General features: G+C 39.0%; 1 protein-coding gene, 1 long non-coding RNA gene and 1 pseudogene across 3 annotated transcripts; 1 reads left to right on the forward strand and 2 right to left on the reverse strand.

Annotated features, from left to right (window-relative positions):
- Positions 1–72,485: 72,485 nt before the first annotated feature.
- On the reverse strand, positions 72,486–74,063 carry LOC149255605 (uncharacterized). Of its 2 annotated transcripts, none has more exons than XR_016266392.1 (4): positions 73,694–74,063; positions 73,225–73,390; positions 72,940–73,093; positions 72,486–72,722 (listed from the first exon to the last, which is right to left on the reverse strand). It is a non-coding gene; the product is annotated as an uncharacterized LOC149255605 (long non-coding RNA). The 2 variants fall into 2 exon arrangements; XR_016266391.1 differs by having other exon boundaries at positions 73,225–73,505.
- A 1,466-nt stretch (positions 74,064–75,529) lies between these two features.
- On the forward strand, positions 75,530–77,871 carry LOC149255606 (patatin-like protein 2; annotated as a pseudogene).
- Positions 77,872–86,076: 8,205 nt separating this feature from the next.
- LOC149255607 (proteasome subunit alpha type-1-B-like) lies at positions 86,077–111,547 on the reverse strand. Its single transcript, XM_089460532.1, has 2 exons — positions 111,082–111,547; positions 86,077–87,019 (listed from the first exon to the last, which is right to left on the reverse strand). The coding sequence occupies exons 1-2, from the start codon at positions 111,430–111,432 to the stop codon at positions 86,561–86,563; spliced, it is 810 nt and encodes a 269-aa protein (XP_089316658.1). The 5' UTR covers positions 111,433–111,547; the 3' UTR covers positions 86,077–86,560.
- Between the last annotated feature and the right edge of the window lie 32,632 nt (positions 111,548–144,179).

The raw sequence follows: 144,179 nt of genomic DNA on the forward strand, positions 1-144,179 counted from the left end.
TGGATCGATGCATGGTACAAAGTAGAGCTCAAGCTATGGCCAATGAGAAGATCGACAGCCTTGAAACAAGGTTGGACTCAGTACTGTCGTCGCTCAAGACCTTAGTGGACACACTCGCAAAGGGCAAGTCGGAGGAACGCACAGAGGCATATGTTTTCAATGAAAACATTGAGGGCGAGTCTAGCCATTCTCTTCACCTCTTTGGCAACCACCAACAATCCCAGACGCGACCACCCAAGCTGGACATGTATAAATTTGATGGCTCTCATCCGGCCACATGGCTAGCACAAATGGAGCAATATTTCACACTGAATCACATCAGAGATGATGTGACTCAGCTTAGTGTGGGTAGCATGTACTTGGACAATGAAAGATGGCAATGGTGGCAATGGCATCAATGTTGCTATGGAAGGCCCGTGACTTGGCAAACATTCGCAAAAGCTCTTACAGATCGCTTTGACCATGAATCTAACTTTTTGGGTCGTCTCACTAAGCTCCAACAGACAGGAACAGTGAACGAATATATTACAGCCTTTGAAGCCTTAGCTTTCCGCACAGGAGGTCTACATGATCAGTTCTACTTGGAATGTTTTGTCAATGATCTCAAAGAAGCCATACAAGCCCACGTCCGACTGCAACACCCTACCCCATGGCTGGATGCTTGCAGGATAGCTCGTGAAGTAGAATGTGCGTTAGCAGCTTAGTCCAATCGCCCAAACTTCATAGCTAAGGGTCGCCCTACCCCAGGCTCAAAGCACTACCCAAACACTCAAGGTTCAAAAGGTGTCACTAGTGGAAATGGCGGAAAGAAGAAAGCAAGGATTGTGTTACTACTGTGATGAGAAATACTCCCCCGGGCATAAATGCAAGGAGCCCAAATTCTTTTAAATTGATGCCACTGATCACAGTTCATCGGAGGAAGCCCCACCACTTGAGGAACCAGAGGAGGAAGATGAGGACAACCAGCCGAACAATGTACCAGAAGAACCAATTATCTCGCTACATGCTTTGGCAGGGATTTCTTCTCCCCAAACTCTCAAAATAAGAGGTTTTATTAAGCATCGCCCGGTAATAGTCTTGATTGATAGTGGCCGTACGCATAACTTTATCCATCAAAGAGTCGCGAAAGCAGTGCATTGTTTTGTCAGAGCAATCTCTAACTTCCGGGTCCAAATTGCTAATGGGGGGACAATGAAATGTGAAGGCCACTGTGAAAATGTCAAACTTCAAATGGGGGATTATCAGTTAAAGACCCACATGTTTGCCATACACATGGGAGGGTGTGACATTGTCCTGGGTGCTGAATGGCTCCGCACACTTGACCCAATCACAATGGATTTCCAGGAGTTATATATGAGCTTTAAGCGAAACAACCACACACATACCCTCCGCGGACTCCAAGGGGGTGATCCCTCTATCATCAGCTCACATAGGATGGAAAAATTGTTAAAAAAGGGCCACCATGGAGTTATCGCCCAATTTAATGCCATCCAAGCCTTCGAACCCACTTCTCTTCATATTCATCCAGAGATGCAACAGATCTTAAACAACCATCTACCAGTCTTTGACAAGCCTCGTGAGCTTCCACCCTCGAGAGGGGAACATGATCATAGCATTACTTTGGTCCCAGGGGCCCAACCACCAAATGTGCGCCCATATAGATATCCGTTCACCCAAAAGAATGAAATTAAAAAAATCATCAAGGAACTCTTGGAAGCAGGCGTCATTCGTCCTAGCATTAGTCCTTATTCATCGCCTGTGGTCATGGTGCTCAAAAAAGATGGGGAATGGCGTATGTGTCCAGAATTCAGGGCCCTCAACAAGTTGACGGTCAAAGATAAATTTCCCATCCCGGTTGTCGATGATTTGTTGGATGAACTAAATGGGGCTCAATTATTTAATAAGCTCGACCTTCGCTCAGGCTATCACCAAATTCGCATGAAAGAAGTAGACATTCCAAAGACTGCTTTCCGAACTCATGAAGGCCATTATGAGTTCCTGGTCATGCCATTTGGTCTTTGTAATGCCCCATCCACTTTTCAGAGCCTTATGAACCACCTGCTCAAACCATATCTCAAAAAATTTGTCCTTGTTTTCTTTGATGACATCCTCATCTACAGTCGCACCTGGGCCACACATCTTCAGCATGTAGATCTGCTCTTGCAACTGCTCCGGAAGCATAAATTATTTGTCAAGATGTCCAAGTGCTCTTTTGGCATGGAAGAAATTGAGTATTTGGGCCACATTGTGGGGCGTGAACGTGTCAGGGTGGACACCAAAAAGATCCAAGCAATGCAGGATTGGCCTCAACCAAAGACTTTGAAGAGCTTGAGAGGATTTTTGGGTCTCACGAGCTACTATCGCAAATTTGTCCGCAATTATGGTTGCATTGCTAGACCCCCCATTCACCTCCTCAAGAAAAATTCATTTCTCTGGAATGATGAAGTACAACAGGCATTTATAGCTCTCAAACATGCCATGTGTTCCACTCCCGTATTAGCACTACCCAACTTCACCAAATCTTTTGTGATTGAATGTGATGCTTCAGGTACGGGTATTGGGGCGGTCTTAATGCAGGAAGGTTGACCCTTGGCCTTCACTAGCCAACAACTAAGTGGGACAAATCTGGGACAATCTACCTATGAGAAGGAGATGATGGCCATCTTACATGCAGTAGATACCTGGCGACCATACTTATTGGGGCGGCGTTTCCAAATCCGCACAGACCATCAAAGCCTTAAATATTTTTTGGAGCAACGCCTATCCTCGCCACAACAAAATAAATGGCTCGCCAAAATGTTGGGATATGATTATGAGATAATTTACAAGAAAGGGCATGAAAATATCGTAGCAGATGCGTTATCACGCCAATTTGAGGAGGAAAGCACCCTGCTCGCAATCTCCCTTCCCATTCCAGAATGGATTGAAGAGGCTCGCAAGGAATGGTTTTCACATCCCTGGCTCTCCCAACTCATTAATCAACTGCAGGCGGATCCAAATTCCACAGCAGGCTACTCTTGGCAAGATGAGATTCTTCACTACAAGGACAGAGTCATGATATCACCAACATCCACCCTCAAAAGCCGCATTTTGGCAGAGTTGCACTCATCTCCCACTGTAGACCATTCAGGGTTTCAGAAGACTTATGCTCGCACTCAACGTTCATTCTTTTGGACAGGTATGAAAGAGGACATTCTTAATTTTGTAGCTGAGTGCGACGTATGTCAGCGCCACAAAGGAGAAACAGTGAAATCCCCAGGCACATTACAGCCATTGCCCATCCCGGCCTCAATCTAGACAGAGGTTTCTATGGATTTCATTACGGGTCTTCTGAAGTCAGGAAACAAGTCAGTCATCATGGTGGTTGTGGACAGACTTTCTAAGTATGCTCATTTTTGTGCCCTACCCCACCCTTTTACACCGACTTTGGTCGCTCAATCTTTCATGGACCAGATCTTCAAATTGTATGGCATGCCCACTTCCATTGTGTCTGATCGTGACCCGATCTTCACCAGTAACATTTGGAAGGAACTCTTCAGGCTACAAGGTACCCAACTACAACTCAGTACTTCCTATCATCCACAAATTGATGGTCAAACTGAAGCAATCAACAAATGTCTGGAGACCTACCTTAGGTGTTTCACTTCAAAAAAGCAACATCTATGGGTACAGTGGTTACCTCTAGCCGAATGGTGGTATAACACCAACTATCACGCCACCACCAAAATGACTCCATATGAAGCAGTTTATGGTCAACTCCCTTCTTCACCTACTTCTTATATCAAGGGATGCTCGAAGGTACAAGCAGTGGATCAACTCCTACAAAACCGCACAACCATGCTGGCCCACCTCAAAGAGAATCTCCATCAAGCTCAAAACCGCATGAAGCAACAGGCAAATCAACATCGTTCAGAACGCCAATTTCAAGAAGGGGATCAGTGTTGTGGGGAAAAATGCCTATGCAGGACGATCCTATCCACCTAAGGTGTGACAGTGCCTTAACAACAAACAGACACAGCTATTCTAGTATTCTTCCTTTATGAATTAAGAATGAAGAGAGATGGATGGACTAACCGGTGTCTTCCGTTTGTCCCTCGATCCGATTCCTCTTCTCTTTGAGAGTTCCCAGCTACTTGCCTTCTCGCTCGCCCAGCTTCAACAGGTCTCTGCAAGATCACAAGAAGAGAACACTACACAAAGACATAGATTCATATTCATAACTAGTTCAGGATTAGAAATAAACTAAACATACTAATGCAATCATACATCAAAGATACATCAGTATATAGGAGAAACCAAGATAGCTTTATTGATGAATAACAAGGTTCAGGAAGAGATACAACCAAGAAGGCTCCAATCCAGCATCTCCTTCCCAGCAAATGGAATTCCTATCTTCACCTCCCTTCAAAGCATTAAGCACCCAATGATTCCAATCTCAAACCAACAGCAATTCTTTGCAATAACAAAATTCCAGCCTCCTGGATCTCATGGAGGAGAGATCCATATATAGATGTTTGGAGAGAGGATGAGTCAGCTTGAGATCTGACTAGTGTCCTCTCCCTCTGTCAGTTCTTGTTTCCACTTGGAGGTTCTTGCTTCCACTTGGAGGTTGAGAACCTCTTACTCATCATTAGTCGAATTCACTGAGGCAAGTGTCATTGAGGAAGATTCTGGAAGCTTCCAGGGTCTTGACACCTCGTTGAATGAACTTGCCATTTGTCAATTCCCGCTCAGCGCACCCTGGTAGTGCTTCTACCTGCGTTGCAATGCAGGTAGCCAGTTCAGACTTTGCATTTCAGCACAGACAGCTAGTGGAGCCTCTGAATTGATCCTGAATTGACTTGTTTTTGAGCAGTTTATGGTGGAGAACTTCTGTGAATTGCTGTGGTTTGTTAGCCTTGTTCCTCTAGGGGTAGGAACAACATGTTTAGGGGCTTTGGATCCCTTAGATTATGGACATTTCATGCTTATAGCTGTAAGGCACAAAAATGTCTATAACAGTTGCCCCCTAAAGTATGAGGCCGTTTATCGGGTGAAATGCTTTATTAGGAGGATCCGAAGTTCATCCAATGCTGGGAGGAGACCTGTAATAAGATACAATACAATACATTATTTTTCATACTGCTTTCATGATCTAGCTGAGGCGGGCATTCCCATGCTCAGCTTTATAAATTCATTTTTCTGTACATAGAACAGACAATCGTCTTATGGTAGACTGATAATTTTGATGAAATTATCATCCTTTGGGTAGGATGATTATCTGCTGCAATGATGTACATGTCAATGTCTTTATCTTTCCTGAATATATATCGCAGCCCGGATGGATGAAACTAGATCCGGGGTCTTCAAACTCGTTCGATCTTCACTCTAAGTACAAGTCGATCCATGTGAGAAATGTTCTGAAGTCGAACATGGAAAGACATCGCTTGATTACCGGTCAATGAGGTAAACCGTTAACAAGCGCGAGAGGAATCACCGATAATGATAATGACCCTCAAGGTACTGCAGTACAATTCACGTGGTGTGAATAAAGGACTTGGCGTCGAACACCACGCAAAATCTTTCGGTCGAAGGTCATTGATGTATACCTGTCGCCGGAAGTGAGAAACTTGCCATTGAGGCATGCAAGCTTCAAAGTACTAAAGGGGGTGTTCCTAGATCAACTTCTTGGATAATGAGCTGATGTCGACAAGAAGCGATCCATCAAAGGAGGGCCTTAATGAATCCCACATCAATGACACGGAACAGAGCTAATGATTTTGATGGAGGTGAAAACGATCTGACGACATATGATTCAGGGTGGCGGTCATGAAAGGATGAAGGATAATGTACGGCAGTGGATGGGACACGGTTGACTTCTCTGAACGACTTCTCTTGAACATATGGCGACACTTATGCGATGGATCGGTAGCATTACCCCAAATATGGATGGTATGGCGAGACCATGGTGATGTGACTGGTGAATGAAACAACCCAACCCGATTGTGGTACGGAGGAAAAGTGTCATGTTCAAGAGCGACTTGCTACCATCAAAGTTTTCTTGAGTTTCTCCCAATTTTCCCCAGTCATTGCTGACCAGTACCTCTTTATTTTTGTCAAGCTTGAGGAGGATAACATATGCTTGTTCTATAACTTGCCCTTCGGGCAAGCCCATCGCTATGTTTTAACGAGCCTAGCGATAGTGAAACTCGTTCTCGTCTAAAGACAAGTTTGTCGCTATTTAATGATTTTAACGAGTCTAACGACAAAGATAACTCGGTCCTTTTCATTTTTAGAGAGTCTAAAAAGGTACGTAAAGTCAACTCCGAAAGTCCTTTTTCGTAATCTAATCCCTTAAGTCTGAAAAAGTATAAAACAATACAGAAGGGATGAGTTTTCGATAGTTTTAACGAGCCGAACAAAACAAGCGCTCAATCTTTTTGTGCAATAATCCCTCAGGTCCAAAAAGATTAAAATCTAGAGGGATAGCACTTCCGGTCACTTTAACGAGCTGGAAGGCCAAAACTCGGCAATCTTTTCATATTTTACGAGTCAGATGAAAAGAGCTTAAAGAAGACTCGTCTTTTGAGGAACGAGTGATAAAACGGGTCAGCAGCTGATTCCAGGTACGGGTTGGAATTTTCCAAGCACGGCAGTGTCACAAGGATGGCTAGTGAAATCACTCTTCGCAGCTGTTCCTCAAAATGGGTAAACAATCATATGGAGGTGAATGATCGGCCAAATGAAAAGTGGAGGTGATGGTGCAAACACGACCAAGGCTTTAATGGCTGATAATGTTACATTCACAGTGGTTATTTACCGAGTAGTTCATTTTTTAACGAGCTTAAACGCGAATTGAAACACTTGCTCGATCTTATGTTTATTTTTTAACGAGCATGAACTATGCGCTAAAACTGCTCGGATCTTGCGTTTATTTTTTAACGAGCATGAACTGTGTGCTAAAACTGCTCGAATAATCCAGTCATATGATAAGAATGTCTCATTGAAGATGCTATTTTTTATGGAGCTTAGATCTTACAAAGCTTTGCTCCGGATCCTTTCGTTATGCAAGTTCGGAAATGACTAATCCTACGAGTTTAAAGGGTTAGACCTACAGGTTTAAAGGGAGGACCTAAAAATTTAAAAAAATAAATAGCCGCCCCTTGCTTGCACTCCAAAAGGTTTGCATGCCCCCAGGTATAAAGTACGATTTCAAGGTTACCCCTACTTCCTTTCCGCCAAAACATTTGTTTTACCGAGAGAGGCCTACCTCTTTCAGGTTACCCAAAGATTGTTCCATTAATCTTTCAAACAAAACACTTCTTCGGCGATGTCTACCGAGATAAACAAAGGTGAGCGACGATGCCCGCCAACTCACATAACTTTGACAAAAGAATCTTGTTCTAGAACAACCCCTCTTCCATGTCGGACGGGGTACGGACTAGTCATATTCTCCCGCGGAAACCTACCCTATACCCAAAGTTTTCCTGCCGAAGCAGACCAGGACGCATGCCCCCTGGGTTCCAGTCATATCCTTCCGAATCGCTCGCGCTCATCGGGAGGACGGACCGTGGGTTGAGACATTTCTTGCGTGAAGAGACCATTTAGGGATGGGGTATGACTATTTGCGATGCGTGATCCGGGAAATGAAAGTTGGTCCACGAGCTTGACCACTCTTCCTTCGTGCGGAAAACACATTACTCTAAAGAATGAGGAGACGATGGCTCCCATGAAATATATATAGTCTCATCCAAGGAGTAGGTTATAATCCAAGGGTCCTTGAACGACCATCACGTTCATTTGAACGGTCTTCCCTTTCAATGTGATAGGCACATTGGGGAGGATCCCTAAAGGTCGACTGGTTCCTTTATCAAACCCTGATAGATTTCTCATTTCAGGCAAAAGCGTTGGCGAACCAAGCGCTTTCCAAGCAATAGAGGAAAGGATACTCACAGATGCCCCCTCATCAATGATGGTGCCAGCCATTACCATTCTGTATATTTGAACGATAATTCTGAATGGTATGCTTGCTGGCAACCGGGGTCTGCCTAGTTGGTTCCAGTCGAAGGATACAACTAGGTTGCTTGGTGGTGGGACCGAATAGACGGCCGGGTATGACTCTGACGAAGTTCCTTCCTGCGATAAAGGAATGGGCAAATTGCCCCCTTGTTCGTCGGAGTCTGTGTTGATGAAGAGAATTTGGACGGTGTCGTCTTTATTCTCCTCTGTGATGGTATCATTCGAAGATAGAGCCTCTGAAGGAAAAACCGGGTCAACTGCCACCTCGACCTTTTGACTTTCGTCAGGTATGGATTCAGACGGTTCATCTTCAATGATGGGTGCTTCGGCTGACCACCTGAGCGGGCCAGCTGGGTTCTCAACTAGTGAAGGACTTGGTAGGAGTTTTTGATATCTAGGAGGAAGTTGCGCTCGTAAAACCGGGCGATCTTCCAAAACTCTTTTAGCCTCGTCTAAGAAGGGACAACGGTGGATGGCATGGTCGCCTTCACACAGTTTGCAGGGAAATCTAGCTTTCCCTCTCTGTCCTGTGGCTTCACTTTCACTAGTTGACGGTGTGCTGTCAACATGGCTATCAGAGGTTGACGCCACCGAATTGTGCAAACGGGGAGACCAGTCCCTTAGTATCCGAGGGATACAGGGACAATCTCTGTGGAAGTGGTCTCCCTTGCATATGACACATGGCGATTTAGGCCTAGTCAGTGCTGTGTGTGGATTTTTGTCAGACGACACTTGTTTGCCCCCAGTCGCTTTTGGCTCCTTCTTCTTCTTCTCTTTCTTCTTCTTTTCCTTCTTCTCCTTAGGAGCTTGGTTTTTTGTTTTACCAGTTCCGTCAAGCGAAGAGGAAGGAGGGGAGGAAGAATTAGATGAAGTAGAAGGCTGGTGGGTAACTCTGGTGGTCTGGTCTAACTATTGATTCGACTGTTCAGGAATAGTGGTGTTCTGAACGACATTGGTTGAAAAGAGCCAGACCGGCAAGCCAATTGTCAGTCCTGGAAGCGACAATGTGGCCATATGGGGTGCACCAACATCTCCCCAAGAGGAGAAGGGACTAGGATTTCCACCAAGGGGAATTCCTTGGTTGGTGGGCTCCATTTTCTCAACCTAAAGATCAACGCAGGAATAAAGGGTGATTGTTCCGTTTAAAATAAATTTTTAACGACTCTTAGACACAACTTGCTTTTTCAATTTTAAAGAGTCGAGAAAAAGCTAAAGATGACTCTAGTCTCCTTCGATGTTTTAACGAGCCCAAAGTGACAAATGCTCGGATGGACTTTTTCCGTTATAGAGTCTGAAAAAGGCCAAAAGGAACTGCTCTGGAGTTCTAGGCAGAGGGTGTGCCAAACTTTTCGCAAAACCGCAGAATACTTTTTAGGGTACGGGCGGTCGATCTTCCTGAATGCTGTGTTCAGTGCATTGCGATCAGTAGGGCGGCCGACACGGCTTCCTATGGATAAAGGTTATATTCCTATAGGGGTCTCCCAATATATACGCGACGGTACGTGGGAGCACAATCCGTACTGGTACTAATCGTCCCTCAGGAGGAATCACCCAACCATCAGTGAGGCGACCAGTGACCAGGTTTTACGACGCCGGAACACGTCTCTAGCCTAGACCTCTATGTTGTGCATTATGTTGCAAAGCGTTGTTAAGTTCATTCAATTTATTTTAGGTTGATCTTTTTAGAAGTTTGCCTTTCTGGATCACCACGAGATGTATGATACAATTCCTAAATGCAGTCTAAAGATGATAAGCAAGCTTTATATCTTTTCGACAATGAAAATCCTAGCTACAAAGGGAAAAGAAAGACACCATCTTTTCTCAAAGAGCAATCAGCACACTCTAATGCACTTTTCCTAAATCAAGCATGCAAACTATCAAGATGCAAATGCACAATGCAGGTGTTTGTTTTCCGCTTTCTTAATATTGATGCCTAAAAAGAAAGCTCTTTGTACAACTTTGAATTTGCTTTTAAATGACAAATACAAACAAGTTTACTTTTTCAAAATCAGAAAGGGTAGAAGAGAATACAACACTTTACGACTCTCGAAATGAACACTTGTTTCGACACTTAAAAGAGACAAACTCAAACCAAAAGCAAAAGTAAATGTATAATCAACTGTAAACAGCCAATGAACTCTCTCCTAAGATCACAATCAACAGATCTGAATCAAGGGCTACAGGATGATTATTTCACTCTTGCAAAGGAAAACTGTAAATGACGCCACAAACACATAAAAACACTCACAGTCTTTTTGTACAAAAGGAGGCGGAATTTAAGCAGAGAAAAGGAGTTATCAGACAGGTACCTATGCTGGTTACAGGCTGCAAAAATCAGAGATCAAAACAAGGCAAAACAGAGCAGAGAACCCCAGCTGCACAAGGCCTAACTGGATCAACGCACCCTCAACACAGAGGTTTTGACATTCAGCGCAGGTAGCCTTCACGGGACCTGCGTTGAAATGCAGAACCTCTTCACAAGGTCTGCGCTGAAGGAGAAACGAGAGTTTCTCACTGGGTTCTGGGTCACAGTTTGCTAATTAATCTACGGTTTCAGGCCAAATAAAAGCAACAAGCAAGGTACAATCAAAGGGATGCTTTGAGGGAGGACTAAGATCTATCACAAAGGATCATCAAATCATTTGTGAGTCCATTGTTCAGATCATAGACAAATCCAGTGATTGGATCAAAGCAGCAGCTGTCTACTTTGCATCTGAGAATAGAAGATGCAGTTCGATTGTTGCTGTCGAGTCTATGAAACAAACAATGATAGAGACACAAATAAAATGACTAAACAGATCTCCCCAGCGGAGTTGCCAATTTGTTGTGGGGAAAAATGCCTATGCAGGACGATCCTATCCACCTAAGGTGTGACAGTGCCTTAGCAACAAACAGACACAGCTATTCTAGTATTCTTCCTTTATGAATTAAGAATGAAGAGAGATGGATGGACTAACCAGTGTCTTCCGTTTGTCCCTCGATCCGATTCCTCTTCTCTTTGAGAGTTCCCAGCTACTTGCCTTCTCGCTCGCCCAGCTTCAACAGGTCTCTGCAAGATCACAAGAAGAGAACACTACACAAAGACATAGATTCATATTCATAACTAGTTCAGGATTAGAAATAAACTAAACATACTAATGCAATCATACATCAAAGATACATCAGTATATAGGAGAAACCAAGATAGCTTTATTGATGAATAACAAGGTTCAGGAAGAGATACAACCAAGAAGGCTCCAATCCAGCATCTCCTTCCCAGCAAATGGAATTCCTATCTTCACCTCCCTTCAAAGCATTAAGCACCCAATGATTCCAATCTCAAACCAACAGCAATTCTTTGCAATAACAAAATTCCAGCCTCCTGGATCTCATGGAGGAGAGATCCATATATAAATGTTTGGAGAGAGGATGAGTCAGCTTGAGATCTGACTAGTGTCCTCTCCCTCTGTCAGTTCTTGTTTCCACTTGGAGGTTCTTGCTTCCACTTGGAGGTTGAGAACCTGTTACTCATCATTAGTCGAATTCACTGAGGCAAGTGTCATTGAGGAAGATTCTGGAAGCTTCCAGGGTCTTGACACCTCGTTGAATGAACTTGCCATTTGTCAATTCCCGCTCAGCGCACCCTGGTAGTGCTTCTACCTACGTTGCAGTGCAGGTAGCCAGTTCAGACTTTGCATTTCAGCACAGACAGCTAGTGGAGCCTCTAAATTGATCCTGAATTCACTTGTTTTTTAGCAGTTTCTGGTGGAGAACTTCTGTGAATTGCTGTGGTTTGTTAGCCTTGTTCCTCTAGGGGTAGGAACAACATGTTTAGGGGCTTTGGATCCCTTAGATTATGGACATTTCATGCTTATAGCTGTAAGGCACAAAAATGTCTATAACAATCAGGTATTTTTGATGTTGCAACCACATAAGCAAACATCACTCGAAGACAAGGGTTGTCATAGATTATCTCCAAAATTCTACGGATCGTATCAACTACTTCAGCGCATTGGAGAAGTCGCCTACAAGCTAGCTTTGCCACCCACTGCAAAAATCCATCCAGTCTTCCATGTCTCATGCCTCAAGAAAGTGATTGGGAACCATTGCCGAATTCAAACCAGTCTACCTGAATTGGATGAAGAAGGGTCAATTTGGCTCCAACCTGAACAGGTTCTTGACACACGAGAACGGCACCTGCGCGGCTGCACGATCAAGGAAGTCCTCGTCAAGTGGAAAGACACCTCTCCGGAAGATGCGACCTGGGAACCAGCCACTATCCTTCAGCAGTTTCCGCAGCTTCAGCCTTGAGGACAAGGCTATTCTTATGGGGGAGGGCATGTTAGGGTCCAACCCTAACCCCCTTATTTATGTAATAGGATCGAGTCATAGTTATAGTTAAGTAAAGAGTCAATAAAGCCCATATTAATAATTGTAAGTGGTTGACCCGCATTTAAAGAAGGGACCACAGTTAGTTGCAAATGGGCCATGGTATTAGATAGATGGTATTAATAAGAACCATGGTATTGCATGTATGAATCCTATATAAAGGATAGAGACTCCCCTCGAGGAGCACCGTGTCTTATTTTGTAATCGAGCCCAGCTCTATTGGAGGTTACCCCCTCGAAGAGGCAAGTGAACATTGCTTTCTGAATAATAAAATACTTGTTGTTATTTCTTATTGTTCTATGTTCTGGGTATATTTCTTCGCATATTTGGTATTCTGGTATCTCCTTGCAGGTCAAGAGCATAACATAGTCCATGGCCATTATAAAAGCATTTCATATGATGTTAGAAAATGTCAGACATAGAATACCATTATCTAGCAATGGCATCCTTGTTGTGCCAAAATGTACTTACTACTCTTACAGCCTCGTATGGGGGAGATATTGTAACGTGGTAATGTTGATGTCACCATATGTAGGCTTTCAAAAAATGTAATAACAAATAGTAGTAATAATACTATATGTTGGCCAAACATAGATACAAGGAGAAATAAAAAAATTTCCATATATATATGAAACATAGGTGTACGAGATTTATGCAAAACATAAAAACTACTATAAGAGACAATATAAAGAGATAAAAGAGAGTAATCAATTATATATATATATATATATGATATTTACATAGAAATAGTGTCACAATGCAAATATAAATATCTTAACAATAATCAATTTTTTTCCTACATATTCATATTTTCATAAGTTCTGAGTTCTACAGAGTTGGGAGCCACTGCAACCAGCCTAGATTCATCTTAATGATCGAAAAAATTACACTTCAAATGATTTGATCCCTTTCAGAGCTTAATAGATCTGGGATTAAGATGGATCTAAAATGGTGTATAAATACAGGAAACCCAATACCCAAACATTTCCTATACTCTAGAAGAAGAGTCCAAACATGTACATCTAAAAGCAGAGTAGCATTACAACCAAGGGCTACTCTATGTCCATGTGAGGCAAAAAGAATCAAGGCATGAGTCTATGACAGTCTAGCCCAACCAAAATGCTATCCAAAGACAGTATTAGGACTAAATATGATCAGGAATCAGAAGGGCAAGGTGTGCAATGACTTCTTCCATAATCAATTTGGCAGTGATGAATGATAAGCCCTGTTAACCTATGTAATCGGCAGTTTTGGTGCTCAGTGTTGGTGTTGCCTGCTCTCTTTTTGCAAATGAGTAAGATAATAGACAACCAATCATACACATTATAAGATAGACATGAAGACGATGTAGAAAAGTATATAAATATATTAAAAGTGGAAGTGCATAGAAGGATTAGGTCTCCACAGACATGTTCATTTAACATATCTAAACTAGTGTTCCATGGGGACACGTCCCCCAGGGTGGGGGGTGCACCCCCTTGCTCCCCCATGCTCCCAGGACGGGGAAACCCTTGGGGAAATGTTTCCCCACTCAAGGTGGGGGGTGCACCCCCTGGCTCCACCATGCTCCCAGGACGGAGAAACTCCTGGTGAAATGTTTCCCCACGTCCCCCTTTTGGGGAAAGGCGGGGAAACTCCAAGGGAAATGTTTTTCCAATGATGGAACGTGTTTCTCCATTAAAAAATAAAAAGTTTGCATTTCTGTGCTATTATTTTTTTATTTTAGTTTTAAATTTGTGGTATTTATTATTTTTTTTAAATCTCATGCTACTGTTAAACAATGGCACTTAGATTCAGTCACTAATAGTCTTTAGATTGCCATTTTGTTATTATAATAAAAAAGCCCTTCTGCAGACTACCAAAGGTCCAAAACTTAAGAAATCAACACAAAACATCAAAAACAACAGTGTGAGTCAGAATAACTCTAGTGACAGCAGCAGTTCTGATTCAAATTATGAGGGTAATATTAATACAAGGGAAAACATTGCAATTGCAAGTGTGTTTGGAACCTCAGAAACCTCCACAGTGGAAAGCCAAAACAATGCCAATCTTCCCCCAAAGAGATTGGCTCACCATGCAAGGGGAACATTTAATCACAGAAGACCTTTGTATATATATGTAACTAAAGTACCTGCTCCACCAACCAAGAAAAAAACAAGGGGCAGATCAAGTAACTGGAAATGCAATATTTTTGGCGATACTTGGGTGGGGAGTTACAGTTGGATTAAACAACACATCTTGGGCATTGGTGGGAAAGGAGTTAATGCATGTGATAAATTAAAAATGTTTGAGAGATCTGCGCTTTTGAGGCTAGAATTGGGAGTAGATGCAAAGGGCACCTTATTTCGCAAAATGTCAGTTCAGTTGAAGGTCAAAATGTGAAAAGGAGTTTGAAAAGGAAGGCTAACACAACCGCCAATATTGGCGATATGCCTCCACCACGTTTTGCTACAACATCTTCATCAAAAACCAAAAGGAAGTGTTACACGTCATTTTGTCACCATTAGGCAAATGAACGCCAATCCGGATCTCTTGCTATCTGATGAAGTGTTCCAAAGCAATCCCCTACAATGTTGGAAGCAAAACAATCCCAAAGACAACAAGAATCCTGGATTACATTGCTTAAAAACCTATTTTCAAGCACTTGCACACTTTTCCTAGTCACTACCTACGCAAACGCAGTTATGATTATTATGGCCTACGCAATCTTGCACTCTATTTTCCACTAAAAAGTGCACAAGCCTCTTGACGTAGGTAAAATATAAAAAACAATTTCTAGAAGCTTTGTTGGAGGAATATTTCCCAACTGAAGGCCTCGAGCCCCTGCTTACTTGGGCCTCATCCCTTGGTTCATGGATCAAACTCCCTCTCTTTGTGGAACCCTAATCCCTCTCTTTATGGATCTCATCCCTTGAGAAGAGGATCTCAAACCTCCTCCTCTTGGCCTATAAATTCAGCACAGACCAGAGGGGAAGGGAGGACTTTTTGAATGTAAACTTATGTTGTCAAATTGAGGTTGGAAGCTTGTCACTTAAGGGAGGATTGGAGACTATTGGAAGGAGGTTTGCAACATCAAGGCTAAGGTTGTATTGCTCCTTTTCATTCATTTATAATACAAAAGAGTGTTTCTTTCCCATTATATTGTTCAATGGAGCTGATGTATTGTGTGTTTACTTCTATTTTTCCATTGATAATGATATTAGGTACTAATTTCCTTGATCACTAGTATGGGTTTTATTGAGTCATTTATCTATCATATGCCTTTGATCCTTTGTTGTTGTTGAGTTTGACGTCTAAATTCTAAGCATTGGAAAGCTACATCAAACTATAGCAAGGATCTTCATCAGGCATTTCGTTTCAAAGGTATGGATTTCATATTCCAACACCCTTGCTTATGATTCAATAGGAATGAACTCAGGGAAAGACTTACTAGTTTGTTTGTTTGTTACTAAATTCAGCGATGGAATCTAGGGAGATATTGTCTTGTCCGCAAGACGAGATTTTGTCCGCCTAACAAGAAGGATGTTTGTTCTGACGCAATGGGACCAACTATTGCAGGGATGTATGGTAAATCAAACCGTGATGATACAGATGATGCGATTGGAAATCTTTTCTTTCCAATGGCATTCCTTTCCATGTTACTCGCTCTCCTAATTACATGGAGATGGACCTCATATGCGCCTCCAGGTGAAACCAAGTTGAGGACAACGATCTTAGAAAGAGGAGTGTCCAAAATTACTAAGTAAAAAGAAATTATGAGACAGACATGGGCGAGGGTAGGGTGCTCTATTGTTATGGATGGGTGGACAGACATTGCAAAAAGTCCACTCATCAACATCATAGTTACATGTGTAGATGGGCCTTTCTTTCTAAGAGCTATTGATTTCTCTAGAAAGCGCAATGATGCAACATTCCAATATGAAATTTTTTGAGATGTTATGGAGGAGGTTGGACCTGTCAATGTTGTGCAGGTTGTGACAAATTCAGCAACAGTGTGCAAATCAATTGGATTATTGATTCAGGGTAGAACCAGGCATATTTTTTGGACCCCTTGTTGTGTGCATGTGCTCAACGATGCATTCAAAGACATTGGCAACATTCATTGGGTATCCACTTTGGTATTAGCTACGACGGATGTGCAGATGTTTATCTACAACCATCACACCTCCTTAGCCATGTACAGAGCTCACTTGAGGAAAGAATTCCTCAAGCCCACACAAGACTACATATGCCAACTATTTTCTTTTATTGGAGAGGATGTTGCAGGTGCAACCAGCATTGCAAGCCATGGTTGTGACCCCAGAGTGGAACAGGTGGACAGAGTCCAAGAGAGAAGAAAGGAAGAAGATCGAGACTCAGAAATTGGATAAGATAATGATTAGTGGGTAGATTACAGTTATTTGGTCTCTATCTTACGCCCTATAGTTGAGGTCATTTGCTACACTGACACAGACTCTCCTAATCTTGGAGAAATATATGGAACTTTTGATAGCATGTTGGGTTTGGTAAAGGTAGCCATTCGTGAGAAAGAGCCCTCCTTAGAGTTCTATATGAACCATATTCGACCCATTATTCGGCATAGATGGGATCGAATGAACACACCTTTGCATATGGTGGCATATGCATTGAACCCAAAATGGCATATATCACTGCTCAGTGAATCAAGGATGGTAAAGGAGTCATGGAGATGGAGGGCAAGGAGCCCATCGAGGAAGGCAAGCCTGCAACTCCACCGCAAACAGTGAATCAATCTATTTTTGCCTTCATTGTCGACCTTGACATACAGGTCAAGTAGAGAGTAACAGGATATGCCCACAATCTCATGAAAGACAATTTGGAAATCTAGAATGTTGTCCTAAACTTCCTCAAAAGATCTTTGATTTCATGAATGCACACCAACACACTACAGTTATTTCAGAATTGGCCCACTTATGGAAGTCTGCCATCTGCATTAACACATCAAATTCATGGAAATCTACAGCAACAGGTTAATGTACAAACTTAGAGACCAGCGTGGCCCCTCATATGCACCAATCAGACACAGAGCACAAGGGGGCACTGTGCACGAGGACATAGGTTTTTGTAACAATCAACCCCACCAGGTAACCCAAGCGAACGAATCTCGTTTCAGTTTTGTTAAATAGTTACATCTTATTTCAGTTTTTGTATATAGTCTTCATTGTGTCGTCTAGGCATCAAGTTGGGTATCGGTCTTGAGGCCTGGGCTTTTTACTCTTCTGGTTCATTTTAAAAACTCGTATATTCTATAAGGTTCAGTCCTGCCAAATTCACCAGATTGTAAATCAAGTAGATAGCAATAGAGGAGAGCTCCACGCTCCCAAGATTTTGGAGTGTAGAATCATGAACCGGAATTTGATGCTCCAGGTTCCCACTGAGGATCATTTTGGAGGGGAAATTTTGTACAATCATTGTACTTTCCTTGTAAATATAAAATTTAAGCAAAACAAAAAGCTTTGTCTTACCATCAAAAAAAATATTTAAGATCTGCTCATCTTGTTTCTCTCTACCATATCTCTGTAAAAAGGGACATATTGCCAACGTACCTGTTTTTAGTAATGTTTTTGGTTTGTATGATCCCAATCATATGTATGAATCTAGAATCTAGTTCCTCAAATCCTCGGTTTGCTTTCAATTAAACACAAAACTTTCACTTATCATCTCATTTAGTTCCATCTCCCTTTCTACATTTGGAAACATTGAATCCTTATTAATTTTAGTTAACAATGGTATGTTCTATGCTTAGCACAATTACTTCAATGTTCCTTTAGCAACCCAATGACAATTTCAATTTAGTTTTCCAATAGCAATCACATTAACCATAAATCACATTGACAGTAATTGTAGATAGAACATAAAATAAAATGCAGAAGACAAGCCAAGACAAGAGGACACCAGATTTGGCGGATGCCAGGGAAAAACCCCAATGTGGGGAAAACCCTTTGATCAATTCTTCTTATTATTATATCAAAATGTTCAGCAGAGAGAGAGTACAAAAGGTCAAAGTTGACTTGCCAAATCCAAGTCAAAACAGCCTTGTCAAATCTGTAGTCAAATTTAGCCCTAACCAGAAAGTCAAAGATGGTCAACGCAACAGCAAATCTTCCTCTTTGGAGCTCGGTCATACCCAATCAAACTCGACCTGATAAGGTGGTCAAAGTCAGGCCAAAACAATCCTAAAAACTACTGTCAACTCTGCGGTTAACCCTGCAATCAGCCCTGCGGTCAAAGTGCCCGTAAATTCCCGGTTCGTGTGCCAAATTGTATGACCTGCAAATAAAACAAAATTTTCCCACAAAAATTGCAATCAAAGGATGAGTCAAAGTGCTCAGTCAACGTTGGTCAAACTCTTGCAACAACCCTGAAATTCAGCCCTGCAAATTGCCTAGAAAATTTGTCCTTTTGCCACACGTGTGAGAGAGAAGATTTGCCCAATAACTGTACAAACCAGTGAGAGAAGGAGAGAGAAGAAATGTGTGTGATAATGATGCCAAATGAGGTGAGAGGGCACTTGTATTTATACAAGTTGTTGAGGGTAAAGAGCCACATCCATTGGGCTTCATGAACCTACATGATGATGTGGCCAACCTGAACAATTTGCACGTGTGGGCATAAATTCAAAAACACACTTCTGCTTGTCTAAATTGGATGATCTTTATATCAATTTTGGTCCTCTCGAAAAGAGGAATTTAATGCAATCATCATCTCCATCAAATGAGTTGTCCTGAGGTGGAATTTGGCCCTAGTTGCCAATTTTAACACTTCCTCTCAACTAGGGAGAATTCCATCTGCCAATCCATCCATCATCATGCCACCCTGTCGTCATGTACCATCTCTGAATCTTATCTCATCTCTACTCTGCTGAACACTGATATGAATAATGAAGAAGAATCAATCGAGAGTGAGTCACAAGACCTTACCACCCCCCACTGACAAAAGTCAATCCAGAGGTAGAACCTCAATCAGACTTGATCCCAGATCAAGTTGTTGAACACCATGCATCCTAGACATAGGGAGTACGACAGTACATGATGCGTCCATCGGTAGTGCTATGGTCCCTATCCACTTTTCCCAACTCATTGGCCAAATGAGAGGTAGTTCCCATGAGTCCCAGACTACATGGGTAGGATGTATGATGGGCATTAGCAAGAGAAGGTGAACCACTCATCCTACTCATATGCCATAGGATAAGGTGAACCACTCATCCTATGCATATGTCAATCGTAGGGGAAAGTGAACCACTCACCCTACACACATGCGTCATCAATCATAGGGGAAGGTGAACCACTCACCCTACACACATGTCAACCATCATGGGTACACAGGAGAAGGTGAACCACTCACCCTATGGTCGCTCATAGCTCCAAGAAGTACCCCAAGCCCCCAGGAGCTCCTGGAACCAAGGTGATGCTATGATCATGTTCCCCTCGCGAGGGTGGAAGCTCATGAGGCTTGTCAAAGACCGTCTGATGGTTATTTAAAATCTGCTGCATCTCAGGATGAATTGGCAGAGACCTGGTTTCGACTACCTGGATGGAATTAAATTGAGCTACCACTCCATGATGGCCCTTTTTTAACAATTTTTCCATCCGATGCGAGCTGATGACAGAGGGGGCTCCCGCCTGGAGGCCACGGAGGGTATGTGTGGAGTTGTTCTGCTTAAAACTCATATATAACTCCTGGAAATCCATTGTGATTGGCCCAAGAGTGCGGAGCCATTCAGCGCCTAGGACAATGTCGCATCCCCCCATGTGTATGGCAAACATGTGGGTTTTCAACTGATAATCCCCCATTTGAAGTTTGACATTTTCACAGCGGCCTTCACATTTCATTGTGCCCCCATCTGCAATTTGGACTTGGAAGTTAGAAACTGCCCGTACAAAACAATGCGCTGCTTCGGCGATTTTTTGATGGATGAAATTATGGGTACTTCCACTATCAATCAAGACTACTACTGGGGGATGTTTAAGAAAACCCCTGATTTTGAGAGTTTGAGGGGAAGAAATTCCTACCAACGCATTTAGCGAAATAACTGGTTCGTTAGATACAATCTCCTTTTGGTTGTCTTCTTCGATCGCCTCCGGTTCCTCAAGTGGTGGATCTTCCTCGGTGGAGCTGTATTCAGTGGCATCTATTTGAAAAAACTTGGGCTCCTTGCATTTATGACTCGGGGAATATTTTTCATCACAGTAGTAACATAGTCCTTGCTTCCTTCTTTCGGCCATTTCCGCAGGTGACACCTTTTGAACCTTAAGTGTCTGAGTCGTGTTGGGAGCCTGTGGGGGACGACCTTTAGCGGGGAAGTTGGGGCGGCTGGATTGGGCTGTTAATGCACGTTCCACCTTACGAGCTACCTGGCAAGCCTCTGTCCACGTGGGAGGGTGGTGGAGTAGAACTTGAGCTTTGATGGCTTCTTTAAGACCGCTGATAAAACATTCCATGTAGAACTCATCTGTGAGACCCTTAGTGCAGAAGGCTAAGGCTTCAAAAGAGGTAATATATTCATCCACTGTACCTGTCTGTCGGAGCTTAGTGAGACGCCCCAAACAAGAGTCTTCTTGTTCAAAGCGATTTCGAAGAGCTTTGGTAAATTGGGCCCAATTCTGAAAAGTTCCATTGCAACGCTGATGCCATTCCCCCCATTGCCATCGTTCATTGTCCAAGTACATGGTCCCCACCATAAGCTTAGTCCCCTCATCTAGGATATGATTCAATTGGAAATACTGCTCCATTTGTGCTAGCCATGCGAGCGTGTGAGAACCGTCAAATTTATGCATATCCAACTTGGGAGGTCGCTCACTGGGTGGTGGATGGGTGTGCCAGACGTGAGGAGAGTGGCTAGATTCACCCTCATGGTATTCATGGCCCTTATACGCCTCCTCGTGGGCTGGCTCCTTGCCCTTCGAGAGTGCTAGCTGTACCTGGAGACTTATTCCGCGAATCTCAGTTTGGATGTTGTCCATCACAGTTTGGATGGAGGTCACCTTGTCTTCAATTTTGTCCATCCTTTCATTGGCCATCGCTTGAGCGCGAGTTTCTACCATACACCAACCTGATGAAAAATTGGGACCGCCTAAAAATTTTTACTAATAAATTGAATGGTACCACCTTGCTCAGCTCGTCGTCCTGATTCTGATGGGCTAGATCACCAATAAGCGCCCCGGAAGATCTCAGACTCTTTATTTTTATTTATTTTTATTTTTTTTTGGAAAACTCCTAACGGAGTTTTACTCCTTCTGGATCAATACTGCAGTCGCCAAATCCTCAAAATGTCAATGTTGCCAAAAGTCCTGCGAAAAGTATTCCCCTGTATAGGAACCCTGCACAACGACTCTGATCTGGTGGATCTGAGAGATCTGAATGGTGGAACAACTGCTGCTGCGGATCTGATGGAGCTGTGGGACTGATGTCTGCTGCTGCAGCACGTCTTTGCACACACGGATCTGATGTGTGATCCCTGATAGAAAAAGGAACTATGGTCGAGAGGAGTGTCAGGTGCTACAGATCGCAATATACATAAGGGTCTGACAGTAGTACTCGGCCCAATGTTTCAGGGCTCTAACTAAGGAGGATCGACCGTACCCTTAACCGTACAACCCGACTACCCTATCGTACAGGCGAGTAATCTCTCCGAGTGCTGTTCTCGGTGTACTGTAGCCACAAGACGGCCGAAGGTTTATCTAGGGCGAGGTTTCAAGGGAGCCTAGGGGGCTTTCTATATACCCAAAGGGTACGTGGAAGACAGTCCGTGCGCGGTTCTGTCTAATGCGCTACTACTCGAAGGGGTACCCACAGGGGTTACAAGGGAGTCCAACAGACGTGACCACCTCTTGTATTTCCTGCGTGCATGCCTCCCCAAATCCGTAGGTTTATGCACTCAACGACAGATCCCGTGGTTTAAAGACGCCGGAACACGTCTCTAGCCAAAAAAAAATTTGCTAAAAATTGGAGATCCCACCAAGCCCTGGAAAGTGCTCTGATACCACTTGTTATGCTCTTAACCTGCAAAATAATACCCAGATACAGAATATGTGAAGAAAAGATACCCAGAACACAGAATATGCGAAGAAAAGATACCCAGAACACAAAATAGCAATGATTTTATTATTCAAAGAGCAATGTTCACATGCCTCTTCGAGGGGGCAACCTCCAATAGAGCAGAGCTCGATTACAAAATAAGACACGATGCTCCTCGCAGGGAGTCTCTATCCTTTATATATGACTCATACATGCAATACCACAGGCCAATACCGTGGGTTTTATTAATACCATCTATCTAATACTACCGCCCATTTGCAACTAACTGTGGTCCCGTCATTAATTGCGGGTTAACCACTTACAAATATTAATATGGGCTTTATTGACTCTTGACTATGACGTGATCCCATGACATAAATAAGGGGGTTAGGGTGGGACCCTAACACATTAGATCTTAGGGTAACCCAAAAGGTCATTTAGAGAATAAAAGGAGAAGAGAAGAGGAAAAGGTCAATTCATTCTTTCATGAGCATTTGAGAAAAAGAGGAGAGAGCAAGGAGAAAATTTCTCAGCAGTGAGGAAGTGAAGGAGAGCAGCAAAAAGACATTTTAGAAAATCTGGGCAGCAGCGTTTATTGGCACGCATCCCAAGGCAAAATCGTACAGCAGGAGAAAGGCACAGATATCGAGGAAGAGGGACAACACAGAAATCAAGAAAGAGGGACAGCAGTAAGGGCACAAATTTTGAGGCAGTCGTATTGTTGAAATCCATACGGTCCGTACAATCCGTACAACAAGATCTGGGCACGTTTTTCGAGACTAGCCGTACATCATTTAATGTTGTTTTATCATTGGAAAATTTATGTTTTGGTTGTTTGTTGATTGGCACAATTTTCGAGGCAGAGTGCAAGCACGAAAATCAAGATAAGTTGTAATTTGTGGTTGCTGGAATTTTTACTGTGTATTTCAGTTTCTCTGTAAAAGAATTTTCAGAAATAAAGAAGAGCTCTCAAACTGGTTTTCCCCAAGAGTTGTAGGGGGTTTTTCCAAGGTCACATTGACCAAAAATCACTATATTATTTTCTGTGTGTGGCTGTCATAATTTTGTTGTGTTTTATTTCTGCAATTCAGCAGTTGTGAAATCTCTAAATTTGTGTTTCTAGAAAATTTTGTCATTTCCAGATTTTAGAATTATCATGCTTGGATTTAAAACTAAATGCATGGAGTGATAAGGAAAACTGATAACCAAAGTGGGGGTTGAAATTTCTTCAAATTTCTTGATCTTTGTGCCGATAAATGTGGCCTTCAAAACAGGTCAGAAAACAAGTCAAACAAATATTTTCCAAGCCGATCAACGTAGGTAAATGCTGATCAAAGTAAGGCTAAACAAAAAAAGTCAATGCAGAAAATAAAGACCTCCTTTGCTCCTTCGCACGTGTGACATATCTGCCCTGCAATTTCAGATGTACGAACCAATAGAGAGAAGAGAGAGATGCTTGATGTGATGTCTCCAAATGAGGTGCCTTGACTTGTATTTATAGGCGTTGGAGGAGGGCTAATTAGCCTCTTAGGTTGACCTTGACTTTTGTGTCATTGTGGGTTTTCTCTTTAAAAATTATTTTTTCCTTAACCAAATTAAATTCTTCCAAGGGAAATTTGAGGCTTCTCTGGATGAGGAAGATTGTCCAATGGAGGGAATTTGTCCTTGAGTTGCCAAATTAACATATCTTAAATGTTGAGTGTGTATTAGTGGTAGTCCAAGTCTTGTGATGACCTTCCTTTGATATATATATATATATATATAATTTGGAGGAGCTATGGTCAAAATAGGAGTAGCACTTTCTCTTTTGTTTCTTTGAGGACACATTCTTATCTTGACAGCAAAGCAAATTGTTGACATATAGATTGTTTGAATATATATATGGCTAACACTCCTTTTAGATACTTGATGGGCCGACCTATGGATTTAAATCTACACAACTTGGAACACCGAAAAAGGCCTATGGCCAACCCTTATAGGCTAAAATCAATGTTGCACGAAGCGGGGACGAAACGGGGACGTTTTTTGGAAGCGGGGACACGGAAGCGTCATTTTCCAAAAATCTAGGAAGCAAAGCGTCTACGGAAGCGTCTGCTATATATATATTTTATATTTTTTTGCATTTATACTCAAAACAAACATCCCAAATACCAAATTAGTTGTAGAAGACATGAAAACATGCATATTTTTGCATAAATCAAGATAGATATAGCATACATTGTACACTAATGATTAATTATTCAATCATCAACCATTTAGATGTATCAACCATCTAGAATCTAGATTCTTTTCCTCTTGTCTAGCCTTTGCCTCCACCTCGATTGTCTAAGGATATTAGTCAACATTGCCCAATTTTGATCAAACTACCTAATCCAAGACTTAAATATGGTAGAAAAAGCTTAACATGCTTGATCAATGATTTTGACTTGATTGAAAGATAATTTTTTGGCTAAGGGCATGACAAAGGAGTTCAACAAATAACACCACCAACACTAAGGTACATATAGGCCTTGGTGCTCTTGATTAAATGCTAATTGCATACCTTCATACTTGATATAATCTAATGAAATGCCACAATCCCATTGATCCTGAATTCCTGAAAACTGTTAATTCTGGTGAATTTTGAATAGGATATGAAATTCTATTTTCTCCATATGAAGTCCAATGAGCTTGGAACCACTCTCAAACATCCTAAGTCATTTCATGGTAATGTTAAAAATTTAAGTAAAAGGATGAAAATTTACTTTAAGAATTTAACATTACCATGAGGGAGCATCTGCTATATCTATATTTATTTGTTATTTTTTTTGCTATAGATATATACATACATATATATATATATATATATATATATAATTTTTTGCATTATTTTATAATTCTTTTCGGAAGCTTGACGCTTCGTACGGCCGAAGCGTCGTCCAAAACGCGTTTCGGAAAAACTGAAACACGGTCCGGAAAAAACCGAAATGCGGTTCGGAAAAACAGAAACGCATTTCGGGCAGACGCTTCCTGAAATTTCCAAGAAGCGCCGAAATGCATTTCGGTTTTTTCGAAGCGCGTTTCGGGAGGCGCTTCCCCAGGCATCTGTACGGATCACGTTTCAGGGGTTAGATCCGAGGGGGGCATTTCCTGCAACACTAGCTAAAATATTGAAGTGGATTTGAGGGGTTGTGCCCCCGTTTGGAGGTTTTCCACTCATCTTTGTGGGGACAGCTTGCTTTGGATGGCTAGAGAATTCACCATGTAAGATGGTGGAGACACCCTTCTTTGGGTTGATTTCATTATACATGTGACATGGACATCCCATTTTTTTGTGTATTTTATATTTAATTAATTAGAAAAGAGGGTTTTTACCCCCTCCGTAGGTTAGAATCTAGATTAATCGCTTTCACTTAAGAAATTAATATTTTAATATAAAGGAAGTTAAGCATATTTTTATAAATAAAGATATTTCCCCATTTGCAAATCATGGTTGGATTGGGGGTGAAATTCCTTAGCAAGTTCAAATTTCTGAAATTTTGTTGAAGTTTTTTTGTCTGAAATTTGGCACTATTAATGGAAATTGATGGAAGACCAATACACCTCATTGAGGGGATAATTTGCAAATGAATTTTGCACCTTCATGATGTTCATGGCTAGGGTTTAGGGATGCTACAAGATTTCTTCAGTAAGTGTTCTCTCTAAGTCTTGTTGAATTTATTCCTTAAATGAGTATCAATGAAAATGTGCTTCTATAGAGAAGAGGGTACATTCTCTAATTCTTGTTCTTTGATATATCCTCTCTTTTAAACCTCTTGTAGAATTCTAGTAAAGAAATATTCACTTGAGTTTAGCTTGAAGCTTGTAAACTCTACTAGGATTAGTAGTCGAACAACCCTAGTCATCACCTTGGATCCATTCACACATTCCCAAGGGACACCTAGTTGACCCCATATGTTCAATTAAAAGACACTAGTCTTTGATCCTCCCATCTACTTTCATACCCTAAAGTTTTTTCAAAACCATTTTGCTAGATTTACTCTTCATCTCTCTTTGAAACTCATTGCCTTAAATCCCATCAATAGTAACTTAGGTAAGCCCCCCTTAACCTAGAGGAGAGAAGGACAGAAGTAAAGAAGAGGTTGGTGAGGTCACAGTGGCCCCCCTCCTAGTTTCACTCAATAGGCACTTGAGCTTTTGGACTTTATCTCAAGAAGTGTGAATTCATGTGATAACATTTTAGCATTATTGATGGGATAAAGTCCATTTCCTAGAAGACATTTGTAGAAGCAACTACAATATTGGATGAAGGTTCACTCTTGAATATATTTGCTCATATTGGTGACTCCATTAAAAGAATGATGCCCTTTTCCTTTACAAATTTTGAAGACTTTGTGCTTTTAAAGTGAGAAAAGCATCATTGTGAAGGCATTGATGACTCACCTTGACAACTCCATTGTAATAAGGCAAAAAATTGCATTTATCATCAAATTTGAAGTTTCATTTTGGGGAATTGGATGTGATAAAGGATGGCCCTATTAAAATTACCCTAATCAGTGTCCACTAGAGTGATTAGAAGGGAAGATTGTGTGAAATTTGATGGCAACCAATCATTGCCCATCTCTCACGTGCTAAACATTTTGAAGTATGTTTTAGAACTCTGTGGTACGTGAAGATGTGATGATAAGGCTTTTTGTTTACTCTCTAAAGGCACAAAGGAATTGGCTTGTATATTCTTGCAAACCAAAAAATTATACCTTCTATTGCAGTTTTCATCGAAGAATTTCTCAAGTGTTGGTGTCCTAGATTTCAAAGGTATGAAGATACCTATCAGGACTTGACAACTTTACGACAAGAAGCCCTTCTCTATCCTCCTCACATTGATCAAGATGACATTGAAGATCATGAGCTTCTTGATGAAGAGTTCTCCCATGTTCCCATGCTAGAGCAAGAACCACCTCAAGATTCCTTGGAGGAACAAGCACTTGAAGAGAACTTTGATGAAGAAGCAATATACCAACACTTTTGATGGGAAATTTATTTTCATGCTGAGAGATAAGTTTCTAGGTACATTGGAGGAAGCTCAAGAGAAGGCTAGTAAAATCGAAGAGAACATGTTAGCCTCCAAAGTAGACCCTCTTAATGTGCTGCATTGTGCAAGCTAAGACTGAGCCTAGGGCTATGAACAATGTTGATCCAACCCAAGATCCTAGATTCACTCTAGCTCAAATGTTTGACCAAGTGACAACCAATATTATGTAAACTTAAGCCAGTCCCTTCTTTATGCCTTGTCATTGTTGTGCATTTTAGCTTTATTTATGCATGTCGATCAGCCTTGCTTTTGTTTCACCACTGCTACCATATCTTGCTTAGTCTATTGCTTTCTTCTGCTTGACCAAGTTTGACCGCAAGTTTTGATCGCGACCGTAGAGTTGACCGCAGTCCGCATGTGCAAATCTGAACTCAACCCTGCAAAATAAGGTAATTATCGTGGCAAGGGAAAGGGGACAACAACAAAATTTCCCTACTAGACCTCAATACACTGAGGATCATCAATGTAGGGGAAATCAAGGATAGAAAAGAAATAGACATCCTAATAAGTAAGAGTGCCTAATCCCTTTGCCCCTTTTGGTATGATTAACCAAGAACGAATCCCTTGGTATTTGCCTTTAATGAGTCATAATGGGAATGGTGTTGATGTTTGTAGTGTCGGAAGGTCTTCTGCACAAGTTGTGTCTAGCAAGCATGAGAGAGTCCTCTTTAGGTTTCGAGAGGATCAAGTATTATGATTTTTTCCTAAGTTTTATCTTAGGAAAAGCACATTAATTAATTTAATGATCAATGTTGCTATTGGGCTAAAATTTCCAAGGATAAATAATTTAATTATTTAAGTGAATTTGATCTAGACTCCACTGTTGATTTAAATGGATTAGGATTTAACCCTAGCCCTCTATCACTTTGGAGACTAGGGATTTGGCTCAATAAGAAATCATAAAGCGAACCTAAGGGAGAGGCTGAAGACAAACATTGCAATTGAGAAAGCAATTTTCTCAAGAAGTGAGAAGAAGAAAGTGTGCAACAAGGGTTTTCCATAAGGAAAATTTGTAGAGGTCAAGATTGAAGAAAGACAAAGCTCAAGATTTGGATGAGAGAGTCTAAGATTCTTATTCAAGCATGAGACTATAGGTAGAGGCCAAGTTTTTTCCAAATGGTTCACGTGGAGGCCGAATTTGCTATGTTGAAGAAAGTGTAACTAGGTTCAGTCTTCATAAATGTAATTTTGATCTTAGTATTTATAAAAGAAAAGAAATATTTTTTTTGTTATATTTATCAATGAGTTTCTTGCTCATTGAAATAGGTCTAGCACATGTCGAAGTGCTATAGGAAAGTCAAAGAGTCAAAATAAATGTTGAAGACCCTTAAGGGCATGTTACACCATGTATATTTATGTATTAGAGTCAAAGATATCCCTCCAAGCAAAGTCACAAGTCCTCTCCATGCAACGACATCACCAAAGAAGCTAATCCAAAGAAAAAAAGACAAGTCGACCTAAAGGAGGGACTAACCTCTATATATAGAGGTTGTCCACTCCTCTAACGACGAGATATAGTCACCTCTGAAATCAGAGGGAAGGAAGATGAGTTAAGGGTGAAGGGAAAGCGAAGAAAAGAAGCCTCTAGTGCAACGAAGAAAGAGGAAGAAATATCGAGCCTTGGAAGTTTGTTCTAAGGATGAACCATAGTCACACGTGCGAGAAAAGGAGGGCTATCTACGGTCATTACAGTAGCACCATCACAGTCACATATCTCCCATTGTTTAGGCTATCAAAGTAGGGCTATAAGACCCCTCTCTCAAGCGAAGAAGAAAGGAAGACTCTAGCATAAGGATCTTGAAGGAATCCTACCACATGTGCGAGAAACTAGGGCTGCACTACAGTCATAACAAGTCTACAAATACACATCAAGAAGGAGCTTGGTTGGACAAGAGAAGGAAGGTATCCTTATAGGTGAAAGACTTCACTAAGGATCAAAGATAAGTATCTCTTCTAGAGCTAGCATAACAAGGACTATCACCAGTTGCCGGAAGAACAAAGTGACGAAAGGAGGAGGACGAACTGCCGGGAAACGAAGCGCCGGAAGAAGGAAGGACTTGACTTGTGCTTGGAGGATATTCTTGTTAAGGGTCTACAGTTTGGCATTGATCAATAGAAGCTTCAATAAGAGAAATTTATGAACGGGTTTTCCTCTCTACGAGAGAGGTTTTGCCCTGGCAGACAGCCAATATCTTGTGTTCTTGTTTCTTGTGTTTTGGTAGTAGTTTGAAGAAGTAAACACACATACAATAATAATAAGAGAAGAAGATCAAGCTAACAGATTAAATTGAAAAAGTGCTTCACAAATTGTTATCAAGTATAGAAGAATCCTACTATATCTAATTGCCCTAGATTCTTCAACATGCTAGAGGGTCGAGACTTGGAGGTTGAGTTTCAGCTAGTCAGCCAAGACTTCCAAGGTGGAGGGTTGAAATTTGCAAAGGGAGGTCAAGACTTTGTCAGGGCTATGATATTCTCCAAAGCAACCGATTTCCTAAGGCTAGATTTTCCTTGGACCAAAAACCAAAGAGCCATTCCAAGTTTAATTATTTATGTAATTTCTATGTATTTCTTTGTGGGTCAAGGTCCTAAATTTTCTAGAAAATTAATGTGAACGAAGATTTGATTGGGGCATATTTATGTGTTGTTTGTGATTGATTTTTTTAAGTATTTTCCCCCACAAATTTATTGTGAAAAGTTAAAAATACCAGTTTATTTATTTTGAACTATTCAAAAAAATAATTTCCTTGTTAAAAATTTATGGGTATAAAAGAATTGTTGTGTGAAATAGATCACATCCGGTATTTAAAAGTTGAGATGGTATCACAGCTACCTTAAGCTCTATGAAGAGGGAAATTAGTAGCAAACGATTTACAACAACAAACTTTTATTTTTCAACTGAGGGGCTTTGTGGTTGAGGGTTTGATATAAAAGAATGACTTCTAGCGAGTTGAGGTATGAAGATCAGCTAGAAGGGGAATCCAATTTTACTCCATGGACGGAGAGAATAACACTTATTCCAATGGATAATAGTCTATGGGAGTTTGCAAAAACTCAAGTTACACCTCCTACAAATGCTACAGCATTGGTTGCCCATAATTTGAAGGATGTGAAATCCATACATATTATCATAAATCTAGTGAAGAATCATGTGATCCCTCACATATTAGGAAAGAAAAGTGCCAATGAGATGTGGACAACTCTAATCAGTTTATACCAGAATGATAACCAAAACTGAAAAATGGTGTTAAGGGAAAAGTCAAGAAACACCAAGATGACTAGATCAGACATAATGGCATCATATCTTATTAGGATTCAACAAGTTTAAGATGAGCTTGCATCTATTGGGTAAGTCGTGTCAAATGAGGAACTTGTAAGGATAGCCTTGAGCAAGTTCACAAAATAGTGGACTACCTTTGTAACAAGTGTTCTAGCAAGAGAAAAACTTCTTGATTGGAGGACTATGGAATTACTTCAAATAAAAGGAAATCTAGGTGGAGTCATTGTCTAAAGGACAGCATAAGAGTGGGGATGAGTAAAACCTTACACTTGCTAGTTAGGCAAGGAAGCGTAAGGCAAAAGGCCAAACAAAACCCAAGTGGAGGAGCTACTTCACAAGATGATAAGGAGGAAATGAAAAAAGTGAATTATTTGCATGTCACAAGTTTGGCCAGTTTGCAGATCAATGTTCAACAAGAAGAAGGACAAGGGAAAGGAACCTATGGCCGCAGCTTGCATAGATGAATGAGTTGGCCACCAAGTTTGAGAAAGATTTCTCATTGGTGTCTTGCTTTTCTGGCACCATTACGCAGGGGGCCTTGTTCGTGGATAGTAGAGCATCTCATCACATGACAGGATCTCAAGATCTCTTCACCAGTATGGCAAAGTAGCATAGAAACCTACACATGGAGCTTAATGACAACAACAAGTATGTAGTAGAGGGAGTAGGGACCATACCGTTTCAGTTGGATTCCAATAGTCCAATGTAGATGAATGAGGTCATGTATGTAGTAAGACTTGAGAAGAATTTACTCTCAATATCAGCTATGGAGGATAGGGGTTTTGAGGTTAACTTTACAAGTGAAAAGGTACTTGTCAAGCAGAGGGGATCTAACCTTAGGTCGAAGAGAGTGATTGGAGGCAAAGAGGGTAACTTGAGCTTCTTTAGAGGGCAACCAGTACAAGCCCTAGTGCATGACAGTGACAACACGTGCGAGCTAGTTGTGGTAGCGGAGGATCAGTCACTTGCACTAGAGATTTACCATTGTTACGAGAGATGGTCACTGGCCTTCTGGAGTTCAATGTAGAGTAGGATGGAGTGTGCAAGGGATGTGCACTTGGCAAGTATGCCAAGGCTACTTTTCCAAGCAACAAGATAAGGCCCAAGGGTGTGTTGGATATGATACATTCAGATGTGAGTGGTCCTATGTCAGTGGATTTTGTGATCGGCTATTACTATTATGTGATATTCATAGACAATTTCTCCAAGAGGACTTGGGTATACTTTCTGATGACCAAGGATGAGGTCTTCAATGGATTTCAGGAATTTAAGGCTCTTGTGGCAAACTAGACAAGGAGGAAGATCAAAGATCCTAAGGTCAAATAATGGGGCCAAGTATACCTCCAACAATTTCAAGAATTTTTGCAAGGAGATAGGGTTTGAGAAGGAGTTGACGGTGCCATATAATCCATAGCAGAATGGACTGGCAGAGAGGAAAAATAAGGTCATCATTAGGGCAGCAACAGTTTTGATCCATGATTAAGATATGCCAATGTTTTGGTGGGCAAAGGCATGCAACATGAATGTCTATTTGCAAAACAGGTGTCCTCACAAGATTTTGGAAGACAAGACTCCTAAGTAGGCTTCATAGGAGTGAAATTGGAAATGAGCCACTTATGCATCTTCGGTAGTCCAGTTTATGTCCACATACCTTTAGAGAAGAGGACTAAGTTGGAGCCCTCAGTAGAGGTGAGCATATTTGTTGGATACAACAAGACTTCAAAGGCCTACAAGGTCTACATTCCAACACAGAGGAAGACTATTGTAAGCAGGGATGTCAAATTCGAGGAGGGTAGGACCTTTAGAAGGTCACATGGTATAAATCTAGCAATGGCAGAGGATCAGGAGCAATAGGCTCCTAAGGTTGAGGAAGGGCCGACAACACCAACAACAAGGACTTAGTCTTCTAACCAATAGGAGGAGCAAGAGGTTCCTTCAAGCTATGTCAAGCTCTGTCAAGAGGATGCTGAGATGAGTCGAGTAGGCCTTCAGAGATGATCATAAGGAGCATGTGGAGGCTCCTAGCAGCACCTTCAAGGAGAGTAGACAACCGAGGAGATTTTCTAGCTACATGGCCTTGATGACAAGCATTAATGAGTCAGAGAATTTAATTTTTGAGAAGGCAACAGACTAGCAAATCTGGAGGAATGCCATGGTCGAGGAATATAACTCCATCACGAAAAACAATGTTTGGAAGATTGTGTGAAGGCCTAAGGGGAATCAATGGTCACTTCTCGATGGATACATAAGATCAAACATGTTGTTGATGGCAATGTCGAGAAGTAGAAGGAAAGGATTGTGGTGAGAGGGTTCTCAAAGGAGGGAGTAGACTATGAGTAGACATTTTGTTCTCATTGCCAGATATGCATCTACCAGTGTTGTTATTTCCATTGCTTCAATGATGGAGTGGAGGATACATCAGATTGATGTGAGAGCAACCTTTCTCAATGGGATCATTGAGGTGGAGGTGTATACTAAGCCTACCTCATGGATTTGAGGTGCATGGGAGAGAGTTCCACGTATGCAGGTTGATGAAGGCATTGTACATACGTAAGCAAGCACTTATAGCATGGCACTCGAGGAGTGATGGGTATCTGCTAGGCTTGGGATTCACCAAAAGTTAGGATTCCAACTTCTACTATGTACTTGTCGATGATGATTCACTTATCTTGGTGCTTTATGTGGATGATATCCTTTTGACGGAATCTAAGAGGCTCATAGAGATGTGGAAGGAGGCCCTTGCTTCGAAATTTGAGATGAAGAACATTGAGATGGTGCACTACCTTTTGGGATTAGATGTGTGACAACAATGAAGAGAGATATTCCTTGAGCATGGCAAGAATGCAATTGATATCTTAAAGATATACAAGATGGAGGATTACGTCTCGATGTCGATGCCCATCATTACCAACTTGAGAAAGCCTAATGCTTCTGAGTATGAGTTGGTGGATCATGTTACCCACCACTAGTGGGTGACCCCATAGCAGAAAATTTTCTCCTAGATTTGTCTTCAATCGACAGCTAGCAGCCCTTGATAGTTGCCAGTGTAGCCGATATTATGCCAGATGTCTCTCCTCCATGAGCCAGTCATATGTCTCGTCGCCCATCTTTCAAGACCTTATGTTTAAAGGTGGGTCATCCAATCCTAAAGGTATGTCTTTCATTGTGCAATCGGGTGTTTATGCTCATTTTTCTTGGGAACACTTTGGTTGGATTATTAGGTAAATTGGAAGAAGGAAGGATTTCGACTGCAGTCTTGTTCCCTCACCTTAAATGAGGGGGTTAATCCTCAACACTAGTCCCATGGGATCTCACCTACTAGCTCATCACTTTAGGATGGGCACTACTTGGGAAACCCTAATTTTGGTAGCGTGGTCCCATTTTCCCATTCCACATTCTTCACTCCCCTCCACACATTACATGCTCTTCATCATCTTCCCTCTCTAGGTCCACATGACCATTGGGTCCACGAGGTTCTAGTACTCCCCCTCTATTAATTTAGGTATGTTCTATGCTAGAGCAATTTATTTCAATTTTCCAATATCTTTTCCAAATTAGCAATCACATCAGCATTAACGTAAACTACAGATAGAACATAAATATAAATCGCAGAAGACAAGCCAAGACAAGAGGACACAAGATGTGGCGCGCTAGCCAAGGACAAACCCCAATGTGGGGAAACCCTTGATAAATTCTTCTTCTATGTTCTTCAATAGTTCAGCAAAGAAAGAGAGAGAGATAGTACATTTATAACAGAAGTCAACATTTTGACTTTCTATATCTACATGAGATCAGTTGAAGACATGCTACTTCAACTGATTCTCCAAGGTGACTGCTTCACCTATCATAGTGTTGTATTTCGTCATGGTGCTGCACCTAGTCACTGAGCTGCTCCCATCACTGAGTTGCTCCCATCACCATGCTGCAACTCATCATCATGTGCAGGACCCTCATAAGATGCACTATTGCTACACTTTTAACTGATATCACCTTTGTTGCTTTCTTCAACATGACCATGGTTGCTATGTCTTCATTGAGTCACCATTGTTGCAACATGGAGGCCTTCACAACAGTATTACTGAGATCAATTGATAATGAATCTTTTGCTGCACTGAGATCATTGAGACAATGATATCAGGATCAAGATTGTGATCCTTGTCCCTGTCCCTTGTAGCACGTCAAGTTTGCATCATAATTACATCCGAGAGCTACTATATGCTGAGGATCTCTGTTATTATGGAAACTTCTTCCATGGTTCTGTGATACATCACGTTGAGGTTGCTACAGGTATGTCATAGTGAAGACAATCACACGCTGACTTATCTACTTTATCCATCCAAGGGCATCATCTTTATCACAGGTATGTCGAGAGGAGGCTGATCTAGGTTCTGCTGCTCCTTATACCCATCCGAGGACGCAGCCAAACCCTAGATCTATCCCACATAAAAATGCGGATTCATTTTCTTTATGACTGCGGCTCCATGCCTGGACTACGTCTCCAACAACCTTGACTACAGCTCCATTACCTTGACTGCAACTTCATTCCCTTGATCGTGGCTCCATTACCATGATTGCGGTCTTTGTTACCCTTACTGTGGCTCCATTACCATGACTGCGGCTTCGTTGCCCTTACTGTGGCTCCATTACCATGACTGTGGCTTCGTTACCCTTACTGCGGCTCCATTACCATGACTACAGCTTCGTTATCCTTACTACGGCTCCATTACCATGACTGTGGTCTTCATGAACTGTGTATAAGAAGTCTCCATAACTTGCGTATATGAGTCTTCATAACTGCGTATAGAGTCTTCATTGACTGCGTGTAAATAAGTCTTCATGACTGCATTGAATCAACTAGGACATCATCTGCAGCTAGGGCATCATACTAGGCTAGCGTATACTCTTTAGTGTCTCTCCTTCACCAAAAACCCAAAGACGTGGAGAGGAGTAGATCACATCAAGAGTGTGTAAATGACTTCAAGTACTCTTCTATTTATATTAAAACATAGATGATGAATAGACATGAATATTGGGCATAAGTTGCTGGCCGACTTGACAATTTGTCTTATAACATAAATAAATTCATAACTTCATAAATACTTACCGGAATCGGATGATCTTCAGATCAATCCTACACCTCTCGATGAGAGGGATCCAATAAAAATATCAGATGCCATAAATAAGATGACCCACATGGAGTTTGGCCCTAGTTTCCAATTTTAACACTCCCTCTCAACTAGGGAGAATTCCATCCGCTGATCCATATGTTTGACTGTACTATCTCTGCCATCAGTGCCCTGCACTGCTCTGCTCAGCTCAGCTCTGCTAGCTTTGCTCTGCTCTGCTCAACTCTGTTAGCTCTCAACTATGAAGAAGAAGAATTGATCGAGAATGTCTCATACCATTCTCCACCGACCCGAAGTCAGTCTCGAAGTGGGTACCACTAGTCCCAGACCAGTCCTCTACTGACCCGAAGTCAATTTCAGAGTGTGTACCACTCTCACTGGTCCCAGACCAGTATCACTGATCCTGGATCAATGAAGGTCATCCTAGCATAGGGAGTACGGTAGATACAACGATGCGTCCATCGGTACTACTATGGTCCCTATCCTCATTTCCCTTTTCATTGATCAGATGAGAGGTACTTCCCATGAGTCCCGGACTGCATGGGTAGGATGCCTCGACAGGAGAACTAATCATCCTGTCCACAGGAGAGCGAATCATCCTATCCCACAAGAGAGCGAATCATCCTGTCCACATGAGAGTGAATCATCCTGTCCCACAAGAGAGCAAATCATCCTGTCCACAGGAGAGCGAATCATCCTGTCCACAAGAGAGCGAATCATCTTGTCCACAAGAGAGTGAATCATCCTATCCACAGGAGAGCGAATCATCCTGTCCCACAAGAGAGCGAATCATCCTGTCCACAGGAGAGCGAATCATCCTGTACCACAAGAGAGCGAATCATCTTGTCCACAGCAGAGTGAATCATCCTGTCCACAGTTGCCACGGAGAACGAATCATCCTGGCCCACAAGAGAACTAATCATCCTGTTCATAGCGCACCAGCAGGGGAGGGTGAATCACCCTGTGGTCGTATGTTGCTCCAGTAAGTACTCCAAGCCCCCCAGAGCTCAATGCATGCAACATCCAAGACCCTTATAATAAGGTCTCTCAACGACTCCAAGTCGTTCGGGAAAAGCATAGATTTGATCTTTCCCCGAGGCTTTGACAAAATTTATGCGATCTGTACATCAGTCTCAATGCGATGGAGCCTCCTTGCTCATCGACTTACCATATCCTAGATAAGGCAGTATCTAATGTCTATCTGCTGGAGCAATCATCGAATACAGGATTCCTCAATAATCGAATCCCACCTCTGGTTGTCACAGAGAATCATAGTGGTGTGTACAATCAGCTCACTTAAGAGCTTCTACAACCATGCAGCTTCACATGAGATCACACTTGTAGCTATGTATTCGATCTCGGCGGTGCTTATAGCAACCGACTTCTACTTCCTGCTTATCCATGATATCGAAGTAGAATCCAAAGAGAACCAGCACTGAGAAGTGCTCTAATGATCCTCCACACTGCCTGCCCACTCAGCGTTCGAATAATCATGTAGTTTCATATTTCCGACAATGTATCTCAATTCATGAGAGATTGTGCCCTGAAGATATCTCAGAAGATTCTTGGCACCAATCCAGTGAGGCTCAACCAGATATGAGCTCACCATGCTAACTGCAAAACATATGTCCGGACGGAAGTTCACCAAGAACATCAACGCGAATGAGTTTATGAAACTCAGAGGCATTTCCCAAATCTGGTCCGACATATAACTTCTGAAAGTTAAGATCCTCAAGGTAGTCACAGGCTTGTAGTTTATCATTCCACATCCAGAATCCAACTCCCTCTTACTTCTGCAAATGAGAGGGTCTGCACCTGTCAGAAATAGGTCGTCCTCATAAGGTGCCGGTATGAGAGGTCTATCATCCACAACCTTCAAACAATGGTTTGGATCGGCTTCACTGTTAGTGAATCTCAGCTTCATCAGACAGCTATCAATCCTCTCATATTAGGTCCGAGGTGTTTTACTTCAAGCCATAGTGGGCTTTCTTCCACATGCATATATGAGATTCCCGATCATGAATCTCAAACTCCTTGAGTTGTTCCAAACCTGTGAAGGGGAATGGTCCCCTTGTAGGATTTTCCTTCGGTACATCTCAGACATGTACCTTCACACTCTTCTTGAGTTCAGGCATCCCTGTCACCATCTGACTTACAGACCTTCGGTGCTATGTGTCAATGGACATGGTCCCCAGTGGACTTCCTGCAACTTGATACAACCCTGAACTCAAGAACATCTTGAAAATTCTATTTTCAAACACGTACCTTTTCATTGATGAGTGCCACCCTGAAACCTTTGACTTCCATTGTTGAAATGAACACAAGGTTCTTCTTGCGATCAGGTGTACATAAAAGAGATTCTGTAAATGAATCAAGTTAGCCTCATTCAATTGAGGGGTAACATTCCCTACACCCTTTTCGGGATAGGTGGCATCAGTTCTAAGTATAGTCCCATGATTGTTTCCATCTCTACCAAATTAGAGAGTGCACCCATCTATCCGATGAAGTGCCTTGAAGCTCTACAATCTATAAGCCAGATTCCCAAAGAATCTGAAGGAGAGGGCCAATACAAGATAATGCTTCTTTATCTTATCAAAAACAACATTTGATTCTTCATCCCTGGGGTTCCTTGCTTTCTATGAAGAGTCGGCCATTTCCTTGATGACCTGCATTACCTGTTCATTCCTTTGATCACTGAAGATGTCCCTGGAATGATTGTTATCATCATCAAGTGATGTGTCCCTGCCATTTGGACACTCCTTCGCATAATGGTTGAACTAGTTATCTGCCTTTCCATCCACCCTAAGATCCAATCTTCCAATGATGTGTTCTTAAGGTAGGCCATATTTCGCTGTGCCATTCTGATAATATTCTCTGCTTCGACTTCACCCTTGGTGAATTTGAAGAGGGATGAGGAATCCACTAATGACTGATCCTTTTGTCCTTTCCCAACTGTCTTCAGTGATTGCTCTTTCACTCTTGCATGGGCATTGTCTTCACCTCTGCTCTGATACCATGTTAATTTAGGTATGTTCTATGCTAGAGCAATTTATTTCAATTTTCCAATATCTTTTCCAAATTAGCAATCACGTCAACATTAAAGTAAACTGCAGATAAAACATAGATATAAATCGTAGAAGACAAGCCAAGACAACAGGACACAAGATGTGGTGCTAGCCAGGGACACCCCAATGTGGGAAAACCCTTGATAAATTCTTCTTCTATGTTCTTCAATAGTTCAGCAAAGAAAGAGAGAGATAGTACATTTATAACAGAAGTCAACATTTTGACTTTCTATATCTACATGAGATCAGTTGAAGACATGTTGCTTCAACTGATTCTCCAAGGTGACTGCTTCACCTGTCATAGTGTTGTATTTCGTCATGGTGCTACACCTAGTGACTAAGTTGCTCCCATCACCATGCTGTAACTCATCATCATGTGCAGGACCCTCATAAGATGCACTATTGCTGCACTTTTAACTGATATCATCTTTGTTGCTTTCTTCACCATGACCACAGTTGCTATGTCTTCATTGAGTCACCATTGTTGCAACATTGGGGCCTTCACAATAGTATTACTGAGATTAATTGATAATGAATCTTTTGCTGCACTGAGATCATTGAGACAATGATATCAGGATCAACACTGTGATCCTTGTCCATGTCCCTTGTAGCACGTCAAGTTTGCATCATAATTACATCCGAGAGCTACTATATGCTGAGGATCTCTGTTATATGGAAACTTCTTCCATGGTTCTGTGATACATCACGTTGAGGTTGCTACAGGTATGTCATAGTGAGGACAATCACACGCTGACTTATCTACTTTATCCATCCGAGGGCATCATCTTTATCACAGGTATGTCGAGAGGAGGCTGATCTAGGTTCTGCTGCTCCTTATACCCATCCGAGGATGCAGTCGAACCCTAGATCTATCCCACATAAAAATGCAGATTCATTTTCTTTATGACTGCAGCTCCATGCCTGGACTGCGGCTCCAACAACCTTGACTGCGGCTCCATTACCTTGACTGCAACTTCATTCCCTTGACCATGGCTCCATTACCATGATTGCGGTCTTTGTTACCCTTACTGCGGCTTCATTACCATGATTGCAGCTTCATTGCCCTTACTGCGGCTCCATTACCATGACTGGCTTCGTTACCCTTATTGCGGTTCCATTACCATGACTGCGACTTCATTATCCTTACTGCGGCTCCATTACCATGACTGTGGTCTTCATGAACTGCGTATAAGGAGTCTCCATAACCTGCGTATATGAGTCTTCATAACTGTGTATAGAGTCTTCATTGACTGCATGTAAATAAGTCTTCATGACTGCGTTGAATCAGCTAGGGCATCATCTGCAGCTAGGGCATCATACTAGACTAGCGTATACTCTTTAGTGTCTCTCCTTCAACAAAAACCCAAAGACATGGAGAGGAGGAGATCACATCAAGAGTGTGTAAATGACTTCAAGTCCTCTTCTATTTATATTAAAACGTAGATGATGAATAGACATGACACATGGAGAGGAGGAGATCACATCAAGAGTGTGTAAATGACTTCAAGTCCTCTTCTATTTATATTAAAACGTAGATGATGAATAGACATGACTATTGGGCATAAGTTGCTGGCCGGCTTGACAATTTGTCTTATTACATAAATAAATTCATAATTTCATAAATATTTATCGGAATCGGATGATCTTTAGATCAATCCTACACCTCTTGATGAGAGGAATCCAATAAAAATATCAGCTGCCATAAATAACATGACCCACATGGAGTTTGGCCCTAGTTGCCAATTTTAACACCCTCCCCTTGTTCTCATAATCTAGATCAGGCCTGGAATGTTACCTCGAAGGTTGAGGCAGCTTAAAAAAAGAGATAAAAGCATATCATGGCCACATACAAAAGGAAATATACCAAAAAATGCAAAAGATGGTCGGGATAATAATTTTTAAAACGTGGGCAAAAGCCAAACATGAGCTCTACCCCTTATCATTATGGCAATCACCCTAGTTCCTAGGGCCCCTATGAGTGCCCCCTGCATCATTAAGGAACCAATGCATGTCCCAACCCCTAGTGGGCGATGAACTATCCCACCTTAAGGGGGTAATCATTGTTATATCATATACAACATGCACTCATCCCTTGGAACCCCGAGCAGTAAAATAAAAGAAAAATCAATAAAAGGCAAAATGCAAGGAAGAAGGGTGGAAAAACAAAGGTTGGGGTAACTCATGTACCACGATTCCTCCCTCTTACATTCATACACCCAAATATGTGGACATCCCTCACCATCACCACCCTTGAGCCCATGAAATTTGGCCTTGAGACCCCTGTGTCCCCATCCACCTACCTCATCATTATCCACATAATACCTACCACTTAAAGGATGTACTTTGGACATGTCCTTCCCTTCAAGGTTTGGGAACACCTAATAGGGTTGTTTATTAGCCACTCCTACCTATGGAGGTAACACCATTACATGCTCAAAACCCCAAATTTGGAAGGGAAACACACTATGAAGTCTCATTTATGCCCTTGATTAACAAGCTTATTCACTCAATTTCACTAATGAATTATCATGTCTAAAGGTGAGGAGACGTATTGGATCTTATATAGGATTGGCAGGTGGTTTCATCATGGGTTAGGCAACTTAACTAGGGTCCAAGCCCACCAGAGGATCATATTGACACTTATAGGGGAAGCATTGAGAGCCATGGGTTTCCACCGTGTGACAGAGCATTATCTCATGCCATGCACAACCTTGGCACCTTTAGCAGCTTGTTCATTGCCCTACATTATGTGCGAGATGATGCACTTGGACCAGCAGTGCCCCCAGCTAACTTAGCATTGTATACAGGGTTGATCTGAGGCCCAAAGGAGGTTTGTCTCATCCCTGACACATGGGAAGGGAACCACCATCTTCTGTGCCCTCATTTGGAGTCGTCTACAGGGTTATTTTACACCAGGAGACCATGAGACCACTACTTGTGCCCCAAAGCCACTTTGGAGCACTGCATAATGTTTTACTTGGAGATCAAGGGGCCACCCCCTTACCATCATTCATGGAGCCCTCTTCTTCATCTTGGCACCTTGAGGACTCGATTACGCTTTCCAACGTCCTCCTCCGCCATTGTTTCATCATTTTGGCTTCATTTTGGATGGATTATTCTACACTTTGAGTTATTTGGTGGGCTTGGCACCAAAGTTATGTTATTTTGCATATTAAAATAATTATAGGGGTATCTTAGGAAAAATTGAATTAGAAGAGGCTCATATAAATAAAGCTAAGCCTCATTTGTATCAAACATCATCATCACACTTGGATCTATCTCTCTCTTGAGAATTTCGCACTTTTTCTTTGGATGTTTATTGGAGCTCTTTTGATGCATTTCAATATTTTTGGGAGCTAAACTCGTTTTCTCTTGGAGCTACTTTCTTGATCTTGGATTGGATATACCTCTTGTTATCTTGTAAGTAAATTTTGTTGAAAATTTTTCATGAATAATGTCTAATGTGTGGAATTATTACATCTAGCTAGTTCTTTTGTGCCCTAATTTATTGAAAATCATTGCAAAGATTGCTAGAATTGTTTAATTGCACATGTTACTCATTGATAACAAGTAGATGAATGTTCCTAGTGGATTGAAATTTGTTTTTCTTCCATAAAAGTCAATAGATCTTGGGTGGGTAATTGTCGAAAGGTAGGATGATAACAAGTAGATGAATGTTCCTAGTGGATTGAAATTTGTTTTTCTTCCATAAAAGTCAAAAGATCTTGGGTGGGTAATTGTCGAAAGGTAGGATGATAACAAGTAGATGAATGTTCCTAGTGGATTGAAATTTGTTTTTCTTCCATAAAAGTCCATAGATCTTGGGTGGGTAATTGTTGAAAGGTAGGTGCTAGGGCATCACCTTTTAACCTCCTTGAGAGATGATTTAGCCGAATTTTGAATCACATAGACTCCATAGCCCAAGGGTAAGGCACTAGTCCAAGAAAAATTTGTGATCACCCTCCTCCTCCTCTTTTTCTCCTTTTTCAAAATTTCAACCCCTACCCTAGACGGCTAGCATTAGAGGGGAAATTTTGCAAATCTGTTTGAATAGGCTTCTGCGTTGGTGTCTCCTCTAGTGATACTCCAAATTTGTAGCAATTCCTACGGTCGGTTTGCAAGAAAACTGGGGCCCTAGCTACATCTTTAGAAGCCATCTTGAACGTCTTGGTTGGAGATCTTCTAAAGGGTCACTTGCACTTAAAACTTTGAGAAATCAATCATTCTTGACCCTTTCCTATCCTAAGCTTGACCTAGTGATCACATTGGGGGGATTCCTCCCATGATTACTCAAAAACCCTAGGTCTTGCTTGGATTTCTTTCTAGGTCTCTCTAGTGGAGCGAAAACCCTATTTTGAAAAAAGAGTCATCTTGCAAAGCCCCTAGAGAGGTCCTCCCTCACCTTGGAAGCCTTGACCCTAGGCATACTCTTTATTATTGAATATCCCTAACCCTAGGTATGGGCCTTCCTCATAGGTCTTTCTTGGAGAGCTTTTCCCTTTGTCAAGCCATAATTGAGCCTCTCCTTTGAATCGGCCTTGGGAATTACTTTCTATCTTATCATTGATCCTATCTTTACAAGTGATCTCCTTCATATCGAGACTCCTCCCATCGTTGAAAGTCCATAAAGAGCAGGGGACACTGACTGAGGTGACAGTGGGTCTTTGTCCCATTATTGTCATTTGGTCTTGTGTGGGTAATTGTCGAAAGGTAGGTGCTAGGGCATCACCTTTTAATCTCCTTGAGAGATGATTTAGCCGACATTTGAATCACATAGACTCCATTGCCCAAGGGTAAGGCACTAGTCCAAGAAAATTTTGTGATCACCCTCCTCCTCTTTTTCTCCTTTTTCAAAATTTCAACCCCTACCCTAGACGGCTAGCTAGGGTTGCCTGCGAATTGCATTAGAGGGGAAATTTTGAAAATCTGTTTGAATAGGCTTCTGCGTTGGTGTCTCCTCTAGTGATACTCCAAGTTTGGAGCAATTCCTACGGTCGATTTGCAAGAAAACTCGAGCCCTAGCTACATATTTAGAAGCCATCTTGAACGTCTTGGTTGGAGATCTTCTAAAGGGTCACTTGCACTTAAAACTTTGAGAAATCAATCATTCTTGACCCTTTCCTATCCTAAGCTTGACCTAGTGATCACATTGGGGGGCTTCCTCCCATGATTACTCAAAAACCATAGGTCTCACTTCGATTTCTTTCTAGGTCTCTCTAGTGGAGCGAAACCCCTATTTTGAAAAAAGAGTAATCTTGCAAATCCCCTAGAGAAGTCCTCCCTCACCTTGGAAGCATTGACCCTAGGTATACTCTTTATTATTGAATATCCATAACCCTAGGTATGGGCCTTCCTCATAGGTCTTTCTTGGAGAGCTTTTCCCTTTGTCAAGCCATAATTGAGCCTCTCCTTTGAATCGGCCTTGGGAATCACTTTCTATCTTATCATTGATCCTATCTTTACAAGTGATCTCCTTCATATCGGGACTCCTCCCATTGTTGAATGTCCATAAAGAGCAGGGGACACTGACTAAGGTGACAATGGGTCTTTGTCCCATTGTTGTCATTTGGTCTAGTAGTTGTCCCTTAGGTACCCCTCCTAGGACCCTTGCTAGATTGTGTGGCAACAGATTCCACATTGTAAAGGCAGTTGATAGGGACCTTGATGCATCTACTTAAAACCAAGATGGATATTTGTTTTGATATGAACACCCTGAGCCAATTTATGGTGGAGCCTAGGAGGATACACTGGGTGGCAATGAAACTCAAGTATATCAGGAGTGATGGAGTGTAGTTAGTGGGCTACATAAATTTAGACTAGGTTGGTAGTACAACAAACAGGAAGAGTACTTCGGGTTGTTGTTTCAGTTTGCGGTCAGCTATGATCTCATGGTTTAGTAGGAAGCAAAATTCTATAGCACTTAGCTCAGCAAAGTACAAGTACATGGTTGCGAGTCAAGTGAGTTGTCAGGCCATATGGTTTCGCAAAATGCTCACAAGTTTATTTAGCCTTGAGATGGGGTGCACCATCATTCATTTTTGGAAAAGTAACTAGTTTCAGTCTTCATAATTGTTCTTGTACCCATTTCAATATGTATCATATGTAACAAACAAAAGAAGAAAAGAAAAAGTTATTATTTTAAAAGCATGGGTTTCATGCTTCTTATTGATGGTCTTCTAGGTAAAAGCATGCTCTTCATGCTTCTAGGGTTCGTTAGGTCATAGGATTTATTGTCTTGAGTCAAGATTATCAACATCAAGTTTATAATACCCTTCCGGTCAAAATGTATCTTGAAAAAGAATTTATTTTGAGTCTAGAAGGTCCTGGAAACCTCCAAAGTACAAGGCGGCCCCTGCAGCTTCAAGTTAGCCTAAAGGAGGGAATTTGACCCCCTTGGAAAGGCTATATATAGAGCATATTCAACGTCATTTGACACGCACTCACCCACAAGTTCGATCTCTCAAGAAAAGGTCCAATCTAAGGCTAGAAGAAGCAAGGAAGGAGTGAAGTCCTAACAGGCAAGAGGAATCCAAGAAGTCAAGGAAAAATTTAAATTTTTGGGCTTTATCTCTCTCACACGTGCGAAATCTAGGGTTTTTGCAATGATAAGGAAGGTCGAAACTGCAGGTCTGAATTACAAGAAGATCAAGTTACAGTAGCAAGTTGCTGGAAGGAAGAATACTTTGTCTTGACTCCGTTGGCCTTGCGAAGGTTTGTCTTGCTCAAAGGAGGATCCCTTGAAGAATTATCTTGTGCTAGAGTGTGGGTTTCTGCAGCAGCTACAGGGTCAAAGCTGTGGTCGAAGTTGCAACAAGAAGCTGGTTGATGTTGGATTGAGCCTTTTTGATCTGATCCTCTTAGAAGGTTTTTTTGAAGGGTTGACTTGGTACTTGGAGGAGGACTTGATTTAGCATTTGGGTCTTGATTGTCTCATTTGAAGAGAAGAGTTTTTTGGATTTTCCACTTGGAGGGGTTTTGCCCTGGCTTTGAGCCTAATTTTTGTGTCCTTTGTCTTTATTGTTTTGCTATTGATAATTGTTTGATGAAGAAGAACTAATAAAAAAAGCACAAGAAAATCAATAAAGATCACAAGCAATTATTAAGGTTAAAGAAAATTGAAATTAATAGCTGCCATATTGCATTTTTCCAAAATTCACTACCATAGTCAGAGTTGTATTAAACTCTTGGAGAATCCAATGTTTCACAACAAGTCCAAACTCATAGAGATCAGGTACCACTTCATCATGGATAGGGGCCAAAGGGGTGCTATGAGGTTGCAATACATATCCACAAACGAGCAAGTGGCAGAAATTCTCACCGAGCCCCTAGTGAAGGGGAAGTTTGTGTTCTACAAGGATAAGTTAAGGGTGGTGGAGAATCCCTTCCTTGCTAGGAGGGAGTGTTGATGTTTGTAGCATTAGAACATCTTTTGCATAGGCTAAGTGTTTAACATGCAAGAGAAAGTCATCTTTAGGTGTTTGTTTGAGAGGAGCAAGTATTATGATTTCTTTCCTAAGTTTTACCTTAGAAAAAGCACATTAATTAATTTATTGATTAATGTTGGCTATTGGGCTAAAGTTTCTAAGGATAAATAATTTAATTATTTAAGTCACTTAGATTAGATCTAATATCCGCCATTGATCTAAGTGGATTAGGATTTTATGCTAGCCTTCTATCACTTTGGAGATTAGGGATTTAGCTCAATAAGAAATTATAAAGGGAACCTAAGGGAGAGGATGAAAACACAAATTGTAATTGAGGCAGTGATTTTCCCAAGGACTAAGAAGCTTGGTTGGCTAAACAGAAAAAAGTGTGCAACAAGGGTTTTCCGAAAAGAAAATTTGTAAAAGTCAAGATTGAGGAAATAGAGGCCAAGATTTAGAGAGTCTGAAATTCCCTTCCAGGGCACTTCCATAAGGCTAGGATGGCCTAAATTTGCAAGGGGAGGCCGAGGCTTTACCAAGGCTGAGATATTCTCCAAAGTAGTCGATTTCTTGAGATTAAATTTTCCTTGGAACGAAAATCTAGAGAGTCATTTCCAAGTTTAACTATTGCAGTAATTTCTGTGTACTTCTCTATGGGTCAAGGCTCTAAATTTTCCAAAACAATAATGTGAAGCAAGTTTTGATTGGGGCAGATTTATGTGTTGTTTGCTAAGTTACCGGATCCGGCACAGGCAGGTGGAGTATTGCCGGATCCGGATACGGATACTCCAAAATACGGTGAAAATACGTATTTTTTAAATACACGGATTTTGGAAACGGCTAGCCTTTACAGGATACGGATCCCGCCGGTGGCTGCCGGAAGCGGTGATAGGTGGCCGAAAAAGTTAAAAAGGCAGATATTTTTTAGGTTTTAGGTTTAGATATTTTGTGGTCCCGGATATATTATAGCATTTCTTTTGTCAGACTCTGCTGTGCTTTGTCTGCTTTGACCCTTTTCTTTTGTCGCCATTCCAACCGCCGGCCCCTCCTGCACAGGATTTTTTCGTTGCGGGCTTACCGCCGGCCCCACTGCACGCAGCACCATTCACTCTGGTCAGGCCGCCGGCTCCCCTGCACGCAGCACGCAGTGTTAACACAGTCGGGCAGCACTATTCACGCCCGCAAAAACTTTAAAAGCGCCGAGGGTTTAAGCGTTAACCAGGTAATTAAATTTTTAATACATTATTGTTATCAGTTATATAGCGTAGCGTAGTGCACGGTTAATATATGCACGGTTATATTAATATATTCATATATTCATATTGTAATATTAACATATTCATATATTAATGTTTAAAACAGTTATATTAATATAACAGTTATATAATATATTCGTATATTTATTATTTAATATTTATATATATATGTTATATAACACTATAATAGCAGTTATATTAATATTTAATATATGTTATTTACTGTTTAATGTTTAATGTTTAATATATTAATGTTTAATAACAGTTATATTAATATAACAGTTATATATATTATATTCGTATATTTATTATTTAATATTTATATATATATGTTATATAATATATGTTATATAACATAATAGTAATTGTTATATTAATATTTAATATATGTTATTTAAAATTTTAAGCCATCATGTTATTTAAATTTTTAAAATGTATTTAAAATTTAAATTTAATTTTTTTTAATGTATTTACAATTTAATTTTTAATTGTTTATGGATAATATTAATATATTATAATTTGACTTTTAAATGCAGTTGCAAGTATACCATTATCATAATGGAACCATCACAAGATTCACAACATGAGCATAGTGAAGGGGAAATCATCAAAACAGACCCAAAATCTCCTCTATGGCAGTATGTGGAGATTATTGGAAAAAATCCCAGAGGTGGTTCATTTAAATGGAAGTGCAATGAATGCCAAGATATAAAAAATGGTTCATATACTAGAGTGAAGGCCCATCTCACCGGTCAAACTAACACAGGGGTGCAAGTATGCACCAGGCCAAAAGATGCAAATGGCAAACCTGGCCAAGGTTTGAGTCCTGGAAAAATGAAATTCTATGCATCTTTGCAAGAAGCTGCTGATAGGAAACTTGCTAAAGGAAAACACCATGTTCAATGTTCTACAACTAGGCCTCCATTGCCATCTAGGCCTGCTGCTACATCTAATAAAAGGGCCACTCTAGGCCCTCTTGAAGTGTGTTTCAATAATCAAGGTAGAGACATCGTTGATGAACATGTAGCTCGTTGCATCTATGCAAATGGGCTAGCAATCAATTTGGTGCATTCCCCTTACTGGCAACAAATGATTAAGGCAGTTAATGAAGCGCCAAAAGGGTACAAAAGCCCTGGATATGAAAAGGTCCGCACTACCTTGTTGGCATCAGAAAGGCAATCCGTGGATAGACAGCTACAGACAATCCGGGATACATGGGCAGAAACAGGGGTGTCCATCATTTCTGATGGATGGAGAGACCAAAGAAACCGCCCATTAATTAATGTTGTTGCAATATGCCCCCAAGGGGCAATGTTTTTGAAGACTGTTGATTGCAGTGGAATAGAGAAAGATGCATCTTTCATATCCACAATTCTTATTGATGCAATAGAAAGTGTGGGGCCACGTAATGTTGTCCAAGTCATTACGGACAACGCACAGGTTTGTAAAGCTGCAGGTTTGATTGTGGAGGTCGATATGATAACATCTTTTGGACTCCATGTGCAGTCCATTCATTGAACCTTATGCTTGCCAAGATTGGTGAGATTGAATGGATTAATGAAATATATGTAGCATCAAAAGAAATCCAAATGTTCATAACAAATCATTCAATGTCCCAAGCCATTTATCGGAGTTTTGCAAAGTTGGAGCTACTGAAGGTAATTTTTTTAATCAATACTATTTGTATTAGAAATAATGAAATTCTTATTTTTAATTACAAATTTATATATGGTTTCTCATTTGAGATTTGGCCTTTTGAAACTTATAGGTTGCTGAAACTCGTTTTGCCTCCCACACTCTTGTCATAAAGAGACTTGTGGAGGTGAGACAAGCACTATAAGCAACGGTCATTGACCCTCTTTGGGAATCATGGAGGACTTCCACTTCTGATAGAGGGCAAAAAATCAAGTCCATCATTCTTGATGATGCATGGTGGGACAAGGTTCAATATCTTCTACGGTTCACTGAACCAATCTTGACCTTGATCAGGGCATTTGATACAGATACACCTTGCTTGGGGGAAGTTTATGAAAACATTGATAGTATGTTGGAGAGGATAAGGGAAATTATCAGAGCAAGTGAAAATGACCCTCATGAAACATTCTATTATTTAGTGAAGGACATAGTTACAGAAAGGTAGAACAAAATGACCACGCCATTACACCTTCTGGCATATGCATTGCACCCTAAATACTATCATTCTAAAATTTTGTCTTTACCTGGTAGAGCAGCACCAAACAAAGACTTTGAAGTGGTACAAGGATACAAGACAGCCTTGAAGAAAATTTATAGAGATATGGGAGTTGCAATGGAAGTCCGCCAAGAATTTGGAGGGTTTGTACAGTCTACTGGTAGCTTTTCAGGTCCAGTAGCTATGGATGATCGAGGACATCTTGATCCTATTACTTGGTGGGGCTTCCATGGTGGGGATAGCATTCATCTGTCTACTCTAGCCACTAGGTTGTTATCACAGGTTGCTAGTTCCTCATCAGCTGAGAGGAATTGGAGTACATATGGCTTCATCCATTCAGTGAAGCGAAACAGGTTGGGAGCGGCAAAGGCTGAGGACCTTGTTTATGTTCATTCCAACCTCCGTCTTCTATCACATGTTGAACCAGAGTATAAAAAAGGTCTGAGCAGGATGTGGGATGTGGAGCCTGAGATCTCTGACTTGAACCTGACACTGAATGCCATGACTCATCTCAACCTACTTGAGGATATTGTTCCACCACCAGTCCAACCTACTGATGCAACTTCCTACATTCCAGGACCCCCATCATCTATTCATGATGTAGAGTTGCAATATGCAGAAGATATAGATCCATTTGAGGATATGTAAATGTATTTACTATTATCATTCATGATATTATGAATCATGATCCTTGGACCTTTTTGTTACTTTGTATGAGGGACGATGCACCATTTCAATGTTTTAATCTTCATATTTATGATTTTATCATTCAATGTTCTAAAAATGTTTGATGGTTTCATGGAGTATTTGATTTTTTAGCTTTAAGGTGTTTTTTAAAAGTTTATCTATATATATATATATATATATATATATTGTACGTGACGTATCCTTGCCGTATCCAGATCTTAGATTTTCAAAAAACTAGCGGATCCGTATCCGTATCCGAATCCTGGTAACATAGGTTGTTTGTGACTGATTTTTCTGAGTATTTTTTGCTGAAAATTTATTGTTAAAAGTTAAAAATACTCGTGTGTTTATTTTCAACAGTTCAGAAAATTAATTTACTAGTGAAATAATTCTAGGTATAAAATAATTGCTATGTAAAATAGATGGACCTTTTCCATCAAGCATTCGACAAAAGATGGGCCATGGTCAAAGAGGGCATACAACTCTTAGATAAGTTCTAGGGGGCAAGAAAACTGAGAATGAGACTGTTAAAGAATTCACACAAAGGTTTCATGGAACAATGTGTTGCATCCTAATTATTCATTATTCATGCTGATAGATTAGATTGCATTTAGCTAACCTTTTCTTTTCAGTATGATTTTATATATCATATAAAGCAAGGGTGATGATCAGCACCCCGTAATCATGCTAGCAATCAAGTTGATTTGAGTGTGCAAGTAACAGGTCTGCAAATATGTAAAAAATTGAGTGTATGAGTATGTAAAAAATTGAGAATAACCCATATATTTAACCATACTTTGACTATGTTTTGACAGGAAAACAAAATAATTTAAAGTCAAAACTTATTGACTTTTGTTGTAAACAAAACTATAATCTCTGTGGGATAGGGATTAATAATAGAGAATATTTAAACCAGCCTAAATCATTCTTAATTCTAGATCTATCACGAGCTGAGAGAGATCAAATCTCTCAAGGTGTAAACTTTCTTTTTTGAGTGGAAAGCTTAAGGAAAGGTTTGCAACTTGAGAAATTTGTTCCCTCTCGGTGCTCAATATATTCAAATTTAAGATGGAACTAGCCTAGCGATATGCCACTTTCCTCCACCATTTGCACCAGTTAGACACCTCTCACTATCCGACATTCCTCTTCAAGGAGAGTGGGTCACAACTTGGTGGGTTCTTTAACCATTTTGCAATCATGTGCTTTTACTTAATGTTTTGAGCATTCTATCATGGATAAAGGGGTGATCTGGATGATGGACCGATCTGGACAATAAACTTGTTCTCTCACCTTACCATGGGGGTTATTTTTTTACCCTAGTCTAGTGGGACCTCCTCTAAGGCCTTAGGTTTATAGGAGGGGCACTACTTGGAAATTTGGATTGAAGTAGCATGTCCATAACCACTACATACTTACCACTCTTCACCATTCCCCTGAATTCACATCCATCCTTCAAGTTTGTTATCATTCGTTCATTGGGATTGGTACCCTCATATCCTCATCTAAGCCTTTGTTGAATTTTGACCCTCGAGAACCTATGCATTGGGATCCGCAAACTACCTTGGGAAACACAAGCTATTGGAAAATGTGAGACTGCCATGTTGAAGAACTATGACATGATGAATACACCATGGCCAAAAAATGCATATAGACTCCATAAGACAACCATGTGGGGAACAAATAGGTTCAACGAGATTAAGGGGAAATGAGGGGAAAAGTGCAATAAGTAAACACCTTTACAGTGCCATACATTGAGTGTTCCCATAAATCATGAGTCCTAATGGGTCCACCTCTATAATGATGGCATAGCACCACTAAACATAAGAATGGCCATCAAGGCAAGGAGTTACCACCCACCAAGGGGATGTCAGCAATGCCATAAAACCAAGTATCATGAAGATGAGGTTAAGAGGACCAACAATGACCATCAACCATCAGGGATATCAGACACACTTTCACATAGCCATCATCTCATAGGACTTTACATGGTTTTAGACTTGCATACCTTGGGCTTAAAATGTTTCTGCCAAAAAATCAAAAAACTGTGCATATGTACCCCTGCTAAAATGAGGGGCAATAGTTCTAATAGTGATCACTCATCATCAGCTCTCCTTTATCACTTTCCCAAATAATGGCCTTGGTTAAAACATCTTGCAGAACTATGGCTCTATGGATACCTCGTGTGACTATGCCACCATCACCCCTCTCCTTGTCTCATGGCTCTTTCTCATATTTTGTCTTTTCTCCCTTTCACCTTATCTACCCTCTCCTACTTAAGAAGTGGGTATCAAAGCCTCCTATATTTTATGTTCCAGGGATTTGCACATTTTCTATGCATCATCATTGGAATGCATAGTTGCAAGTTCACCTTGATGTGGCTAAGACATGGCCAATGTGAAGGCAGCATATTTTTCACTCCTAATATTTATAATTAAATGTAGGTATCACACCCTTCACCTCTTGCTACTAGTTCATAGTTTTGTCACTTTGTTTTTGCGGTTAAACACTAACTTTGTTAGTTTTTCTACCAATGATATTTAGTAGTTAGATTTGTTTTTTGCTTTCATATGCTAGTTATATTTACCATTGACGTCTAGTGGTCATCTCATAGTTGAGGGCCAACTTTTAGATATCTCTTGGTAATGTTGTTTTGTTAATTGTTTAATAGATTTAATTTGTTATTGTTCATATTGGAATTGAATTGGAATCACTTTGCAAGTAATCTACCAAAACAACCTTGCTTTGGAGCATGGTGGGAGGCTCAATGATTGCGAGTCTTCAATAGGTGTTACCAGTCCTACCTTTCTCAAGTAGCTTCTCAACCATGCCCTTTCCTTCCTTTTGTTTTGATTCGCTGAGTTTTTATCTACATCACATAGTATAATTGGGTGGAAAAAAATTTGACTTATCTAATTGTTATTTCATTTACCTAAATGTATTAGGCTTAAATTTATTTCCTAGATAATATTGAACTCATATTTTGACAAGTACCCTAGTGTCTTGCTTCCTTTTGTTCACTTGGCTCTTGCTTGCTTGAATAACCAAACGAAAGTTTACTACCTTCCTCCTCTATTTTGGTAGTTAGGCCACTTATGCTTTCCCTTCCTTAATCAATCAAGGGCTTCTAAGCTTTTATTCTAAAGGTTGCAAGGTTTGGATTTTAAACACATTCCACCCCCAACCCCAACCCCGCTCCCCACCAAATACTATGTAAATATGGTTTGCAGTTTCTTTTGCATTATTATATGGATAGTGTGCCTTTCAGCAATGCATCAAAGTTGTGATTTTGAATTAAGAGCAAGGAGATTTGAAAAAAAAAAGATATGGCTCTAATTAAGTGACATACCATGGAGTAATATTTTTAGATGTCCTATACTCCTCCTTTAGAGACCTATCCTTTATTGTACCCATTTGATCTTCCTAGCCTTGCTTTGCAAGGTGGTAATCACTCCTTCAATATATAGGTCATGTGGTAATGTTAAGCTTAAATGGGCAATTGAGCAATTATCTACCCTTAACATTATGCTTATTTGAGTTTGGTTGAAATGGGCATGACTAATGTCTATCCTATTGACATTACTTGTCAAAGTTTTAATGAATAAGAAGGGAACTTGATCAACATGTTAACTCTTGATATCTCTTTGAAGCTTAATGCTATATCCTCTTATTTTCTATCTGTAGACCAAGAACTTGATAATAATCAAATTCATTTCATGACCCTTTTTGTAAGTTCTTTCTTTCTTATCCCAAGGATCCCCATAACAAATTTGGGGTACCTTTCTAATCTCCATCTAGCGCACCACATTTTTTTCGTCATGATGAGTAATTGTTATTAGGTTATTCTTCAACTGAGGGCCCAACTTGAGGTGTTATGGTTCTAATGGTGATCAATCATCACCAACTCTCTTACATTGCCTTCCCAAATAAAGGTCTTGGTCAGTACAGCCTACAGAACCTCTCGAATCTGCACTTTGAATGATAATGGCATACATTACAAGTGCAACCCCGAGGGAACTTAGAAGGGCTACCAACTTCACCACATTAGCTTGCTCTCTCTCATTAGGCCAACTCTCCTCCAACACAATGTAGATAATGCTAGAATATAAATGATAAACTTTAGATTTTAAGTGGATGGTGGGTTGCTAAGACCAATGCCAATCCAAGAGTTATGGAGTCAAAAAATACAAACAAAGTGTTAGTTTATGTAGCTCAGACAAGTGTTCTGGTCTCAAGCCGTACTAATAAGGCTAGGAACACAATTGGATTAATTATCTACAAGCCCAATTTATTTTATAAAGGGAAAATGCCTTAATTAGATTTATTAACCAGTTTTAATTATTTTCCTAAGTCTAACTTAGGGAAATGGGTTAATTAATCAGTATTAATTGAGACAAGTCGATTTCTCTCTAGTGACTTCTAGAAAAGTGACTTGATGGGGTCAAGATGATCTTAGCCATCGATTGTGATTAGATCATGGTCGTTGATTTGTCAACGAGAGATTATAAGAAGAAATCAATGGGACTCTTGAAGACACAATTCAAGTGATCAAGGAGGGCGCAGTAATAATGTGGGAGGCACTAGCAGCAAGGTTTCAACAGGAGAAATCGAGGAGAGATTTTCCGGAGAAAATTCTTCACAGTGATTCCAGTTTTTTGAGATACAGAAGGAGGCTGAATTATTTTGCAAAGGAAGGGCAAATTTACCAGTGCAAGTTACCATTTTACTAGTACAATTTGTCAAAGCATCAATTTGTGTTGCCAATTACCAAAGTGATTTACTGGAGGCAGTGCGAATAGGATGAGTGAATTGTTGGATGCAGATAAACTTGTAGGATCAATTTTTAGAGGTAGAGCGAGTTGCCAAAAAGGCAAGTGCGCATTTCTAGTGAGCAGTGTGAGTTCACAGAGGCAGAGCGAATTGCTTAGGAGAAGTCAAATTGATTTGCAGAGGTTCGATTTGATCAGCGATAGTGAAGGGAAAATTTGTTAAAGCTTTGCTAGTGGAAGGCAAGCAGTTTATAACTTTATGTACATTCTCAATTTGCTGAAGAATTTATAAAATAAACCCTTCTGCAAAACTTGTTTTCCCCATCTTGGGGTTTTTCTAGGAACAATTTGTACAAAATATTGGAGTCCATTTTATGTGTGTTATGTTTTCTCAGTTCCTGTGGTTTAATATTTGGTGAAATTTGCAATTGTGTTTTATTCAATATTTGCAGTAAATAATTTACTTGGACAAATAATCTGTAAAAGATAGGAGAATAATAACCCGCTTAACTGCAATAGAATTTTCACATGGTATCAAAGAAGATCTGAGGGCAAAAGAAGCTCAATGCAGAGTACAGGAAGAGAAGACCGAGGGTTTATTAAACCCAATTCGATTTCTTCATATTTATTTGGGGTTTATTTATTTTTCGAGGGTTACAAAAATTGGCTTCAGCTAGATTGAGAGATTAGGATAGATTGGATGGTGCATCTAACTTTGGTGTCTAGAAAGCCAAGATTTTATTGTTGCTAGAAAAGAATGGTCTCAAGGAATATGTGACCAGTGTTGTTGTTGTGTCAGCAAATGCAGCACAACTTCTTGCATACAAGAAGGAAGATCCCAAGGCGAGGCAGATAATCCTAGATGGGGTTAAGGATCATATTGTTCCACATATCACAGAGTTGGATACAACCAAGAAGATGTGGGATGCCATCCTAAATTTGTTCCAAAATGCTACTATGAACAAGAAGTTGATTCTCAGAGATAAGTTGAGAAATACCCGGATGAGCAAAGGAGAAAACGTTGTTAGCTACCTCACCAAGCTCAGACTTGTCAAGGACAAGTTAGCAGTTGTCAAAGAGAAACTAGAATATGACGAGCTCATGAGAACAACCTTGAATGGGTTCTCAAAGCAGTGGGATGCATTCATTCAAGTGATTAATGGACGAGATACTCTATCGAGTTGGGATCATTTGTGGAGCGATTTCACTCAGGAGGAGCTTAGGCTTAGTCTTGTCAGTGGCAGCAGCAATAAGACCCACAAAGGTGAAGGATAACAGGAAAGCATGGCTCTAGTGGGAAAGGGTAAAGCAAAGAAGGGTTCTAGCAAAGGACCTAACCCCAAAGCAGAAAAGAAAAAGGACCTTTCAAAGGTCAAATGCTATGGTTGTCATGAGTTTGGCCATTATGTCTACAATTGCCCGCAGAGGAAGAAAGGAGATAAGAAGGGCAAGAAGTAGACGGCAGCTTCAGTAAGTGCATATGAGTTTTTTAACAGGATGGAACAAGAGTTTGCACTCATAGCTTGCCTGACTAGCTCAACCTCACAAGGCATTTGGTACATAGACAGTGGGGCATCATTTCATATGACAGGAGTTAGGGAGTACTTCTCTAGCTATAAGGAGGAGGACATTAGATTCTAGTGCAACCTAGTTGGGAGGGGGACTATTCTATTTTAGAGGGAGTCGGGCAAGTCGATTCCAATCCACAATGTGTTGCATGTGCCAAGAATGGGGATGAATTTGATTTCCGTTTCTATTCTTCAGGATAAGGGGTACAATGTACTCTTTAGAGGTGTGCAAGTGTTGATAAGGCACCAGGAGTGGAAGTCACCCATAGTTATTGGAGTCAGGAGTGGCAAACTTTACAGGTTGCAGTTAGATACTCCAAAGGCACTCGTGAGCAACAATGATCCGAGAGATCAGGGAGAGCTATGGCATAGGAGGATGGGCCATATCCATCATGGGGAGCTTAAATTGCTTCGAGAGATAGTGACATGTGTTCCAAAGGTAAGCATGGAGCACGATGATGTGTGTTGGGGAAGTTTGCTAAGGCATCTTTTCCAAGGGATGACACCAAATCCAAAGGTGTTCTTAACTAAGTTCATTCTAATATATGTGGTTCGATGTCTACGCAGTATCTCAGAGGGTATGAATACTTTGTTACCTTTATTGATGATTTCTCCAAGAAGACCTAGATATACTTCTTGAAGACCAAGGATGAGGTCTTCAATCACTTCCAAGAGTTCAAAGCTCTTATGGAGAATTCAATATCCAGGAAAGTGAAGATTCTTCAGTCAAATAATGGAGGCAAGTACACAGGGAAGGAATTCTAAGAGTTCTATACTATGGAGGGCATCAAGAGGGAGTGGACAGTTCCTTACAACTCGTAGTAGAATGGGGTTGCTGAGAGAAAGAATTGTTCAATATCAGAGGCAGTTAGGGCCATGCTGCATGATAGGAATATGCCACAATACTTATGGGCAGAGGTATGCAATACAGCTATATATATTCAGAATAGGGTCCCACACAAGGCTTAACATTGAGAAAGATGACACCAGAGGAAGCATTCACTAGGAAGAAGCCAGATGTCAACCACTTCAGGAAATTTAGTAGCTTAGCATATTGTCACATTCCAGGAGAAACACGTTCGAAGTTGGATCAGACTGCAGAGAAGGGGTACTTTGTTGGGTACAATGAGACTTCTAAGGCATATTAGATATTCATACCAAGGGCCAGGAGGATTATTGTCAGGAGAGATGTCAAATTTATGGAGGAAAAGGCATATAGGAGGTCCAGAGATTTGTCAGTAGCAGTTGATCAGAGTGAGAAGCCAACAAAATCTCCAAGGACAGAGTAGCAGGCTCAAGGACATGACAGTACGATTATAGTTACCAGTGTGAGCACAGGCTCAGGTATAGGTGTTCCTGAGAGCTTGCAAAGCATGCAGCAACAGGGGCAGCAGATTCGAGAGATGCATCGGGAGGATGTGGAAATCTAGATTCCACATTCCACAGTTGGTAGGAGGAACCGAGAGGTTCAGCAGACACTCAGGGATGCTCAAGAGTTTGTGGGGACTCCTAGGACGGGCAAGAGAGAGCAGAGACAACCAGACAGGTACACTGGCTACATAGCATTAGTGAGTCAGTTCGTGGATATCGGGCCTACTAGCTATCAGGAGGCTACACAACAACAAGTGTGGCATGATGCAATGGTTGAGTATACCTCGATCATGCATAACGATGTTTGGGAGGTGGTGCCTAGACTGACAGACAAGGCAATGGTTGGATCACGTTGGATCTACAAGATCAAGCATAATGTAGATGGCAACATCAAGAAATACAAGACGAAGTTTGTGGCCAAGGGGTTCTCTCAAAATGAGGGAATAGACTATGAGGAGATATTCGCTCTTGTGGCCAGGTCTACTTCTATTGGGGCAATGATCTCACTAACAGCATAGATGGGACAACAAATCCATCAGATGGATGTCAAGACGACATTCCTCAATGGCGAGTTGGAGGAGGAACTGTACATTGAACAACTGGAGGGCTCTATAGCACACAGCAGCGAGACCCATGTGTGCAGACTGAAGAGAGCTTTATACAGGCTCAAGTAGGCTCCCAAGGTGTGGTATGAGGGCATAGAAAGTTACTTGCAAGGGATGGGCTTTGTGAAGAGTGAGGCGGATGTAAACCTCTACTACTTGATGGTTGGGGGTGAGGTACTCATTCTTGTCCTATATGTGGATGACTTGTTCTTGACAGGTTCATTGGGACTCAGAGGAATGCAAGAGGGACCTTGCAACAGAGTTCAAGATGAAAGACTTGGGGCTTATGCACTACTTTCTAGGCATGGAGGTGTGGTAGATAGATGGGGAGATTTTCCCTGGGCAAAGGAAATACTACATCAACATCTTGAGGAGATTTGAGATGGAAGATTGCAAAGCCATGTCTACGCCCATGATAACCAATTGGAAGAAGGTAGGTATATCCAAGGAGAAGGATGTCAACCCCATGCTCTACAGACAAATGATCGACTCTCTTATGTATTTGGTCAACACCAAGCCAAATATATCCTTTGCGGTAAACTCTCTTAGTTAATTCATGGTTGAACTGAAGAAGGTTCTCTAGACAACAATGAAGCATGTGTTGCGTTATTTATGAGCTACAATCGAGTATGGCATCAGATATACTCGAGGTGATGGTATTAGGTTGATGGGTTGTACTGATGCAGACTGGGCAAGAAGTACAATGGACGAGAAAAGCACTTTAGGGTGTTGCTTTAGCACGGGATTGGGAGTTGTCTCTTGGTACAATAGGAAGCAGAAGTTCGTCGCATTGAGCTCTATAGAAGCGGAGTACATAGCAGCTAGCATGGCGACATGCCAGGCCATTTGTCTTCGGGAGTTGTTAGTAGCCTTGTTTGGTCAAAGGGTGAAGACGACAGTGATACACTGCAACAATCGGAGTTGCATCAGGCTATCTAAGAAGTTGGTGTTTCATGGCAAGTCAAAGCATATAGACATTAGATATCATTTCATCAAGGATGTTGCATCAGGCTATCTGAGAATTTGGTGTTTCATGACAGGTCAAAGCATATAGACATTAGATATCATTTCATCAAGGATTGTGTACAGCATGAGACAATTCAGCTACAATATATACCTATAGATCAGCAGGTAGCAAATATCTTGACGAAGGCCTTGGGAAAGGCAAGATTCATCTTCTTCAAAGATAAGATGGGTGTTGTGCAGAACACCTTCCTCGCTAAGAGGGAGTGTTAGTTTATGTAGCTCGGACAAGTGTTCTAGTCTCAAGTGGTATCAATGAGGCTAGGAACACAATTGGATTAATTATCTCCAAGCCCAATTTATTTTATAAAGGTAAAATGTCTTAATTAGATTTATTAACCAGTTTCAATTATTTTCCTAAGTCTAACTTAGGAAAATAGGTTAATTAATCAGTATTAATTGAGACAAGTTGATTTCTCTATAGTGACTTCTAGAAAAGTGACTTGATGGGGTCAAGATGATCTTAGCGATCGATTGTCATTAGATTGTGGTCGTTGATTTGTCAACAAGATATTATAAGAATAAATCGATGGGGCTCTTAGAGACACAATTTGAGTGAGCAAAGAAGGCGCAACGATAGTGTGCGAGACACCAGCTACGAGGTTTCAACAGAGAAATTGGGGAGAGATTTGTCAGAGGAAATTCTTCATAGTCATTCTAGTTTTCTGAGAGACCGAAGGAGGCCAAATTATTTTGCAAAAGGCCAGCCAAATTTACCAATGTGAGTTGCCAGTTGCCAGAGCAATTCACTGGAGGCAATGCGAATAGGCTGAGTGAATTGTTGGAGGCAGATAAACTTGCAGGATCAATTTTCGGAGGCAGAGCGAGTTGCCAAAAAGGCCAATGCACATTTCTAATGGGCAGTGCGAGTTCACAAAGGCAAAGCGAATTGCTCAGGAGAGGTTGAATTGATTTGCAGAGGTTTGATTTGGTCAGCTATAGTGAAGAGAAAAATTGTCGGAGCTTTGCCAGTGGAAGGCAAGTAGTTTATGTACATTCTCAATTTGCTGAAGAATTAATAAAATAAACCCTCATCTACAAAACTATTTTTCCCCATCTTGGGGTTTTTCCAAGGACAATTTGTCCAAAATATTGGTGTCGATTTTATGTGTGTGATGTTTTCTCAGTTCATGTGGCTTATTGTTTGGTGAAATTTGCAGTTGTGTTTTATTTAGTATTTGCAGTAAATAATATTTTGGGACAAATAACCTATAAAAGATAGGAGAATAATAACCTGATTAACTGCAATAGAATTTTCACACAAAGAGGGCTTGAAGATATGTGAAGAAGTTGTATTCAAGCCATACACTGAAGTGCCATGACTAGTCCAAATGAATTTAAAACTATATGAGAGTAAGTGCCCTAGCTAGCAATAGATGCACCATTGCAATGAATATGTTAAAGTCAAAATAACATGCAACCCAAATAGTAAAGGAAGAACCATGAGATGACAAAGGAAAGGAACAAGAAAGGCAACCTTCAAATGACAACCCAAGAAACTGTTCAAATATGTAACTAAGTTCAGTCTTCATAATGTCTTATGTATTTTGGATTTTATGTATTTGATGTAAAAGAGAAAAGAAAAATTATTAATGTTATTTTATAGCATGAGTTTCATGCTCAAGGTCAATTTACTTTTATGTCAAAGCACCCATTGTGTGCTTGTAGCATTTGTCATAGAGTCAAGAAGTCAAAAAAGTCATTGTCATATGTAATAGACCCTATTGGGCATTTAGTATCAAGTCAAAAGAGTTTATTTGAGTCAAAATTGTGTCAAAATACACTCCAAGATCAAGTCGGCCTCATGAAGTCAATTCATACCCTTTGGAAGCCTATATATAAGTGCATTCGACCTCATTTGAGAAGACATCCAAGACATTCGTTCAAGCAAAAAAAGAAGTTCGACCATAAGGAGAAGAAGTCTAAAAGGGCAAGCGAAGTTGACGAAAGAAGTTGGAATTAAGTTTCTATCTCTCTCTCTCTCTCTCTCTCTCTCTCTTGGAAGTAAAGTTGATAGGTTGAAGTTGCAGGAAGCGTTGTTATATCGAAGTTGTAGAAGTAGCTAAGGGTCGAAGTTGCAGTAGTAGCTGGATGACCGAAAACTTGTTGTTGGAAGTTGTGTAAGGAAAACTCATCAAGAAGAAAGGTTGACTTGGTCTTGGAGGGGTCTCTATCTTGGGTCTAAGGTCTTGGAATTCATCACTTGAAGATCCTATAAGAAGAGAAGAACTACTTGTGTGTTTTCCTCTCTAGGAGAGGTTTTGGCCCTGGCTAGCAACCTACATCTTGTGTCCTCGTGTACTATTGATCTTCCTAGTTTGGTAGTTGTTTGATGATAAGAACACTATAATAATCAAGTAAAGAAGAAGTTAATTACAAGTAAATCAAGTTAAAGTAAGAGAACATTAGAAGTCATTATCAAAGTAAAGAGAAATCACCCTAATGTAGCTGCCCTTGATTTCTCAACATGGTATTAGAGATAAGGTGACAAGAAGAGGCAATTTGAAGATCACTCAATTGAAGAAGGATACATAAGGGCCAAATACAATAAGAAGAACATCAAGGAGACCTAGTCATCACATCACAAAAATCCTATCATCTTGAAGGACGAATTTTTGAAGAAGAAAGGAAGACCTCAAAGACCCTCCCTCCAAGCATCTTGGGAAGTCTCTCACATTCTACATCCAAAGGAAGCAAGAAGAGCACTCCATCATCAAAGGAATCATAGATATCTCCCTCACTTGGAAGCAGGGATCACATCTCAAATGTTTTTAAAAAAGAACATCTCTCCTTATCTTGAAGAAGGAGCATTGTCTTTTTGAAGTAGGAAAACCATCAAGGAAGCATCTAGTGGAAGACATCATCATCAAGGAGGCATCTTCATTTGACAAGTAAGTACTTTATATTTCATGTCTCAATCTACAAACCAAATGACTATTTTCTGCAAGGAGAACAACAAACTTGTTGGGACATCGAACTACCTTGCATGGAAGAAGAGAATGGATTTGATCCTCATAGAAAATGAAGTTATTAAATATGTCATGGGCTCAATCTCCAAAACTTCACAAGAACAATCTCAAGCATTATCAAAGCATATGAAAGGAGAAGTAAGGGCTCAAAGAATCCTCATTGAGTCGATCAAAGATTCTCTCATTCCCTATGTAGCAAAGTTGAAGTCATCAGAAGAAATCTATGACAAGTTGGTGGAATTTGTTCTTTGTAAGTATTGCAGGAGAAATAATATCTTTAAGAACCGAATTACACAAGATGAAAGTATCAAAGGAAGAAGGGATAGCCTCATATCTCATGAAAGTATCTCAAATAAGAGATCAACTACAAGAGCTAGGAGAAACTATGTCAGATCCATAAATGACCACTCTTGTACTCAATGCATTACTAGATGAATGGGGCAACACCATTCAATGATATATGGTCATTATGTAAGATTGAAGAAACCAGATTAAAGGCAAAGAATGATGTTGGATCAAATGAGCAAACACAAGCATATGCAGTTATGACAAGGAGGAAAGGGAAGTTTGGAAAGTTTGAGCCTCGAAAAAGTTTTCAAAAGAAAATCTTCATGTCTAAAATTCAGTGCTATGAATGTAATGAATATGGGCACTTCAAAAGGAATTGTCCTAAACTCAAGAAGGGCAACAAGAAAAGAAAAGAAAGAAGTGAAGCCCATGTGACCGAAGAAGTAGATGAACCAGAAGAGAAGAAGTCAAAGAAAGAAGAAGTAAAAGAACTCTATTATTAAAAGGTATCTCACACATTTAGTATATAAGTTAGCAAGTCATGGTACGAAGCATTACAGTCATGATAAGATGCATCATAGTAAAAATTGAAATGGCATCATTTTAGAAGCATGAAAGGATAATCGAAGTAGCAGTTTATAATATATATGGTTGAAGCAAGTCATCTAGCAAGATAGAAAGAAGACCATAACACCTAATCATCATTAGAAAGAAGCATTCACAAAATGAGGATCAATTAGATCATCCATTGGAATATTTGTTAAAAGGTTCACCTCTACTTAGAAGAAGCAAGTTTCACATAGATATTCTACATTCCACCTAGTGTGGGATCCACAGTTTAGAAGGATGAAGGTATGGTGACAGAGAAGTGCGGCATGACAATTTATTTGAAGCATTTTCATTTTCAAGCAAAAGATATTCTACATTCCACCTAGTGTGGGATCCACAGTTTAGAAGGATGAAGGTATGGTGACAGAGAAGTGCGGCATGACAATTTATTTGAAGCATTTTCATTTTCAAGCAAAGAAAATGAAACTATTGAAGGAAGCCTAGATGATAACATGCTGGAAGAATGCATATATTTGTTAACTTTGATAGACTGATAAAGATAGAGTGGTCAGAATGCTTTATCTCATGAGCATGATTGAAGAAGAAGGGACTCTTCCTTATGAATGATACATGAAGGCATAAATACAACATGCCTTGAACTCTTCTACATGATGACATGATAGAATCAACATTATGTGACCTCATGGAGAATATGAGGTGGTTGGAAACAATTGTTCCTATATAAAAAGGGAGCTATATATAAAAATTCCGAAGAAGCATTATATGAAGAAGATAGGAGGAGAGTTCATAAAGATGTATCTATAGCTACTTAGATAAAAATATTAATCAACATCTAGAAGAATTAATCTATGACATCTCCATGAAAAAAGATAAAAAAAACCCTAATAAGTATGAAGGAGAAAAAAGAACCTTGGTAATGAATGTCTTGGAGATGGATTCATACAATGTGCAAGATGTTGATGTTGCAAAAACAAATGACATGACAAAGGGCCATCATAAAGAGGTAATTTTGATTTAATGATTCACTTTTGATTTTTGAAAGCAAGCATCTAGTTGGGTTGGAACAAGGCTACCGGAAGAAGGTTGTAGAAATTCACTTACAAAAATTGGATGGATGATTTTGAAAGGAACATGACTTGGAAGAGGTAGCAGTATGAAGCATAGCCAAGATGATGACAAAGAAGGTCACTTTCCAATGAAGAGAAGGATGACATGACTATTGGTTCAACACTATGTTTCGTTAAAGGGAAGTGATGTAGAAGATGGTTGAAACCCTACAAAGAAGTTATAAAGAAGATGGCTCCATGATGAAGAAGTTGAAGTTCATCCATGACATGATAATGCAGAAAGGAGGAGCCCTACAAGTAGTTGATAGTACCATGATCTCCACCGAAGAGCAAATAGTTGTTGTTGGAAACAAGTCCCTAGTTAAGAGGGAGCTTGAGTATATTCCTTTCATAGGAATGAGTAGATCCTCCCTAGTTAAGAGGGAGAGATAGACACATCATTTTTGTCTTCACATTATGAAGAAAGAATGGAGGATTGGGTAAGCATCTGAGACTGATACCAATACTCTTTGAGGATGAGGTAGGGCATCCAATAGGCAAGAGTAGTCGAAGAGGAGATTCCATGAGGATGTGTAAATCCAAGATGGGAATGGCACTAAAAGAACATAACTTGTGAACATCCAGATGGTGTATGTGCCTTGAGATACAATGATGTCTATAAATCATTGTCTCCCTAGCATTGTGATCTAATCTAGTGGAGAGATAGAGTTGTTAGTCAAGGCCTTGCTATATGACAATGTTGGTTGATGTGATAAGATGCACTAATATAAGCTAAAAAGATAGCTTATGAGATGGCTTACCAATCCGACTCCTCTTACAAGAATTCTTCAGTATGAGAATGTCCATGTACCATTTATGAATACCTCCTTAGTTAAGAGGGAGTGTTGAAATATATAACTACGTTTGATCTTCATAATGCCTTATATATTCTTGATTTTATGTATTTGATGTAAAAGAGAAGAAAAATTATTATTGTTATTTTATAGCATGGGTTTCATGCTCAAGGTCAACTTAATTTTAGGTCAAAGCACCCATTGTGTGCTTATAAGGTTTGTCATAGAGTCAAGAAGTCAAAAGAGTCATTTTCATATGTAATAGACCCTATTGGGCATTTTGTATCAAGTCAAAAGAATTTATTTGAGTCAAAATTGTGTCAAAAGACCCTCCAAGATCAAGTCGGTCTACAAGAGAACAAGTTGGCCTCATGAAGGCAATTCGTATCCCTTGGAAGCCTATATATAAGTGCATTCGACATCACTTGAAGAAGCCATCCAAGACATCCGTTCAAGCAAAAAAAGAAGTTTGATCATAAGGAGAAGAAGTCTAAAAAGGCAAGCGAAGTTCAAGAAAGAAGTTGGAATTAAAGTTTTTGGGTCTCACTCTCTCTCACGTTCAAAGAAGATCTAGGTCAAAGCGAAGCGACAAGTGAAGTTGCTAGGTCGAAGTGAAGTTGTTGTAAAAATTCCTAAACCGGAATCCCTCCTGCAGCAACTGATGATATTTCTCCTACTTGTTAGATTTACATGAACAAGTTATTTGCACTTTCCTATGGCAAATATTGAAATACATACACTGCAGCCTTCACTTAATTAATTTATATGCGGAAACAAGAGACTGAGCAAGAAAGAAAATACAACACAATAACACCATTATTTTTGGACAAATGTCCCTGGAAAAACCCAATGTGGGAAAACCGGTGCAGCAGATCTGAGGGTTTTATTATTATGCAGTAGTAAATCTAAGTACAATTCTTGGATGCTCAACTAGCAATCTGATACAGAGAGAAATTGGACAAAACAAATGGTGAAGTGCTCTCACCCTGTCACTGGGAGAATCTAAGTATGATCACACTGAACTGGAGCCTTTGCGCAGAACTACGTCACTCCCACGCAGTTCCTGCGTCACCCCTGTTGGGTATCACGTTGCTCCTTCTTTGGACCCTCTGCTAGCTAGAAAATCCAAATCTCTGCCTCCTAGTCTCACACCCCGGCTCCCGACTACAAAAACTTGATTTCCTCAACAAGAATTTGATTTCCCTCTAAGCCCTGCATTGCCGCTACGTCAAATCTGCGTGGGCCAGCGTCTGCCTCTCTCTGGACGTCGTTTTGCCCTCTCTCTGCCTCGTACTCTTCGGCCCAGGAAAACTTCCTTCTTCCGGATACTCACTGCCCCTCACTGTATGAAATCTACTTGATCAGAATTTCCTCCTGAGAACATCTCACTTCAAAAATTCGATCTCTTGATCTCTCAGTGTGTCTTCCAAATGACCCTCAAGCTCCCTTAAATAATCTTCTCATTGACATTCAATGGCCCAAATTAAAAACTAATAAATGGCTAAGATCATTTTAGCTTGATCCTCGTCTTCTTCTAGAAGTTACACCCACAATTAGATTAATACCCATTAATATTTTTAATTTCCTAAGTTTAGACTTAGGGTCCCATTAAAAAATATTAATTATTTTAATAAAATTGTTTCTGGGTGGAATTTCCCAAAACGCTTTCTGGGGTCTTTGGAATACATGTGCCCAAGCCTCCCTGTAAAATTTGATGCCTAGAGCACATCTGATGCTACCCCAAATCAACAGTTGTTAGGTCGAAGTGAAGCTACTAGGTCAAAGTGAAGTTGCTATGTCGAAGTGAAGATGCTAGGTCGAAGATACAAGTAAAGCTAATAGGTCGAAGTTGTTGGAGACGCTGCTAGATCGAAGTTGTAGAAGTAGTTGGGGGTCAAAGTTGCAATAATAGCTGAAGGACCAAAAATTTGTTGTTGGATGATGTGTAAGGAAGGCTCATCAAGAAGGAAGGTTGACTTGGTCTTGGAGGGGTCTCTATCTTGGGTATAAGGTCTTGGAATTCATCATATGAAGATTCCATAAGAAGAGAAGAATTACTTGTGGGTTTTCCTCTTTAGGAGAGGTTTTGGCCCTGGATAGCAGCCTACATATTATGTCCTCGTGTACTATTGATCTTCATAGTTTGCTAGTTGTTTGATGATAAGAACACTATAATAATCAAGTAAAGAATAAGTTAATTACAAGTACATCAAGTTAAAGTACGAGAACATCACAAGCAATTATCAAAGTAAAGAGAAATCACCCTAATCTAGCTGCCCTTGATTGCTCAACAACAAGAAGTCACATTTCAATAATTGTCTCATAGGATTAAAAGTGCCATTAATATGTGCCCTTTTTTATTAAAACATAAATCTTTCCCAATATCAACATTATGACAAGGGTTAAGGAGGGACAAAATCATCACACTTAGTCTCTTTTCATTGGAAAAGACTTGTCTTCAAAGAGATCATTTCCAGCAATAACAACACTAGCTACTCAACATAAAACCCAAAATATCCAAGAGAAAAGATCAAGCAACAAGTCACATTTTCAATAACCATCTCATAGGATTAAAAGAGACATTAACATGCACCCTCTTTTATCCTTTATCCCCATACTTATTTCTACTATTTTCCGAGGGGTTGAGCAGATGATTAAGTAAATGCAAAGGCTATAAGGATGGTGAGTGGTGTACCGGTTGGCAGACATGTTTTAATAACACATCTTGTCAACGATATACTACATTTTTTTTCTAGAAATCCTTGGGAAATTCGCAAAGTGATGGATATTTTAAACCTATATTGTTTGGGACTGGGATGAAGGTGAACGGACATAAGTCAATCGCTTATGTTTTTTCTCTGGATGACAATCTTTTGGCTCAGTTGGAGGTTGTACTACCCTATGCTCGAGGAAATCCAGAATAAGGGATAAGATACCTTGGGTTTAATATCCAACCAAATAACTATAAGAAAGCTAATTAGCACTGGTTGGTTGGTTGAGTTGGAAAAAGGATTCATTTTTGGTGCAATAGGTGGTTGTCCAGAGTAGGTAGGTTGGTATTGGTCAAATCAGTTCTAGAAGCTCTACCAATTTATTGGCACCTCCTAGTGTACATACCAAAAGGTATCTTAGAAAAGATAAGGAAGTTATATATTATTATATTTAGAGAGGTAGTGGGAAGTATAGAGGGTTGCATTTGGTCAACTGAAAAAGGATTAGCATTCCAAAAGAATGGGCATGATGGGGCCTAAAGAATGCCCATCTTTTTGGATAGCCGTTTGTAGCTTGATCTCTTTGGAATTTCATTTTCAAGTAAGAGGGAGAACCTCCTTAACCAATATATTGCCCCTGACTCCATGATTGATGAGGTAAGAGGTTTTACCCACCAAACTGGGTAAACCCTATATGAGAAAACGTTTTCTCCTATCTTGGACATCCACCCAACCAGCGGCCCTACACATTGTTCATTGATATGATATGCCAGTTTTTCTCCACCATCTGCACCGGTCATCCATCATTCCTCTTGAATGAAGGTGGGCTACCACTCAACAGATACTTTGACCATTTTGCAATCGAGTGCTTTTACTTAATGTTTTGGGCATTTTTACACGGATAAAGGGGTGATATGGATAATTGACCGATCTTGACTATAAACTTGTCCTCTCACCTTACCAAGGGGGTTAATCTTTAGCCCTAGTCCGATGAGACCTCCTCTAAGGCCTTAGAATAATAGGAGGGGCACTACTTGAGAAAATTGGATTGAAGTAGTGTGTCCATTACCCTTTCCCCCTTACTCCATGCAAAAATTTGATATCTCTATATTTAAAATTCCTAAGACTCCATTACCCAAGTAGGGAAAAGGCACTAAGATCCCTTTTGATAATCAAAATCTTAAAAACTTTACTCTTTTCCTCTCTCTTATCCTTATCCTAAGGCAATGTTAGAGTCGATTTGGCATTATTTCACCTTGTTTGACCTCATCACCTCAAAATCTAGTTTTTTCCTTTGGTGAAAATTGGCTTATTAGGGCTGATGTCATCAACCTTAAGCGATTTAGGGCCTCTTGAAAACCCTAGTTCAGCAAAAAGGCTTCAACTTAGGGCTTGTTGAAGGTTTTCCATTCCATATTGTTGATCATACCCTTAAAGCAAACTTTTTCCTTGTGCTTGTATGTCTAGATGCATTGGTTTTTTAATCCTATCTTGAAACCCTAGGGTTCAAGTGCCCCTCTCTATTCTTCTTGAATGGTCGATTGTTCCTTTACATAAAGAATTGTGCCCTAATCCAAGTAAGAAATACCTTGATCAAGTCTATCTTACATCACCTTGATCCCATTGACGTAGAATACCTTTAGGTGATATATACTAGGAAGCCTCCCGTGTGGTGAAATTCCACTAAAGAGCAAGTTGGAGTGCTAAGGTGACAATGGCAACCACCTCATTGTTGCATCTTAGTCTAGTTCTCACCTTGTGAGGCATCTCACAAGGCCTCTTAGATTTTGAGGCAACACAGTAAATCAAGGGGATTTGAACCTCAAACCTCATACTTTCCATAAGACTTCATATCATTCCCATCACCAATCAAGTTGCCCCTTGGGGGCAAGTAAATATTGATATTAATTGCCTACCAAGAGCATAATTTGAGAATGCAAGGACCTGGGGTCACACATAATTGCCTAATGTGATAATCGAGCAAGAGATAGGGGAACAAAACACCAAAGAGAGCAACAATACAATTTAACTAAAAGAAGTGGCAACAACTATACAATTTAATAGATTGAAAAAGAAAGTGAATACACTTATCAAGTTAGGTTCAGTTAGTTTGCAAGTTGGGATAGTTGTGACATAGCATCCACAACTATGTTTCAAGCACTAAAATAGAGGTTAGACCTCTTTCATAGGATACACATGTAAGAAACACATTTTAAACTTTTATAATGACTTATTACTGTAATCAAACCTCTATTTTAGGCACTAAAAGAGACCTCTCTCATAGCATGGGCATTTAGGCATCACATTTTAATGACTTAGTAGCATAGATTAAACCATGGACGAAATCAAATTTTGATCATAATTGTTGGGCATAATCATGGTGTATTTAATTAGTGTTATATGTGAAGGTTATTGGCATGTGATAATCCACAAGGCACTTCCCCTTATTCCAAGGATGGTACTCAAGGTAAATTGGATTCTATACAAGCTCAAAGTTTTGACATGTCACTTATGGGAATAAAACCTAAGTGGAGAGAACAACACTCAATCACATAATCACTCAAGCTAAACCCAATTGAATCACAGAATCACTCAGGCTAAACCCAATTGATTAGTACAAGTTGCTAAAGCAACTAGTTAGACCTTTAAAATGCTCTTTTAAAATCTTCAAAAGTATTAAGAAAAAAACATTGGACATTAATGTAAGTGACATCACATAGTATAAAAACAAAATCCAATAATGAAATCTTTACAAGAATTTATAGGGAATGAAGAATGCAAAAGAAATATGTAAATAAAATATTTTTTCAAATTAATTTTCTATATAAAAACCAACCAATAATTTAACTTTTTAGTGTAACTTTTTATTCATTATTTATAATTTGAGACAAACTATTAAATGTTTAAACTTTTAAAATAATTAAATATAACTTTTAATCAAAAAAAAAAAACTAAATTGAACATGTCTCTTAAATATACACTAAAGTTTCATATTATATGTAAATTTCTTATGTATAAACAAAAGTTTCACACTATATCTAAATTTGTGAGTGGTCTAAAGGATTAATCATTATATTACTCATTTACATTAATAATTAAGTATGCACATGATAATATCCCACCTTAATCATTTAACCACATCCCATTAATACTAATAAATAATTAGAGTAGAAAAATAAAATAATAATAACAAAATGATCAATCAAATTTACTCTTATGTAAAATAAAATTAAAAATAAAAATCTCTGGTTATATGTGGGTGGAGCTAGGGTAATGTGTGTACCTACCATGAGATGCCTCGAAGGGGTAGAAAAACCACGATGAGAGGAGTTCCAGACTTGGGGTTGCCTTCCTAATTGCATGATTTGTCCTACTGCCATGCACAAAGATGGTTGAATCGCACAGTGAGAAAATAAAATTAGATTATATTAATTTAATCTTAAATATTGAATTTGCAATAGAAAATGCTAAAGTCACACTTAATTCAATTATTAACAGAGTCGGCATTTGCAGGGGCTACTTTTAAATTTTTAATACACCAAACTAAATTAGGGGAAGAAACCATACAAGACTCTGAAATGATGTTCAAAATAACAATTCCATCAACATTCAAGAAAGCCATTAAGGAACCCATCACACAATAACAACCCAATCATGCAAGACTCTGAAATGATGTTCAGAATAACAATTCAATCAACATCCAAAGAAGCCATTAAGGAACCCATTACACAATAACAATTCAATCAATATCTAAAGAAACCATTAATTAGAAAGGCATTAAAAAGGCTATTCCGCCCTAGCCTATAAAAGAATGAGTCAAGTCACACGACTTCATTTATACATCAAACAATTGAAAAAGAGTAATTATAAAACAAATCAATATCTTAGTATTAGAGCTATAAATTACAGTTAATAGTACAAGTATATTAATTTGAAAAGCATTCAAAATAATAGTTACTGGAAAATGCAATAGATAATTAATAAACATACCACTTGCTTTTCATTGCTTATAAAATGATATTTAATATGCAAATACAATAAATCATTTTAAAACAAAAACACAACAAAACCACCCAGCACTCAGCCTTCGTTTTTAAACTTTTCTTTCCGAGTCAAAACAAATCCATAAAAATAAAAAGATTATTGGAAAACAAATCTATAATTTAAAATTAGTCATAGAGTAGAAAAAATTGATCTAAGTACTCACCATTATAAGAAGTGGCAGGATGGAAAAGCACAGGTGAACTTCACTGGTTGGCTGGTTAAGGAAGAGGATTCGCATCACCTTGAAAGGTAGAAAAAAAGAGCAAAAAAAAGAAATAGCAGTGCTCTATACAAAACTCCTTAAAACTGGGCAGTTTTCTAGTTTTGGGTGCAATTAAGCGGCTATTCCAACGAACTCCAAAAAGTGCTTGCATCCTAGACAAATTTGTGATCCGACAGCAAGCTCCTGCTCAAGCATAAGTTGGAAGTCAAAGAAAAATAAATGTCATCTCCAACAACATAAGCTAATGTAAGCTTCGGTTCTATTTATGAAAAATTGAAATTCGAAATCGAACTCAAGTACAGAACTCTAAAAGAAATTTTAGATCCTGCAACACTAGCACTGCTATATACAAAATAACAAAACAATGGCACTGCACTCCAGAAAGGAAAACAGAGCATACATTTTGGTTTTTGCAATTTGCAGAGCAAAACTGGGCAGTTTTCTAGTGTTGGGTGCAATTAAGCGGCTCTTCCAACCAACTCCACCAACTCCAAAAAGTGCTTGCATCCTGTACAAACTCGTGCTCCGACATGAAGTTCATGTACAAACTGGTGCTGCACATGCATAAATTGGAAGCCACAGAAAAACAAATGTCATATCCAACAAATCGCAATCTCTCCCATAAATGTAATCTTCGGTTCTATTTCTGAAAAATAGAAATTCTAAATCGTATTCAAAAACAGACCTATAGAAGCAAATTTAAATACCACAACACTAGCATAATTTGTTCCTCTGTTTGTTCTACAAATTTGAGTGCACCAGTCATGCTGTAAAACTTCGGTGACCTCCCCTGGTGGCGACGCTATGTATTTATTTGGTATGACGTTATTTCACTGATTTATTGAAGAGGGCTGCAAGAGAATGGAATGGCTTCATTTTAATGGATCTTTAAAAGAAAAATAGTCACTAAGCAGTATGATTATCTTTGTGACTTCCTTTGTATTAGTGAGTTCATTTCCATGGAATCTGTTACACGGACACACATACAGGAGAAAATCAACATGACATTTAGAAAACTACTATGTGCAAAATAAAAAGAAAATATCAGCGTTACATTTACTGATAAGCTGTATAAGTGTTGTAGACAAGAGGACAAAACCAGAGCCTACACTTTGTGTATTAAATGCAGTTGCAGACAGAAAAGCAGAGCATACCTCAAAGATTTGGGGTTTGGCAATTTGCAGGGAAAAACTGGACGGTTTTCTGGCTTCGGTGATTAGGAGACGCTTCCAACCAACTCGAAAGCAGGCACTGCATCCCGTACAAATTCGTGCATCCCGACAGCAAGTTAAAACTGGACGGTTTTGTGGCTTCGGTGATTAGGAGACTCTTCCAACCAACTCGAAAGCAGCCACTGCATCCTGTAACAAATTTGTGCATCCCAACCGCAAGTTCCTGTACCAAGTCGTCATTCGAGCCTCGGACAGCAAGCTCTGTACATGCATAAGTCGGAAACCCAGAAATACAGATGTCATCTCTTCATCTTCGGTTCTTGAAACCCGCGACACCCGCCGCGCGCCCGATCGACCCTCATGGACCACATTATAGTATATTTAGATTACAACTTTTATTCAGCAGTTGTTATTACCACTGAATAAAAACGATCTTCTTAAAAGATTTTATTAATCCGCTTTTTCGAAGTTACTAAAATGATTTTGTTAAAAAGTTCTTGATATTTTAAAGGTATGAAAGCGACTGGTAACCAACGTACATATCAGCTCATTAAAATTTGTGCCCAAACGTTTAAAGTCTGTGTGAGGATATTCTCCATACATTCTCAGTGAGTTTGGTAAAGAGAGTGGTCGGGAAAGACGAAACAAAACAAAATAAGTGATGGAGAATCTTTTAAAAAATAATTTTATTACTATTTATATAATTTATTACAGCTTGTTAATGTTTTTTAGATAATTTTAAAAAATGTCAAGAATTTTAACGTATTATAAAATTTTACAAAATAAAAATGATTTTACTACGAAGTTCTTAGTATTTTTGAATTAAATAAAAACCATGGGTAACGAATGTATATGTGAGATCATCGAGATATGTGCTTAATGTCTTTGTCAAGGATATTCGCAACACAATTTCCATGATTAGGAATGTTCTCAATACCCTTTCCATAATTAGAAATTTGTGTGCCAACTAACTAAAGTGGTAAGTCATAAGCGTTGCCAACCAAAATGGATGATGGAGGATCTTTTTAAAAGAACTTAATTAATAATTGATTAAGAATTGTGTTCAATAACATAGTTTTCTTCATTGGTGAAACATTTTTAATTACTTTCTATCCATTCAAAATATTTTGTCAAATTTGAAATTTGCTGAATGATATAAATTTTCAGATTATTTATAAAATATTATATAAAAATTAAATTGGCTAAATGATATAAATTTTCAGGTTATTTATAAAATATTAAATTTAAAAATTTATATAAAAATTAAATTTGCTAAATAATATTAATTTTCACACTATTAAATGATTTAAATTTTTAGGTTATTTATAAAATATTACATTTAATAATTTATATAAAAAATAAATTTTGAAATATTAAAATTTGAAATTAAATTATTAAAAAATTTGTTTTAGAAAATCAATTCAAAATATTCTGTCAAATTTGAGATTTGTTAAATGATATAAATTTTTAGATTTTTATACTAAATTTAAAAATTTATATAAAAATTAAATTTGCTAAATAATATTAATTTTCATACATGGTTAAATGTCGTACATGAGCCATTCAAAACGCCACATTGTAGTTGTTCTAATCCAGTTACCCTCGCTCTACTGCAGTAAAATCCAACGGAATCGCCTTCCTGCATTTACCTCTTAGACGTGTTTTATATCTAATTTGTTCCTGCTAGCCTGGTGCTAGAGCTCTGCAATCTCATTTATGTTTCCATCTGCCTCGTAGGTTGCATGTTTAAGTTATTCTGAGGAGAATAATACTCAGTTAACTTTGGTTTTCTTATTGCCACTGTGTGTATCTACAGCCATGGCGTCAATCTATGACATTCATTGCTGGGGAAAACGCAATGTGTATCTCTCCTTAATTTTTGTATGTTCTTCCATTGCGTTCTTGTCATTCTTTCTTCGTTGAGTGTTTGCAGTTAATTGAAATAATAAAAGCGCTTTTAAGCATTGACGAAGTAGTTTGTGGGACCATCCCAGCGACTATCATTCAGTCCCTGGAGAGAGAGAACTTCAGGTAATACTATACTCAAGTTGAATCTCAACAATTCCAGTTCTAAAAGTATGTGTTTTAAGTAATACTATTTTTTCCCAGGACAGAAAAAGCGTAATATTATTTATATAAGAGATATAGAAGAGTCTGTATGGTACAAAATAGACAGGATATACATATGTTTCAGAAAAAACAACAGTTCGATAAAAACTAGAAAGACATAGACTCCGATATATAAAAAGCGTAATATTATTTATATAAGAGATATAAACAGGATATACAAATGTTGCTTCAGAAAAAGCAACAGTTAGACAAAAACTAGAAAGACATAAACTCCGATATATCAATAAATCATAGATCAACATATATCGGATATGTTCAAGAACATATCTACTTCTGTTAATACTATACTCAAGTTAAATCTCAACAATTCCAGTTCCAAAAGTATGTGCTCGAGCTTTTATTTTCAAGATATTTATCAACTATGCTAACTATAATTTTCCGGTGATTTTCATGACAAGAAATTATTGATACAAACATTAGAATAGTTGATTATTTCAACGTCATCGCGGGGACGAGCATGGGAGAATTAATCGTTGCTATGTTGACGCTTCCAAATAAAAACAAACGCCCAATGTTTACTACAAAAGATATCAATAGATTTTATATGGACAACTGTTCTTCCATTTTTCCACCGCCGAAGAAGTTAGTATTTACAATATTGTTAGGGTTTTAATGTTACAACCTCTATGTTTAATATGCCAGCAGAAAGCTGAATCAATTTAAATGAATTATTGATAGTTGCTTTTTTGGATGGTTATGGGAACAAGACAGGGCTTTAGCAGGTCCCAAATATTCTGGGGATTTCCTCCGCAACACCATAAAAAGAGTATGTGGGGGATAGAAGGTTAAGTGAGACTCTAACAGACATTGTAATTCCTACATATTATATAGATTTACAGCAACAAATAATCTTCTCATTTTCTGAGGTAATTTTTGTATGATCTGAGCACTCTAATCTTGACATCAAATCCAATTCCAGTCTAACAAGTATAATATACCAAATCTCTGTACAGTCTAGGAGAAATGAGTTGAAAGATGCATTTTTATCCGATATCTATATTGGGACCTCAGTAGCTCCAACATATCTTCCTGTTCATTCCTTCAAAACTCAAGGCTCCCAGGGAAATCCTATAAACTTCAATGTAATAGACGACGGAGTTGCAGCGAATGATCTAGTAAGTCGTGCGGTTATATTTTCCATCGCCATATCAAAATTGGTAAGTATTCTTTAAATTTCAATTTTGAAAGCCATCGTGTAACAGTTTTGATTGAGACATTATGCAATTAATTTATTGTCGTCTAGAATAATCTTGCAGACATTACTTGCAGTAAACCATGTGTTGAAAGAAGTTATCCCTTGCAATTCGAATCCACCATTGTGGAAACCAAGTATTGATTTAAATTTGATCGAGAACGAGTCTAGCAAGCTTCTGGTTCTTTCTCTTGGAACAGGACAAAAAGTAGCTCGTTACAAGGCCACAGACACTGCAAAATGGGGCTTATTTGGATGGTTAACTAAGGACGATAAAGCACCTTTAATTGATATTTTAATGCAATCAAGTGTAGATATGGTGGACATTCAAGAATTCTTCTTGTTCAGAGCCATTAACATGCATATGTATCTAAGAATCCAGGTCCTTTTCTTGCACCTTCCATATATAATTCACCCATGGATTTTGTTAGAACAAATCTATATTCGAGATATCTAACACAATGTGTCATTGTGATCAGGAACCCCAGTTAAGAGATGATATAATTTCATTAGACTTATTCTAAGAGGAGAATTTAAATGGCTTGAAAGCAATAGGGAGCAATCTTTGCAACAAGTTTGTTGCAAGTGTAAATATCAAGACGGGCTACCATGAGAAAATGCCAAGACAAAACTCGAAGACCAACCGGGATGCATTGACTAGGACATTGTAATTATTATTAAAAATATATGTCAATTTGAATAAATCACTAAATAAAGCGTTATCAGAGCAATGAGTCATGTGAATTGGTTTGACATATTGTATTGATTGGGCAGGTTTGTGAAAATACTTTCACATGAAAGAAAGTCACAAGGTAATGGCGCCCACTTGAATTCTTAAAATTTATAGAAGTTTCATTTTTCCTCACGGTTAAGCTTAAGTTGTAATTCATTTTGAGATGATATTGATATATCCTTTACTTTGATACCTAAGTTATCTTGGACATGTAATTTGGAAATTGAAGCTTTGTGCATATTTCATTAATTACATTTTTATTGATTTGGAAAAATTTAACACTTATGTTAAGCATGTTTTAATATTCATGGACCAATTTTCTTGTGTATATAATTATTCACTACTATAAAATTATTTATATATATAGATTATTAAAATTTAGAATAATACTTAGTTTTCGTAAAAACCACTTATTAAATTTTATATATATATATATATATATATATATATATATATATATATATATATATATTCTTATCTTTTTACCATCCTTTACTAAAATTTAAAATAAAAGTTACAAATGAATTAACATAACATCATATAAATTTTGGATCATTAATTAAAAATTCAAATTCATACTTTCAAGGTATATATGTAATTGCATTTCCATCTTATTCATTAATATTACTAAACTTTATTATTATTAATGTTTTCATCTAAAACATTTAGACAATGTGTTGACATAGCCACATCTTCAACATCCTTTAAATATGGAAGAACCTTGATTTGCTTGAGAGTCTTTGCATTTTATCTAGCCTAAGTTTTGAATCTTAGTTCTTATTTGTTTTAGTGAAGTATTGAATGCATAAATAAAATCAATGTTTTGAAAAATTTTAGGCACTCTGATCTTAAAAATCCTCCACCATATTTGGAACAAAATTAGTAGAAAATAAACTAAATCATGTATTAATTAGACTAAGCTTTTATGATAAAACTATTTATTATGTCGTGAATCTTTGGTATTCCAATAGCCTAAAAATTGACATAGGAATCTACATGCACATAATTCATATATGCAAAAAATGGCTCTTGTATATAAATGTTTTGAATGTACAAAAGTGATATAATACGTGATTACAAATGAGAGCCCTACTTATATACTTGGCAACATGTACCTTCACGAATAGTCATGTCCTTTAGGACATGTCTCTTTAATATTGCTAACTATTTATTAATTATTACTTATATATTATGTTCCTAACATACATTGAGTTGTTTTCCTTCTCCAAATGAACAAAATCAATTGTTCATTGCAACAACTACAACTAAGAACCCAAGTTATGCTTGGTGTAGATTTGCCCCCATTCATCTTAAAACTGAAAAACAATATATATCGAATATTTTAAAAAAAGAAATGTGTTCATAGTAATTAAAACAAAAAATTACTTCCATAAAATTGCTTCCATATTATAACTTACAACGCATCGTACAAAAGAAAGAGGTTATCATTATTATCACAAAAACCAAAAAACAAAAACAAATTTATAAAGTTAACAAAACTGTCCACCAAAATTTTAGATTTTAATTTTCAAAAGTTGATTGTTCAATAAACAAATATATAAATATGGTGAAATTATATATTAGCCTTAATTAATTATAATTTAGTTAATTTTAAAAATAAACTTGCTTCCATATTATAACTTACAACACATCATGCAAAAGAAAGAGGTTACCATTATCATCCCAAAAAACAAAAACAAATTTAAAAAGTTAACAAAACTGTACACCTAAATTTTAATTTTCAAAAGTTGAGAAACAATTGTTCAATAAACAAATATTAAATTTGGTGAAATTATATATTAGCCTTAATTATTTATAATTTAGTTAATTTTAAAAATAAACTTGGCTAAAATAAAAATTGAATTATCTAAATAATGAAGATACAAATATATAACTAAAATTAATCCCATAAAAAATATATTTTAATGAAAATCAATAAAAATCATACAAAGTCAATCAACTAAAAACATGTTTTAAAATGGATATCATTATCCTAAAAATCAACTCATCCCAATTGCTTTAAACCAAAAAAACGCACTTTTTTATATGCGAGTAATAAAGAAGCCGAATTTGCAGTTGTTCATCAAGGCCTACTCAAGGCTATCAAATTGGGTACAGGAACATTGTGGTGGAAGGAGATTCCAGGTTTATAATCAACACGGTCAAAAAACTGAGCCAGGGGGCTAAATGGGACAAGCTCAGTCATAGATGGAGAACAACAAGATTAGTGCAAGAGATAGGCGAACTTCTTCAAAATTATGGTTATATAATCACTAACCATGTCAGACGAGATGGAAATAAAGCTGCAGATTTCCTTGCAAACCGGGGTTGTGCTAATTGAAATGACCCTCTCGAGTTAACTTGGGCGCCTCAATCTACGATTGGTCGGTTCAACTCCCTAGAAGCGATCCTGGAACAAGATAGGGGACACAGCTCTCAAAGTCTCCAAACATCTGACCAAACCCCCGATCGAGGTGCGAGCTAGATGGCACTCCCATCAATATAGTTTAAATGTGAAGGACATTGGGGTACAAACCGACCACCCTCCACACACTCAAAGCGATAGGTGCAGTGGCATCTGCATGCAAGAGGTTAATACTCCCGCAGGAGGTGGTAGCGGCATTGTGTCTTTGGTCTGGCTTGGTGTCAAGCGCTCTTTGAGGGTTGTTAATAGGTGTTTACAAGAGAAAGCAGTGTGGAAGGGTGATGCCGAGTGTAGAGGAACGTCACGACTCCAGGAAAGGTGGTGGACTATTCTTCTCCGAGTGAGGGTAATCTGGAAGGAGAATTGCTTTTTCTCTCCCTCCATGCATCAGCTTGTTTGGTTATGGGATTTGGGTCTGCATGGGGTTGAATTGCCTGCGGGTGGGAGCAAATGGGGTTTCTGGAAGCCGTCGGTGCCTGTATCCTTGAAGTAGTATGTCATGTTAACTGGTATGGTCTTTGTGTCAGTTCATTTTGAAATTCTTCTTTCTCGGATGGGGTTATATGGGATGTGGGTCTCTGTTGTCAGCCCTTGGGACCGTCTTTGTCTGGTTTGGTTTGATAATCCTGGGGTTTGGAGTTGGGTCGTCTTCATCTCTGTCTCTAGGCTTAGTTGTATTGTAATCCCTAGGGCTGGGTGGAAGCTTTTCTCCCTGCACGTCTATTGGTCCCAGAACCATAATGTTTTTGTTGTTTGTCTTGTTAAGTCTCATACCCCTAGCCTTTGTGGAAGTCTCTACGGGGTCACAGTCAAAGGTCTACAATGGTTTGGGTTCGGGGACTACACTTATGTTGTTAGTCTTGTTGGTCTTTTAAATTCTTCTTCTGGTTACTATGAAAATTGGTTATGGTGTGTGGAAGTTGAGTTCTTGTGTGGGTTGGACGGCAAGGATGGGGTGCATGAGATAAGACTAGCGGAGGTTCATCGAATTTTATCATGGCAATTATTGTTTCGTTCTCCCATGGCAGGTGTGTGGGGCGGTAGGGTCACCTAGAAGCGAAAGGCTTTTGGGCTCGGGCCACCACCTGTACAGGCAATTCGCCATACCCACCTTTTCACTAGGCACTGTGAGCTTGTAGCAATGGCACGGGCTGCAAAGTTTAGAGGTCGTGGCAGGAGAACTCGAGAGGAGCAGCCCAACTCCTCTGGCAACGAAACAAGGGGCCGCAAACTGGTAGCCAGCATCATAAACGATGTGTCCACTGCTTATCGTGAAGGGACCAGCAAGGAAATTAGGCGGTTAATTGAGGAGTGGGAAGCTGATCTGAACCACCAAGCGAGCTCAATGGATACTGATATGGAGGATTGGCAGGCGATGGTGTCAGATCTCGGGCATAGCCGAAGGCGAGTTACCCAGTTCAAACATACTTTATACCTGTACTGGACCATGAAAAGTATTATGGGCAAGGCCTCGGAGCAAATCTCAGTGAGTATGGAAACAGCGGTACAAAATTTCCCCAATTATAAGTAGGACTTCCAGAAACTTCAGTTCCAGCTGCAAAAACAAGATGGACGCCTACACCGAATTGAGGATCACCTTCCCTGCCTTCTTTCGCAGACAGTACTGTCGGGTTCCAATGTTAAGGACCCAACCCCAGTAGAGTTTGCTTCTGTTGAGGGAGAAGAGTAGGTTGCTAGATGGTTTCAATTTTGATTAGTATATATGTGGTTAGCTTTTAATTTTCATAATGATGTTCTGTATGCTCATAGGCAAATAGTATTTGGACAAGGTAAAGAAATACAGACCTATATAGCTTTGGTAGAAAGACTTATTATTTTGTGCTACTAGATGGCTTATCATGTTGTTAGGTGGCCAATAGACTTGGTTTCCCTTTGAGCAAGTTGAGACCACCTAACTATTCATATGTGGATGTAACTTGCTTATATTTTAATGAAAATGGAAGGATCTACCAAACTTACAAAAAAAAAAAAAAAATCCAATATATTTTTTTTCAATACATACTTGAAACCATAATATTGTATTTGGAAAAGTGTTATAATGTATTTATGATGAAAACTATATCTCGATGGAATTAACCCTTCCACAATGCATCAATACTTTTTCAGAAAATTGAAGATAGATTATTGATTCATGTTGTGCTTCGAGGAAGAGACTTTCATAAACAATAAGACATGTAATATACCTAATTTATATTATTATTAATAATTATTATCTAGGATTTTGTCTTTCAAATTAATCAGGTGTTTTTTTGCCTTATAAATGGGTTAATGATTTTTACTACATATCATTATATGTTATATCTTTTACATTTATTATATATTTATTTCTTTGGTAAGTACATGGCCTCATGCTCTATCGTATTTGTGACCACAACAAGATACACCACATATCCACTCTGGTTGTTGAAGAGAAAATAGTCTCCATCTTTTTCACCATTTTTCAAGACATTTTCTATAAGATGAACACTAGTCAATATCAACTCTTCTTGTTTAAAGATAAATGACCTCATCTTTTTCAAAAGAGAGTTTGTAAAATGATCACTGCACAATATCAACAGCGTCATCATTTAAAGTAGTAATCTTTACCATTTCATCAATCAACATTGTTCTTGTGATCATATTTTGGGTCCTCCCCTTTTCAGTGCAGGGTTAGTAGTTGTACTAAGTAGAATTAGAATTTGTAGGGTTTGTTTTCGAGGGCTTCCAAGTAGCATTGGCATGCACACAAGCCAAGTTTATCATGGACAATGTTGTGCATATCAAATGGCATTACTGCATCTTCTAATCCATAGTACTTTGCAACCATTTGCAATTTTCAAAGCTACCCGAAGCTGCCCAAGAGGTACATTTTGCACACTGGATATCACACCCCAAGGATATTTAGCTGGAAGCTGGTATAAGAATGCCAAGGGGGTGGGGTGGCAAGAGGGGGAGGGATTCTCATTAATCCTGAAGGAATCATAGAAGATAGATATGCTTGGGGCCTGGGAATGAAGACAAATAATCAAGTTGAGGCTTATGAGTTGTTCCTTGGGTTTTCTCTGGCTCAAAAAAAGGGCATAAAGCACATGCATATTCTAGGTGACTCCATGCTGATAATAAAGCATATGAAATACAACTCATCGTCACAAAACATGATACTAAACCAGATCATTAAGCGCTCCCAAGGCATGATCCCTCTCTTTGATCGAGTTACATTTTTCCATATCCTAAGAGTTAATAATAAGGAAGCGGACAGGCAAGCCAATTTGGCCTGCCGAATGGATGAGGAAAGCAGTAATGTGAATGGCATAGAGGAAATGGTATTCATTCCCTAATCGTTGTCGTGAATCTCAATATATTGATTGTGGAGTGTGCTCTTGGTAGGATCAAGAAATTTGGAAAAAGAGACATTTTGGTTTTATTTTGCTTGCATTTTTATCCCCCCTCATTCCGTTCCGAAATTCCGCTCATCCCCTCCCCCTCATCCTCTCCCTTACCCTCTCTCCCCTGTCCCTCCCCTTCCTTTCCCCCATCACCCCTCTCCCCAGCCACCTTAGACGCCACCTTGCTGCCCTCCCTATCCCTTATCCCCCTGCCCCTGTCCCATCGCCCTTCAATTCTCTTGGCCCGTCCTCTCGCCTCGTGGCATCTTTAAGATTGGGATTCTGTTGCAACGTGGCTTCTTTCATCATGCTCGTCCTACACTTGGATTCGGGAGGTTTCTCAGCGTGAGAACTCAAACATCATCTCCTCATACCAGTTGCAGCAATTGGCGAAACAACGAAGGAACCATGTGAAATTTTGGAGAGAGTGAGGAGCATTTAATCCCTCTGGTCCGGGATGGTCAGTTCGTGCAGGGGAAGAAAGTGTGGGACAAGTTGATAGACGCATCGAAGAGGAGAAATTATGGTGGAGCATTAGGATTTCAGCATCATGAGTACCCCTCATCACTTCTGCATCAGAGTTCGGACCAACATCTCCTTTAAATTGAGTAACAGAATGATCATTTGTTTCAAGATTTGGTCTGTGTCTGCTCTAGGGTATTTCGCTAATGCCCAGTGGTCGTGGCAGGAGATCTTGGGAAGTCAATGCAGTGTCATTATAGGCACGATGGAGTTAAATTGTAATTAGGGAAGTCAAGGGAAGGTGTTGGGCGTTGGAAAGGGTGGCAACACAGTTGCTAAGCTTGGTGGCGACTCGACGTTAGATATTCTTTTCAATAAGAGCATAATTAAAGCATTTTCGGGTCGAGGGTTCACAGCGTCTCTGTGGTTAGTTGTTTTGGTCGCTCCCCTGCTATCAAAATGAATGTGGTGAGCATCTCTGATGAACACCGCTCGGTGTCTGGTTCATGGGGTCGTCGTCAGCCTTGGTCAGGCAGGTCGCTTGGGCAAATGGCGCAGGAGGGTGGCAGGCATAAGCATGATTGTGATAGCTGCGAGAAGGAGCATCTAGAAATGAAGGAAGGTCTGGCAATTGTTCAGAGGTGCATCCACCAGCAACAGAAGGAGACGTTGGATACCCAAGAGCTGCAGATAGAGAAGAATGAGAGCATTAGCCAATTGGAATATGAAGTGGATACTCTAAGACAACAAATTGAGCACCTGAAGCACAAAATGTTCGAGAACAGCCCGAGGTTAGACGAAGAAGCCACTGGAATAGATCTCAATAGCTCAGCACCGATGGAGGAATAACATGTCCTTTCTGTCTTTCTCATGCATGTTTTTTGATGTCAAACTTTACCTGTAAATATTTGCTAAACCAATATTGCAGAATGTATATCCATAGGCTAATAGCAAGGGAAAAAATTTTGTTTTTTGGGAAAAAATACTTTGGGATGGGATGAAAAGCATGTAATTTCAGAGGCCCTTAGCAGGCTCTGCACTTTGATGTAAATTTCCCGGTTTTTGGCCGTGTACGGGCACGGATTAATATTATCTACTACTCTTTATGGTAAAAAAAAATGCCGAGGGATGCATTTTGCTTGCATGATAGTCACTTCTTCACTGAACCTACCTCCCTTTATGGTATAGTAATCTTGATAGATATCTTCCAAATCTAAATGTATTTTGAAACAGCTAAATGGAACATTCATTTGAGCAATAAAGGTATTCTTAAGGTAAAAATATATATGCAAGAACATTCTAAAAACAACTTGGCCAATTTATTCACATTCGACAAAAAAGTACATTGAAGACATAAAGCAAATACAGGTCTTAACAAATTTCAATTGCAGTAAAAACAAAAGTTAACAGACACCAATAATAAGCCAACTAGCAAACTCACTTTTTAGCCCAGCTCAATTGTTATATTTTTTCTAAAGAGTATTGCTGTCTAGAGATTGGAATTCCCTTCTAGCCATCAGATAAAAGAGTTCCAGCATGCTTTCCTATGGGGACTTTTACAAGACTTACAGAACTAAAATTTGCATGTTGTATTAAGATGTATATGTTCTAAATCATGAGATTCAATGTTATGAAGTATTATGTAAACCATGAGATTCAATGTTCAAATCCCCTGTGAGTCAAGGCAATTTAAAATATATATATGTGTGTGTGTGTGTGTTCTAAACCATATCACATATTTCTACGCATTGATACCTAAATGACCTCTAAGACATAAATTGATGTATAAGGCACCAATTTTTATCATTCCATTGAGACTAATCATTAAATATTTAACCATGGATGGCCAATTCACAAGAATTTGTTGCTCTGCAGCTAATGCCGACATAAAGTGGAGAGGCAACAGATTTAACCCCAATGCATCAAGTGCTTATATACTAAGAGTGGCATTTACAAAACTGCACTAACCCAGTTTATGGATTTACTTGGCGCTCTTCTGCTATGAGTTCACGTCAATAAAGCACACCAGCACAATGGTAAAGCGGAAAGCATGAAATCTATGCATGATACCATCATAAATTTCAGGTTAAATTTAAAATGGTTTCTTCATCTTGAACAATTCTTACACTGTTGATACCAACAGTGGACAATTATACTAAAAGTGAGTTTATCCTCCAATAACGAAGATAAACAGAAGGATCTCATATTTGTGTAAGTTTGTGATCCAGAAAAAAAAAACTCTGACCACTTTAAAGTTTAAACTCAATCTCAGCAACACACCTAAGTGGGATTGGTAAGATAAGAAAATGAGAACCAACCAGACACTTCATGATAATATGTATCAGTGTACTTGTAGAGACTGGAGTTTACCAACAGGACAAAATAATGACAAAAACTTGTCAAATATTACTTCATCCATAAACCTGATCCTTCAAAAACTTTCTTGACTTTTATTGGCAGCGCTTGCTTCATCTTTTCAAATGGGATAGGTCATATAATCTAAACAAACAACTTCGCAAAATTAGGTCTCCATGGGAGCTACACCTTGATCTGTATCATCTTGCACAGCACCTTGTTCACCTTCAACTGGAGCCACATCTGCTGGAGGTTCATCTTTATTATCATCTAGTGAATCAATAATCTGCTGTACCATTTTTGGGTCAAGAATGTTGAATGCCTCGCCAATTCCAACAACAGAAACACCGCAATTAGAACCATTCAGTTTTCCCTCTGCCAATGCCTCCCTAACCGAAATAATACCATGACGAATAAGTTCATCACGCGAGCACTCTGGGAATGTCTCAAACTTCCTTTCCAAGTAAGTTTTGGCTGCTTGGGAGCGAGCACCAATGGCATATGCTTGATACTCAAAATAATTTCCAGAAGGGCAATTCAGATAAAGATGGGGTCCTGCTTCATCTAATCCAGCAACAAGTAGACCTACACCGTATGGTCGCGTCCAAGACCTTTGTGTGCAGACCTGTCAACATATGTAAAGTGATCACATCTCAATCCCTGTAAAAAGTTAAGAAATTTTAGTAGTTTTTTTTTTAGTTTTCTGAAAACTCAAAAGTAAACTGTCTCTGGGATTACTTTACATATATGGCCTTTTTTTATTCACTTTGATTTGACCGCCTGCATGCAGTTGAGTATTTTTACTTCCTACTTTGTTGCTGCCACGGTGAAGATATTTCTTTGATACAGTTTTTACTTATATATAGATATGGCAGGCTCCTATAGAACCCCCAAATTGGGATGGTTTTGTAGACACCAATCCTACCATCATGGTGGATAGTGGCAGTGGCATGACTTCACAAAACTATGAAATTCAAAGGCAACAGTGGCTTTTCTTAGTCTGCCTTGTACATGTTAAAACTGTCTCATGCATTTGTTTTCCTTAAGTGAACAGAATGAAGGCTGTTTAATAAGCAGAAACCTCCCGTATTTTGTGTTGTTTAAATTTCACTGGTCGCACTTGTATACAAACTTTCCAATAGAGAATAATCCATCAGTTTCACTTAAAATACAATGTTCAACATAGAAAGATCTAAATTCCTTTCCTTCTAATTGCAGTGCTTCGGTTAACGTGTCTGAAATATATGTTAGCCCATGGTCATTATAATAGCATTTCACATAATGTCAGAAAACGTCAGACATAGAATAACGCTAGCTAGCCATGCCATCCTTTGTGCATAATAATAGGAAACCCAAGGTCCACATATTGGCTATATCCTAGAAGAAGAGTCAAAACATATAAATCTGAAAGCAGAGTACCATTGCAACTGAGAGCTACTCTATGTCCATATGAGGTAGAAATATTCAAGACACGAGTGACTATAACAATATAGTTGCAGTGCTTCTGTTCAGTGAAACATGAATCTCCAATCACTCGCAATTAATCACGAGTCAAACTCTGCTCTTCCCTCAAACGATCTGATTCAACTCTGGGCGAGTCAAACTCGCGTTGACCGAGTTTGACTCTTGGTCAACATGAGTTTGACTTGCGACTCACCGATTAATTGTGATTTAGGCGACTGAGGTGAATTTCAGCCCTCAACTCAGCAAGCACGGGTTTTAAATTTTAGGGTTCCCGCATTTTTCGTTGTGTGGTTTAGTTAGGTTACGTTGGTCTGTAACTGACTTCTCACTGCTTAGGCCTGCAACTCATACGCCGAGAGGTAATAGAGGCATGGTTTCAGTTTCAGTTTACTCCGCGTAATAGAGTCGTAGTGTAATAGAGGCGTAGTGTGCAATGTGCTCCAGTGTAGCTTCAGTGTGTGCTCTGTCAAAGATTTCAGTAGCAAACCATTATCGTATCATTTCAATAGCAATCAAGAGATTGCAATTACTGCTTTTTTATTGATTAGTATGCATTGTTTTATAAACTTTTAAAAGTAGATGCTTCTAGTTCTATGTAGTCACTGGTTAGGAGTTAGGACTTAGTACTTATGTTAGGACTCATAACATATATCAGATACTTATTCATTCATGATATTTTGGACATCTATTGATATTATGCATTGTTTGGACATGGCTTTATTGAATATCAATGAAAAATGTTTTTTAATTCAATATGTGTATGCTTTATTTATTGAATTCACCGATTTTTTCCCGATTTTTCCCCGATCCGATTAAAACTCTTCAATCTTTTGCCTCGTCGATTTATTGTCGATTCCGAGTCTGGTAACATTGCTTTTGTTAACGTGTTTGAAATATATGTTAGTCTGTTAGGGTAACCGCCTTATTTATGTAATAGAATCGAGTCATAGTTATAGTTAAGTAAAGAGTCAATAAAGCCCATATTAATAATTGTAAGTGGTTGACCCACATTTAAAGAAGGGACCACAATTAGTTGCAAATGGGCCATGGTATTAGATAGATGGTAATAGGTATTAATAAGAACCATGGTATTGACCCATGGTATTGCATGTATGAATCTTATATAAAGGATAGAGACTCCCTTCGAGGAGCATCGTGTCTTATTTTGTAATCGAGCCCAGCTCTATTGGAGGTTGCCCCCTCGAAGAAGCAAGTGAACATTGCTTTCTGAATAATAAAATACTTGTTGTTATTTCTTATTGTTCTGCGTTTTGGGTATATTTCTTCGCATATTTGGTATTTTGGTATTTCCTTGCAGGTCAAGAGCATAACAAGTGGTATCAGAGCACTTTTCAGGGTCGATGGGATCTCCATTTTTTTAGAAAAAAAAAATTGGCTAGAGACGTGTTCTGGCATCTTTAAACCATGGGATCTGTCGTTGAGCGCATAAACCTGCGGATTTGGAGAGGCATGCACGCAAGAAATACAAGAGGTGGTCACGCTTGTTAGACTCCCTTGTAACCCTTGTGGGTACCCCTTCGAGTAGTAGCGCATTAGACAGAACCATCCACGGACTGTCTTCCAAGTACCCTTTGGGTATATTGGAAGCCCACTAGGCTCTCTTGAAACCTCGCCATAGATAAATAGTCGGCCGTCTTGCTGCCACAATACACTGAGAACAGCTCTCGGGGAGATTACTTGCGCGTACGATAGGGTAGTCGGGTTGTACTGCTAAGGGTATGGTTGATCCTCCTTGGTTAGTGCCCTAAAAGATTGGGCCGAGTACTACTGTCAGACCCTTATGTATATTGCGATCTGTAGCACCTGACACTCCTTGAGACCATAGTCCCCTTGTCTCTCTCTGGATCGCGCATCATCTTTGCCATATCAGATCTAGCAGGTGGGGTTCTGTCGCAGCAGCAACAATCAATTCCGCCATTCAGATCTAGCAGCAAGGGTTCGATCACTGGCGCATTCTTACTCATACTCTGCAATTGAGGGTTCGCCAACAGATCTGACTATTTGTGTGGGCTCCTACACCTAGGCGTGATTTTCGCAAGACAGTTGGCAGAATTGACTTTTCTGGGATTCAGCGATTGCAATATTCCTAAGCGAGGAGTAAAAACTCCTTTCAGAGTAGAAAAAAAAATTCTAAGACCCTCCCGGGATGCTTATAGGAGACTTAGCCCATAAGAATCAAGTCGACTAGCTGAGCAAGGTGGTACCATTCAATTGTTTGCGTCAAAAAATTTTGGGCAGTCCCAAACTTGAAGTGCACCGGATCGGTGCATGGTACAAAGTAGAGCTCAAGCTATGGCCAATGAGAAGATCGACAGCCTTGAAACAAAGTTGGACTCAGTATTGTCGTCGCTCAAGACCTTAGTGGACACACTCGCAAAGGACAAGTCGGAGGAACGCACAGAGGCATATGTTTTCAATGAAAACATTGAGGGCGAGTCTAGCCATTCTCTTCACCTCTTTGGCAACCACCAACAATCCCAGACGCGACCACCCAAGCTGGACATGTATAAATTTGATGGCTCTCATCCGGCCACATGGCTAGCACAAATGGAGCAATATTTCACACTAAATCACATCAGAGATGATGCGACTCAGCTTAGTGTGGGTAGCATGTACTTGGACAATGAAAGATGGCAATGGTGGCAGTGGCATCAATGTTGCTATGGAAGGCCCGTGACTTGGCAGACATTCGCAAAAGCTCTTACAGATCGCTTTGACCATGAATCTAACTTTTTGGGTCGTCTCACTAAGCTCCGACAGACAAGAACAGTGAACGAATATATTACAGCCTTTGAAGCCTTAGCTTTCCGCACAAGAGGTCTACATGATCAGTTCTACTTGGAATGTTTTGTCAGTGATCTCAAAGAAGCCATACAAGCCCACGTCTGACTGCAACACGCTACCCCCATGGCTGGATGCTTGCAGGATAGCTTGTGAAGTAGAATGTGCGTTAGCGGCTTAGTCCAATCGCCCAAACTTCATAGCCAAGGGTCGCCCTACCCCAGGCTCAAAGCACTACCCAAACACTCAAGGTTCAAAAGGTGTCACTAGCGGAAATGGCGGAAAGAAGAAAGCAAGGATTGTGTTACTACTGTGATGAGAAATACTCCCTCGGGCATAATTGCAAGCAGCCCAAATTCTTTTAAATTGATGCTACTAATCACACTTCATCGGAGGAAGCCCCACCACTTGAGGAACCTGAGGAGGAAGATGAGGACAACCAGCCAAACAATGTACCAGAAGAACCAGTTATCTCGCTACATGCTTTGTCAGGGATTTCTTCTCCCCAAACTCTCAAAATAAGAGGTTTTATTAAGCATTGCCCGATAGTAGTCTTGATTGATAGTGGCAGTACGCATAACTTTATCCATCAAAGAGTTGCGAAAGCAGTGCATTGTTTTGTCAGAGCAATCTCTAACTTCCGGGTCCAAATTGCTAATGGGGGGACAATGAAATGTGAAGGCCACTGTGAAAATGTCAAACTTCAAATGGGGGATTATCAGTTAAAGACCCACATGTTTGCCATACACATGGGAGGGTGTGACATTGTCCTGGGTGCTGAATGGCTCCGCACACTTGACCCAATCACAATGGATTTCCAAGAGTTATATATGAGCTTTAAGCAAAACAACCACACACATACCCTCCGCGGACTCCAGGGGGGTGATCCTTCTATCATCAGCGCACATAGGATAGAAAAATTGTTAAAAAAGGGCCACCATGGAGTTATCGCCCAATTTAATGCCATCCAGGCCTTCGAACCCACTTCTCTTCATATTCATCCGGAGATGCAACAAATCTTAAACAACCATCTACCAGTCTTTGACAAGCCTCATGAGCTTCCACCCTCGAGAGGGGAACATGATCATAGCATTACTTTGGTCCCAGGGGTCCAACCACCAAATGTGCGCCCATATAGATATCTATTCGCCCAAAAGAATGAAATTGAAAAAATCATCAAGGAACTCTTGGAAGCAAGTGTCATTCGTCCTAGCATTAGTCCTTATTCATCGCCTGTGGTCATGGTGCTCAAGAAAGATGGGGAATGGCGTATGTGTCCAGACTTTAGGGCCCTCAACAAGTTGACGGTCAAAGATAAATTTCCCATCCCGGTTGTCGATGATTTGTTGGACGAACTAAATGGGGCTCAATTATTTACTAAGCTCGACCTTCGCTCGGGCTATCACCAAATTCGCATGAAAGAAGTAGACATTCCAAAGACTGCTTTTCGAACTCATAAAGGCCATTATGAGTTCCTGGCTAAGTCACCGGATTTGTCCTAAACCCCCTGCGAATCCCGAATCCGGCGAATCCGACACGATTCGGTCTGGATTCGTGTCCAAATCACAGGACACGTCGTGTTCGAGGGCGTGTCGCAATTTTCAAAAGCGTGTCGCGATTTTAGGACACGTGTCCGGTTTCCAGGACTCGCTAAGCTCAACGCGGGAATGAAAAGGGCGTGTTTGCTCATTAAAATTGTCATTTGGCAAGTGATTTGTGCTGTTGGAGCAAGGAGTAAAGCATTTTGGCAGCTTCATGATCAAGTCTAGGCCCTAGTATTGATATGCTATTCATGGTAATGTTAAATTCTTAAAGTAAAAGTGACATTCTCCTTAATCTTCATTTTCATCCTTTTACTTAAATTTTTAACATTACCATGAAATGACTCAGGATGTTTGAGAGTGGTTCCGGCCTCATTGGATTTCATATGGAGAAAGTAGAATTTTAGATTTCATTCAAAATCCAGCAGACTTATCAATTTTTCAGGTTTTTAGGATTGGGGGATTGCAATGTTTCCATTGAATTTTGTCATGTATTAGGGTATGGAACTCGTATTTAATCAAGAGCACCAAACCAAGAGCTTCTGAATATGTCGCTCCCGGTCCCGTTTTCGCTCCAGCTCCCCGCTTTCGCCCCCGCTCCCAAGTAACACTATTCCTGATGATATGGGTCTGGACACCACTGTTGAGTTGGCATTGGCCAACATGGATCTCAATGATCCAGTGCTAGAGCCTGTTAGATTTGATGACTTAGAGGGGTCAACCTCCATACCAGCAGATGCAGAGGCGACTATGGATACAGCGGAGTAGGAGGATGTAGAGGAGAGTAGTGGAGACCATGATGATGGGGACAGTGATGCTGATTCTGATGCTAATTGATGCCTTGAGGCTTGTATACCTGTAGTTGTTTGATCTTTTCTATTTCTATTTTCCATTGGCATTGCACCAACACTACCTATGTAACACATTTTGATTTGATGGCTTAATGAGAAAACTACAGTTGTCAGTGTGTTTATCTTACTATCTTGTAGTTGTAAGTTGTCTTTCAGTTATGAATTATGAATCATGATTTAAATTTTTAATAGATTTATCATTTATGTGACCAGTACCACTGACATTTATTTGAATTTTGTATGTACTATGCATGCTAATAACTATAGATGAAGATCTATGTTTGAAATCAATAAATTTGTATCATTAATTAAAATTTGTGTAAGAAATATGATAATATCTAATTTTTAATATATATATATATATATAATATATAACGTGTCCTGTTCCGGGGGGTTAACGTGTCCGAATCCGACACCACGAATCTCAAATCCTACGTGTCCCGAATCCCTGTGTCAGGTGACTTAGGTTCCTGGTCATGCCATTTGGTCTTTGTAATGCCCCATCCACTTTTCAGAGCCTTATGAACCACCTGCTCAAACCATATCTCAAAAAATTTGTCATTGTTTTCTTTGATGACATCCTCATCTACAGCCGCACCTGGGCCACATATCTTCAGCATGTAGATCTGCTCTTGCAACTACTCCGGAAGCATAAATTATTTGTCAAGATGTCCAAGTGCTCTTTTGGCATGGAAGAAATTGAGTATTTGGGCCACATTGTGGGGCGTGAACGTGTCAGGGTGGACCCCAAAAAGATCCAAGCAATGCAGGATTGGCCTCAACCAAAGACCTTGAAGAGCTTGAGAGGATTTTTGGGTCTCACGGGCTACTATCGCAAATTTGTCCGCAATTATGGTTGCATTACTAGACCCCTCATTCACCTCCTCAAGAAAAATTCATTTCTCTGGAATGATGAAGTACAACAGGCATTTATAGCTCTCAAACATGCCATGTGTTCCACTCCCGTATTAGCACTACCCGACTTCACCAAATCTTTTGTGATTGAATGTGATGCTTCAGGTACAAGTATTAGGGCGGTCTTAATGCAGGAAGGTCGACCCTTGGCCTTCACTAGCCAACAACTAAGTGGGACAAATCTGGGACAATCTACCTATGAGAAGGAGATGATGGCCATCTTACATGCAGTAGATACCTGGCGACCATACTTATTGGGGCGGCGTTTCCAAATCCGCACAGAGCATCAAAGCCTTATATATTTTCTGGAGCAACTCCTATCCTCGCCACAATAAAATAAATGGCTCGCCAAAATGTTGGGATATGATTATGAGATAATTTACAAGAAAGGGCATGAAAATATCGTAGCAAATGCGTTATCACGCCAGTTTGAGGAGGAAAGCACCCTGCTCGCAATCTCCCTTCCCATTCCAGAATGGATTGAAGAGGCTCGCAAGGAATGGTTTTCACATCCCTGGCTCTCCCAACTCATTAATCAATTGCAGGCAGATCCAAATTCCACAGCAGGCTACTCTTGGTAGGATGAGATTCTTCGCTACAAGGACAGAGTCGTGATATCACCAACATCCACCCTCAAAAGCCGCATTTTGGCAGAGTTGCACTCATCTCCCACTGTAGACCATTCAGGTTTTCAGAAGACTTATGCTCACACTCGACGTTCATTCTTTTGGACAGGCATGAAAAAGGACATTCTTAATTTTGTAGCTGAGTGTGACGTATGTCAGCGCCACAAAGGAGAAACAGTGAAATCCCCAGGCACATTACAGCCATTGCCCATCCCGGCCTCAATCTGGACAGAGGTTTCTATGGATTTCATTACGGGTCTTCTGAAGTCAGGAAACAAGTCAGTCATCATGGTGGTTGTGGACAGACTTTCTAAGTATGCTCATTTTTGCGCCCTACCCCACCCTTTTACACCGACTTTGGTCGCTCAATCTTTCATGGACCAGATCTTCAAATTGCATGGCATGCCCACTTCCATTGTGTTTGATCGTGACCCGATCTTCACCAGTAACTTTTGGCAGGAACTCTTCAGGCTACAAGGTACCCAACTACAACTCAGTACTTCCTATCATCCACAAACTGATGGTCAAACTGAAGCAATCAACAAATGTCTGGAGACCTACCTTAGGTGTTTCACTTCAGAAAAGCAACATCTATGGGTACAGTGGTTACCTCTAGCCGAATGGTGGTATAACACTAACTATCATGCCACCACCAAAATGACTCCATATGAAGTAGTTTATGGTCAACTCCCTCCTTCACCTACTTCTTATATCAAGGGATGCTCGAAGGTACAAGCAGTGGATCAACTCCTACAAAACCGCACAACCATGCTGGCCCACCTCAGAGAGAATCTCCATCAAGCTCAAAACCGCATGAAGCAACAGGCAGATCAACATTGTTCAGAACACCAATTTCAAGAAGGGGATCAGGTATTTTTGAGGCTGCAACCATATAAGCAAACATCACTCAAAGACAAGGGTTGTCATAAATTATCTCCAAAATTCTACAGATCGTATCAAGTACTTCAGCGCATTGGAGAAGTCGCCTACAAGCTAGCTTTGCCACCCACTGCAAAAATCCATCCAGTCTTCCATGTCTCATGCCTCAAGAAAGTGATTGGGAACCATTGCCGAATTCAAACCAGTCTACCTGAATTGGATGAAGAAGGGTCAATCTGGCTCCAACCTGAACAGGTTCTTGACACACAAGAACGGCACCTGCGCGGCTGCACGATCAAGGAAGTCCTCGTCAAGTGGAAAGACACCTCTCCAGAAGATGCGACCTGAGAACCAGCCACTATCCTTCAGCAATTTCCGCAGCTTCAGCCTTGAGGACAAGGCTATTCTTATGGGGGAGGGCATGTTAGGGTCCAACCCTAACCCCCTTATTTATGTAATAGGATCGAGTAATAGTCATAGTTAAGTAAAGAGTCAATAAAGCCCATATTAATAATTGTAAGTGGTTGACCCGCATTTAAAGAAGGGACCACAGTTAGTTGCAAACGGGCCATGGTATTAGATAGATGGTATTAATAAGAACCATGGTATTGACCCATGGTATTGCATGTATGAATCCTGTATAAAGGATAGAGACTCCCCTCGAGGAGCACCGTGTCTTATTTTGTAATCGAGCCCAGCTCTATTGGAGGTTGCCCCCTCGAAGAGGCAAGTGAACATTGCTTTCTGAATAATAAAATACTTGCTGTTATTTCTTATTGTTCTATGTTCTGGGTATATTTCTTCGCATATTTGGTATTCTGGTATCTCCTTATAGGTCAAGAGCATAACATAGTCCATGGCCATTATAAAAGCATTTCACATGATGTTAGAAAATGTTAGACATAGAATACCATTATCTAGCAATGGCATCCTTGTTGTGCCAAAATGTACTTACTACCTACTCTTACAGCCTCGTATGGGGGAGATATTGTAACGTGGGTAATGTTGATGTCACCATATGTAGGCTTTCAAAAATTGTAATAACAAATAGTAGTAATAATACTATATGTTGGCCAAACATAGATACAAAAACATAAAAACTACTATAAGAGACAATATAAAGAGATAAAAGAGAGTAATCAATTATATATATATATATATATATATGCTATTTACATAGAAATAGTGTCACAATGCAAATATAAATATCTTAACAATAATCAATTTTTTTCCTACATATTCATATTTTCATAAGTTCTGAGTTCTACAGAGTTGGGAGTCACTGCAACCAGCCTAGATTCATCTTAATGATCGAAAAAATTACACTTCAAATGATTTGATCCCTTCCAGAGCTTAATAGATCTAGGATTAATATGGATCTAAAATGGTGTATAAATACAGGAAACCCAATACCCAAACATTTCCTATACTCTAGAAGAAGAGTCCAAACATGTAAATCTAAAAGCAGAGTAGCTTTACAACCAAGGGCTACTCTATGTCCATGTGAGGCAAAAAGAATCAAGGCATGAGTCTATGACAGTCTAGCCCAACCAGAACGCTATCCAAAGACAGTATTAGGACTAAATATGATCATCAATCAAAAGGGCAATGTGTGCAATGACTTCTTCCATAATCAATTTGGCAGTGATGAATGATAAGCCGTGTTGAACTATGTAATCGGCGGTTTTGGTGCTCAGTGTTGGTGTTGCCTGCTCTCTTTTTGCAAATGAGTAAGATAATAGACAACCAATCATACACATTATAAGATAGACATGAAGACGATGTAGAAAAGTATATAAATATATTAAAAGTGGAAGTGCATAGAAGGATTAGGTCTTGACAGACATGTTCATTTAACATATCTAAACCAGTGTTCCATGGGGACACGTCCCCCAGGGTGGGGGGTGCACCCCCTTGCTCCCCCATGCTCCCAGGATGGGGAAACCCCTGGGGAAATGTTTCCCCACGTCCCTCAAGGTGGGGGGTGCACCCCCTGGCTCCACCATGCTCCCAGGACGGGGAAACTCCTGGTGAAATGTTTCCTCGCGTCCCCCTTTTGGGGAAACGCGGGGAAACTCCAAGGGAAATGTTTTTCCAATGATGGAACGTGTTTCTCTTGTAGCAGGGTGGGGGGACACAAAGGGAACGCAAGGGACGCCCAAGCGTCCCCCCAAATTTTCTCTAATAACAATTAAAAACATTAAAAAATAAAAAATTTGCATTTCTGTGCTATTATTTTTTTATTTTAGTTTTAAATTTGTGGTATTATAATTTCTGTGTTATTATTTTTTTTAAATCTCATGCTACTGTTAAACAATGGCACTTAGATTCAGTCACTAATAGTCTTTAGATTGCCATTTTGTTATTATAATAAAAAAGCCCTTCTGCAGGCTACCAAAGGTCCAAAACTTAAGAAATCAACACAAAACATCAAAAACAACAGTGTGAGTCAGAGTAACTCTAGTGACAGCAACGGTTCTGATTCAAATTATGAGGGTAATACTGATACAGGGGAAAACATTGCAATTGCAAGTGGGTTTGGAACTTCAGAAACCCCCACAGTGGAAAGCCAAAACAATGCCAATCTCCCCCCAAAGGGATTGGCTCACCATGCAAGGGGAACATTTAATCCCAGAAGACCTTTGTATATATATGTAACTAAAGTACCTGCTCCACCAACCAAGAAAAAAACAAGGGGCGGATCACGTGACTGGAAATGCAATATTTTTGGCCATACTTGGGTGGGGAGTTACAGTTGGATTAAACAACACATCTTGGACATTGGTGGGAAAGGAGTTAGTGCATGTGATAAATTAAAAATGTTTGAGAAATCTGCAAATTTGAGGCTAGAATTGGGAGTAGATGCAAAGGGCACCTTATTTCGCAAAATGTCAGTTCAGTTGAAGGTCAAAATGTGAAAAGGAGTTTGAAAAGGAAGGCTAACACAACCGCCAATATTGGCAATATGCCTCCACCACGTTTTGCTACAACATCTTCATCAAAAACCAAAAGGAAGTGTTACACGTCATTTTGTCACCATTAGGCAAATGACCGCCAATCCGAATCTCTTGCTATCTGATGAAGTGTTCCAAAGCAATCCCCCATAATGTTGGAAGCAAAACAATCCCAAAGACAACAAGAATCCTGGATTACATTGCTTAAAAACCTATTTTCAAGCACTTGCGCACTTTTCCTAGTCACTATCTACGCAAACGCAGTTATGATTATTATGGCCTATGCAATCTTGCACTCTATTTTCCACTAAAAAGTGCACAAGCCTCTTGACGCAGGTAAAATATAAAAAACAATTTCTAGAAACTTTGCTGGAGGAATAATTTCCCAACTGAAGGCCTCGAGCCCCTGCTTACCTGAGCCTCATCCCTTGGTTCATGGACCAAACTCCCTCTCTTTGTGGAACCCTAATCCCTCTCTTTATGGATCTCATCCCTTCAGAAGAGGATCTCAAACCTCCTCCTCTTGGCCTATAAATTCAGCACAGACCAGAGGGGAAGGGAGGACTTTTTGATGTAAACTTATGTTGTCAAATTGAGGCTGGAATCTTGTCACTTAAGGGAGGATTGGAGACTATTGGAAGGAGGTTTGCAACATCAAGGCTAAGGTTGTATTGCTCCTTTTCATTCATTTATAATACAAAAGAGTGTTTCTTTCCCATTGTATTGTTCAATGGAGCTGATGTATTGTGTGTTTACTTCTATTTTTCCATTGATAATGATATTAGGTACTAATTTCTTTGATCACTAGCATGGGTTTTATTAAGTCATTTATCTATCATATGCCTTTGATCCTTTGTTGTTGTTGAGTTTGATGTCTAAATTCTAAGCATTGGAAAGCTACATCAAACTATAGCAAGGATCTTCATCAAGCATTTCGTTTCAAAGGTATGGATTTCATATTCCAACACTCTTGCTTATGATTCAATAGGAATGAACTCAGGGAAAGACTTACTAGTTTGTTTGTTTGTTACTAAATTCAGCCATGGAATCTAGGGACATATTGTCTTGTCCGCAAGACAAGATTTTGTCCGCCTAACAAGAAGGATGTTTGTTCTGACGCAATGGGGCCAACTATTGCAGGGATGTATGGTAAATCAAACCGTGATGATACAGATGATGCGATTGGAAATCTTTTCTTTCCAATGGCATTACTTTCCATGTTACTCGCTCTCCTAATTACATGGAGATGGACCTCATATGCGCCTCCAGGTGAAACCAAGTTGAGGACAACGATCTTAGAAAGAGAAGTGTCCAAAATTACTAAGGAAAAAGAAATTATGAGACATACATGGGCGAGGGTAGGGTGCTCTATTGTTATGGATGGGTGGACAGACATTGCAAAAAGTCCACTCATCAACATCATAGTTACATGTGTAGACGGGCATTTCTTTCTAAGAGCTATTGATTTCTCTAGAAAGCGCAATGATGCAACATTCCAATATGAAATTTTTTGAGATGTTATGGAGGAGGTTGGACCTGTCAATGTTGTGCAGGTTGTGACAAATTCAGCAGCAGTGTGCAGATCAATTGGATTATTGATTCAGGGTAGAACCAGGAATATTTTTTGGACCCCTTGTTGTGTGCATGAGCTCAACAATGCATTGAAAGACATTGGCAAAATTCATTGGGTATCCACTTTGGTATTAGCTGCGAGGGATGTGCAGATGTTTATCTGCAACCATCACACCTCCTTAGCCATGTACAAGGCTCACTCGAGGAAAGAATTCCTCAAGCCCACAGAAGACTAGATATGCCAGCTATTTTCTTTTATTGGAGAGGATGTTGCAGGTGCAACCAGCATTGCAAGCCATGGTTGTGACCCCAAAGTGGAACAGGGGGATAGAGTCCAAGAGAGAAGAAGGGAAGAAGATCGAGACTCAGAAATTGGATAAGATAATGATTAGTGGGTAGATTACAATTATTTGGTCTCTATCTTACGCCCTATAGTTGAGGTCATTTGCTACACTGACATGACTCTCCTAATCTTGGAGAGATATATGAAACTTTTGATAACATGTTGGGTTAGGTAAAGGTAGCCATTCGTGAGAAAGGGCCCTCCTTAGAGTTCTATATGAACCATATTCGACCCATTATTCAGCATAGATGGGATTGAATGAACACACCTTTGCATATGGTGGCATATGCATTGAACCCAAAATGGCATATATCACTGCTCAGTGAATCAAGGATGGTAAAGGAGTCATGGAGATGGAGGGCAAGGAGCCCATCGAGGAAGGCAAGCCTGCAACTCCACCGCAAACAGTGAATCAATCTATTTTTGCCTTCATTGTCGACCTTGACATACAGGTCAAGTAGAGAGTAACAGGATATGCCCACAATCTCATGAAAGACAATTTGGAAATCTAGAATGTTGTCTTAAACTTCCTCAAAAGATCTTTGATTTCATGAATGCACACCAACACACTACAGTTATTTCAGAATTGGCCCACTTATGGAAGTCTGCCATCTGCATTAACACATCAAATTCATGGAAATCTGCAGCAACAGGTTAATGTACAAACTTAGAGACCAGCATGGCCCCTCATATGCACCAATCAGACACAGAGCACAAGGGGGCACTGTGCACGAGGACATAGGTTTTTGTAACAATCAACCCCCCCAGGTAACCCAAGCGAACGAATCTCGTTTCAGTTTTGTTAAATAGTTACATCCTATTTTAGTTTTTGTATATAGTCTTCATTGTGTCATCTAGGCATCAAGTTGGGTATCAGTCTTGAGGCCTGGGCTTTTTACTCTTCTGGTTCATTTTAAAAACTCGTATATTCTATAAGGTTCAGTCCTGCCAAATTCACCAGATTGTAAATCAAGTAGATAGCAATAGAGGAGAGCTCCACGCTCCCAAGATTTTGGAGTGTAGAATCATGAACCGGAATTTGATGCTCCATGTTCCCGCTAAGGATCATTCTGGAGGGGAAATTTTGTACAATCATTGTAATTTCCTTGTAAATATAAAATTTAAACAAAACAAAAAGCTTTGTCTTACCATCAAAAACAATCTTCAAGATCTACTCATCTTGTTTCTCTCTACCGTATCTCTGTAAAAAGGGACATACTGCCAATGTACCTATTTTTGGTAATGTTTTTGGTTTGTATGATTGCAATCATATGTATGAATCTAGAATCTAGTTCCTCAAATCTTCGGTTTGCTTTCAATTAAACACAAAACTTTCACTTATCATCTCATTTAGTTCCATCTCCCTTTCTACATTTGGAAACATTGAATCCTTATTAATTTTAGTTATCAATTATATATTCTATGCTTAGCACAATTACTTCAATGTTCCTTTAGCAACCCAATGACAATTTCAATTTAGTTTTCCAATAGCAATCACATTAACCATAAATCATATTGACAGTAACTGTAGATAGAACATAAAATAAAATACAGAAGACAAGCCAAGACAAGACGAATGTTCCTGTGGAAAAAGCTACATTGGTGAAACAGGTCGCTCCCTCCAGACTAGACTTAAGGAACATGGCGCAGATATTAAGAACGGAAGATCTCGAACTTCAGCCCTGGCAGAGCACTCCTTAAAAACTAAACACCACATCTGTCTGGAAAGCGCATCAATTATCGCCAGAGAAGAGCAGCATCAGAGACGAAAGATCAGAGAAGCGCTTGAAATTATCAAACATCCTCATAATCTGAACAGAGATAATGGCGTGGAGATTAGCGGGAGCTGGCTTCCCTTGATCAAGGAAATAAAAAACACAAGTGCATCCCCTGGTTAAGGCCTCAGCAGGTAAGTTATCCCTCTCCCTCTCCTTTCTGGTGTCTTCAATCTTTGTTTTCATTTAGGTCTAGGTTTAGATTTTCCATTAAATTCTAGGATTCATTATTACTATTAAGTAATATATTAATCATTATATTAATCTATTATAAATATTAATTATTTATAATAGTTAATATAATATAATTTATATTATTATTAATAATAATAATATTAAATTAAATAAATAATGTTTAGGAATTAATATAAAATTAAAACTAATTTCATTTTAATCTTAATCATACTAAGTTAATGTTAATTTCTTTTAGTTCTAGAAAAGCTTATTAATAATATTATATCATATTAATAAAGCCAATTATTAAATTAAAAATTTAGTTCTAGGTATATTGATAATTTCATTTAGTTCTAGGTATGATACTAATAAAACTAACTAATATTATTATATCATATTAAATTAAATAAATCAATTTAATATTAAGACAAATTAATAAAATTTCATATAATATTAATAAAACAATTTATTAATTAACTCCATTTTAGAGTTAATTTTAATTTCTTTTAGGTTTAGGTTATTTTCTTATTAAAGTTAGGATTATTTTCATTTAAGTATAATATTAATAAATCAAAATTAAATTAATGAAACAAATTAATATAATTAATTAAAATTAATTAATATTATCTTCTTTATCATACTAGACAAAGAAGATTATAGATTATTAATTAATTAATTAATACAAATTAATAAAAAAAAAATTCATATAATATTAATAAAACAATTTATTAATTAATTTCATTTTAGAGTTAATTTTAATTTCTTTTAGGTTTAGGTTAGTTTCTTATTAGGGTTAGTGCTATTTTCATTTAGGTATAATTTTAATAAATCAATGTTAAATTAATAAACAAAATAAATAAATCAAATTAATAAAATTAATTAAAATTATAAAAATTAAAATTAATTAAAATTATAAAATGATAAAATAATTAATTATAAAATTATAAAATTAATTGAAATTATAAAAATTAAAATTATAAAATAATTAATGAAATTAATAAAACCAATTAAACAAATTAATGATCAATTAAAATTATAAAAGTTATGACAGCCGACAGTTTGTCATTTTAATTATTTTCCTCATCACTATTTATCAATTCTTTGTTGCTCTTCTGCTCATCATCATTCTCATATCCTAATGATGGATCCCATTTGGGATTCGAAACGTTGATACAAAAATCTTAAAACTGTGGACTCTCCGGTCATGAATTCAAAAGACACCAGATTTAGCAGATGCCAGGGAAAAACCCCAATGTGGGGAAAACCCTTCAATCAATTCTTCTTATTATTATGTCAAAATGTTCAGCAAAGAGAGAGAGTACAAAAGGTCAAAGTTGACTTGCCAAATCCAAGTCAAAACAGCCTTATAAAATCTGTCGTCAAATTTAGCCCTAACCAGAAAGTCAAAGATGGTCAATGCAACAGCAAATCTTCCTCTTTGGAGCTCGATCATACCCAATCAAACTCGACCTGATAAGGTGGTCAAAGTCAAGCCAAAACAATCCTAAAAACTACTGTCAACTCTGCGGTTAACCCTGCAATCAGCCCTGCGGTCAAATTGCCCATAAATTCTCGGTTCGTGTGCCAAATTGTATGACCTGCAAATAAAACAAAATTTTCCCACAAAAATTGCAATCAAAGGATGAGTCAAAGTGCTCAGTCAACGTTGGTCAAACTCTTGCAACAATCTTGAAATTCCGCCCTGCAAATTGCCTAGAAAATTTGTCCTTTTGCCACACGTGTGAGAGAGAAGATTTGCCCAATAACTGTACAAACCAGTGAGAGAAGGAGAGAGAAGAAATGTGTGTGATAATGATGCCAAATGAGGTGAGAGGGCACTTGTATTTATACAAGTTGTTGAGGGTGAAGAGTCACATCCATTGGGCTTCATGAGCCTACATGATGATGTGGCCAACCTGAACAATTTGCACGTGTGGGCATAAATTCAAAAACACACTTCTGCTTGTCCAAATTGGATGATCTTTATATCAATTTTGGTCCTCTCGAAAAGAGGAATTTAATGCAATCATCATCTCCATCAAATGAGTTGTCCCAAGGTGGAATTTGGCCCTAGTTGCCAATTTTAACACTCCCTCTCAACTAGGGAGAATTCCACCTGCCAATCCATCCATCATCATCGATCATCATGCCACCCTGTCGTCATGTACCATCTCTGAATCTTATCTCATCTCTACTCTGTTGAACACTGATATGAATAATGAAGAAGAATCAATCGAGAGTGAGTCACAAGACCTTACCACTCTCCACTGACAAAAGTCAGTCTAGAGGTAGAACCTCAATCAGACTTGATCCCAGATCAAGTTGTTGAACACCATGCATCCTAGACATAGGGAGTACGACAGTACACGATGCGTCCATCGGTAGTGCTATGGTCCCTATCCACTTTTCCCAACTCATTGGCCAGATGAGAGGTACTTCCCATGAGTCCCGGACTACATGGGTAGGATGTATGTTGGGGCATTAGCAGGAGAAGGTGAACCACTCATCCTACTCATATGCCATAGGATAAGGTGAACCACTCATCCTATGCATATGTCAATCGTAGGGGAAGGTGAACCACTCACCCTACACACATGCGTCATCAATCATAGGGGAAGGTGAACCACTCACCCTACACACATGTCAACCATCATGGGTACACAGGAGAAGGTGAACCACTCACCTTATGGTCGCTCATAGCTCCAAGAAGTACCCCAAGCCCCCAGGAGCTCTCAAAGCTCAATGTCCAACTCAAGTGGGACCCTCATGGGAGGGTCTTTCCACGACTCCAAGTCTCTCTCAGAAGGCTAAGAATTTGACCTTCCCTAAGGGCTTCGTGAGGATGTCTGTGACTTGCTCATTAGTCCTGATGTGTTGGAGCCTTATTGCTCCCCATTGTACCATATCCCGGATAAAGTGGTACCTGATATCAATGTGCTTGGAGTGGTCGTAGAACACAGGATTCTCTGAAAGGCGAATCCCACTCTAGTTGTCACAATAGATCACAGTGGTATTCAACACATGCTCAAATAGCTCACTGAAGAGCTACCTCAACCAAACAGCTTCACAACAGGCCATACTAACAACAATATATTCAGCCTTGGCAGTGCTTAGAGCAACCAATTTTTACTTCTTGCTCATCCAAGAAATTGATGCAGAACTTAATGAGAAGCAACATCCAGACCATGCTTTTATGATCCACCACATTGCCAGCCTAGTCAGCATCGGTATATCCATGTAGCCTCAAATTCTCAGCAATGTATCTCAGTCCATAATTGATTGCGCCATGAAGATATCTCGAGATTCTTAGCAGCAATCCAATGTATGTGATAAGGCTCAACCATAAATTGACTCAACGTATTTACAGTGAAGCATATGCCCGAATGGGAGTTTACCAAGAACATCAGGGGCCCCACAAGTTGTCGATACTCGGAAGGGTTTGCCAATTTGGGCCCAGCAACACTTCCACATAGCTTCTTGAAGTTGAGTTCCATTGGAGTAGACACAGACTTCCAATCCACCATCCCACATCTCTCAAGCAACTTCACAAAGTATTTTCCTTGAGAAAGGAAAATCTCACCTGGCTTTTGCCAGACCTCTAGGCCTAAGAAGTAATGCATCGAACCTAGGTCCTTCATCTCAAATTCGAAAGCCAACTCCCTATTGCATTGATAAATGAGAGGGTTTGCACTTGTTAAAAAAAGATCATCTACATAAAGGACCAAAATGAGAGGCATGTCCTTTTCAACCTTGAAGTATAGGTTCAATTCAACATCGCTCCTTGTAAATCCTAGCTTCATAAAGTAGCTATCAATCCTCTCATACCAAACCCTAGGGGCTTGCTTCAACCCATAGAGGGCTTTCTTCAACCTGCATACATGTGTCCTTCGATCTTGTACTTCGAACCCCTGAGGTTGTTCCAAGTAGACTTCCTCCTTAAGTGAGCCATGCAAGAAAGCAGTCTTAACGTCCATTTGATGTAGGCTCCATCCTTGAGAGGTAGCGAGAGCAATAATCGATCGGATAGTGGTATATCAGGCAATCAGTGCAAATATCTCGTCATAGTCCACTCCTTTTTGAGAGAAGCCTCGAGAAACGAACTTGGCCTTATATTTTTCAGCACTCCCATCAACTCCATGTTTAATTTTGTATAGCCATTTTGAGGTGACTACGGACTTGTCCTTCGATCTAGGCACCACATCCCAGACATCATTTTTCATGATAGATTCATATTCCTCATTCATCACATCCTTCCAAACTTGGTGTTTTACAGCTTCTTCGAACATACATGGCTCAGATTGAACAATAGTACTCATAGCAACTAAGTACCCTTGATACTTGTTCGGCTTCTTACTTTCACGGAATGTCCCTCTTGGAGCAATATGTCTTTCAACATCTTCAAGAGTATATTTGAGCCACAAAGGTCTTTTTCTTGAGGTAGAGGGATCACCAGGAGGTGGATCAATGGGATCCATCGAGCCTTCAACATCAGGCATAGGCTCATCTATCGGAGGTTCATCTTGCTTTTCTACAGCATCATCATTATCCTTCCTTGGAATGGGGAGATCTTTGGCCTTCCCAAGGGCAATGTCTTCATCGAAGGTAACATCATGGCTAACTTCCACATATCTTTGTCTAGGCACATAGATTTTATATGCCTTTGAATTTTCACTGTAGCCCACAAATATACCTTTCTTCCCAAATGCTTCTAACTTGTTTCTTTTCTCTTTAGGCACATGAAAATACACAGGACAACCAAATATTTTAAAATGAGAAACATCAAGTTTCTTACCAATGAAAACTTCTTCAGGTGTCTTGAAATCCAGTGCTTGATGCAGACTTCTATTTTGAACATACACGGCAGTGTTGGTAGCTTCTCCCATAAGAACATCGGTAGACCTTGATCATGGAGCATGGCACAGGTGGCTCCCATGATTGTTCGATTCTTTCTTTCAGCGACTCCATTTTTGCTCAAGAGTGTATGGAATAGTTGTCTCCCTTTTAATACCAGCGTCTTTGCAACAGTCATTGAATTCATTTGATTCATATTCGGTTCCATTGTCGGTCTTCAATATTTTGATCTTCTTCCCTATTTGATTTCCCAACAAAGCTTTGAAAGAATGGAACCATTTGAACACTTCATCCTTCTTCTTCAAGAAATAGATCCATGTTTTGTGAGAGAAGTCATCCACATAGTATAAGTATCTTCCCAATGATGTTACGGGCAACATTCCAAATAGGTCATAACAATTAAAGAATATCAGTAGTTTGGCTTTCACTTGAAGGGAATGGTCCCCTTGTAATTTTCCTAGTTGTAAACCCTGACAAACTCCTTCGTGATTCATGTTGAACTCGGGCATACCTGTAACCATCCTCCTTACCCTAGGTAAGGCTTTGTAATGAAGGTGAGCAAATCTCTGATGCCATAATTCAGATTGAAGAGAAGTATCGCAAGTCAAGGCTCCCAGGACTTCCTCCGACTTGATAGAGACCTTCAACCCTAAATCTAAGTGTAAATGCATCTTTGGGGTTTCTTTGCCAAATACTTACCTTTCCATCAATGAATGCTACCTTGAAGCATTTATCTTCCATTGCAGAAATAAACACCAGGTTCTTCTTCAAATCGGGTACATATAATACTTCTTGTAGATGAATGGTTTGACCTTGATTTAAGTGAAGAGTGACAGTACCTATCCATTTCACAGAGTAGGTGGCATTGTCTCCAAGTATGATCTCCAAATTAGTCTTCTTTTCAACCAAATTTGAGAGGGCCTCCTTGTACCCAATGAAGTGCCTTGAGGCTCCACTATCAATCAACCAATGATCCAAAGTATCCGGAGGAGAGGCAATAGATAGAGCAAAAATAAGATAAAATTCATTTTGTTTTTCTACAACATTACTTTCCTCATACTTGGAATTTCTCGTCCTTTTGGGAGGTCGACCATTTCCATATCGAGCAGCGAGAGCATTCCTCTTTCCTTTATTGTTGAACCTATTGTTCCTTTGATTGCCATTGCCTTTGAAATTGTTGTGGTTGTTGTCATCATCCCTTGGAGAATTCTTCTTGTGAGGACACTCTCTAGCATAGTGGTCGAACTTGTTACAATTGTAGCACCTTCCTTTTCTTCCTTCTTTGAATCCCTGCTTGAACCCTTGACCTTGTCTCCTTGGACCAGCATTATTCTTCCTCTTAGCATGAGCAGAGAAAGCAGTAGGTTCATTTCCATTTGAAGGCTTGTCTCTCTCCATCATCCTCGTCTCTTCTTGAGTGCATCTAGCCAATAATTCATCGAAATTAGGAATCCTGTCATTGTTGAGAATGGTTGTGTTAAATACATCCCATGCTCTTGAAAGACCTCCAAGTGCAATGAGAGTGAACTCCATGTCAGCAATAACTTCTCCAATGGATAGAAGGTCATTCTTGATTTGTGTGATCCTCATGAAGTAGGATTGGATAGACTCCCCTTTATTCATCTTGACGTCCTTCTACTTGTTCTTGAGAAAGAGGATTTGATTTGCATTGTTTACTTTGAACATCCCAATTAGCTTATCATACATCTCCTTAGATGTTCCCAAATAAGAAATATAGGCAACCAAATGCTTTTGAATGGAATCTATGATAATTCTTTTAGCTTTGACCTCACCTTTCTTGTACTTCGTCTTTGCAGCAATAGGTGCATTTGAAGGAGGCTCCACCACTCTTCCTTGCACATAGTCCATGGCATCATGCTCTTCCAAAGTTAAATCCAAAGTCATCTTCCATGCATGATAGTCAGATTTGTCCTTGATCTTATCCTCAGATTTGAAGTAAGATGTAGTAGCCATTGAAGCTAGTCCAATAGTCTTGTCTAACAGCTCTCCCTTAGTGATTGTTTTTCTCTCTCTTGCTTGGGCCTTGTCTTCACCTAAGCTATAATACCATGTTAATTTTAGTTAATAATGGTATGTTTTATGCTTAGCACAATTACTTCAATTTCCTTTGGTAGCCCAATGACAGTTTCAATTTAGTTTTCCAATAGCAATAACCATAAATCACATTGACAATAACTGTAAATAGAACATAAAATAAAATGCAGAAAACAAACCAAGACAAGAGGACACTAGATTTGGCAGATGCCAGGGCAAAACCCCAATGTGGTGAAAACCCTTTGATCAATTCTTCTTATTATTATATCAAAATGTTCAACAAAGAGAGTACAAAAGGTCAAAGTTGACTTGCCAAATCCAAGTCAAAACAGCCCTGTAAAATCGGCATTCAACTACAGTCAAATTTAGCCCTAACCAAAAAGTCAAAGATGGTCAACACAGCGGTAAATCTTCTTCTTTGGAGCTCAACCATACCCAATCAAACTCGGCCTGATAAGGTGGTCAAAGTTAGCCCAAAACAGCCCTGAAAACTGTGGTCAAACTTGGTCAACCCTGCAGTCAGCGCTGCGGTCAAAGTGCCCATAAATTTTCGGTTCCTGTGCTAAACTGTACAACCTGCAAAAACCAAAATTTTCCCACAAAAATCGCAGTCAAAGGATGAGTCAAAGTGTTCAGTCAACACTGGTCAAACTCCTGCAACAATCCTGAAATTCGGCCATGCAATTTGCCCAAAAAAATCGTCATTCTGCCACATGTGTGAGAGAGAGAAGATCTGCCCAATAGTTGTACGAACCAATGAGAAGAAGAGAGAGAAGAAATGTCTGTGATGATGATGCCAAAGGAGGTGAGAGGGCACTTGTATTATACAAGTCATTGAGGGTGAAGAGTCACGTCCATTGGGCTTCATGAGCCTACATGATGATGTGGCTAATCTAAACAATTTGCACATGTGTGGGCATAAATTCAAAAACACACTTCTGCTTTTCCAAATTGTATGATCTTTATATCAATTTTGGTCCTCTCGAAAAGAGCAATTTAATGCAATCATCATTTCCATCAAATGGGCTGTCCCAAGGTGGAATTTGGCCTAGTTGACAATTTTAGCAATCCTTATATTTGTCCCTTTTTAACCCAGCACATTCATCATGAACAGCGGAAGTTTTCTTGTCTTAAGATTGTATAAAACCAGGAAAACAATGAAAACTAGATGCTCTGGGCAAACTGGAATAGATCTGGCAACACCAAAAAGAAGAGAAGCAAGATGAATAAGACCAGGGAATGCTTAGAATAAAAATAATGAATTTCCTGAAAGCTACAAGATTCATCTATAGCTCTAGAATACTTCCGAGTCGATTCCGATCTCCTAACTGGGGAGCCAATTCAAAACTCTCTCAGAATTCGTGGGCAAAATACAGTCCGTTTTGATTAACAAGTTTCACAAATCTTGCTGAATTTGTGTTCCCTAATATTCTAATAAGCCAAGTTATTGCCAGATTTTACGTTGAATCCAAGTTGACTCTCCACTATCGGTTTGCCGAATTTTGTCAAGTCCGAGTTCTAAGACTTCGCTCTTGGTCACTGTGATGGACAAGGCCATTCTTGGTAAATAACCGAAAACCCAAAAGAAAAGAGCCCTTCTCAACCCAAGATGAATTCTAACATATCCATACGCCAACGTTTCGCACTTTTTTCTGGGGCGCAGAGCAAAAGAAGGTGCATTATTTGTTCTTTTTCTGTTTTGTTTTTTTGTTTGAATGATGTTTGGAGGTACAGTATCAGTTAATTCTTACAAGTGTAAAAACACCCAATAAGTGACTCTACATGATATGATATAAATTCAAGCCCTGTTCCTAGCCCTAGAAATATAAGATATACATACACCCACAAACAAAAACTGAAGAATTAGAGAATTGTAGATACATGCCTGGGCCTTGTCTGCAAGCTGGACCACCAATCGACCAACAGGGAGGGGCGATTCGTACAAGAACTTATAATGTATGCATTCTGACCTCATGTGAAGAGACAAAACGCGGCCATCTGCAGTGAGACCTGCAATGGCCACCCCTATGTGATCATCCACCTTGAAGATCTTCTTCTGGTAAGAGGAGAACTCAGAGTTGGTCTTCCCCACACTCACCAACACCGCATGTGTTTTGGATACGAGCCCAACTGCAGCACTACCCTGCTTCACTGCCTCCATCGCATACTCCACCTGGAAAAGCCTCCCGGCAGGGCTCCATGTGGTCACATCTGTATCATACTGGTTCCTGAACATCTCTGCTTTGCTTGGATCTCACTCCCTCTCTTTGCTTAGCTCAACTGGTTACAATGTCAAAAGTCTCTGCAAAACCCAAACTGTGAGAAAGAAAATGTAAAAGCAAAAATTAATTTAGATTATTTGAAATCTGCTCGCTTGCTTTCCTTTTCAACCACAGGTTCAAAAGTAACCATGGTAAGATCATATAACTTTTCTCTAAAATAAAAATTCACAAATAATAATATTAGAAACGAAAATTTGCGTAGTTGAAGTGGACTTTTTAATTTTTAACTGCCAAACTGTGAGAAAGAAAAAGTGAAAGTGTAAATTAATTTTATTTTATTTGAAATCTGTTCGCTTTCCTTTCGACTCCGGGTTCAAAAGCAACCGTGGCAAAGGTCAAATAACTTTTTCCAAAATAAAAATTTAACCAATAATGATATTGAAACGAATTTTTGCATTATTCAAGTGGAGTTTTCAATTTTTAACATTCAACGACTTAGATTTAATACAAATTTTGGTAGGAGGTTTGATGTTGAATTTGTCATTAAACTATGCACTTACTCATAAAAAATTGTGTAGGGTTTTGAGATTTAATTTTTTAATATAATAAAAAATATATATGAAATGGTAATGTATTTTTTAAAGTGGTTTCCAAAAATATAATTAATGTTTTAAAGATTTTATTTAGAGATTGGAAAAAATAATTGTTATTTTTTTATCCAAATTTAAATTTTATCGATGATAGATAAGTTTTGTTGAATTTATTTTGGACTAGGTCTTCTAGACCTCAGCAGTACACAAACTCCCCCAGACATCGAGTTAGTGGACATACTGTACCTCCCATTGACCCTTCATAAGGCCAACAAACTTTGTGGAATTTTTTTCAACTCTCTTCAGTCAGTGTCAGATGTTAGGAGAGATGGGTCTGATCCTCTTCGTCAAGGCATTCCATACATTGTATCTTTTATGTTCCTGCATTGTACCTTTTATATTCATGCATTGTATTTTTCATAGCAGACCGTTTGGTTCTCCCACATTTTATGGACATCATTGTACTCAACAGTCCCTTTGAGCTACTTTGTGGTCAATAGTTGGACATAAATACAATTATCTTATCTTATTATCTTATGTTTATTTTTGGTTCTAAGTAATCTATTGAAAAGCAAAACATGTATATAATCCTTATAGATTATGTAAATCTATATTATTCATGACATTCTGAAAACGGAGGAGCGGGAAGAGCGAACGATCGGAGAACAAGGTCGAGGGTGTCTGCGCGCGTCTTTATCCATGGACGGGGATCGAGGAGGGAGCTCCCCTCCCTCCTTCAAAGAGATGGTGGTTAACAAAGGCAAGGCTCCCCCAGAATCAGGCAAAGGCAGCAAGAAGGAAGGAGGAAAAAATAGGGAAGAGGATACAGAAGGTAACAAGAAGAAGGAGAATGAAGGCACAAAAGACAAGGAGGAAAATGACAAAGAACAGGGAACAAAAGACAAAAAACAAAAGGGACCATGCAAACCTAAAGTTGAAATCACGCCCAGAGTGATCTTAAATAATCCAGAGCTACAGGCCCACAGGGAGCACATGCAAACTTACGCTATCATTTGCAAGTTCATGGGACTATGGCCCACCGAAAAGGCTTTACAAACATGGATCAGATACCACTGGAAGCCTAAAGGAAGCATCGATCTTCATCTAGGATCCAAGGGTTTCTTTACTGTGGTGTTTGCAAACATTGACAAAGACAGAGTGTTTGAAGGTGGACCCTACTTCTATGCAGCAGCAGGGCTCTACATGCGGCCGTGGATGATGAATTTCGTGTCGGAGTGGGAAACCTTCACCTCAGTCCCGGTTTGGGTAAGACTCTATTCGCTTCCTCTGGATTACTAGAAAATATAATCACTAACAGCGATAGGCAATAAACTAGGGAGGTATGTTAAAATTTCTGAAGCTACAAGAAGGGGTAAATACACCTCCTTTGCCAGGATCTGCGTAGAGATGGACCTATCTGGAGCACTTCCAGACGAGGTCATACTGGAGGTTCATGATGAGGAATGGACACAGACTGTCGACTACGAACATATTCCTTTTAGATGCTGAAAATGTCATGAACACGGACACCTTCTTAGAGACTGCCCTCTCAGCAAGGTAGAGAACAAAAGCAAACCTAACACAATGAAAGAAATAGATGGATTTCACAAGGTAGCTCACAAAGGAAAAAATGGAAAAAAAGGGCCAAATCAACACCCAAGAGAGGACCAAAGAGGGAGGCTAAATCAGTTCCATGTTCTTGAAGAGGAGGAAGATACAGCAGGTGAAAATCAAGTAATGAAGGAGGGAAATGATAAGCAAGAAAAGGAAGAAGAACAGAATCAAGAACAGGTAAAAGAAAAATAGAAAGGGATAATGATGAGTGAATCAGAGATGGATATGGATCAGGAAATGACTCAGAGCGAGATGGAACTGGAAGACAATGAGTTACAAGAGATTCTTGATGGAGAAAACCTAGATATAGAAGGGTTCTTGAGTAAGGGAACAATGGGTGGGGTAGAATCTCTACCACGAGAAGAATGCAATCGAATAAAGCAGTTATTCTTATGGAAAACTCGAGCAAAGAGCTTGGTAGAAAATAATAGCGTTGAAAGACCGGGAAACCATGGAAGAAAAGCAGCAAAATCCACCCCAGCATTAGCTCCAAGAAACCCAAGAAAAAAAGGGCAGAAAAAAGCAGAATGAGCTTCTAATGGAATATGGAAAACTCATGATAGACTCAGGTAAGATGAAAGATCTAACCAGTTACTCCTTTACCAATCAGTAATTATGAAGTTTACAACTTGGAATGTAAGAAGTCTACGAAGCAAAAGGAAACAGAGAATGTTGAATAGTAGGATGAAACAGGTAACTCCAAATATAATTTTTGTCCAAGAAACAAAATGCTCTGTGCAAATGATAAGACAAATCCACAGTAGGTGGCTCAGCAGATATGAGTTTATAGAAATAAAAGCAGAAAATACAGCAGGGGGTATCCTCATCCTCTGGAACCCCCACAAAATAGGTATTATTGATGCGGAGGCATCAAGAAATTATTTATCAGTTGTTATACAGCCTGTAGGAGACAGGGTCACATATCTTGTAACGAATGTTTATGGCCCTCAAAGGCTAGATGACAAAATCAAGTTTATTGATTCCTTAGTGGACCTTCGGAGCAGATTCGCAGGGATACCGTGGATTATAGGAGGAGATTTCAACATGATCAGATCTCTCTCGGAGAAAAAAGGAGGGACAAGAGCACTATACAAAGATTCCATAGCTTTCCATTGTTTTTCAAAAAACATGAAGCTGATAGACATTGAGACAAACAATGGTCTGTGCACATGGAACAACAAAAGAGGAGGGGATTCCCAAGTAGCTTCCAAGCTAGACAGATTCATGATCTCTGAAGATCTCTTGCTTCTAGAGAAGGAAATAATAGTGGATATTCTTCCTTTTGGAGGATCAGATCACTGGCCTATTCAAATGGAGATCAAGGGCATTGGCATCCCAAGAAACAAATCGTTCAGGTTTGAAAATATTTGGCTTTCACACCCGATTTCATCAGCAATATTGGAAAATGGTGGGCTGAAGACCTGTTGATTCAGAGGATCCATGAGTGGAGACATCCACTCATGCAGAGTCTTCCAGAGATGGGCAGAAACGCTCAAGGGAAGCTGACAGATTGTTGATGGATGCGAGAGAGAATGTGGGATATCCATCTTCTCAGCATAGACAGAGGAGGTCTCCTGAGTGGTACACTGGTTACATGGCCCTGGTTGGGGAATGTATAGAGACCGAACTATCTTCCTTTGAGGAAGTAGTGCAACAGCTAGTCTGGGTTGATGCTATGGTGGAGGAGTATGACTCCGTAGTTTGGAATAGTGTTTGGGGTGTTGTTCCAAGATCGGAGAACATGTCAATGGTGAGTTCCTGTTGGCTTTACAAGGTAAAGCAAGTAGCTAATGGTAGTGTGGAGAAACATAAGGCAAGGTTTGTTGCCCATGGTTTCTCACGGGTCGAGGGGATCGACTATGATGAGACTTTTTCTCCTATAGCAAGGTACTCATCTATCAGATCAATGTTGGCACTATCAGCATAGATGGGTTGGAAGATCCATCAGATGGATGTGAAGACTGCGTTCCTCAATGGCAAGATTGAGGAAGAGGTGAACATAGAGCAACCGGAAGGATTTGAGACCTTCGATCGTGAGTCGCATGTGTGCTGACTCAAGAGAGCTTTGTACGGGCTGAAGCAAGCACCTCGTGCTTGGTACACCAAGATCGACAGCAATTTCACTGGGTTGGGCTTCACAAACAGTGAAGTGGATGTGAACCTATACCACATCATGGTAGAAGGTAAGCCATTGATCATTGTTCTTTATGTTGATGATCTGATATTGACAGGTGATGATCAGTTGATCAAGTCTTGCAAGGAGGACCTTGCAAGAGAGTTCGAGATGAAAGACATGGGTCTCATGCACTACTTTTTAGGCATGGAAGTGTGGCAGAAGGATGGGGAAGTATTTGTGTCTCAAGGCAAGTATGCCGATGAGATACTCAGGAGATTCCACATGGAGAAGTGCAAGCCCATGCAGACTCCTCTAGCTGTTAATTGGAGGAAGGAGGATGCTACTTCAAGTGAGGTAGTAGTTGCTATTGTGTATCGACAGCTTGTGATTTCATTGATGTATTTAGTGAACACACGACCAGATTTGTGCTTTGCGATGAAACAACTGAGTCAAGCTATGGTTCATCCTACCAAGTTGTTTTGGAAGGCAGCGAAGCATGTGATGAGATACCTCAGAGGCACATCTCATTATGGATTATGGTACAGACGGACAGAGGGAGTGAAGCTTTAGGGCTTCACAGATGCAGATTGGGCAAGGAGTCCATCATATCGGAAGAGCACTTCAGGAGGAATTTTCAACCTTGGTTCAGCTGCAGTTTCTTGGTACAGCAGGAAACAGAGGTCAATTGCACTTAGCTCAGCAAAGGTTGAATACATGGCTGCCAGTCAGGCAACATGTGTGGCAATTTAGATGTGGAAAATTCTAGTTGGATTGTTTGATCAAAGGATGGATCCAACTATGATCTATTGTGATAATCAGAGTTGTATCAAAATCTTTGAGAATCCAGTATTTCATGACAAGTCCAAGCACATCGATATCCGATATCATCATCTTAGAGACTGTGTGGTGAAGAGGATCATGTTGTTGCAGTATGTTTCAACCGAGGAGCAGGATGCAGACATTTTGACTAAGGCATTGTCAAAATGCAAATTCGAGTTCCACAGAGACAGGATCGGGGTGACAGATAATCCCTTTCTTGTTGAGAGGGAGTGTTGAAAATAGCAACAAGAAATGCTAAATGTAGAAGTGCTATAAATAGCATTTCGGGATACATTCCAATTTTAGTTAATCCCTGAACTAAAATTGAGAATTAAAATTTGAATTTGATCTTAGCAGCTGTTTGTAAAATAATTAATTATTTCATCTTGAGTTAATTAGTTAGAGAAAATCAAACATGAAGTCTATGTGAAGACATGTAACAGTTATCCCTTTGATTGAGGAAGTTATCCCTTAATTAAGGAGATTAGGATGCATTGTACTTTGAGTTGTAATTAGTTAGCTCAGTTAACTGAGTTAAGTCCAGTTAGATTAGTTCCAAGAGTTTGTGGAACTGATTGTGAGTTCAGTTAGTTAATGCATGCATGCATGCAACTAGTGTACTTTAGATAACTGAATATTCTCTCATAAATAACTCATGCATGTGAGTTCAGACAGAGACCCGGTTGAGATCAAAGGATGGGACTGTGTACTATCAGTTGCAGGAATATTCCCATGAGGATATCTCTTGCATGCAGAAGGAATTCTTTCCTTGAGGATTGCGCAATTATTTTTGAGTTTGGTGAGCAATGCATGAGGTAATTACACACAGGTGGCAGCTTGAGGACCCATGAGAAATTGCGCAAGGAAATAGGAGGCTTGGAGGGCAGTGGAAAGACAGATGTGTTGTCTATTCTGTCTATGAGCAAAACTGAGGGAATGTACTGAGAGTTGGATAGCATGTGAGCTAAATCTTTGTGTAATCCGGAGATATTTCGACTTGTATGATAATAAAGAGATCGTGGTTTTTAACTGAGGCTTTCCCCAGAGTATTCTTCTGTCTTCATGTGTGATTGTTTCTTCTTCATCTGTTATATGTGTTCAATTTGATCTTGCTCAAAATCGATTAAGTTTCGCAAGTTAGTTTGTAGAAGTAGATAAAGTATTTTGCTTTAGTATATTGCATTATCAGGGGATCTATAGTGAGAATTTCTACAAAAATAATACCTTAGTTGAACAAGGCTAAGAGGTTCTCTTGGGTGTTTCTTTCTACCTTTTCTGACCTAAGGGACTACCTATGAAAAGGGACATCTGGAGTTTTCTTTTTTTGCCTCTTTTTCAAACTCTCTAAACATGAAAAAGATGTCGAGTTTTACCTTCGTTGGACTCATTAAAACATCAAACAACAATGGACTCGTCGATCATGATGGGGCCAAACCACTCCTTCTCAGGGTTCATTAAATATACTCAGAGGGATTCATTCGAAGGATGAACTTACAAATCAAGCATATGTTATCCTCCTCAAGCTTGTTAAAAAATAAAGAGGTACTGACCAATATGGTTGGGGAAATTGGGAAAACAAGGGATTCCATTTTTCTAATGGTAGTGAGTCACTCTTGAATACGACACTCTTCCACTTCATCTCTGTGGTTGTTGGGATGGGTAATCAACTTGTCTTTTGGTTATCATACCATTTTCAGAGCCTCCATTTCGATTTTAGGTCAATGTTGCCAACTCCATTCAGTGTTACCGGTGTGTTCAAGAGAAGTCATTCAGTTGATCTCTACTACAATACTCTTAAGCCTTCATTTCATTTTTTTCCTTTCATGAACCAGTTCCATGTCAACATCATTTTGATCGTAGATTTGAGGCTTCTGCGATCTGCATTTTGTGTGGTAATATCTTCCAGATTCATTGCATCTATGTTTTTTGTAATCGACGTTTCGAACCAACCTCCGTGGTTCATCATCAAGAAAAGATGAGTGAATAAGTCAGAGATTAATGGGGTAATAAATAGAGGAGAGGGTTGGGATGGGAATGCATGGAGCCGACAAGTTTGATAAAGCCATGAAACAGATTTTTAATTTATTGATTTTATTAATGTTTATTAAATTTTATTAATGATAATTAAATCTTGATAATTATATTTATGGTTATTGATGAAATTGAATGCTATGACTTAGTATTATTAATGATTATTAATCTAGTAACAATTTTCTGCAAAAAATAATTAGTTTTTGTTAATCAAAAGATTTTTATGATTAATTTTTAGTATTGACCCTAATGTTTAAATTTTGTATGATTAAAATATTATAATTATAATTAATGCTTAATATTTATATGCGCTGTTAATTGCATATTTATTAATATTATTATGATAATGAATTATTTTGGTTTAATGTTCTTAAATTTATGGAAAAATATAATATTCTAATTGTTAGTTATTAAAATATTTTATTAGTGATGTTGTTTTATTAAGATATTTTGTGAATTATGTTCATAAGTCTTTGATGTTTTTAGATTACTAATATATTTTATTATTAATTTTTATGAATTGATATATAAAGTTTTTTGGTTTTTAATTAGGACTCAGTTAACTAAGGTCTAATTATAATTAAAATGATTTTAATTTTAATATAAATTTAAAGATTGAAAGAGTAAATAGGTACATTCTTGATTATTGTTATTAATTCAAATATTATTTTAATAGATTTTAGGGTTTGGTAAACCATAAGGAGGACCAAGGGATAAAGGGGCAGGGAGCATCTAGGAGAAGGTAGAATCCCTAGTTAGAGTGGGAATCCAATTATCGCTTATTTTCCAACCATCATCGTGGTTGAGGTTGTTAGGGTGTTTTCCTATTTCGATGGCTTCTCTAAATTTTCTATGGTGATAATGATCAATCCTGGCCACAACACAAGAGTTTTCGATGCAAATGTGATGATTGGTTTTGCTAGAGTGCTCGGCCAAGGCTGAGGTTTTGGAATGGTTATGTTTAATGTCCGCAGCATGTTCTTGAATCCTAGTTAATATAGATCGACTAGTCTCCCCAATGTAGGCTTTGCCACAAGAACAAGGAACCAAATAAACCCCTTTGTGGTGTTTCAGATCAATAGGATCTTTTACCGATTTTAGACATTTGCTAATGGTATTCATGGGTTTGAAGGTGGTATTTATATTATTCTTTTTTAAAATGTAAGAAATCTTATCAGTGGTGCCTAGTATGTAGGGAAGGTGTACCTTACCAGCACAATCATCCATAGGTTGTTTGTTTATAGGATTCTCTGCTTTCTTGAAAGCTTTGATACCTTGGTGTCTCCTATATCCATTCTTTTTAAAAACATCCAAGAGGTGGTTCTTCTCTTGATCCAAATGATTGTGATCTGAAATACACACAACCTTGGTTGCCAGAGTGTTAAGCACCCCAAGTTTTTGAGCAGGATGATGGTGAGAGTTGGCCTGAAAGTAATGTTGTGTGGGTTTTCTTACGATAGACCTGGTGAGATATTGGGCCATCTGGGTTTCTCTTGATTAGGATGTCAAGAAAGGGAAGTCTTCCATTCTCTTCAACTTCCATTGTAAACTTGATAGAAGTTGATTGACTGTTAAGGTGTTCTAGGAAAATGTCTAATTTTTCTTTTCCATGAGGCCAAATGACATAAGTGTCATCGACAAATCTTTTCCAAAGCTTAGGTTTTAAAGGGGAAGACTCGATAGCTTTAGCTTCAAAATGTTCCATGAACAAATTGGCAATGATGGGAGACAGAGGTGATCCCATGGCCACACCGCAAGTTTGCTCATATATGTCATCTTTAAAGCTGAAAAAGGTAGATTTCAGACAGACTTCTACTAATTTAGTTGTGTCAGGATCAATGATTTTGTGGACTACTTCCATGGCTTCATCTATGGGAATATTGGTATAGAGAGCTTTTACATCAAAACTCACCAAGATGTCATTTTGGTATAGTTTTATCTGTTTGATCTCATTGATGAAGTGATTGGAATCTTTGACAAAGGAGCTAGTGTTCCCCACCATAGGCTTAAGTTTTTTAGCAAGATATTTCGCTAGATGGTAAGTGGGGCCTCCAATAGTATTGACAATGGGTCTAATGGGGATGCCTTCTTTGTGAATTTTAGGGGCTCCATAAATCCTAGGGGTGTAGGGATTGGTTTCAATAAGATTCTTGATGTTGTGTTCATTGCTTAATTTTATCAAGTTATTAACATTCTTGGAGATCTTTTTTATGGGGTTCTTTTTTAATTTAATGTAACAACCACTATTGGCTAGGTGGTCTAGCATCTTCTCATTGTAGTCTTCTGTGTTCATTATAACATTCACACCACCTTTGTCAGCTTTCAAGACCACAATATTAGGGTTTTGGTTTAAGGTCTTGAGAGCAAGGTATTCTTGTTTGGAAATGTTGCTTCTGGGTGGTTTAGCCTTTCTGAGGATGATGGAAAAATCTTGTCTAATAATCTCCTTAATGTTGTCTGGTAAATCCTTAATCCCGTATTCAATGTCTTAATCATCATACCTGTTTCATGTCATTGATGGCGGATACATCAAGGTCATCCTAAGACGGGTAGCTTCCTGTCGACATCAGTGCATCATACAGGAAGTTGACTTAGGAACACCCCTTGGTACCTTGATGCTTGCATACATCAATGTCAAGTTTACTTGCTCTCGACGACATGTTTACATCAATGGCCTTTAACCGAAAGGTTCAGTATGGTGTTCGACATCAACTCATTTACTCGCACTATACAGATTGTACTATAGTACCATGAGAGCCATTAACATCATTGGTGGTTTCTCTCGCATCTGTTAATGACTTACATCATTGGTTGGTAATCACATGGTGTCTACCATGTTCGACTCCAATTGATTGATTCACATGGTTAGATTTGTACATTGGTTGGTCATGTGAACGAGATAGAAGACCCCATATCTAGTTTTATCCATCCGGGTTGTAATTTCAATAGTTATACAAAAATCATAATGTATGATGGTTGTGACCATATATACAGTCATCCAGTTATGGGTCCACCAATTGCATCTGTGGATGCGTCTTTTGATCATTATACATGTTATGTTAGCTTATGAGCTGAATACGGGTATGCCTCCCTTAACAAACAAATATGTCATATTGTAAATATTGGGCCTTAGTTTTGGTCATATTTTTGCTCAAAGAAACTTACTTATCCATCTATTTTTCATCCATTTTCCCTTCATTTATCCCATTTTGATGTATATTTGATATCCATTCAGGTATTTAATTTTAATTTTTCAATTTCTAAAGTTTTTATGAAAATTTGGTTTTTAGTGCAAAATTGGCAGATTCAGAAATTCTCGTAATAGCTCTATGGTTGATATGGTTGCAGGACACTTGGGCACGAATGGAATGCATGGATGGACAGATTGGGAACTAGGACTAAGCCAACAATGCTTAGTTCGAACAGAACAAGCTTTATTAGGCCCATTTGGTGCTAGTCAACCATGACTAGTCATGCAGGAATCCCATAGAAATAGGGCAGTTTTGAGATTTCATAGGAATGGTCATCTTTCTTGGGATGGGGGTAATGAATTCGACTTAGATAGGTGGATGAGAGTAGATGGGTTTGTTTGAGTGAATATAGATCAGTTTGTTCATGAGACTTCTTATTTAAAGCCAAAACTTTGATGGCTTATGTATTGATTTTGTGATATACTTTTATGCTGTGACATCTTTGGATTGAGGAGTTAATTTGAAGACTTGTGTTATTATTATTTTGTTGTTCAATGCTATGGATGTGTGACTGAATTTAAGCTTCTGATATCACCTCTCAAAGTGTGCAAGGCAAGGGTGGAGGGCCCCCATTCCAAGCTAAGTACACTTCCTTGTTAACTAGTTTCATTTCCTTGTAATCTGGTTGATTGTAGCACTAGTTTTTCAAAGCTTTATTTCAGTTTGCTTTATGGTTTATGCATAGTGATTGATTTCATTAGTTAATAGCTTATTCATCACTTTATTGAGTTGGAAAAACAGGTGTTCAAGTTGGGCATCCCTTTTGCTAAAATGATGAATCAAAACTAGTTTCTCTTGTTTGCATGCAAGTAGTTTTTTTCATTGAGATTTGGATATTGAGATGAATGAATTATGATGGAATATCTTATGTGTCTCTTAAGTTAAGAGCTTCTTTCATTAATAATTTATCCATCTTAAGCTTTTGGTTTCAATCTCTGATTCATTAAGTGATAATTGAGGTGAAGGTGGACTTCTTGAGGTCAAGAACCCTTTCAATATTTTTCTCTTTTTAAGCTGATTGAATTAGAGTTATAGAATGTATTACTTTTAGCTTTTGAATAACTTATCTTTCAAGGTTTGATTATATCTGATCTTCACATATAGTGAACTTGCCTCAAAGCATAAACAACCCGGATTGATAAGAAATAATTGTGTTAATTTAGGTCCACAAATTAGCTCAACATTTTGGCGCCGTTGCCGGGGAGGCAAATATCGGCATAGTCAATAGAAAGATAAATTTCAAAACCACAAAAACATTAGTTACATTCCATTTTAGTTATGTTTCTTTATGCCTAGATATAGAGATCCTCAAGGTAGATTTATCAAAAACCCCCCACAAGTAGAAATAGGATCATCACACACCCCAGTTACTGGTAATCCAATAATTGAGGAGTTGGTAGAAAAACAAAGAACTGGCCAAAGATTAACCTTGATTGAAAGGCAAACTTTGTTAGCTTGGGAAGCAAAACAAAAACAATTCTCCACTTCCGGAAAACAAAAAGAAATTATTAAAGGAAAGCAACCTGTCTTTCCATCCATAAATCCTCCTATCTTCCAACAACTTGAAATTCCACTTGAAATTGAAATAAATCAAGCAATGGCAGAAGAGGGACATGGATCCGTTATTCTCACTCCTGAACAACAAAGGGTTGAATATGAAAGACAACAAAGAGAATGGAGAAGAAAGAGAGAAGAAGAGGCAAAACAAGAAAATGATAGGAAGCTAGAAAACGACCGGAAAAGACAAGAAGATGGAATTGATCAAGAAACTACTTTTGGTTTTCCAATAGTAGATACAAGTGCAATATTGGGAGAAGAAGTAAAAATGAAAAATATTCCACCTTTTGTATTGCCAAACTTTTATGGAATGTCTACAGAAGATCCTGATGCATTTATGTTTGAATTTGATATTCTATGTAGAACATATGGATATATTGATGACGTTCATAAACTTCGTCTTTTCCCTGCAACATTAAAAGCAGCAGCTTTGAAATGGTTTATGGGTTTAGGAGAACAAACAACAGCCTCTTGGGATGATATGCGATCTGTCTTCCTTAAGAAATATCAAGCTTATTTTAGATCTAGAGATTCAAAGGAAGATGTTTTCAGAATGACACAACAAGAAGATGAAAGTTTAGAAGAATATTTGGAAAGATTTGCATATAATCTACAGAAATCTAAACAACATTCTCTAAGTTCTGGGATGGGTGACCTCCTGGGAAGTCCTGGTTACCGGGTGCAAGCCCCGGAAGTGATGATTGATGCTATGTGATTCATTTCACTGGTTTCAATCTCACTTCTTCACCCCTGTGAGCATCACCCGATGCAATGAGTGCTAAGTGAACTATTCAAAAATCATGAGAAATTAGTCAGTTACGACTACCTCTCATGGAAATGGTCATACATGAATGACTTACTTAACGCAGTTGAATCCCAAAATGAAATCTAATATAATGCACTGCGTAAACCCCCATACTTAAAATTCAAAAAGAGTCAAGGGATCTCTACTTGAATGGTTCATGAGACACAATACTTGCTAAGGTTTTGCAAATGGGGTAGCAAGCTAAGTGGGCTTGATTGTGGGGAAAACTCCACAGTTAAGCGCGTTTGAGCCAGAGGAGTTATGGGATGGGTGACCTCCTGGGAAGTCCTGGTTACCGGGTGCAAGCCCCGGAATTGATGATTGATGCTATGTGATTCATTTCACTGGTTTCAATCCCACTTCTTCACCCCTGTGAGCATCACCCGATGCAATGAGTGCTAAGTGAACTATTCAAAAATCATGAGAAATTAGTCAGTTACGACTACCTCTCATGGAAATGGTCATACATGAATGACTTACTCAACGCAGTTGAATCCCAAAATGAAATCTAATATAATGCACTGCGTAAACCCCCATACTTAAAATTCAAAAAGAGTCAAGGGATCTCTACTTGAATGGTTCATGAGGCACAATACTTGCTAAGGTTTTGCAAATGGGGTAGCAAGCTAAGTGGGCTTGATTGTGGGGAAAACTCCACAGTTAAGCGCGCTTGAGCCAGAGGAGTTCTGGGATGGGTGACCTCCTGGGAAGTCCTGGTTACCGGGTGCAAGCCCCGGAAGTGATGATTGATGCTATGTGATTCATTTCACTGGTTTCAATCCCACTTCTTCACCCCTGTGAGCATCACCCGATGCAATGAGTGCTAAGTGAACTATTCAAAAATCATGAGAAATTAGTCAGTTACGACTACCTCTCATGGAAATGGTCATACATGAATGACTTACTCAACGCAGTTGAATCCCAAAATGAAATCTAATATAATGCACTGCGTAAACCCCCATACTTAAAATTCAAAAAGAGTCAAGGGATCTCTACTTGAATGGTTCATGAGGCACAATACTTGCTAAGGTTTTGCAAATGGGGTAGCAAGCTAAGTGGGCTTGATTGTGGGGAAAACTCCACAGTTAAGCGCGCTTGAGCCAGAGGAGTTCTGGGATGGGTGACCTCCTGGGAAGTCCTGGTTACCGGGTGCAAGCCCCGGAAGTGATGATTGATGCTATGTGATTCATTTCACTGGTTTCAATCCCACTTCTTCACCCCTGTGAGCATCACCCGATGCAATGAGTGCTAAGTGAACTATTCAAAAATCATGAGAAATTAGTCAGTTACGACTACCTCTCATGGAAATGGTCATACATGAATGACTTACTCAATGCAGTTGAATCCCAAAATGAAATCTAATATAATGCACTGCGTAAACCCCCATACTTAAAATTCAAAAAGAGTCAAGGGATCTCTACTTGAATGGTTCATGAGGCACAATACTTGCTAAGGTTTTGCAAATGGGGTAGCAAGCTAAGTGGGCTTGATTGTGGGGAAAACTCCACAGTTAAGCGCGCTTGAGCCAGAGGAGTTCTGGGATGGGTGACCTCCTGGGAAGTCCTGGTTACCGGGTGCAAGCCCCGGAAGTGATGATTGATGCTATGTGATTCATTTCACTGGTTTCAATCCCACTTCTTCACCCCTGTGAGCATCACCCGATGCAATGAGTGCTAAGTGAACTATTCAAAAATCATGAGAAATTAGTCAGTTACGACTACCTCTCATGGAAATGGTCATACATGAATGACTTACTCAACGCAGTTGAATCCCAAAATGAAATCTAATATAATGCACTGCGTAAACCCCCATACTTAAAATTCAAAAAGAGTCAAGGGATCTCTACTTGAATGGTTCATGAGGCACAATACTTGCTAAGGTTTTGCAAATGGGGTAGCAAGCTAAGTGGGCTTGATTGTGGGGAAAACTCCACAGTTAAGCGCGCTTGAGCCAGAGGAGTTCTGGGATGGGTGACCTCCTTGGAGGTCCTGGTTACCGGGTGCAAGCCCCGGAAGTGATGATTGATGCTATGTGATTCATTTCACTGGTTTCAATCCCACTTCTTCACCCCTGTGAGCATCACCCGATGCAATGAGTGCTAAGTGAACTATTCAAAAATCATGAGAAATTAGTCAGTTACGACTACCTCTCATGGAAATGGTCATACATGAATGACTTACTTAACGCAGTTGAATCCCAAAATGAAATCTAATATAATGCACTGCGTAAACCCCCATACTTAAAATTAAAAAAGAGTCAAGGGATCTCTACTTGAATGGTTCATGAGGCACAATACTTGCTAAGGTTTTGCAAATGGGGTAGCAAGCTAAGTGGGCTTGCTTGTGGGGAAAACTCCACAGTTAAGCGCGCTTGAGCCAGAGGAGTTCTGGGATGGGTGACCTCCTGGGAAGTCCTGGTTACCGGGTGCAAGCCCCGGAAGTGATGATTGATGCTATGTGATTCATTTCACTGGTTTCAATCCCACTTCTTCACCTCTGTGAGCATCACCCGATGCAATGAGTGCTAAGTGAACTATTCAAAAATCATGAGAAATTAGTCAGTTACGACTACCTCTCATGGAAATGGTCATACATGAATGACTTACTTAACGCAGTTGAATCCCAAAATGAAATCTAACATTCTCTAAATCAAGAAACCGTTGACACGATCTTTCTCAAAGGTGTAAGGGATGAATACCTTGACATTTTGAATGTTATGGGTAAAGGAGACATTTCAAACCTACCATTCGATGAAATTGTTGAGTTATGTCAAAAATATTCTAGAGGAAGATCAAAAACCGGAAGAAGGGAAGTAAGTTCAAAAGCAGCAAAGTCAGCTGCAGGAGGGATAACAAGAGCTGAAATAGGAAGTTTATTGGAAAATTTCAAAACAGATCTCTTGAGTACATTAGGGACACAGGTAGATGTGCTAAAGGCAAACAAGAAGAAAGAAGAACAAGAACAAGCTCTAGCAATCTTTTGTTCCAAATGTAAAAAGAAACATCCTTTGAGAGAATGTCCTTTGGATAGTATTCAGGTTTGTGGTCTCTGTACAGGAAATCATTCCACAGAGAATTGTGTAAAATTGAAATAATTACAAATGAAATCAATGGAAGAAGTGCCAGGGATAGAAGGTCTCTATTATGTAGCACCATGAAGACCATGGAAACCTAGGATGCCTCAACCAAATCAACAACAATTCCCTCCACAAAATTATCCCTATCCACCTCACAATCCTTGGACCCCTCCAATGCCATGGCAAGCTTGGCCTCCACAACAATATTCACAACAACCTGCACAATGTTGGAGAGGATATGGTTATGGAAACCAGCTACCTCAACAGTATCAACAACAATACCAGCAACAATACCAACAACCATTTGCATATCCACAATATCCACAATCCATACCCTTTCAACAACAACATTCTGCATATCCACAATCCATCCCATTTCCACAGCAGAATCCACCATCGTTGTTGACCCAGCCACAACTGTTACAACTACCCACAAATCAACCCAGACCAACTCAACTACCAGCCCAACCAATGGCCAATCCAAATAATAAGGTGGACAAATCTGCATACACTATGGATGAAGCAGCATGTTTTCCTACATATTCGATTCTTCCTTTTAAATGATGTCCATCTAAGGTCTGGAAAAGTGCTTAAAAAGGATTCTCCTCCAATCATAGAAGAACCAACTGAACAAGGAGAATCACCTGAAACATCACAAACTGAGATACAAAATCAGAAATGAACAAATATTACAACACAAACACCACCTTATCCTGAAAGGTTAGTGGAACAACAAAACAAAACAATCCTTCCTGAATTTGATATCTTAGACGAGTTAAAAAATGCTTATGTAAAAATTCCTTTTTTGAAGGCAATTAAAGAAATAACAATATATGCTAAAACAATAAAGGAATTGTGCATTCGGAAATCAAAGAAAAAGAAAAAAGATCCTACTACAATCCAAGTCATTGGTAAATTAGCAAGCCTCATGTCTACACAAACTATAGTAGAAAAATATATTGATCCTGGTATCCCAATGGTTACTATATCAATGAATAATTTCTCAGTACCAAATACATTAATAGACTTGGGAGCAGCTATAAACGTAATGACAATGGAGACAATGAAAACTTTGCATTTAAACAACATTAGATCAACTTCTACAATCTTGGAACTAGCAGATAGATCTAAAGTTGTTCCTGAAGGAATATTAGAAGATATCATAGTCTCCTTGGATTCATGGGAGTATCCTGTTGACTTCCTGATCTTGCAACCAAAGACAAACTTGGGAGGACATCCTCTAATCTTAGGCAGACCATGGTTAGCTACCGCTGATGCCTTCATAGGATGCAGATCTGGAAGCATGATTATTTCACATGGAGATGAAAGGAAACATATCACTCTTTATTCACCTGCACAATCAACTTCTTTAGAATCAGTACTTGAAACTCAAGAAAAACAGCAAACAAAATCAGTTTTAAGTATAAATCAATTCTTTGATTTTAGAGAAGAAGAAGGGAATGAAGACTTAATGGATCTTTTCATTTCAGAACCAAGTATTTCATAGCAACTTAGGAAAGCTCAATATGAAGCTGCAAGTAACCTTTTGAATCAATGCTTTCAAGAAACATGTACAATTCAAACCTTGCAGAAATCTTTTATAGACATCTTTCCTGTAAACACAATCTCCAAGCCAACGATCAAAACAATTGAGGTTCATCCTGGAAAACATCTAAACATTGGAAATGAATTGCAATCAGCACAAGAGCAAGAGGTAATTGCATTATTACAGAAATATTCAAAAGCTTTTGCCTGGGATTATACTGATATGCAAGGAATCCATCCTAGCACATGTATCCACCACATCTATACAGATGATCAACTTAAACCTGTAAGACAACCTCAAAGACGAATGAATCCCATGATGAAGGAAATAGTGAAAGAAGAACTGCAAAAATTGTTAAAAGTTGGATTCATCTATCCTATTTCAGATAGTCAATGGGTTTCTCCACTGGTTATTGTACCAAAGAAAAATGGAAAGTGGAGGGTATGTGTGGACTATCGGGAATTAAACAAAGCTACACTAAAATATCATTTTCCTCTACCATTCATTGACCAAGTGTTAGACTCATTAGCTGGGAAGAAATTTTTCTCCTTCTTAGATGGGTTTAGCGGATACAACCAGATAAGAATAGCAAAAGAAGACCAAGACAAGACAACATTTACTTGCCCATGGGGAACCTATGCATATAATGTTTTGCCATTTGGTCTATGCAATGCACCTGCAACTTTCCAACGAGCAGTACTTGCAATATTTGCTGATCTAATTCATGAATGTGTAGAGGTCTATATGGATGACTTCACAGTTTACGAAAACACATACAATGATTGCTTAAACAACCTTGAGAAAGTTTTGAAACGATGCATTGAAACAAATTTGTCATTAAGCAATGAGAAATGCTATATGATGTTGACAGAAGGAATAGTTCTGGGACACCACATTTCTGCTTCAGGAATAAAGGTGGATCCAGCAAAAATCCAAGTCCTAGTGAACTTAATGCCTCCTACAACACAGAAAGAGGTAAGAAGTTTCTTAGGCTATGCAGGCTATTATAGACGATTCATTGAAAACTTTAGTAAAATAGCCCAACCTCTGTTCAAACTATTAGCAAAAGATATTGAATTTCACTGGACAAATGATTGTCAAAATGCATTTCAAATTCTGAAAGAGAAATTGTCAGTTGCCCCCATTCTTCGTGGGCCAAACTGGTCTTTACCATTTCATATATCAACTGATGCATCCGATACCGCGATAGGTGCCTCTCTTGGACAGAAAGAGAACTTGTTCACTTATGCAATATACTTTATAAGCAAAAATCTAACACCTGCAGAAATGAACTACACAGTCACAGAAAAAGAAATGTTAGCCGTTATACATGCAGTAAATAAATTCCGGCACTATATAACATGATATCAAGTTTTCATTCATACTGATCATTCAGCAATCAAATACTTGATGAATAAACCCATCACCAATGGACGAATAACAAGATGGTTACTGTTATTGCAAGAATTTAATATCACAATACAAGATCGGCCAGGCAAAGAAAATCAAGTGGCTGACTTTCTGTCCCGCATACACTCACCCCACGATCCAAATCCAGTTGCAGATAACTTTCCAGATGAACATCTGTTTGCCATCACAGTCAAAACACCATGGTTTGCAGATATTGCAAACTATTTATCTTCTGGAAGGTTTCCAGCTCAATTCACTAAAAAGCAAAAATACAAAATTGTTAGAGCAAGCTCTAGATATACATGGGTCAATGGTGATTTATTTTATACTGGTTCAGACTTGATAATTAGAAAATGTGTACGGGAAGACGAAATATTAGACATTTTAAGAGCATGTCACGATGAACCATGTGGTGGCCATTTTGCAAATAAACGAATAGCATATAAGGTGCTGCAACTGGGCTATTACTAGCCATCCATCTTCAGAGATTCTAAGAAATATGTCAAGCAATGTGACAACTGCTAGAGAATAGGACGACCAATAACATCGGATGAAATGCCACTGAAGCCACAGGTTCTCATAGAACCATTTGAGCAATGGGCACTTGACTTTGCTGGACCTATCAATCCACCATCAAATGGGAAGAGGTACATCTTAGTATGTACAGACTATGTAACCAAATGGGCAGAAGCAAAAGCAGTAAACAGAGCAACAGAAGATGCAGTGGTCACCTTTCTTTTTGAAGAAATCTTTGTCAGATATGGAGTACCTAGACAAATTTTAACAGATCAGGGTACACAGTTTACATCAAAGCTGGTACGAGATCTAACGGAGAAATACAAGATCAAACATAGGAAATCTACACCATATCATCCACAAGCAAATGGGCAAGTCGAATCAACAAATAAAGTCCTCGAAAATATTATGACAAAAACTGTACAGATGAACAGAAAAGACTGGTCTGAAAAATTAAAAGATGCACTCTGGGCCTACAGGATAACTTGGAAAACTACAACTGGTTTCAGTCCATACCAGTTAGTATATGGGAAGGAGGCCCTACTGCCTATAGAGTTTCATATACATACATTTTGACTAGCAGCTGAACTAGGACTCGACTTGACAGAAGCACAACAACAGCGGATCATGGAACTGAATCAGTTAGATGAGCATCGTCAGCAAGCTATGGAACATACTACATTAGTGCAACAACAAAGAGTGAAGTGGCACGACAGATATATCAAAACAAAGACATTTCACAAGGGAGACTGGGCATTGCTTTTCGACTCCAATTTCAAAGACTTCAAAGCAAAGTTCACAACACACTGGCTAGGCCCATATGAAATTGACGAAATCTTTGATAATGGAGCAGTAAGGATCAAGACAATCGACCAGGATTCCACCTCATTTATAGTGAATGGACATAGGCTCAAAGTTTACAATAGGCCTATCAGTAAAGAAGCATTTATGAAGCAACTGATCGAAGACGCAGAACTGGAACTCATGGCACATGATCAACCATCTTCCAGTCTACTAGTTGAATAAAACAAAAAACAAAAAACAAAAAAAAAAATATAAAAAAATACAAAACCATTTAAAAAAACATAAAAAAAAACAAATAAATTGTTTGCAGGTGAAAACCAGGCAACTGGCACATTGCAAGCACGAATTCATAGGGGAAAACCAAGGCAGCTTGGACTCTATGAATTATTTCTACTTGTTCTATTGTTCTCAGATACATTTAATGCAGGTACACTCCACCAACCAATGACTTGAGGACAAGTCATATCTTCAACAAGGGGGAGACTTGCATTCGCTCTTTAAGTGGACAGCTGAAGTTGCAAACATCAGCTCTTTAGCTGGAACGAGCTGGAACGCTGGAGTATAGACAGGACTTGTATTGTCAATAGAGGGACCTGACATAACAAATCATTGCCAAGGGACCTGAAAGACCTGCCAATGTCAACACAACATGTGCATATTTTGTAAGCAGTAAAAGGGACCTGAAACAACGAATCATTACAGAGGGACCTGATTATCAATTCAAGAATTAGAACATGAAGAACAAGGAGCAGCAATAAAGTTTACATTTTCCATCTACAACATCTGATCAATTGATTTCATCTTACTTATATAGTCATCATCCAGGGGAGTATATGTAGTCATTTTGTGCTTTAAAAATTCAAATTTTTCTTAGAAATTTTTAGTTTTTGTTAAGTTGAAATTAGTACCTGGGGATATTCATTATCATTTATATCCTATATTCCTATAACCCTTATACATCATAACCCTATTCCCTTTCATTTCCATACATATTCCCTATTTTCATTAACCCTATTACCCCTAAGTATTTTTCTTTAAGAGCTTAGAAAGACCAAATTGGGACAACTTTCAACCTGCACATACAACTCAAAGCATTAGTGGTGGTGATAATTTTAAATATGACCCCAATGGTCATTTTAAAATTATAAAGCTATGTTATACAAGTCAAACAAACCTCATGCGCTATATGGAAATCAAAAGTTATTATATATCATACCAACATATACCATAGTTCAAAAATGTGAATGCGCTAAAGTCATATCACCCAACGCGCATATGATATAAGGTTTAAGGTATGTAAAACAGTGATGCACAACATATGGTATATAATATAGTTATGAGTGAAGGATTATATAACAATGCGTATGGTATGATATATGGTGGACGACCGCATGCAAACCAACATTGAAACATTAACGACCGCATGCAAACCAACATTGAAACATTACGGCGGGTGGTTGAAATATCATTGCATGCGACTCATTGCAACACAAGCAATGGTTATATATCATTGCAAGCGCATGACGGTGGGCATAATGGTAAAACAACCGTAATAAATAAAACAAACCACCACCGGCCAGCACACAGGTACGAGCTTAACACGGTGGCACGATAACTTATGGTCATTGGACAGTATACTGTGCAGGGGGTCATGCGTATGAGAACAATGATTCGGCCATCCTCATGACACAGTCGGGCGACTGGTCAAACAGGACGGCCATGTAAACCACGCATTGCAAACACCAATGGACACAAAGTGCAGTACAACCCCTGAAACGGTCATGAACCGACTAAGCTCATCGCTGTTCAAACAATAATCCTCATCGTTGTTTAAACAATAATCCTCATCGCCGAATAGCTCAGAGAAATGGTGTTTGAAGCCGCAGCCTGGTGAAAAGAAGAGTGAACTGAGTTGGGTGAATTTAAAGAAGAAAATCGTCCCGTGTTTGACGTTCAGAGATAGCAAATTTTTGGGGATTCAATCAGGTAAGGCGTTGTTTAAAGCTCGGCATACAGTGAATCAAGGTTATGAACTGTCAGTTATTAATGGTAACGATTGCTCTGCCTTGCCACCAGTCAATTGCGTAGTTGAACAAAGATTTGGAGCGCCAGATATTCCTCAAAGCGCTTGTTGATCTAAGGTAAGCCGAAACTATAGCCTCCAATCCGTTGATTTGCTGTGTGAATCTTGGTATGAACCCTTAGTGGATCACGCTTCACTTAAATGCGAATGCAGTGCATGGTTAACACGTTAGGATTTGGCATTATTATGAGGAATTGTTATGGTGTGCCGTGTTAACAATGAAATCTATGAAAAGAGGAGGCACGAAACTTAAAATTGTTATGTTGAATGGCGGTGAATGGTAATGTGAAGTGCTGTGGAATGCGCACCGCGTTTTGTTGTTGTCACACCTTGTTTGATTGTGCGTCATTTTAAACATGAAACGACATGCGTCCATGCCCTTACTGCACACTGTTGTTTTCATTTGCAGTTTTCATTTGCACCAAAACAGAGGATTGAAATGAATAATGCCATGTGAAATTTCTGATTGCCAAAGAAGGATTGATTGCCGAGCCATTTAAAATCTAATTTAAATGCGCTGTCATTTGTTTTTATCTGTGTTTTGAGGCCGAGAATTTTAAGTTTTTATGACATAGCCGAGAGCAGTTTTTGCAAATATTTTTGATGAGGCTGAGAGCATGTTGGAAATTTTTTTATTTTATGATGAGACTGAGTGCCATATAAACACTCCTTAAGTTTTCTTGGTCGAACACACACACAGTAAAATAATGATTTGAATTTTGGCAATGAAATAAGGCGATGAGCATACATGAACAATGTTTATATATGTATTTTTGTTTTCAAAAACAGAGAGCAGCATATTGACAGGGGTATACAGGCATTTGTTTGCATTGAACAGGGAATTAAAACAGTGTTGTTGCTGAGAGCAGAGTCAAACAGAGGTTAACAAAGTTAGAATTAAGTTGATTGAAAGGAGGAAGGTAAGGTTCTTTGCCTTCAAAAATTTCATTTTGAAATCAAACAAATAATTATATCTTTTTTTTCAAAATGAAATTAGTAACAACAGAGGAATTCATTCATTGGTTTACAGAAGCAATGTCAGTCAGAGTAGAGCCAAAATTTCAGATAGAGAGCTGGGGGAAGGAAACTATAGAAAAACTTTACCAGGCAGGGATGATAAGTTTCCTACAAAAATTTGATGGCCACTCTGAACAAATAACTAGGGATTTTATAAACAATTTCAGTCAAGACCAGACACGGGTGGGAGATGTCATTATTCCTGTAACCCAGGAATATCTTTCCCAAGCTTTAGATCTACCCATGATAGGTGAGAAGTATTAGCCTGCACTTCAAGGAGAAAGCTTGGACTTTCTTTCTTGAGAAGAACCGGAAATGGACATTTGATAGAACAAAAGGGATACCCAGGGAATGGTTTAATGAACCATGGGGTGAGTTGGTTTTGGTTATCCAAAAGTTTTTGACCTATGATAGAGGGTATAGCGTGGCTCACTTGTATCATGTCAGACTTCTGCAGCATATAAAAGGGGAGGATAGGATTAACTTGCCTTATTTCCTATATAGGAGCATTTTGAGAATGATTGAAACAGTCAAACATGAACACAGGCCTAAAGCAGGACAGATTTACCACCAAGGATTAATCAAAATCCTAGTTGAGTATCAGGTGAGATCACAGGGCATAGTGTGGCGAGAATTCATGTCTAAAAATGAATTCATTGAACAGGTTAATGAGGTACAGGATAAAACAGAGCATGAAAACAGAGGATTGATGAACTCACCCTTGTATCCTAGAACAAGAGCCAAACAACAGAACAACATGGCCATGCAAGAAAATGAAACATCTGTTATGTCTATTCCTAGACGATTTAGGAATAAAAGTCCCATTGATTTAGACAAGGAAGTAGAAACATATTCTCCAAGACAGCAAGTAGAGAATGATATTGCACAAGAGGTATTTGAGAAGGATTCTTCATATGATGATGCAGTGGTAGCATCACTAATGAAAACAACACAAGATTTTGAGAGAGAAATCAATTTGGGAAGAATCAGGGATTTAACTGACCAATTGGAAATTAGCAAAATCTTGGAGAAACAATTAAAAGAAGAAAACAAGGCAAATAAGAAAGATAATGCTAAATTGGTTAAGGCAAATGAAAAATTAAATGAAGAATTGGGGAGGCTGAAAAGGAAAAATGATCTACTTTCTAAGCAAGCATTTAAATGGCTAAAGGAAAAGAACATGTGGCAGGCAAAATATGAAAAACAAAAGGTCAAGGCAGCTTTGTTTAGGGAGAGACATGATACAGGTCTGGATTGTTTGGCCAGGGCAGCACAATAGGAAGCATCTACAGGTACAACATCTACTACAGAAAGACGAAGGTCAAAGAGGAGCAAGCAAGCATGGGGACATGCTTGATGATAAGCAAGGGAGAGATGTTGGGCCTTAGTTTTGGTCTTATTTTTGCTCAAAGAAACTTACTTATCCATCTATTTTCCATCCATTTTCCCTTCATTTATCCCATTTTGATGTATATTTGATATCCATTCAGGTATTTAATTTTAATTTTTCAATTTCTAAAGTTTTTATGAAAATTTGGTTTTTAGTGCAAAATTGGCAGATTCAGAAATTCTCGTAATAGCTCTATGGTTGATATGGTTGTAGGACACTTGGGAACGAATGGAATGCATGGATGGACAGCTTGGGAACTAGGACTAAGCCAACAATGCTTAGTTCGAACAGAACAAGCTTTATTAGGCCCATTTGGTGCTAGTCAACCATGACTAGTCATGCAGGAATCCCATAGAAATAGGGCAGTTTTGAGATTTCATAGGAATGGTCATCTTTCTTGGGATGGGGGTAATGAATTCGACTTAGATAAGTGGATGAGAGTAGATGGGTTTGTTTGAGTGAATATAGATCAGTTTGTTCATGAGACTTCTTATTTAAAGCCAAAACTTTGATGGCTTATGTATTGATTTTGTGATATACTTTTATGCTGTGACATCTTTGGATTGAGGAGTTAATTTGAAGACTTGTGTTATTATTATTTTGATGTTCAATGCTATGGATGTGTGACTGAATTTAAGCTTCTAATATCACCTCTCAAAGTGTGCAAGGCAAGGGTGGAGGGCCCCCATTCCAAGCTAAGTACACTTCCTTGTTAACTAGTTTCATTTCCTTGTAATCTGGTTGATTGTAGCACTAGTTTTTCAAAGCTTTATTTCAGTTTGCTTTATGGTTTATGCATAGTGATTGATTTCATTAGTTAATAGCTTATTCATCACTTTATTGAGTTGGAAAAATAGGTGTTCAAGTTGGGCATCCCTTCTGCTAAAATGATGAATCAAAACTAGTTTCTCTTGTTTGCATGCAAGTAGTTTTTTTCATTGAGATTTGGATATTGAGATGAATGAATTATGATGGAATATCTTATGTGTCTCTTAAATTAAGAGCTTCTTTCATTAATAATTTATCCATCTTAAGCTTTTGGTTTCAATCTCTGATTCATTAAGTGATAATTGAGGTGAAGGTGGACTTCTTGAGGTCAAGAACCCTTTCAATATTTTTCTCTTTTTAAGCTGATTAAATTAGAGTTATAGAATGTATTACTTTTAGCTTTTGAATAACTTATCTTTCAAGGTTTGATTATATCTGATCTTCACATATAGTGAACTTGCCTCAAAGCATAAACAACCCGGATTGATAAGAAATAATTGTGTTAATTTAGGTCCACAAATTAGCTCAACAGTAAATATATAGTAACAGATGAAGCTCGTCGGTTGTCCTTGATCCCTACTTGTCACAAGATAAAGCAATTTAGTTATTAGTCATCATCTATGACTTTGCGCTTTAGGGGGGATTCTGTTATAGGCCATTTTTTCATATCTGATAAGTGAGCCTCCTAATGGGATCAATCAACATCATATTCCCCCTTGTCACCATATTGCACAAATCCCTAAGCATGTACCTTTCATTTCCAAGAGTTTCAGCCCTAAACTACTTCATTTGAGACAGTTTGAGGACCAACTCTCCCTATAGGCCTATTGGGGTGCGTTCACCAGCAGGTTGCTCCATTGTGGCATGCGTTGGTCACCAACAGGTTTCTCCCCTTTGCACCTGTGTTGGTTCTAGAAATTCGGGAGAATGATCGAGATTCTGGAAGCTTCCCCTTCTAGGAGTTTCCAGAAGTTGTTACAACTACTTACCTTAGATAAAACACTCAAATCCTATCCTTCCCTAGATTGAATTTTTCACCACTTATCCCTTGATCATATCCCTCCATCAAAGGTCAATCCCTTACCCTAGATTGGTAATTGGATAAGAACTCCCAACTTACCATACTTCTCTATATATTCCCAACCTTCTATGTGGTTGGGGGTTGGATTTTGGAGAGTGATTATTCCCTTATGTTGTTGTAGTGAGTGGTCATCTTCTCATGCATTTAGGGTGATTGGAGGTGCATATTGTGATAAGGAAAGGACAAATCAAAACTTGGAGGAGCTCTTCTACAAGATCAACTGCTACTTATGGTTGTAATCTCCTTCCATTTAAACGTTGGTATACAAATGCTCATACTGTGGATTCTCCGATCACTGATTCAAAAGACACAAACCACAGATCTCTTAAATCCAAAATAATTCATTGTTTTCCTATATGTGATGTTGTTATTTCACTTATTTCAATACCATGTTGATCTATTGAATGAAGTACTTAGGTGATACTACATAGATCACGTAGTTTCTTAGCTTGTGTTATCCGACTATGCAGGTTCTAATTTTGGAAATCGAAGTTGGGATTAGAGCTTCCAAGCTAAAGAAGGAGTGAAGTGTATGAAGGATTCCTGATAGGCCTCACTCCATCATCTATTGGAAAATCATTGTGTTCCTTCTCTCTTTGTTGTTCTAGGTTAGCCACCGACCTAGGGGAGATACTTTTGTCCGCAATCGTAAATCCTGTATAACACACTTGCAATGTTTTTCAAGCTAAAATAGATTTGAAGGGTGAGGTTAGAGATTTGCATACATGTGCCGTACCATGGGTATTTTTTGTGTAGGATGTTGTTGTAGTTGTGGAGGCTGCCTTTGATGATCATGAAGTTTCATGTGGTAGTATGTTGAAGGTCCTCTAGGTTTTCTTGATGTTGTTGGTTCTATCCTCCTAAGATGCTCTCGATGTGAGTGTTGTAGCTGATCATATGTCATTTCTAAATAGAGGTAAGGTTGTTGTGCATTTCCTCTGCAATTTCTTGAGAAAGATATGTAATTTTTTTTATGTTCTCTTGTTGATTGATGCTTAATTATGCAAGTTTGTCCTTCATGCATATGCTCTTTGGGTCATATGTTGCTATTTTTTGAGTGATCAAGAATCATGTAGCAGTGGATATGAGTTCATGTGGCTAATGAATGATCAAAATTGCAATCCTCAAGTGCTCATGGTGACTGAACTCTAAATTTGATACTCTAATTATGGTTTATAAGGGATGTACAGATTGCTACATGCCTATGTGTTTTCTTGTAGTAGTCACATAGAACCTTATAGGATCATAATTTCCTTCAGGTTCTACCTTTAAAAATACTGATAATTCATGAGTAATTTTTTGACAAGGATCAAAGGCCTGTTTTTGTGGTGGAAGGGATGGAAAAAGGGGTGAAAATGTGTTATTTTCATGGACAAAGATGAATGAGTGTGGAGAAGAGGTTAAGTGGTGTGGAAAATTAATGGTGAGGCTATGGTGGACCCCTCCTCTTGTTCTTAGATGAAAAACATAAGATCAGAACCATTTTTTCATGCCAATCACGCTCCTGTAGCAATTCTGGTCACTCATGTAGAAATTATGGAATACTCCTGTAGTAGAATTTCTTTATCCATATCTCTCAAATGGTAGATTGGATTGACATGAAATTTGGTGAGCCTATTTTCATCATCCTTATGCATCTCCCCATAAAACATCTCGACCAATGGATGCATGAATATAAAGAAAAAATAAAAATGATAGTAGGTGATGGAGGTCAATTTCTCGAAAAGTGTGCACTGGAATTCGCTGAAATTCCTTGAGCATGTTACCATCTTCCATATGCATCTTCCCTTGAAACAACTCAGCCAATGGATGCATGGTTTTTGAGATATGGTAAAAACAATTTCTACCCTATGTATTTTGGCCTCATGTAGCAAAATAGAACCTTCCTGTAGCATTTTAGGACATCGAGGGAAATGAATGGTAAAGGCTTGGAAATGATGGGTGGATGTTGGAAATGGATGAGTGTGATGGATTGACATGATCTTGGTCCTGTTGGAGGATTTGGGAAAAGGAGGAGAAAACCCAAGGTTGACTTCCATTGATGAGGGTTTTGATCAATTTTTTTCTTTTGGTGCTAAATTGTTATTTTTGCTTGCAAAGGTTGGAGAGAACATGCATTCATCAAAGGGAGATACATGGAGATATTTTTTTTTCCTTTTCATTTGTCCTTTTCTTTTATTTTTTACCCTGGGACTTTTAGCTGCCTCAATGAGGTTTTCAACTAGTAGGTCTGCCTAAGCGCCTCAAAGAAGGTTTTCACCTAGGATCTTTTCCTTTTTTTTCTTTTCTTTTTTCTTTCCAACCCACTAACCACCTCAAGGAGGTTTTTAATCAGTGATACAATCTCAAGTTCCTCTAAAGAGGTTTTCACCTGAGATTTTATTCTTTTTCTCTTTTTTTTTCTCTCTTGTTCCATTTTTTATTTCATTTTACTATCCTACTCTACTTGAAAAAACAAAACCTCTTTGAAGTGTAGGAATACTTCCAAAGGGACCATGTGCACATCAAGATGACATATAAACTCATGTGTAGGCTTGAAATATATGCTTTGGTGTGCACTTAAATGTAAGAGACCAAATACTTTGACTCGGATGAGATTAGGAATTGTTGAAAAAGAGTGTGTTGTTGCAACTTAATGATTGTTTGTAACCATATTTTAATATAGTTATGATGCCTTTGGTTCACTTGCACATTTGGATCTCTTTCTGTGTCCTCTTCTACAATAACATTCAAATCTTCTTCTTTCTGTTGATTAGTCTTTTGAACACATAAAGAATATGATGATAAGCATAACATAAATTCGTCATTCTTAGGCTCCAGTGATTGCACTTCATTAAATGTGATCCATGATTCCTTGGTCTTCTCTTGATCTTATTCTTCAGGATGTTTTTCTTCAATGGCATCAAGAAAATCATTTTTTTTGCAATACTCTTCCTGAGCTAAGATGAATACCATTTATATCAAGAGGATATGTTTGGAAGTGTTTCACCTCAACATTGTAAGTGGGATGATCTACTACCTTGTGTGGGTTTGGAAATGGTGGTACAGGTAGTTGAGTGAGAGTGGATCTTTGAGATGGATGTGGTGGGGTTTTGGCCGTGGTGGAGGTGGATGGTAGGGATAACATGGAGTTGGGTATGGAAGAAATTGAGGAAAATATTGATGATATTATTGATTTCTCCCATAAGGTTCTTGCCAACCTTATTGCCAAGTTTGGTTTTGGGATTGAGGTGGCCAAGGTTGCCTAGAAAAGGGTGTGTTCCAATTATTTTAAGATGGTTGTGCATAACCTTGAAATTGCGAATCAGGTTTGTGCATCATATAAGGTTGACTAGGCTACCATGGTCCTCATTTGGGCTACATAACATAGTTGCTTTGGTGATTGAATTGCTCCATTGTCATCTAGATAAATTTCCTTCAACCTCGGTAACGATGGGTAATATTTAATAGCATGTGATTCTGTCTGGACAACACAAATATCAACATATTCTTTTTTCTCATCTTGCATTCTTACCATTTATACTTGTTCAATTAGATTGCTAAGAATTTATGTTTAAAAGCTATCAAGCAAATTTCCAAGGTCATCTTGACTTACCAATCTTGATGTTGATTTACTTACCCTTTCCCTTCCTCTTGAGATGTTCTTGCATGTTTCACAAATTTCTTCAAATGATAATTGATATACATGACCTCTACTAATGAGATCAAAGAGATCAATCCACTCATCCCTAATTTTTCTAAGTAAGAGGGTTTTTAGTGTGTCAAATCCTAAATGATATAATTTTTCCCTCTTAACATTATACATGAATCTTTCTATTAGATCATCAAGGCTCTCATTTTTTTTGTGTGTCATTCTAAAGATTTATTCTTTAAGATCATGATATTTATATTTTTCTAGAAATATATTTTGCATATCATTCCATGATCTTATTGAATTAGTGCCTAAACTCATGAACCATTTAAGAGCTCTATCCTTCAATGTTGTCGGAAACAATCTCATTTTTTGAGTGTTTAACAAGTAACCATAAGATCTACAAATGGTTTCAAATTCAAAGAGAAAGGTTTTTGGATCCTTTGACCTCATACCATGGAAGCTGGGAAGGAAATATGGAGGGATGTTTTTCATATGAACATTGATATCAGTATCTTGAATGGGAAATCCAAGAGGATCTTCTTCATTGTCATCATCTCCATCCATTTCTCCTATCTTCTTTGCCACCTCTTCTTCTTCTACATGCAAAAGTGGATGGTGATGTGGTTCTCACTGTACCACATGTTCAAATGAGGGAGGGGGGTTGGTGCTGGAGAAATATTTTTTGTTTTTATAATAAAAAAAATTGAATGAGAATGCTAATACAATGCAATTTTCTATTATTGAAATGAAAGATGCATAATGCAAGTTTTTGTGAGTTTTTTGCAGAAAGTAAAATAAATGAATCAATTAGGGAAGAAAACAATGCATACTTTGACACCTCCCCGACAATGGTGCCAAAAAGTGATGAGCCCTAGTATTGCAACAAGAATGTTGCAACTCCCAAAGCTACCAACTTAAATTATGAACCCGGAGTTTGTACAAACTTAAGAGGTGTCAACATTGTATGTGCAACATGCAATGTGTCCTTCTTTCATTGATATGATGCAATGAAGTGAATATCATGAAATCAAACACTAACCTAATTGAAAAAATGGAAACATTAATATACTTGTAGAATGTAAATTAATACTCTAATTGCAGAATGTGGAATGTTGTTTTGAAAAAAGAAATTTGATATTTTCAACAATAATGCTTGTAACTGAAACCTTAAGGAAGCATGAATTCAAGAATCAAGTCTAATCTACTTTGCATTGATGAATCACCCTTTTTATCACCATGTTCAAGGAAACTTAGCTTTAGTAACATAATCCATGTACATTTCATAAGAAAACATCCATTGTTATTCAAATGTGGAAATTTGTCTTCTAATTCAGATTGCAAATGTGTACTTGGAGTGAAGGAAAGGTGAGTCTAGACTGGTATTTGGTATTCCTCAATCTTTAGATTCTAGGGGTCATGATTCAAGCCTAAGAGACAAAAACCAAGCTTTTGGAGTAAATCTGGTCAATTTTACACGTGCTACAGGACTGCGACAGGAGGCCCTGTTTTGCTACATGAGCGAGATAACTTGTTAAATTCCCAAGTAAATCAAATGCAAATAGGATGGCTAAATTTTTGTTATTAAATAGGATGTATCAGGATTCCATTCCATGTGGAATCACTCCAAAATACCCTTGTTAAGATGTGCTAAAGAAATAACAAAAAATTACTACTCTAAAAACTGGAAATTCAAGAACTAGTGAGCTAGTTAACCTACCAAATGCCTAACCTAATCAAGTGCAAATGCTATGGGATAAATTTTTTAATTAAATTGAATTTTTTATGACCCAATATAAATAGAATCAAGTCAAATGAAGCTCATTAACATGTTCTAAAAAATATCATAAAATTACTAGTATTTTGCTACAAGGGATTTCCATAAATTCTAGAGTTGTGAACTAGTAAACCAATCCAAGTAGCTCAATGATGAATATGGATTTTCAAAGTTGTTCTAAGGATACATCATGTTTGTGAATCTATAAATACCTGCAAAACAACTCACTTCAATCATTTGACCAATGTAAACTACAAAAAAAGAAGCATGTATAATAAAGGCAGAAATAAGAGATGCAAGTGAAAAAGACATTCAAAGGAAATAAAGAAATTGTATAAGAGGGATTTGAGGCTCCTAGGATGGCCAAGCCCAAGGAAAATCAGAGTCCTATGAAGAAAAATGAGCTTTAGAAGCTAAAAATGGCACCAAACTTCATTATTTGAATCAATCCAAGTACATCCCTGCTAGAAATGAAAGTGGAGCTGCTAAAGAACAAGTTTTCTCCACAAGAAGACTAACAAATACATGCCCCTAGAAGAAAATTCAAATCGGTACTTATACAAATATATGAGGAAGCATTCTCCTTAAAAGGAGGAAACTCTCCCCTCCAAAATCCCTCAAATAGTGGATCCAGTTCCCAAGACTAAGAATTTACATTAAATTACAGGGAACACATTCATAGATTTTCTCAATCACTGGAGCTCTAGAATTTGTGCAATAATTTCATAATATATTGTTCATTTATTATCCAATCTTGATCCTCTTGTAGTAGGGAGCAAGTCCCTATATTATCTCATTCATAATTTAAACCATATTCTCTCAATATTCTTAAAAAATAAATAATATTAGGCACATAATATGCAATTATCTCTAAACCTTC

The sequence above is a fragment of the Pinus tabuliformis genome, chromosome 7 (genome assembly GCF_031772625.1).
Source record: "Pinus tabuliformis cultivar Carrire ecotype Pingquan chromosome 7, CPIR1, whole genome shotgun sequence".
Taxonomy (NCBI): Eukaryota; Viridiplantae; Streptophyta; class Pinopsida; order Pinales; family Pinaceae; genus Pinus; species Pinus tabuliformis.

What these genes read in the sequence shown, in the direction of transcription:
- LOC149255607 (XM_089460532.1), bottom strand. Translation starts at nt 111,432, where the DNA reads ATGTTCAGGAACCAGTATGATACAGATGTGACCACATGGAGCCCTGCC. An exon ending in AGCTTGCAGACAAGGCCCAG is followed by an intron (nt 87,020 to 111,081) that starts GCATGTATCTAC and finishes ATATGTTGACAG; the next exon opens with GTCTGCACACAAAGGTCTTG.